Source organism: Saccopteryx bilineata, chromosome 7 (assembly GCF_036850765.1).
Source record: "Saccopteryx bilineata isolate mSacBil1 chromosome 7, mSacBil1_pri_phased_curated, whole genome shotgun sequence".
Classification (NCBI taxonomy): Eukaryota; Metazoa; Chordata; class Mammalia; order Chiroptera; family Emballonuridae; genus Saccopteryx; species Saccopteryx bilineata.
In genome coordinates this window covers 25,416,732-25,560,910 of record NC_089496.1, presented here as the reverse complement: position 1 = coordinate 25,560,910, position 144,179 = coordinate 25,416,732, and the positions used below count along the sequence as shown (strand labels likewise).

Here is a 144,179-nt window from a genome sequence, read left to right as displayed (position 1 = left end):
TCCCTCCCCTTGGGTCATTCTCTCACTTACGAGAGATTGACCAGTTCAGGGAAGGCTAGAGGTCTAGATTTTCACCAATTGAGGATTGTTCAGTCAACTCTATAGTCAACTGCACTGTACGATCTTCTTTGATTTACAAAAAGGCGTTAAAAACTCAGAAAACCTTGGCATCGATATCCAGTTAGACTTAGGAATCCTCTCAATTGTCTTTTTCCAATTGGTTTAAGATAAATTTGGCTAGTCCTTAGTTTATTAGGAGAGTGTTTTTCTCTTTCTAATTAGGTCATGTCCTAAATAATGGGCAGGATTTTGGCAAAATTGCAACATTTTTTGAAACCTTATGTCTCTTTTTGCTATGGCTGAGAGCAAATAAATGGAATATTTATACAGGTTTCCTTCTTCTCTGAACAAAGCATGTAATCATCTACATATTATATCAGAACTAAATCACAAGAGAAATTAGGTGTTTTAAATCTTGATTAAGAACCTGTTCCTATAGCTTTATCTTTTCTCTGTTTCCATAATTCAATTCTGGTCCAATCAATCTTTATTAAAAATGCTTCAACCATGGCTTTTAGGAGACTTTGACATCTCATTTCAGCTTTTTCAGAGTTATTTTCAAAATGGGGATCTTGTAGATTTCATTCTGAGTTGATCCAATCAACTTTTGCCATCCAGGAATTAGTGTTTGAGGTTCTGACCAATATGTGTACAAGTTGATATAGACCAGGTAACACTAGGTCATCTTCATCCAGAAGAATTCTAAATGCATCTTTGAATAGTTGCTGGCCTTGTCTGGGTTTAGGCAAATCCTTAATTAGAACTTTTAATTAACGTAGGATCAAAGATAAAAATCCTACAGTTTCCTGAATACCTGGCTCATGGGAGCAATGGTATCTTTAGAGGGAAATGGTATTGCCAGGTCTTTGGAGAGTCATTGGCAGAAGGAAGAACCTCTGGACCTGCATAAGAAAAGGGAGGAGTTCACGGACGTGCAGAAGGAGTGAGATCAGAGAGTCAGGGAAGGAGAAAGAGCTGGATGGGAGGAGGCAGGTAAAGGATAAAGACAGGAAGGGCTTACTAGGGAAGTGAGAGTGGTTTGTTTTTGCCCAAATACTCCTTTAGTGAAATAACTTTATTCAGAATTTCACTTAGAGGTCTCTGCCTACTAACCAAAAAATGCTACTCATTAGGACCAAGAAAACTTATTTCCTTTCTTTTCCGAAGTGCCTCTCAAGTGAACACTTATTCACATAAAATGTTCCCCGGAGTGACATCTGAAGACAGTTCGTCTTCGGTGAAGTTATGCCATTTAGAAAGATAGGTGTAAATTTAAATAATAATGAGAGTATATATAAGAAGAAATTTATCCTATGGAGGAAAGTACCTAGGCGAGAGCTGGCAATGGTCAGGAGAAAGGCCATGGCTGTGCGCCTGGCATTTTGGGCCTCTAACTGAAGGTTGACCTGCAAATGCAGCCCCAGTCATCTGGACCCCGCCTCCCAACTTCCTCCGAGAGGGTGAAAACTCTCTCATGGAAGCCAAGCTCTCGAGACAAAAAGCCAAGACAGAGGAGAAATCATGGTTTTCGGAGACTCTCAGTACTTTGTCCGAATGGACACCTTTCCAGTAAGAAGACTAATCTGGGAGTCTGTGAGGTCGGTTGGAGCCTCGGAGCTTGTAGGGCCTCAGGCTGTGCATTCACCTGTGATTCTTTGTAACAAACAGCACTTTCAGACAAGCACCACCCACCACAGAAGCGCAAAACACAGCAAAAGGGATGAACAAGAATGAACCTATTCCACCAAGGATGCCAAACAAATGGGAATGAATAGCAAAGTCTGGACAGCAGAGTGCAGAGCCGGCGCTAACTTACCACGTAGGAGAGCGCGGAGCAAGCCGCGAGCTCAAGGCCCTCCCAGGCCTCGCTGGCTACCGCACCGGGTCAAAGCCTGGGGGTCCATGCCAACGGACAGTGCAGACCCTAACTAGGTGCGGCCTTCAGTGAAACTGTGGAAGTAAGTGAACACCACCCAAATGAGAGTTGCAAAAGGCAACCACTATCAATCGTTTGTGGCAGAGACTCCAAAACTTAGCATGGAAGCTTTATAGTGTGGAGAGAAGGAGGCTGGGCCTCAGGTATGCTCTGATTGGAGGTGGTTGGCATGAAGAGGCTGGAGATTGACTAGCTCAGAGATATTTGACTTTCTCTGGTTGGTCCTGAGCTGGAAGTGGGGGTAAAAATGAGAAGAAGCTGGCGTTGACCCAGCCCTGTTGGCTCTGGGTTGAAGAGGTTGTGGGGCGGAGGTGTATGTCATATATATTCTGGCATTGTTTGTGTTTTCTATCTTTCTAGGAGAGCAGTGATATTTTGTTATTTGAAAGAGTACTGATCGTTGAACCACGCCTTGTGGTTAGCAGGAAATATAATTTCTGATGGTTTCTCTGGTCCCCCTGTTAGACATGTTCCATTGGCCCACTGGTCTGAGGGTTTCTTTGGAGGCAATTTCATTTTTATAGCTCAGTTCTAGTTTTCATTTCCTTTCCTGGGCCCCTGCTGTGTGACCTCATGCCCTGAAGCTGACCTATGTCTGCGCAAGTCGCCCCTGCCCTGCCTGCCCAGAAGTGTTCCATATCCCAAAAAAGGCTGCCAGAAACACTTTGAAGTCCAAGGCTTTTCCTTCCGTTGTTCTTTTTAGATTGTCAATAATACTAACACAGTTATCAACACACAGAGCGTGATCAATAAGTGATTCTGACTCATTGAAAAATGTACTTTAGATTCACCACAGCCCAGGGCTTTCTTGGGGAGAGACTGGCTCATTAAAATGGTGTCACACCAGGTCATCCTTATTATCTTCCCCCCAAATTATTCAATGTACATGTTACCGCAAGGGGTGTTTTGCTGGTTACTTAAAAAGAAAAGAAAATCTATTATTTTGATTGTGAGAAAAATCTTTGAGAACTGGAGATGTCATCCGTTTCAAACTGCTTTTGCCCCTGAGTAGAATTCTAAGTTACTCTGCACTGGAGAGGAAGAGAGAATTAGGCTGCTCATTACCACGGCTCCTGGCTGTCTCAGCCCGGCCCGACAGGTTCAGGCCGACCCCAGAACTCCCAAATTGCCTGCTGGTGAGGCAGTTAATGAATAAAGAACTGAGTAGACTCTGAGGTTAAAAATTACCAAGAAGGGTTCAGGATAATTTAACTAGGAAGGCAAACACTCCACACCTACATTTTCAGCTGCAGTTCTCTGCAGTCTTTGAATTTAGTTCTATTTCTGTTCTGTGAGACACCTGATGTGCTCACACTGATGGCAGCAGTAGTTAACAACTACTTGTTAACTTGCCGCCGCCCAACTCTGATTGTCTTCTTTACATTCAAAATTGTACGTTCAAAATTGTTGCCAGTGTGAAAGTGTGTTTTCCGATGCCCTCAGGGACAGCTTTCATGCGTAGGAAAGACCATGTAGAGGTTTACCTCGGTTTCTTTGCAAATGAAAATTGTATTTGCTTGATACCTTCTTAAGCTTTTCATTTACCTTATAGTCTTTGAATTCCTTTCTTTAAAAACCTAGCAAATGTTTTACAGTTGCGTTTAAGGGGGATTTTAGAACCTATTAAACGCCTTTAAAATCTCAGATTAAATTTCCTTTTCCATTTAACATTTTATGTTACAATATTTAATTTTCTTTTCAGCAGTTTAATTGTCTAACTTAAACACCGTCTTCCTGACTACTCCTATTAACCTCAACAATTAAACTTATGAACATCTTTAATTCTCTTAAATTTTTCAAGAAGTTACATAAATTTAGTAAGAATCAAATTGACTATTACAAACCTAAATCATTTTATACAAGTATACCTCAGAAAGATAAATAAGCATTGTAAGAAAATATAATAGCAAATAGGCAGGATTCCTTAGTGCAAAATATTAATATTATATATTTTATAGTCTTAAGATTTTTATATATATTCCTAATACTTTCTGGGTGAAAGAAGCTTAATCACTAAATAAAATAATTATGTCATATGAAAAACATTTTTGAAAACATCTTCTGAGTAAAATAAGGTTCTAGAATTATTTTTCCTCTCTTTTCTTTTTAATTACAGTAAAAATGCATAATATAACATTTACCACTTCACCATTTCTAAGTGGATTTTTTTATATAAAAATTGAAATTAATAAAGTGACATTGGTTTATAGGAACATAGGGTTTTTTTTAATTTATGATTTTAATTTATTGTTTACAGAGATTCAAGTGTCCCACCGAATATATCTCCCCTCACTTCCGTATTCCCCTCGGCCACCCTTCCCTCCAGGATTTGCTGTCCTGTTCTCTATAATGCTGTGTTATGTATATATAATTTCACCAATCTCTTCCCCTTCTCTGATCCCATCTTCTCTTCCACTTTCTGTCTGCTTTCTCTCTGGTCCCTTTGATCCCGCCTCTGCCTCTGTTCCATTCCTCAGTTCACATTGTTCATTAGATTCCTCAAATGAGTGAAGTCATATGATATTTTTCTTTCTCTGCCTGACTTATTTCACTTAGCATGATAGTTTCTAGGTCTATCCATGTTGCAAAAGGTAAGATTTCCTCCTTCCTCACGGCTGCATAGTGTATATGTACCACAGTTTTTTAGTCCACTTGTCCCCTGACAGACACTTAGGCTGTTTCCAGATCTTGGCTATTGTAAACATGAGGGAACATATTGTAAACATGGCTGCAATAAACATGAGGGAACATTTCTTCTTTTGAATCACTGATTTGGTATTCATAAAATATATTCTTAAAAGTGGGATTGCTGGGTCAAAGGGCAGTTCGATTTTTAATTTTTTGAGGAATCTCCATACTGTTTCCCACAGTGGCTGCACCAGTCTGCATTCCCACCAGCAGTGCAGGAGGGTTCCCTATGTGCTGCATTCCCACCAGCACTTATGTGTTGTTTTGTTAATGAGCGTCATTCTGACAGGTATGTGGTGGTATTTTATTGTGGTTTTAATCTGCATTTCTCTAATGATAAGTGATGTTGAGCATTTTTTCATATGGCTGTTGGCCAGCTGTATGTCCTCTTTGGAGAAGTGTCATTCATTTCTTTTGCCCATTTTTTGATTGGATTGTTTACCTTCCTAGTGTTGAGTTTTACAAGTTCTTTATAAATTTTGGTTATTAACTCCTTACCAGACATATTGGCGAATATGTTCTCCCATTGTGTGGATTGTCTTTTTATTTTGTTAATGGTGTTTTTTGCTGTGCAAAAGCTTTTTAGTTTGATATAGTCCCATTTGTTCATCCTGTCCTTGATTTCACTTACCCGTGGAGATAAATCAGCAAAAATATTGCTACAAAAGATATTGGAGAGTTTACTGCCTATGTGTTCTTCCAAGATGTTTATGGTTTCACGATTTACATTTAAGTCTTTTATCCATTTTGAGTTGATTTTTGTAAGTGGTGTAAGTTGGTGATCAGTTTCATTTTTTTGCAAGTATCTGTCCAAATTTTCCCAACACCATTTGTTAAAGAGACTGTCTTTACTCCACTGTATGCTCTTAACTCCTTTGTCAAATATCAATTGTTCATATAAGTGTGGGTTTATTTCTGGGTTCTGTTGTGTTCCATTAATGTGTATGTTTGTTCTTATGCCACTACCAAGCTGTTTTGAGTACGATGGCCTTGTAGTATAACTTGATATTAGGAAGTGTGATACCCCCGACTTTATTCTTCTTTTTCAGGATTGCTGAGGCTATTCATGTTCTTTTGGGGTTCCATATAAATTTTTGGAATATTTGTTCTATATCTTTGAAATGTGTCATTTGTATTTTAATAGCAATTGCATTGAATTTATAGATTGCTTTGGGTAATATAGACATTTTAATGATGTTTATTCTTCCTATCCATGAACACGGTATATGCTTCCACTTGTTTGTATCTTCCTTGATTTCCTTTATCAATGTTTTATAATTTTCCAAGTACAAGTCTTTAACCTCTTTGGTTAAATTTACTCCTAGGTATTTTTTTGTTGTTGTTGCAATAGTGAAGGGGATTGTTTTCTTAATTTCTCTTTCAGACAGTTCATTGTTGGTGTATAAAAATGCCACTGATTTCTGAATATTAATTTTATATCCTGCCACCTTGCTGAATTCATTTATCAGGTCCAGTAGTTTTTTGACTGAGACTTTAGTGTTTTCTATGTACAGTATCATATCATCAGCAAATGATAGTTTTACTTCTTCTTTTCCAATTTGGATGCCTTTTATCTCTTCTTCTTGTCTGATTGCTGTGCCTAGAACTTCCAGAAATATATTGAATAAGAGTGCTGAAAGGGGGCACCGCTGCCTTGTTCCTGATCTTAAGGGGATTGCTTTTAATTTTTGCCCATTGAGTATGATGTTGGCTGTGGGTTTGTCATAGATGGCCTTTGTTATGTTGAGGTATGTTTCCTGTATTCCCACTTTGCTGACAGTTTTGATCATAAATGGGTCCTGTATTTTTTTTTTTTTTTTTTTGCATTTTTCTGAAGCTGGAAACAGGGAGAGACAGTCAGACAGACTCCCACATGCGCCCGACCGGGATCCACCCGGCACGCCCACCATGGGGCCACGCTCTGCCCACCAGGGGGCGATGCTCTGCCCATCCTGGGCGTCGCCATGTTGCGACCAGAGCCACTCTAGCGCCTGGGGCAGAGGCCACAGAGCCATCCCCAGTGCCCGGGCCATCTTTGCTCCAATGGAGCCTTGGCTGCGGGAGGGGAAGAGAGAGACAGAGAGGAAAGCGCGGCGGAGGGGTGGAGAAGCAAATGGGCGCTCCTCCTGTGTGCCCTGGCCGGGAGTCGAACCCGGGTCCTCCGCACACTAGGCCGACGCTCTACCGCTGGGTCCTGTATTTTATTGAATGCTTTTTCTGCATCTATTGATATTATTATGTGATTTTTATCCTTTCTTTTGTTTATGTGTTGAATCACATTGATTGATTTGGGAATATTGTACCAGCCTTGTCTCCCTAGAATAAATCCCACCTGATCATGATGTACGATTTTTTTCATGTATTGCTGGATCCGGTTTGCTAATATTTTGTTGAGAATTTTAGCATGTAAGTTCAACAGGGATATAGGTCTATAGTTTTTTTGTGTGTGTTTTGTCTTTGCCTGGTTTTGGAATCAGAATTACACTTGCTTCATAAAAGGAATTTGGAAGTCTTCCCTCTTCTTGAATTTTTTGAAATAGCTTGAGAAGGATAGGAGTTAGTTCTTCTTTGAATATTTGGTAAAATTCACCTGTGAAGCCATCTCGCCCAGGATTTTTGTTTGTTGGGAGTTTTTTGATAACTGTTTACATCTCATTTGATGAAATCGGTCTGTTTAGGATTTCTGATTCTTCTATATTGATTTCTGAAAGATTATGTCATATGTTTCGAGGAATTTGTCCATTTTGCCTCGGTTGTCTAATTTTATAGCCATCAGTTCTTCATAATATTTTCTTAAATTCTTTGTATTTCTGCTATCAGTTGTTATTTCTCCTCTCTCATTTCTAATTTTATTTATTTGAGTCCTCTCTTTTTTTCTTGGTGAGTCTGGTTAAATGTTCATCAATCTTGTTTACCATTTCAAAGAACCAGCTCTTGGTTTCATTGATCCTCTGTATTGTTTTTAGCTTCTATGTCATTTGTTTTCATTCTGATCCTTATTATTTCCTTCCTTCTACTTCCTCTGGCTAACACATAGGTTTTGAGTGTACATCTCCATAGCACGTGACCTATTCATTGCATTATGTGCCCATTACCCAAACTTCTCCCATCCCCTCACTCTGGTAACCATCTAAGTGAATATTTGAGTAGTGTTAAGTATATTCACACTGTTGTGCAATCCGTCTCCAGAACTTGTTCATCCTGACAAGTTGAAACTTTAATATCCACTAAATAACAATCCCTATTTCTCCCTCCTCACTAACTCCTGGCAACCACCTTTCTACTTACTCCTTCTATGAATTTGATGGCTCTAGAGACCTCATATGAGTGGCATCAAACAGCATTTATCTTTATGTGATTGCTTATTTCACTTAACATGATGTCCTAAAGGTTCATTCACGTTGTAGTGTGTCAGAACTTTGTACTTTGTTAAGGCAGAATTCTAGAATGACTCTTAATGACAACAGTAAGGGGCTCAAACTAAGTCATAGCTATAATCACTATACTTTTTATTTTTAACTTATCTTTTTTTAATCCAAGTACCATTCTGATCACTCAAGAACATTCAAATAATGAACCTAAAAGAAACAGATGTTAAAGATCGGTCTTCAAACATTATAGCCAATGATGCCACACTTGCCTCTGATCTTGTGTACATAAAACCACATCCACAGTGGTTGTTTGAAGCTCCTGGTTTGAGCACTATTGACTATTTTTTTCAAGCTCTGAATAGCTGTAGGGATCTCAGCATGTGTTGGAAGAATCAACTCAACCTTAGCATAGAACCAAAATGTGGCCAATTGAAGCTTTAGGTAAATCACAGCTGTGTATACCAGCCTGGGGCCCTTCCTCTCTCCCCGAGGTTGCAGACAAATTGGGCCATGCTAGAACCATGGCCCAATTTGTCTGCAATCTCGGAGTGCTGAATGGTCAGCTGAATATAATCATTCTACTTCTAAAGAGGGGATGGAGAAGAGTTTCACATAGTTCATGTTCATGAATTCAAGTTACAAATAAGTTATAAATGTTCTAATATAGGCATAAACTCCTGAATCTCTCCTAAGTTAAAATTTCCCACCAGGATGCCTCTGGGATTTTAATACCTCTAACATCATAAAACATTTATTTCTCAAAACAATATTTTAGGCTGGTGTTTATATAGGGAAAATGTATATTTATGTCCCAAAAGCTCAATGCAATATTTTTTACCAGAATGATGAAAAGGAAATTTCTCAAGTCGTGATCCAAATATAATTGACAAAATGACAGAATCAATGTAGAAGCCTTGACAAGCATACTATAACGTCAATAAAAGAGATGTGACTCCTATGATGTCCGTAGAGTACAGAGAGTCATTGCAGTACTACTGCATACAGTGCAACATTTAGTTTTAATAATATCACATCCCAACAGTAGAGCTTGTTACTCATATGCAACTGTTTTCTGTAGTTTAAGAAATTGGTTGGAGGCATTGAATTGATAGTGAAGGGAACCAAAATTTTGCCACCCTTTTAGGATATTGATTTTAAGCTGGCTATTAAGAAACAAAGACTCAGAAGGAATTACCTTTGACCCTCTCTTCTTTCCTGCCTAAGAGATTCCGAGGAAAGAGCTACTTCAGGAAGGACACCTTAGGATGTCTGTCCATCTTAGGAGCCTACTTTGAATTGAGTATGGTGATGGTAAGGAATCAAGCAGGGGCTTGTTTACACCTGTGTCTCATGGGTTTCTGGGTTGCCTAACAAAAATTCACCTGCCATGGCTATTCTGCTCTTCCTCAACTACCTGAAAATTGCCTGCCTCTTTTGAAATCTCAGACTTCTAACCTCCTTTTCTCCTCTGTTCAAAATAAATGATACATATACCAAATTTACCTCACTGTCTTAGGAATTTTCATGCTATGTAAATTCCCCATGGGCATGTGTTAAAATTTTCTTTTCTCGTGTTATTAACTTGATTATTAGCCCAACTAGAAGAATGGGAGTAAAGTAAAAGTACTTTTTTAGCCCCCACAGTATTAATTATGAAAAGCTTTGTGACTTAAAATAATTGACATAGACTTCTGCTAACAATCGTTTGGCTAAGTGCTGATTGTCGGGAACAGCTTATTGCCATTAATTAGGAAATGCTTGTCTTTGTCTTCTTAAAGACATGGGCAGCTCGCACCAAGAGTAGTGCCACTTGCTCCTTCATCTTAGCTAGCTTTCTACTTCTTTGTCTCATAAGATATTTGAATATTTTCCTGTCTACATTCAAAAACCTTTGGACTTGACCATATCATGCATTCTATTCATGTTCTTTTGTCTTCTAGGACTACAATTTTTATAAATATTAGAATATACCTAATTAAGTTCCAGGCATCCCTATGGCTTTGTCTTGAGTTTCGCAATCTTGACTTTTAAGATCTTCCTGCTGATGCTTGTACGTGCACTATGATCATTTTCATTATGTATCTGCATTACTTATGTCTGCCTCTTAATTCGGTTTTCCAAATTACAAAGCTCTTTGGGGTGAGTTATAGAAATGTTTTTAAAACCAATGAGTCAAATTTAGGTTTTAGTTTCTCTGCTTCAACAAATGCAAGCTGTAAAATATATATTTCAGGCTTCCATTCCAAATGCTCCGCCGCATTACTATTGACAAAGGCATTTTTGCTGTAGTCTAAATATGGAGATAGCTCATGTTACCAAGTGACCAGAGTGATTCTGTCATCTTTAATCAAATAACAAATTTATTTGACCAGTCATGTAAGAAGAAAAATGTCCACCTTGTTTGCTTCACAAAAGTATCAGAAAGGCAAGCTCTTCATTTTTTAAATTTTGCTGGAAATAACTGCACATTATCAAGGCAAAAGCAATTGTTTCTAACCCTAGAAGTTTGAGGAAATCTCGCTACATATGGGTAAGACCAGGTCAAGGAAGTGTTACCCCAGAAGCCTGAAAGAATCTGAGAGCCAAACCTTGGCAAAACTTCTATTAATGCTAATTTATTCTTTTGCAAGAAAACAGAAATATTACCAGATCAATAAAAGGACAATACTGTTTGAAAGGAAGAGTATATTTTAAGGAAACAGAAGGAAATTTTTTCTCTAATAATTCTGAACTGATTTTTACCTGGGAAATCACCTTAAGGCAATCAGACCCTTCCCGGCTCATCACTGGGCAAGCTGGAATAGTGAGCGCAGAACTGATTTTTACCTGGGAAATCACCTTAAGGCAATCAGACCTTTCCCGGTTCATCACTGGGCAAGCTGGAATAGTGGGCGCAGAACTGATTTTTACCTGGGAAATCACCTTAAGGCAATCAGACCCTTCCCGGCTCATCACTGGACAAGCCGGAATAGCAGGCGCAGAATAGAGCACTCAGGTCACCTGTGCCATCAGAACACAGCTGTTTGTTCCAGAGGCTTTCCCCCAGGGAGATAAGACTATAAATCAGTAAATTTCACTCCTTGTTCAGGGAACCAATTTTCTCCAGGCAAACACTTTGCTCATTTGAATAATCAACTCCCTTATTTGGAAAAATAGATAGATGGCTTGGGCAAACAACTTGCTTTTCCTTCAACATTTTATTCATCAAAACACCTTGCTGTGCCCATTAATCCTATTACAATCAGTTACCTGCCAGGAAAGACTTTCTTTAAACCTCGTAAGCCCAGTCCCCTAAACCTTACATATATTAATTCTTCACACTTCCCTTTGGAGACAGTACTAAGATTTCCAAGTTGATGTTCACTCTTATTACAGTAAGTCTAGTAAACTTCTGTTAGCTTGATCAACATTTTTTTTTTTTTTTGAAATTGACAATGACAATCCTGGAGGCCACAAGAAGATCTGTTCAAGATTGCCTGGTTGACAGGGCTCAAAGCCCAGCTGTGAAATCACAGAGACCCTTGAGGCTTCCTGAGTCTCCTGTCTGGGTCCCTCCCACTGCGGCAGGTGAGATAGTTGAAGGGAAACCTGGCTTGGTACTAATCACACAGTGATTGGGTTCTTTTTCTGTTCTTACCACTTTTTTGTTGGGAGTCCATAGTAGAAAGCAGGGAAAAACAACATTAGCACAGGTTCAATAGTTTATCTCACAATCCATCCACAAGGACTGACAAATTCAGGTCTCATCAGACCAGCATCTTTATTGCACCAATTTTGCCTTGGGAAACCTATCCAAACCTAATAAGACCTTTTCTCAGTCTTGCCTTTGTTTCTTTGATAATTACTTCATTTAGTTTCTTTTGCTTGGAGCTGGAAATCTCAAAGCTGTGAGACTTGTCAACTGGGCTGAAACACCAAGTGTTTCAGTTTTCACCCCACGTGTGTGCCACATACTTTTGCTCATGTCCCTATTTCTCTAACTGACCTCGCTTTACTAAGGAGTATTTAGAATTACTCTGGCCACTTCGGGCTATTTCTGAAACGAGACAGATGAATCATTTAAGGGGCAAATTAGACCAAGTGGGAGGAAAAACTTGGGAGGAGATTCTCTGACTAGTGTGTCCAAATGAGAGATTATATATATATATTTTTTTTAAATAATTTTTTCCCATTGATTTGGGAGAGAGAGAGAGAAGTATCAACTCATTGTTCCACTCAGTCATATATTCATTGATTGCTTCTCCTATGTGCCCTGACCAGGCATTGCACCTTCACCTTGGTGTGCCAGAAAGGTGCTTTATCCACTGAGCCACCTCACCAAGTGTGAAAGGTTACTTTTTTTTCGTGAGATCACCCCTCAAATTTTCCTACTTTGGTGAGTACTAAGTACTAATTTTTTAATCATAAAGTTTGATGGAATTGTAAAAGGCTCGACATATTGGTGAAATAAACTGTAATGTTTCTCCTCCAGTATGTATATGTGTAAAAATAGGCTTTCTTTCATTGAAATTCTCCCCCTTTCAAATTTAGGCAATTGGCCTTTTACAATCATCATTTTATATCTGTCTTTAGCTGCCTTTCTCTTGCATCTCCTTCCCCCCTTCCTTTTCTTTTCTTTTCTCTTCTCTTTAAAAATTTGGAAATTAATTTGTTAATGAACATTGTTATATCATTATGTGTAAACTCTAGAAAGATCTAGTGCAGATATAAAGTCAAGAATTTCCAATATAAAAAAGAGACAAAGGAAATATTACATTGTACTTCTTTGGTACATTTCCCTTGCCAAGAGTGAAACTTGAAAGAAAGGTTAACTGTGAGATTCTATAATGTATGTGGTTCCTATTTGAAAGAAAAACTTAATACTGAGAACTTTTGGCAAAATTATACAGTCTTTACAATTTTTGATATTTTATTGCAGACTTATTTATATTTGAAAACCAAAAAATATTTCAAAATATTGTCTTCTTAAATAGAGAATTCTGTGGGCAAATTAGAGTAATATAATAGTACCTTAAAATCAACACTATGTGTTTTTACTAATTTTATCAACATGTAAAAATTTTTAGCAAAATTTTTTTGTTAGCCCAAACTGAGTTTTTCATGTGTTAAAAGTTTAAGATTTCCTGCAAAGATCCATGGATCCAATAAGTTATCTTTGTTCCCTTAAATTTTTAAAATTAAAAAATAAAGACATGTTTAAATGAAAATGTAATGAGAAATGTCTTTTGAAAACGTTTAATCATTTGAATTTTTGTTTTCTGACCGAAAGTGTCAGCAATGACAAAGTAGAGAAATCCCGGTTTAAGCCAAAATTATGAATCCAGTTTGATTTGTCCAAGATTTTCATCTTGATAATGTGAATTTAGATTCTATATAAATATGCTTCTGAATTAAGTTTCTCTACAAACTTAGTTCAAATTTAGTATCTTTAATTTCTAGAAATTCTGGAATTGTAGATTCATGTTATAATCTGTTAAGTTGCATAAACCAATTAGGACAGAGTTCTTTTCTTTTGTAGGACTTGACAACTCAATTTAGTAATACCCTCTGGAGATGGGAAAATATATGAAATCTCCCAAAAAAGGGCTAAAAACTTTTCTCAAACACACACACACACATGCACACATACACACACCAAACAAACAAACAAACAAACAAACAAAAAACAGCCACAGGTAAAAGTAAACACAGAACACAAAACTCCATGGTTCAGATATCAAAGGGCTATTCTCCTTTCCAATGGATAAATATTTCATTAATTGATAGGTGTTCACAAAGAGTCAAACAGAAAAAACAATTCAGATCCTATACTGCCTCTTATCTAACAAAGAGTAGATTTCCATCACCTTTACAGAGATTACTAAAAGAAAAGACCATACAAATAGATTACCAGTCATTATTGTAATCAGTTAGCCACACACAGATCAAGTTCTTGTACACACAAGGTGCTCAACTGATTATGCTGTCGAGACCACACAACTAGAACATTCATCCATGTTCTTGGTTGTAGAAAGCGACATAGTCCAAATACTCAGACAAAACATAGACCAATGAATAAAATTGACCAAGAACCAAGAAAGAAAACAAAAATTAGGACAGAAAAAAACAAAGGGAGAAAACTGGAGAAACAATCAGTCAGCAAAGGTAAATTTCCATAGTGTATTGGAAATCACTATATGAACCAAGAAAAGACAGGCTTGGCTTAACAGCATAGTAAATCTCACGCCTTGCACAACACCCTTTGTTTTAATCTAGCAGGCATGTCCACCGAGTATCTCACTGAATGGCCTCCCAACATGTTCAAGTACAGTTTTCAAGAAATTGACACATAGCTCTTTCATAGGTATAGAATAAGCCCAAGTCAAACGTTTTACCCAATTTTTTAGTTAATGAAGAACCTGTCAAAAACTGTGAAGGATAAAAGATTTTACCCTACCTGCAAGCTAAAAAATTACCTGTCATGAACTCATGGATGCTGGCAGAAGACATAAGATACTTGGGTCAGAGGCAAAAAAAAATAATTTGTTTTTAAATGTATCACTCATGGCGCAGCAGGCAGCAAGAGCATCTTTCATGCCAATTCTGCAAACCACAATTTCCACACAGAGATATAAGGGAGGACAGGTGACATCTGCACATGCAGTGGGTGGTAGGAGACGGACTCAGAGCTTAGGTTATGCACGCTAAGCATGCCTGACCACCAGCCTCTCTACCCTCAGCAGGGAGATCTATCTTGATCTTCCAAGGATTTAAGCAAACTTGAATTTTACTGTGGAATGAAATACTGTATTCCCCAAGGCTGTTGGCTACACAAACACTCCCAAGAAGATAATTCGGAACAAAGGCATTTAGTATCTCCGCTCATAAGATACACAGACATGTGAGGGACTTATGGGAAACTGTCTCCTAACATTAGCAAATAAGATAAAGCTAATTCAAACACCATTTTGAGGACCTATTTATGAGCATCAAGTAATGTTAAAATAAGTTTGCTAGGTTAGATACAAAAAGGTTTTTGTATCTAATAAACAGACAAAAACTCTAACATAATTCTAGAAGTTAATTTTCTATCCCACAATATGACCTGATTTTCACAATGTTTGGGCTCTAATCAAGTGGTAAAGAGAATGGTAAAACACAGGTAAAAGTGCCAGTTTAATTCTCTCAAAGAGTTAAGTAATCCTCAGAGGTTTTTATTAAATAATTATCCAGTATCACATTGAAAATATATACTGCACTCTCTTGGCTTTATTTCCAAGTTTTGGATAATTTTCATAAACTGTGACCTTAACATGCTTGTTCATAATTTGATGTCTTTGCATGGATAACTGAGAATATTCCTCCCTTCCTTCACTGTTCATACTTCAAAATCTTACCTAATACTATTATTAAACTGGTATCCATAGCTGTTCTAGTGATATTCAGGGTAAAAAATAATATTATCTAGAATGCTGAGATATTTCATTTTCTTTGGTAAGTGTGCTCATGTCTCAGAAGAAAACAAACAGCTAGTCTCCTATTCAGGGACTTATTAATTGTATCCATATTTTCAAAGAATAAATGTTTGCTTTATTAATTTTCTCTATTACTTGGTTGTTTTCGATTTCATTGATTTCTCTTCTGATTTTTATTGTTTCTTTTACTTTGGATTTAATTTTTGTATTAAAGTTCCTATGATAGAACATTAGATCAATATTTTTAAATGTTTCTTTATGTGTAATGTAAATATTTAGGGTTTTTTTGATGTGCTTATTTATAAAGATAGGTTAATATTTTTTAGTTTCAAAGACTAAATTAATGTAGTACTGGAATTTAATTTTCTCTGCAAAAATATAAATTAATTTTGAAATATTTAGTCTACTTTTAACATGGAAAATAAGACTTTTACCTCCCATTTAAGCTGAAAGTTTAGCAGAAATTCTGTGTATCACCAGATACAAAGACTTTTTGTTATGCTGAATTTATGTTCTTAACTATTTTTTTAAAAGTTCATCTCTTAAGAACAGCTAAGATTTTTGCAATTTTGCTAATTTCTTTTATTTTTATCATAAAATATGCTGTCACTTTAATATATGACAAGTTAGGTTATGCCTTGTTATTGTTCACAGGTAATTATGCTCCTCAAATGACCAAATCTTTTCTGATAATTCTTTATTTTACTTCCTCAATATCAGATCCTAAATTCAGAAAAATGAAAATTTTAGAATGCTTTTTTCATGTTTTTATTGTGGTAAAACATACATAACATGAAATTTGCCACCTTAATAATTTTATTTTATATTTATTATTATTATTATTATTATTATTATTGTATTTTTCCAAAGTTAGAAGCCGGGAGGCAGTCAAACAGACTCTCGCATGCACCCAACTGGGATCCATCCGGCATGCCCACCTGGGGGCAATGCTCTGCCCATCTGCTCCATTGCGGCCGGAGCCATTCTAGCGCCTGAGGCAGAACCCATGGAGCCGTCTTTAGTGCCCAGGCCATCTTTTGCTCCAGTGGAGCCTTGACTGCGGGAGGGGGGGAGAGAGATAAATAAGAAGGAAAGGGGGAAGGGTAGAGAAGCAAATGGGTGCTTCTCCTGTGTGCCCTGACTGGAATCGAACCCAGGACTTTCACATGCTGGGCCAATGTTCTACTGCTGAGCCAACTGGCCAGGGCCACCATCTTAAAAATTTTAAAGTGTACGGTTCTGTGGCACTAAGTACAATAAGCTCATTCACATAATTGTGCAACCATCACCACTATACATATCCAGAACTTTTCATCTTCCCTAACTGAAACTTCACGCCCATTAAACTATTATCTTCCCATTCTTCCTTCCACGTACCCCTGGAAACCACAGTTCTACTTTCTATGACTTCAACTATATTAGAAAACTCATGTAACTGAAATCATATAGTAGTTGTCCTATTGGAACTGGTTTCTCTCACTTGTAATAAAATTTGTCTTCAAGTTTTATCCACGTGGTAGCACATATCAGAATTTTCTTCCTTTTTAAGGCTGAATAATGTTCCATTGTATGTACATACTACATTTGGTTTATTCACTAATCCCATGGTGGACCCTGAAATTGCTTTCACACTCTGGCCATTATGAATAATGCTGAACATAGGTGTAGAAATATCTCTTGGAGAACCTGCTTTCAAATCTTTGGAGTATATACCCAGAATTGCTGGAGCATATGGTAGTTCTACATTTAATTTTTTTAAAGAACTGCCGTAGCAGTTTCCACGATGGCTATGCCATCTTATATTTGCACCAGCAATGTCAAGCATTCCAGTTTCTCTACATTCTTGCCAATACTCGTTTTCTGTTTTTCGATCAAAACTTTCCTAATGCTTGTGAAATGACACCTCATTGTGGTTTTGATTTACATTTCTCTAATGATTAGAGATTTGAACACTTATGTGTGTGTGTATCGCCCAGCTGTATATCTTCCTTGGAGAGTTAGATTTTCAAATCTTTTGCCCATTTTAAATCTGGTTGTTTATCTTTTCATTGAGTAGTAAGAGTTCTTCATACATTCTGGATATTAACTCCTAATCAGATATATGATTTGCAAATATTTATTCCCATTCTATTGGTATCCTTTCTACTCTGTTGATAGTATCTTTGAGTCACAAAAACTTGATGTAGTCCAATTTACCTTTTTTTTCATCATTTGTTCCCTATGCCTTTGGTATTCAATTCAAGAAATCATCAAATCCAATGTTACAAAGTTTTTTCTTATATGTTTTCTTTAAAGAATTTTACAATTTTAGCACTAATGTTTAGGTCTGTAATTCACTTTAAGTTGATCTTCTATATATGGTGTATGGTAAAAGTCCAACTTTATGTTTTTGCATGTGAATATTCAATTTTCACAACATCATTTGCTGAAAACACATGGAACTCTTTACAAATTACATGTCATACTTGTGTAGGGTCCTGCTAATCTTCTCTGTATAAGTCCAATCTTAACGTATGTGCTGCCAAAAAGAGCACTAGATGTCTTTTAAAACATGTTTTTATTTTATTTTGTTTTATTTTATTTTATTTTTACAGAGACAGAGAGAGAGTCAGAGAGAGGGATAGATAGGAACAGAGAGACAGGAACAGAGAGAGATGAGAAACATCAATCCTCAGTTTTTCGTTGCGACACCTTAGTTTTTCATTGATTGCTTTCTCATATGTGCCTTGACCGTGGGGCTACAGCAGACCGAGTAACCCCTTGCTCAAAACAACGACCTTGGGTCCAAGCTGGTGAGCTTTGTTCAAACCAGATGAACCTGCGCTCAAGCTGGCAACTTTGGGGTCTCAAACCTGGGTCCTCTGCATCCCAGTCTGACACTCTATCCACTGTGTCACCACCTGGTCAGGCAACATGTCTTTTAAAATTAAAATTATCTTTGCAATTTCTCAAAGATGCCTTAAAAAATCACAACTATTTACACATTTTGTTTATAAAAACAGAGAGTCCAGAAATATTTTAGGTTGTTTTGATATAGTTTATATTTCTGAATTATCTCATCACTATTATAAAGAATTCACGGGAAGAATTGTTAAATAAAAAAAGAATATTCTGTAGAAAAATGTTCATATAAAATTTTCTGAGATTGTGTATTGTACAAAATAAATTGACAGGTTCAAGAGATTTGCCAATGCCTTCATTGTCCACAATATAATCTTATCCAAGGGGAAAAACAATGATAAAATTGTTATGAAAGAGTTATATGTATTACTCATCACAGAAAATTAGTCTCCTCAATTTCGATATTGTTACTGTCATTGATCGGTTTTATCAATTTGGTCATACTATGAATCAGGCATTTTTTCTTATTTGGGCATTAGAAAATAAAAAATATTGTTCACCAGAGCAGAAGCTATGCTCTTAAATAGTTCCAACAGAAGGACTTCAAAAAAAATATGTTAAAAATGAGAAAATATAGCCTGACCAGGCAGTGGCACAGTGGATAGAGCATTGGATTGGGATGCAGAGGACCCAGGTTTGAGACCCCAAGGTCACCAGCTTGAGCACAGGCTCATCTGGTTTGAGCAAAGCTCAGCAGCTTGGACCCAAGATTGCTGGCTTGAGCAAGGGGTTACTCAGTCTGCTGTAGCCCCACAGTCAAGGCACATATTAGAAAGCAATCAATGAACAACTAAGGTGTGACAATGAAAAACTAATGATTGATGCTTCTCATTTCTTTCCATTCCTGTCTGTCTGTCCCTATCTATCTCTCTCTCTGACTCTTTCTCTGTCTCTGTAAAAAAAAAAAAAAAAAAAGAGAGAAAATATAATGTGTAACCCATGTATTTAAAAATAATTACTACACCCCACAGCAATTACTTTACTTATGGAAATATCTTTAGAAACAGCCTCAAAATACTGCTTTTGCTTCATCAGTGAAAAAAAAATTGCTTTAAACTAAGGTGACCAACATCCTCCTTTAGGGAGGACAGTCCTTCTTTTGTAAGTTCTGTCTTCCCTCAAAAAATGTCCTCCTTTTTGATATTGGAAGACTAATCTGTAAATGTCCATATTCGATCGATGCAGAGTTGATCCATTGCATGTGATGTGACGTATTTGTATCTAAATGAGTATTTTTTCTTACAACTCTAATTAAAAATTAATAGGTATATAAGCATAATTAAAATATAAAATATTACGGCCCTGGCCAGTTGGCTCAGTGGTAGAGCATCGGCCTGGCATGCAGGAGACCTGGGTTTGATTCCCGGTCAGGGCACACAGGAGAAGCACCCATCTGCTTCTCCACCCCTCCCCCTCTCCTTCCTCTCTGTCTCTCTCTTCCCCTCCCGCAGCCAAGGCTCCATTGGAGCAAAGTTGGCCCGGGCGCTGAGGATGGCTCTGTGGCCTCTGCCCCAGGCACTAGAAGGGCTCTGATTGTGGCAGAGCGACTCCCCCAATGGGCAGAGCATCGCCCCCTGGTGGGCATGCCGGTGGATCCCGGTCTGGCACATGCGGGAGTCTGTCTGTCTGCCCCCCCCCCCCCCCCCCGTTTCCAACTTCGGAAAAATACAAAAAAATATATATATTATAAATGTTTTTATTATGCATTTATCATATTATTGTTGCAATGAATAAAATGTTTTTTTTATTTACAATATTGTTTTCTTCAATTTATTTTTGTCTTCCTTTTCATTGAAAAAAAGTTGGTCACCTTATTTAAACAAATGGCAAATTCAGTATACCTGGGACTTTCAAGAATGTTAACGCCACCAATTCTTTATGGCACTCTGGCAAGTACTGGAATGGCTTCTGAGCCTTTCAAACAGTATGGTTTTTAATTATTTTGTGTATGCAGTGAAAGAAACTCAGGAAACAGGGATGTTTGAGGATACTTTGGGTACCACTTTAGGTAATTGCTGGGCATTCCTACTGCTTCAGAATTTATTTGTGGAAACCTCTTTATCTGCCTGTCCTTGCATGTGACTTCTAGATTCCAAACAGTGATTCAAGTTATCCGGAGGTTCGAAGCTTGTCATAGGGTATTCTTTTTCACTTTTAAATTAGTATATTCAGATTGTGTGGGGGAATTCTGGGCTACAATTTACACTGCTTCTGTTACCACAAGAATACACAGGAACGAACATTGAAGTTGACACCTACCAGAGGAAATACCTGGAAAACAGCAACAACAACAACAAAAACAACAACAATGAAAAACAACTTTGGACAAAGGACATTTTGAGGAGTATTCTTTAGAGGAAGAGGAGCTTAAAGCATCGACTGTTCTGAATAGCAAAGGAGAGTTTTCTATGTTGATGATGCCTTTTCTCCAGCCTCCACTGCCACCAGTCAAACCCAATCTTATGATAGAGACTAAAAATAAAATAAAATAAAATAAACAATTGAAGGTATTACTGTTAATTTGACTATCCCAGTAGTAGAAGGTTGATAAACAGACTATTCAGTGTCACCCAGCTATGCCTAAGAAATGGAAGAGAAGGAAGAAGAGATGTAACCAGGCATCAAACCACTGCAAAACCAGTTGAATTTGGGGTGCAAGAGCAATTATTGTTGAGGAATGTACATATTGTACTAAAATATTTTCTCAGAAAAAGAAGTATCCATAAAGTCATACTTCAGAAACATTTTTGAAAGAGCAGTTTTTTTTTTTTTTTTGAAAGAGCAGCTTTTATACAGCCCTGGTATCTGTTGCTATTTCTAATCCAGCTGTTCCAATTATTGACAATAATAATTATAATCCCAATCCTAAATCTGTGTACTCATGCATTTATTCAGCCAATATTTATGTAGCAATTAGACTTGATACAGTGTATTGATAAGATGACAAGGACCGAGCTAACATAACAGAAAAGGCAGGTTTAATATATATTTGAGCTTGACCTGTGGTGGCTCAGTCAATAAAGTGACGACCTGGAATGCAGAGGTCGCCTGTTCAAAACCCCTGGCTTGCCTGACCTGTGGTGGCGCAGTGGATAAAGCGTCAACCTAGACACACTGAGGTTGCTGGTTCAAAACCCTGGCTTGCCTGGTCAAGGCACATATGGGAGTTGATGCTTCCTGCTCCTCCCCCTTCTCTCTCCCCCCCCTAAAAAGAATAAATAAAAAAAAAATTAAAAAAAATTAAAAAAAAAAAAGAAACCCCTGGCTTACCTGGTCAAGGCACATATGGAAGTTGATGCTTTCTGCTCCTCCCCTTTCTCTCTATCTCTCTCTATCTCTCTCTCTCCCCCACCTCTAAAGTGAATAAAATATATATATAATATATATTTGGGATATGATGTATAGGATATGGAGACTGATGGAGTAAAAGAGGAAAAGAAACTTTGAGGTTTTAAAAGGTGATATAGTCATGACTCACATACAACCATAAAATGGACACCTGCCAAAGATTTTATGTAACTCATTAATTAAACAAGGGAGTGATAGATGTTACAATTGATTAAAGTGTGAATTAAAGAATCACACATATATGAAGATTAAGTATGCTGAAATTAATTTACAAATAGTTGCAAAACTGGTTTTTTCAAGGGGAAATAGAAATCAATTGTACTTATACCAGATAAGATTCATTTGCATGATTTTGGACAGCAATAATCTGCATTGCTATCAGTTATCCATAATTTATAACAATTATAAAATAGCTCAAAATCAAGAAAAAGTACCTATAAAATCAGATACCAGTTATGGCGTATTTCTACAACTGCTTAATTTTCCACTGAAGACACCCAGCAATATTTTTGGTTCATTTCAAAAGAGAAAAGGTAATGAGTTTAATTTAAAATTTTTTGAATTTACATTTTGTCAGAGATTTAAACATAAATATTGACGAAAGCTCTCTATATTTGACATTTGGTAATTGGTGTTGTTTTTTTTTCAGAGAAGACTGATAACAACACTTATAATTTTGAAAAGGTTTTTGGATCTGACTCTTCCAGATGGATCACAGTAAAACATTGTTAACTAAGTGGGCTCTCAAGCCAGATTGCCAGCATTCAAAAGCTGACTTCACTACTAACTAACTATTAACTTTGGGCAAGTTAATTACTTTTTCTATAACTCAGTTTCTTCGTTGCTAAAATGGGGGGAATAACACTATTTAATTTATAGAACTGTTGAGAAGATTTCATAAGATAACAAATGCATGTGCCTGACATAACCATAAGCACTCAGTAAATGCCACGAGAGAAAGGTTATTGCTAGCCTTCTTTGAAGGAGTACATTTTGATGGAAGCTAATGTTGACTACAAAACTCTTTTTCTAACTGCAACATTTTCTAGTTTCTTACAATTTCCAGTTGTATACTCCCTCAGGCCGATCACCTCATAAGACACAATCTCATAAGCCAACCCCATAAGACACAGCCAAGGGCATACCCAGCCTCAGCCATGGGAGTCTCTTCTCATCATCTCTTATGCCCTCCCGGCACTGTAAACCCCGTAACACCTCACCTGTCAGCAGAGAGTGTTTTTCAGATAAATCCAGACTCTGACACTATGACACCAAAAGTATTGCTTTGTTTCTTCCCCATAGCAAGTATTTATCAATCAAATAAGAAGTTTTTAATCGAATAAAATACCTAAAATTACAAAAACCCTACTTATCAAATTGGAAACAAACATCTTATAGTAAAATTGAGAGCATATTATTAAGAAATTCTGAATTGACAGATGGCTTGGAGAAATCCTATTGCTGAAGAATAAAGATAAAGAAATACTGAACAAAGCAGATTTATTCATATACTTCAGCCACACAAGCAAGGCATCTGCAATTCCTTTCACAGTTGCAATAAAAGTCTTTAATGATGTCAGCTGTGCAGGAAAAAAAATGCTTACGAAAATATTCTGGAAGAACATAGATCAAATTATTAACTAAAATTGAGTCAGGATAATAAGTTTATTGCTTTTCTCAACTTCTTAACACTTGACTCTGCTCTCAAAATTCTGTGTAGTGAATCCCTTCAATGTTTAATTAAAAATTAAAGGGAACCCAAGACCTTCATGAATGCCCTTTTGAACCCTTGGACAGAAGGGAAAGGAAAGATAGACACATAAGGTAATATAAATCAAGTCCTAATTTAATTTTTTCACTAAGCACCATAATGCTATGTCAAAATTTTCCTTTGTCTTAACTATAGAAAATATTGTTTCTATATTGGGAATACACTTGAAGAGTTATGGAGCACCTGGCAAGAAAATACAGCCAACTTTATGTTAGAAAGTTCTGTACTCCCCTGGTAAACACACGATTGTTATTCCAGCTTTGGCAACAGCAAGAACACACTTCTGTTAAAGTTACCAAGTCACTAACTCCCCAGTTTCCATGGAAACCACTTTTTTTTTCAGGATATGTGTAAAAATCACAAAATTAAGAATAGAGGGGTTTTCCCCACCCCCCAGAAGTAAGTTCCACAGCACAAGGCTAGGAGGTGAGAGGTCTGTGTTTGAATCCACCTTAAGATAAATCGACATTTTTGGTCCCTTGGTAATGGTCATTAAAGAATGTTTCTCACCTGCACTTCAGGAAGATGTAGCAATGAGACGAAACAATCGATAAGTGGTTTAACTTCAAAATCAAGAAAAATATGGCTTAAAACCAAGCATGCTAATGGTCTAGAGGTGAGGCGCTGTGTAATTCCCTCACAATGCTGCTTTTGTCTGTCCCTAGAAAGGAATGCATAGGTTACACATGGAGAAGCCTTTTCTATGGTAACAGCAACTTTCCCCAGGGCAACAGGAAGTAGGGGGGAAATATTTCTGCAGGTCTGAGGTGGAGTAGGAGAGTCGAATTTTTGGGTAAACAATCAGGCTTCACCAGACTGTGACTCTCCCTTCGCCAACGGCCCCTTGCTGGGCTGTTCTTTACTTTCCCCAGTCTATCAAAGCTAACTCTTAACACTCTGGCATAATGTTCTTAAAACGTAAATACTTGATTATAGGTTATTATGTTAGGTATTTACTCACAATAGGGAATATGCTCATAACCATAAGGTCTGATGCTCTACGGGTGACATTTAAGACATAAAGACAGGTTAGAGAGAAGAGACTACTTCAGTAAGCCTTCAATTACAGCCCTGTAACTGCCTTCTTACAAAGCCGAAGAGTTAGTTTTATCCAGAAAGATTTATTTATTTTTCTATATTTAATGGTGTTTTAAAAAATACAAAGTTTACCATCTTAAACTTTTTAAAGTGTTGAGTTCTGGAGGATGAAATATATTCAGATCATTGTGTAATGCACGTTCAGAATTCTTTCATGTTACAAAATTGAAACTCTGCAACTATTAAACAACTCTCTATTTCTCCTTCTCCATAGCCTCTGGCGGTCACTCTTCTACTGTTTTATGAATTGACTAGTTCAGATACTTCATGTAAGTGGAATCGTACAGTGTTTTTCCTTTTGTGATTGCCTTTTTTCACTTAGTATAATGTCCTCAAGGCTCATCCATGTGACAGTATGGGACATGATGTCCAATGTTTTTATATACCGCATATGTTTGGGTTGCTTCTGCCTCCTGGCTATTGTGAATGATGTTACTATGAACATGGGTGTGGGAATACACATCTCTTTGAGATCCTACTTTCAATTCTTTTGGATACATGTCCAGCAGTGGTATTGCTGTATTGTATGTTAATTCTATTTTTAATATTCTGAGGAAACTTCATACTGTTTTCCATAGTGAGTATACCATTTTTGCATTTCCATCAACAGAGAACAAGGGATCCAATTTCTGTACATCCTTGCTAACACTTTTTTTTCATAATAGCCATTTTTAATGGATGTAAAATACAGTCTCATGGTGGATTTGAAGATTTATATTTTTTGATACAGACCTTTTTTGCACAAGACCATCCAATTTATAAACCTTGCCCATAACTTCATTAACAACCACACCATATACCTGCAAATATTTATTAGGCAAATATTGAATAATAATACAAATGAATTAAAAAGCTTAGTGATTTCCCAAGACTCACAAGAAACTAATGATAAATTGGCAATTGAATTTGTAGATGTGATTCTCCTGGCTGTTAATTCCTAGAAGCACACATAAACTTCTAGCTTAAATGTTCTGCTATTATTTCTCTATGCTAAAATATGTATTGTTTACTACCTAATATGTATGCCACAAAATTTTATGAAAAACATACATAGATCAATGTTGTATTATTGCCACATTAACATTTAAAAAACTCTTTATAAGCTACTTAGATAAAAATGAAGAGGAAATGATTTCTGATTGATAGTCATCCTATATTGCAACTTTTGGATAAAGCTTTAAGAAAATGTAAAGGCACATGAATCTGAGGCAAGAAAAGGAAGTCTGTAGAAATAACATAAGAAATTTCAAGGTAATTTAATGTTTAAAAAAACATGTAATTTTCAATGTAAAATATTATTTTGGCCCTGGTTGGTCGGCTCAGTGGTAGAGCATCGACTTGGCGTGTGGATGTACTGGTTGGATTCCCAGTCAGGGCACAGAAGAGAGGCAACCATCTGTTTCTCCAACCCTCCCTCTCCCCCTTTCTCTGTTTCGCTCTTCCCCTTCTGCAACCATAGCTCCATTGGTTTGAGCACATTTGCTCCAGGCACTGAGGATAGCTCCTTAGAGCCTCCATTTAAGGCACTAAAAACAGATCCTTTGCGAGCATGGCTCCAGATGTACAGAGATGGGTTTGCTGGGTGGATCCCGATCAGGATGCATTTCGGAGTCTATCTCCCTTCCTCTCACTTGGAAAAAGATGGAAAAAAATGTTATTTTGATGGTCTGTGTACAGATTTGGTTAAAATTATATACCCCACCCAGAAGAACAACAAAACTTAGTTAAAATTGATTCATTTATATATACGGTATTAAAGTATAATTTTATAAAAGTAAAATCATGACTTTCATACAAATATAATATTAACCTGTGTCAAAATGTTATTGAACTCGATCATAAGGAGACCATTAAGCTGTTCAATCTAATTCAAGAAATATTTGAGAAGCTATTGTACACACATGTGAGTATATGAACACACACACATTCACACAGAAGTGTTTAGATAAGATGGTTGGTTAAGACACAAAACAGATAATGCTTTGCAGGGCACTAATATTTTGTGTTATCTGTCTCACTGGCCAGAGACTATTTCCACTTCTATTGAACAACAGTCTTGTTAAAAGATAAACTGAGGCAGGCCCTGGCCGGTTGGCTCAGTGGTAGAGCATCGGCCTGGCGTGCAGAAGTCCCGGGTTCGATTCCCGGCCAGGGCACACAGGAGAAGCGCCCATCTGCTTCTCCACCCCTCCCCCTTTCCTTCCTCTCTGTCTCTCTCTTCCCCTCCCACAGCCAAGGCTCCATTGGAGCAAAGATGGCTGGGGCACTGGGGATGGCTCCTTGGCCTCTGCCCCAGGCGCTAGAGTGGCTCTGGCCACAACAGAGCGACGCCCTGGAGGGGCAGAGCATCACCCTCTGGTGGGCAGAGCATCACCCCCTGGTGGGCGTGACAGGTGGATCCCGGTCAGGCGCATGCGGGAGTCTGTCTGACTGTCTCTCCCCGTTTCCAGCTTCAGAAAGATACAAAAAAATAAAATAAAATAAAAAATAAATAAATAAATAAAAGATAAACTGAGGCATATGAAAAATTTTAAGAGTTTATTTGGGCAAAAATAAAAAGTTGATTCAAATCAAATAGTGCCAAATAGGAAGTGGTTAGTAGCACTTAGCCAACAGCAGCCAAGAAAGCAAATTATTTGTTTAGCTGTAGTTTTAAACCTAGTTATCTGTTTGTGATTGGTTGTCCTCGGGTTCTGATTTTGTAAGCTTGAAGCATTTTGGTTTGTGCTCATAGGCCGCATGTGTGTTAGAGCTGCATTACTCTAATGGCCTCCTGGTTTAATTAATTTAACAGTCTACAAATTAATGTCTGCAAACTTTAATTGATAGGCTATAGTGGGTATAATTAGTAAGGTGACCAACATTTTTACAATGAAAAGAAGGACAAAAATAAATTGAAGAAAACAATATTGTAAATAAAAGAAACACTATATATATTGCAACAACAATACACTATAATATGATAAATGCATAATAAAAACATTTATAACATTTTATATTGTTATTATGCTTACATGCCTATTATTTTTAATTAGAATTGTAAGAAAAAAGTACTCATTTAGATACAAATACGTTACTTCACATGCGATGGATCAGCTCTGCATCTATCGAATACGGACATTTACAGATTAGTCTTCCAATATCAAAAAGGAGGACATGTAGAAGGACACTTTTTGAGGAAGGACGGAATTTACAAAAGAAAGACTGTCCTCCCTAAAGGAGAATGATTGGTCACCTTATAATTAGGCACTTCTGAAATTGTAGTCCTTAGATTAGGAGCATCTATCTGTATGACCTGGAATTTGTTAGAAATTAAAATTCTCAGGCCCCATGACAGATAGAGAGAATCAGAAACCCTGGGTGGGGTTTAAACACAATCTGAGAGTTAGTAAGTCCTTCACATAGTACTAATGCACAATGAAGTTTGAGAACCATGCTCCTAATGTGCCTGTCACCCCAGTATGACACTGAAGGGACCCGGTGTCCAACTTTTCACCTTGATTTCAAATTTTGCCTATTTTTTCATAGCAAATAGAAATATTAACACTTTGTACTCTTACTTTTCCCAGATTTTGAAAATGCCTCCCAAAGTCACTCCTACATTTAGGACCATTTTTTGTCTCTTATTCCTCAGTCACTTTTATAAGATAAGACCCAAATATTTAACTTTAAAAGTGCTAATGTTATAATATTTTAATAATATAATCTTTGTGCACATACTTTCATATAATTTGGGAGAAATTTAAGAGATGTGAGTTGTTGTTAGCCAACTTATAATGGAGTCTACAAAGCTTTGTATTTGCCATGTTAGACCTTAGATCTCATCTTATAATTCTGGGAATGTATTATTTCTTCTGCATAATAAATGTCATTGTGGTTTTTGGGGGGGTTTGTTTTGTTTTTGTGTGTGGTAGAGACAGAGAGAGTCAGAGAGAGGGACAGACAGGAAGGGAAAGAGATGAGAAATATCAATTCTTTGTTGAGGGTCCTTAGTTGTTCATTGATTGCTTTCTCACATGTGCCTTGACCAGAGGGCTACAGCAGACCAAGTGACCCCTTGCTCAAGGCAGCAACCTTGGGCTCAAGCTGATGAGCCTTGCTCAAACCAGATGAGCCTGCGCTCAAGCTGGCAATCTCAGGGTCTCGAACCTGGGTCCTCCTCATCCAAGTCCGATGCTCTATTTACTGCGCCACTGCCTGGTCAGGCATTAAATGTTATTGTTTAACGAATCATTAACATGGATTCTTTTGTTGCACATTCCTAACAAAATTATAGTTCTTTTAAGGTGCTGACAGGACTAATTTCTAATCTCGATTTTTATAATTTGTTCTTCCTTTATACAATGTTGCCAAATAGTACTAAGAAATCTAGGGTGAAAGAACTACCAACAGTAACACGTTCTATTTCTCACTGATTATTGATTGATTGATTGATTGATTGATTGATTGTATTTTTCCAAAGTGAAAAGCATGGGGGAGGCAGACAGACTCTCCCACCTGCCCTACCGAGATCCACCCGGCATGCCCACCATGGGGCGATGCTCTGCCCCTCTGAGGCATTGCTCTGCTGCAATCAGAGCCATTCTAGCACCTGAGGCAGAGGCCGTTGACCATACTTAGTGCCCGGGCCAACTTTGCTCCAATGGAGCCTTGGCTTCAGGAGGGGAAGAGAGAAAGGAACAGAGAGATAGAGAGAAAGGAGAGAGGAAAGGGTGGAGAAGCAGATGGGCGCTTCTCTTGTGTGCCTTGGCTGGGAATCAAACCCGGGACTTCCATAAGCTGGGCCGACGCTCTACTGCTGAGCCAACCAGCCAGTGCCTGTTTCACACTGATTCTTATGAGTCATCTCAATAATATGCTGTTTTTGAAAGTCAGCAGCTGGCAAGAAAAAGCAGGGAAGAAATAATGTGTGAAGTTTTAAAGTTCATGGCACACACACACAAAAAATATCTATGCAACCAGTATACATAAGGCTGTTTATGCTTTTAGGTTTTTCATGCCTTAAATTTACTGCTAAAAAATGTGATCACTTCTCTATATAACTATGGGCATGATATAACATTTATCTAACAAACTGGAAAAAAAAACCCAAATACACTTATTTTTAAATGTTCCCTTTTTAATTACACACAGTTATTATAGAAAATTTAGAAAACAATCTAAAAGCAAAAACATCATGCAAAATTTCACCTTCCAGAATAACCATGATAAATATTTTCTTTATATAAAAATATATTTATGTTAATGAACATATATGTGATTCAGATGAGCTAAGAAAAAAATTTCTCACAAGTATTGAAATGAATCGTGCAAACATTAAATAACACTTTGCATTTTAAAAATAATATAGTTAAAATGTCTGTGTTTAAGAATCTTAGCCAAAGCACAAATTTAAAATATATGGATGAAAAGTCTGAATTTTTTAAAAAATTATTTATTTGATTTTAGAGAAGAAGGAGAGAGAGAAACAATGATCTTTTGTTCCACTAATTTATGCATTCATCGGTTGATTATTGTATGTGTTCTGACTGAAGATCAAACCCACAGCCTTTGGCATATTGGGATGATGCTCTAACCAAATGACCTACCCAGTCAGAGTGAAAAACTTGGTTTTTCAAACAGACCAAAGGATATGTAGACTAAGCGATCCTGTGCATTTTGATTTTGCTCAGTGATTTAGTTGACCATTTTGAAGTGGAAAAATAAATTTGGCCACCACAACAAGATGAGAGACATTATTTGCTTTTGTAAAAGTCACCTTAAAAAATTGGAGTGATATAAGAAAAGAAACAAATTAGTAACAGCACTGGAGAAAAACAGCGTGTCATCATCACAAGGAAATTTGAAGGATTTCTATAAAATACACTGCTCACAAAAATTAGGGGATCAGGGAACATGCGGATACTCCAGTACTTTTAGCATTTTTTTTTTTCAGAGTTCAGCTTTTTATTGAATGTTACAAAGGAAGTTTAGTCAAAAAGACCAAAGCCCATGTCATCATCAGACTCCTCAGAATCTTCCGTCTTTGCTTCCACTTTCTTTTCCTCAGCTGGGGCAGCAGTGGTGGAAGGGGCGGAACCTCCTGCTGGGGCAGCACTAGCTGCTGGGGCAGGTCCACCAGCTCCTACACTGCAGATGAGGCTCCCAATGTTGACATTGGCTAGAGCCTTTGCAAACAAGCCTGGCCAGAAAGGTTCAACATTTACACCAGCTGCTTTAATGAGGGCATTGATCTTGTCCTCCGTCACCATCACCTCATCGTCGTGCAGGATGAGGGCCGTGTAGATGCAGGCTAACTCCGAGACAGAGGCCATGGTGTGGGCGAGTGCTGGGCGAGCGCTGCCGGATTGGTGCTAGTCGCCGGATGAAGTGAAGACCTCACTCCAACGCGGCCATAGCTTCCTCAGAAGAACCGAGCACCTTAGCGGCAGCTGGGGAAAGGGCACTTTCAGCCTTTTGTATAGTGCAGTTTCACCAATGAAATAAAAGTTGGTTTTGCATCTCATTTGCATAATTGAACTTTCTTTGACCTGTTGTTTGCTTTTCTGATGTTCTTGTTTAATAAAAAAAATCAAATGATTCTTTTTTTTATTGCTTCATATTCATTTTGAAATATCCCTTAAGTTTTGTGAGCAGTGGATATAATAGATAGCAGGGTGGGTGCTAGAAACCTCAGAGGAATAGAAAGTATTAAGACAGCAGAGTTAGTAGTAGGATCTGGCCAGAGGCCAACGAGTGAATCAGTTCATTAAATGATTGTGCAATAATTGAACAAACCCAATTTGAATGTTGCTTTCTGTTTGTTTGTTTGTTTTTTAAGCAAGAGAGACAGAGACAGAAAGGGAGAGAGATGAGAAACATCAACTCATAATTGCAGCACTTTAGTTGTTCATTGATTGTTTCTCATACGTGCCTTGACCAGCGCTGCTCCAGCCAAGCCAGTGACCTTGGACTCAAGCCAGGGACCTTGAGTTTCAAGCCAGTGACCTTTTGACTCAAGCCAACAACAATGAAATCATGTTCAGATACCACGCTCAAGCTAGTGACCTCAGGGTCTCAAACCTGGGACCTCAACATCCCAGTTCCACACACTATCCCCTGCACCACCACCAGTCAGTCCCAACTTGAATGCTTTTTAGCCTATAGTCAATCCTGTAACAAGAGTTAAACAAGGTGGAAATTCAGACTTATGTAAAATGAAGATCCACCATGAGCTTCTGGGCTGGAGTGAGGCAAACAAGTAAAATCTGACCCTCAAGTGAACATGAATGGACATGAAGGAAACAAGGACATGCAGCTTCAAGTTGGAATGAATTGGATCACAGTGATTCTTTCCTTATCTCACTATTTCTGAACGGTCAGTAGGTTATCTGTTTTGCTTATCCATGGATCTTTCAGAAAAGCTGCCCTTTGTCTCCTGGCAAAAGCATTTCTTATGATTTTTCCCATCACATTTATGGAATCGTAAAATTACTCTGACTCTCTGGGCTGAGGTGGGGCAGTTTCGCCCGGAACGAACACTTGAAAATGGCCAAGGACCTTCATGACACCTAAACTGATGAACCAACTTCTTAATTTATCAATATGAATAATAATAATAATAAAAATTACCAAACATTTTCAGGAAGACAAATACCAAGAAAAAAAAGACACAAATATGGAGAAAAAAGACAACCTTCTAAATATTTAAAATTCATTTCTTCAAATAGATTTGGAAAGGATATTGTATCTAAGGAATGAAACTATAAGAACAAGAAGAACAAGAGGATTCTTGGAAATAAAAAGCATGACACTATATTTTTGAAAAATAAAATTGTACAATTGAAGAATAATAAAATATTTGTAGAATGACCTAATGACGAGAAGATAAAGTAGAAAGGAATTTGCTGTTTTAGGCACTAAGCAAAGAGGTAGAAAATATTTTTTAAAAAGTTGTTAAGAAAACATTTAGTAGACATATGTGATTCTTTTTAGCTGCTCAGCAATTTTTAACACCCTTCCAATATTTGTAGCATTTCCCACCTTATGAACCTTGCCAAGCTAGAAGCCAGACACTTGCTTTTCCAGTTTCCCTTGTTTGAAGGCAAAATTTTATTAAAAATAATATTGCAAACTTCAGGGCAACCTCTCTAAATTATTATTATTTTTTTTTTTAGTAGGTTCCATGAACCTACTTTTTTTTTTTTAATTTTTATTTTATTTATTCATTTTTTTAGAGAGGAGAGAGAGAGGGAGAGAGAGAGGAGAGAGAGACGGGGGGAGGAGCTAGAAACATCAACTTCCATATGTGCCTTGACCAGGCAAGGCCAGGGTTTCGAACCGGCGACCTCAGCATTTCCAGGTTGACGCTTTATCCACTGCGCCACCACAGGTCAGGCTAAATTATTTTTTTTAAAGAAATGTAATTAGGGCCCTGGCCAGGTAGCTCAGTTGATTAGAGTGTCTTCCCAATACACTAAAGTTGCAGTTCGATCCCTGGTCAGGATTCAGGTAAGAATCAACCAATAAATGCATAAATGGGTGGAGCAATGAATTGATGTTTCTTTCTCTTTTTTCTCTTTCTACCTCTCTCCCTGCCTCTCTCTCTCAGTCAATAAATAAGATTTAAAAATAAAAAAAAGAAATGTAATTATTATGTCTAAAGATGATATGTGTTATCACAAAACATTCAATTGAAGCACAGAAAAGGAGGAGGAAAAAAAACATAAGAACAAGTACAATGAATAGAAAACAGTTACAACCAAGGTAGATATTAAACTATATCAAAAATCATTTTAAATGTGAGTAATCTAAATATAGCAGTTAAAAGACAGAGATCATCAGAGCACTTAAAAATCAAATCAACTATACAGTATATTTACAAAAAAAGCTACTGTAAGTATAAACACATTTTAAAAGTAAACGGAGAAAGATATACTATGCTAGCATTAATAAAAAGAGAAGCTAGAGTAGCTATATAAAGTCTTTTTTAAAAGGCAGACTTCAGAAAAGAAAATTGTTGGAGATAAAGACATATATTACATCCTGACCTGTATGGGCGCATTGGATGAACATCAACCTGGGATGCTGAGGTCACTGGTTCAAAATCCCAGGCTTGCCTGGTCAAAGCACATACCAGAAGAAACTGAGGGTTGATGCTTCCCATTCCTCTCCACCCCCCTTCTCTCTCTCTCTCTCTCTCTCTCTCTCTCTCCTCTCTTTAAAATCAATAAATAAAATCTTTTTTAAAAAAGGCATATATTACAGAATGTCAAGGTTGTCTATTCTCCAGGAAGACAATAGACCTTCAAAATACATGAGGCGCCTGACCAGGTGGTGGCGCAGTGGATAGCAGGGGTCCCCAAACTGTGGCCCGCTGGCCGCATGTGGCCCCCTGAGGCCATTTATCCAGCCCCCACTGCACTTTCAGAAGGGGTACCTCTTTCATTGGTGGTCAGTGAGAGGAGCATAGTTCCCATTGAAATACTGGTCTGTTTGTTGATTTAAATTTACTTGTTCTTTATTTTAAATACTTTATTTCTTCATTTCTTCCCATTTTTTTTTTCTTTAAAATAAGGTATGTGCAGTGTGCACAGGGATTTGTTCATAGTTTTTTTTATAGTCTGGCCCTCCAACAATCTGAGGGACAGTGAACTGGCCCCCTGTGTAAAAAGTTTGGGGACCCCTTGGATAGAGTATCGGACTGGGATGCCAAAGGATCCCCGAGGTCGCCAGCTTGAGTGCAGGCTCATCTGGTCTGAGCAAAGCTCACCAGCTTGGACCCAAGGTCACTGGCTCAAGCAAGGGTTACTTGGCTTTCTGAAGGCCCACGGTCAAGGCACATATGAGAAAGCAATCAATGTACAACTAAGGTGTCGCAACGAAAAACTGATAATTGATGCTTCTCATCTCTCTCCATTCCTGTCTGTCTGTCCCTATCTATCCCTCTCTATGACTCTCTCTGTCTCTATAAAAAACAAACAAACAAAGCAAAACAAAACAAAAAACCCATAAGGCAAGCCTGATAAAACTATTAGGAGAAATAGATAAATCTAGTATTAATATATGTGGAAACTTCAAAATCCTTTTGTTAGGTAATGCATAGATGAAACAGAGATAAAATCAAGAAGAATATAATTGACTGGAACAGTACTATCAATAAACTTGTTCTAATTGATATTTATAGAATACTTTATACAGTAGCAGCTAATTACACATTCTTATTTAGACAGTATGGAACATTTACAAAGGTAGATTACAATATGGAACATAAAATTTAAAAGAATAGAAATCATACAAAGTGTGCTGTAAGACCACAATGTAATTAAAGCAGATCAAGAAAATTCTAGATCTGAAAACTTCCTCAAAATTTGGAGACTAAATAAAACACATCTAAATAATGCATGGGTGAACAAAGAAATCTCAAAAGATTATAAAAATTTTGAACTTAATGAAAATAAAAATATAACATCAATTTGTGGAATGCAGAAAAACAGTGCTAAGCTGGAAATTTATAGCATTAAATGTCCATTTTAGAAAAGAAGATAATCCAAAGTTAACAATCTAGTTTAATAAACTTAGAAAAAATATAAACTTATACCTAAAGGAATCAGGAAAAAAAGAAATAAAAATGAGAGCAGCAATCAATGCTATTGAAATGAGAAAAACATTAGCAAAAATTAGCAGAATCAAAACCTGACTTCTAAAAAAAATTAGTAAAATTGATAAACCTGATAACTAGCCTACCCAAAAAAAAAAAAAAAAAAAAAAAAAAGGAAAGATAAGACATAATTTATTAACATCAGAAATAAAAGAGAGGCCATCACCACAAATGCTACGGACAATAAAAAGGTAATAAAGAAATGCAAACAACTCTCTGTTCATAAATTTGATTATCTAGATAAAATTGACCAATTCTTTGAAAGTAACAATTTGCCATAACTCAAACAAGAAGAAATACATAATCTGTATATCTATCAAAGAATTTGAATCAATAATTAAGAAACTTCCAAAACAAAAAGCTCCATGCCCCAATGGATTCACTAGTGAATTCTACCAAACATTTAAGGAAGAAATTATACCAATTCTCTATAATCTCAAAGGATAGAAGCAGGAGGAATAATTTCAATGCATTGATGAGGCCAGCATTACCTTCATACCAGAACCAGACAAAGACATCACAAGAAAACTACAGATGAACCTCTCTCATAAACATAGGTGCAAAAAGCCTCAACAAAAGATATAAAAATAATTATACACCATGATAATTACATATACATTAGATCCCAGGTATACAAGGTTTGTTCATTTTTTTAACATGAATTAATGTAATCCATCACATCAATAGACTAAAAAAAAAATCATATGATCATATCAATAGACACACAAAATCATGTGATAAACTCCAACATGCATTTATGACAAAAACTTTCAGCAACCTAGAATTAGAGGGGAAATACCTAAGCTCAACCTGATACAGAAAATGTATAAAAGACTTAGAATAAAATATAGAGAAAATGTGTTGTGAATTGGTCACAGCATTAAATTTTTAGATATGACATCAAAAGGACAGGCAACAAAGGCATAAATAAACAAGCGGAACTACATCAAACTTAAAATGCTTCTGCACAGTAAAGGAAATAACCAACAATATCAAAAGGCAGCCTACTAAATGGGAGAAAATATTTGCAAGTCATATATCTGATAAAGGGTTAATACCCAAAGTATCAAAATAACTCATGCAATTTAACAGTGAAAAAAAAATCTGGTTTTAAAATGGGCAGAGGATCTGAGTAGACATATTTTCGCAGAAGATATACAGATGGTCAACAGAACAGGAAAAGATGTTCAAAATAAGTAATAACAGAGAAATGCAAACCAGACCACAATGATATCACCGCACATCTGTCAGAATAGCTATTATCAAAAAAAGATGTAATAGCAAGTGTTGGTGAGGACATGGAGAAAAGGGAACTCTTGTGCACTGTTGGTAGGGATGTAAATTGGTGCAGCCACTGTAGAAAACAGTATGGAGGTTTCTCAAAAAGTTAAAAATAGAATTCCCATATGATTCAGCAATTCCACTTCTGGGTATTTATCCAAAGGGAACAATACTAACTTAAAAGATATCTGCACCCCCTGGTCAAGGCACATTTGGGAGTTGATGCTTCCTGCTCCTCCCTTCCTCTCTCTCTCTCTCTCTCTCTCTTTCTCTCTCTCCTCTCTAAAAATTAATAAAAGTAGCCCTGGCCGGTTGGCTCAGCGGTAGAGCGTCGGCCTGGGGTGCGGGGGACCCAGGTTCGATTCCCAGCCAGGGCACATAGGAGAAGCGCCCATTTGCTTCTCCACCCCTCCCCCCTCCTTCCTCTCTGTCTCTCTCTTCCCCTCCTGCAGCCAAGGCTCCATTGGAGCAAAGATGGCCCCGGCGCTGGGGATGGCTCCTTGGCCTCTGCCCCAGGCGCTAGAGTGGCTCTGGTCGCAGCAGAGCGGCGCCCGGAGGGGCAGAGCATCGCCTCTGGTGGGCAGAGCGTCGCCCCTGGTGGGCGTGCCGGGTGGATCCCGGTCGGGCACATGCGGGAGTCTGTCTGACTGTCTCCCCCCGTTTCCAGCTTCAGAAAAATACCAAAAAAAAAAAAAATTAATAAAAATTAAAAAAAAATTTTTAAAGTTATAACATTATTGACAATAGTCAAGACATAGAAACAACCTAAGTGTCTATTATCGATGAATGGATGATGAAAATTTGTCATATATATATATACATACCAGTATATACCAGTACACACACACACACACACACACACACACACACGGGCGCGTGCACGCAATAGAATAGTATTCAGCCATATAAAAGAAGGAAGTCTTGCCATTTTTGACAGCATGGATGGACCCTGAGGACATTATGCTAAGTGAAATAAGTCAGACAGAAAAAAATAGCACATGATCTCATGGATATTGGTATCTTAAAAGAGAGAGAGAGAATTAAGCACTCATAGATACAGAGAAGGGATTGGTGATTACTAGAGATAAGGGGATGGGTGAGTGAGCAAAATAGGTGGATGTGATTAAAAGGTACAGGCTTCCAGACATAAAATAATTAAGTCCTGCATATGTAATGTACAGTATGGTGTCTATAGTGAATAATACTGTGCTATATATTTAAAAGTTTCCAAGCAAATAGACCTTAAAAGTTGTCATCAAAAGAAAAAATTTGTAAATATGAATAATGATGGATGTTAACTAGACTTATTGTGATCATTTACTATATATATATATACATATATATATGTATATATATATACTGTATACTGGAACTAATATAATATGTCAATTATATCTCAAAAATAATTTAAAAAAGAAAAAAACTCACTTTATTTTTATTTAATTTATTTATTAGGGTAACACTAGTTAACACAACTATTCAGGGCTCAGATGTCCAACTCTACAACACACCGCATGCTTCCCCCCCCCCCAAGTCTTCATCTATCACCATTTATGCCCCATATCCTCTTCCACCTCCCCTCTTGCTGGCAATCACCACACTGTTGTTGGTGTCCATGAGATTTGATTTGATTTTTTGCATTTTTTGCTCTATTCCTCCACCTCCCTCGCCCAGAGCCTTTGCCCCCCCCCCAACTCTCGGTCTACTAAAAACTCACTTGAATTCACATCTAACTTCCTGTGTTCACTTTCAAGTAGGTTCAAAAGAAAGTGACTAGTGAACACTCTCCCAAACCCAACATTGAATTTTAGCACTTACTACGAGGCTTACATCTAGTTCTCAGAATGGGCATTATTTCAGTATTGGACTAAAAAGATCATGTGATATGCCAATTTTGTGGTCTTAATGCTAGTAAAATACCATCACTCTATGCAATTAATCTTAAGAACTACTGTCAGTGATAAAACTTGGGGTGATACTCAGGTAACTCAGTTTTAAAAATAAGCAATACATTGTCTTGAAATTGATTTAACGCCTGACCTGTGGTGGTGTAGTGGATAAAGCATCAACCTGGAAACACTGAGGTTGCCTGTTCAAAACCCTGGCTTGCCTGGTCAAGGCACATATGGGAGTTGATGCTTCCTCCCCCTTCTCTCTCTCTCTCTCTCTCTCTCTCTCTCTCTCTCTCCCCCCCCCCTAAAACAAATAAATAAAAATAAATAAAGAAAGAAAGAAATTGATTTAGTCCTAAAAGATACAGTGTTGTGGTATCTCACTAGATATATTCTAACATTGGGTTGATGTAAATAAGATATAAATAGCGATGAAAACTCTTAGGAATAGAATAGAAAGAATATGTTTTTATTATTTTTAAAAAGAATTTTATCTATAATGATTTTTCTTTAGGGACTAGGTCAGGATACAGCATCTACCTCTTTCTTGGTTTATAAAAAGCACTCCTTGAGAAGAACTAGCCAGTGATACAAGTATATAAGTGATAATTTTAATTCAGTGATTTTTTTTTATGTAAGGATTATAAGGCAGTAATTAATGATTTTCCAGAGGTTCACTTGCTCTCTCTTTAGTTATTGTCTTGGGTTAAAAGATATTCTGTAAATTATATTAAGTTATCAGGAAGCAGGATTCCTAATGTGTCAACTCTCTAGGGATTATCTGATAATAGAATTAGGGAGCTTTATTGTGTGCTAACAGGGTCTCTTCAGAGGTTAATTTGGGAGGAAAGAATCATCTAGTCTCTCTTTCTCTTGTTGATCCTTTTAAATTTTCAATAATAAAAACAAATATTTAAGAAATTTAATTAGTCTAGAAAAAAACTCAAATGCCAAAAATTAAGAAAGCTTCTTTGCACTAAATAATGATGTTATAGTGCCTGTTCCCAAATAGTTGGGCAACTGTTGTGCCTAAAAAAGTTGGGATAGCTGAGTGGAGAGTCATTGGTGCTCATCCTTCAACTAAACTGCTCACAAAAACTAGGGGATCAAGGACCGTGCAGATATTCCAGTACTTTTAGCCTTTTGTACAGTGCATTTTCACCAATGAAATAAAAGTTGGTTTTGCATCTCATTTGCATAATCAAACAACTTTCTTTGACTTGTCATTTGTTTTTCTGATGTTCTTGTTTAATGGGGAAAAAAATCAAATACTTCTTTTTTTTCTCACTTCATAATCATTTTGAAATATCCCCTAATTTCTGTGAGCAGTACATATTAGGTCCCTCAGTGTAACGTCTGTGCCCAGCATTTTATCCACCAACAGCTAGCTGTATCTGGCACATGAAAAAAAGTAAGTATCTTTTATGGATTCTTGCTGTATTGGCCAAGAGTTTGCTTAAAGGCTTTAATCACTGTAAAAAAAAAAAAAAAAAAAAAAAAAAAAAGAAGACTGGATAAAGAAGATGTGGCACATATACACCATGGTATACTATTCAGTCATAAGAAATGATGACATCAGATCACTTACAACAAAATGGTGGGATCTTGATAACATTATACGGAGTGAAATAAATCAGAAAAAAACAAGAACTGCAGGATTCCACACATTGGTGGGACATAAAAAACGAGACTAAGAGACATGGATAAGAGTGTGGCGGTTATGGGGGCGGGGGAAGGGAAGGAAGGAGGGGGGCGGGGGAGGGGCACAAAGAAAACTAGATAGAAGCTGACGGAGGACAATCTGACTTTGGGTGATGGGTATGCAACATAATTGAATGACAAAATAACCTGGACATGTTTTCTTTGAATATATGTATCCTGATTTATTGATGTCACCCCATTAAAATAAAAATTTATTTATAAAAAAAAGTCAGTAACAGAGAAGTGATAAAAAAAATCTTCCACAAATAAAGCAGTGTGCAGCTTATTAAGAAAAAAAGTAAATAATTATTGACACACACACATAAATTTATTCATTTACCTATCCATTCATTGTCTGTCCATCCATCCATCTATCTATCCATTTACTCATTCAGTCACTTATGTAAATAATTATCCTTCCAGATTTTTCTCTACATATATTCAGAGAAGCCAGAAAAAGAGTAAAGGGTGGGGGGTTGGGTATTTACTTAATCTCTGACACACTAAATAAATCAATTATTGAACAGACACATTTATTCATTTATCCATCCATCCTTCCATCCACCTATCCAGGCACTCATCTATTTATTATCTATCCAGATTTCTTTCTACATATAAAGAAGCCAGAAAAAGAGTAAAGGAGGTAGTTGGGTATTTAATTTCTCTGGGAAAATATTAGGTGCTTGGGTAATAAATTAGTTGTCACATAAGTATGTACCAAATATTTCCTCATTCTTCTTGTGCATGTTCTTTATGAACTCAAAACTATTCTTCTTAGTTTTGATTGCTGTTGTTATTCCCTGAATAATTTGTCTACCCTCCCCACCATTAAGTTTCTCTTTCTTGCAGTTCTTGATTTATCTGGAATCCATTAGTGTATTTTTTGAGGTAAGGATCAAAAGTGATTCTCCTCCACAATAATATTTAATTGCTTATATATGTTTTTAAAAGTTTTTTTTTCCATTGTTGTTACTTCTATGTTACTAATATAATTTATTCAAGAATGGTAGTAACTCAGAGCTTCAATCCGTGAAACAAACCTCTATCAAGATTGACCAAGGACAGTCAGGCAGACTCCCGCATGCGCCTGACCGGGATCCACCTGGCATGCCTACCGGGGGGGGGGGGATGCTATTCCCATCTGGGGTGTAGCTCTGTTACAACCAGAGCCATTCTAGCGACTGGGGCGGAGGCCATGGGGCCATCCTTAGTGTCCGGGGTGGCTTTGCTCCGGTGGAGCCTTGGCTGCAGGAGGGGAAGTGAGAGATGGAGAGGAGGGAGGAGAGGGAGAGGGGGAGGGGTGGAGAGGTAGATGGGCGCTTCTCCTGTGTGCTCTGGCCAGGAATCGAACCTGGGAATCCTGCACACCAGGCCAATGACTCCTACGGGTCTACCATATCATGCTTTTTACTTAAAAAAAAAAAATTTACATTTCTTTTGAAGGCTGATGAACAGGAGACACCAAATCTTTTTCGCCTGCAAACTACTACCTTCTTTATTAGATCCAGCTAATAACACTGTTTTGTCTTTTTCCAAATAGCTCCAGATATATGGAAAAGATTGATATAGGCGGATGGGGATCCTCAAACCCCTCAGTGAGATCTTCTGAGCATGACTTTTAAAATACCAGGAGGCAGAAAAAGCCCAATAGAGATCAGGGGAACTACCAGCTTTTAGGATACACCCTTAAAGGCTCCAATGCCCCAAAGGGGTCTCATAGGATGCCATCTGGATCCTGCTTCAATAGTGGAAAGGAAGGTCATTGAGCTAAAGCCTGCCAGGCTTACATGCCTCTGCTGTGAGGAAACAGGGACACTGGAAGGTAGACTTCCCCCTCGCTCCTCTAAGGGAGGGTTCAGTCTCTTCCAGCCCTGCTCCAGCCACCTATGACCTAACCTTGCCCAGAAAGCTGGGGTTTGCCACTGAAGGTTGAAGGTGCCCAAGGCCGTCGGCCCCATCTATGACACTGTGGACGAGCCTAGGGTATTTCTTCCAAGAAGCAGGTAAACTGATCTCATTTGCACAAGGGCCACTTAACTATGTTTTGCCTGAATAGTCAGGTTTTTCATTCTTCCCTCAAAGATCTCTGTTGTGGGTGTTGATAGTCCTATTTTCTGCTGCTTTGCTTAGTATATAGTGTTTCCTTTATCCCTCCTACCTCAATGCCCCACTCATATTTCAGGCTGGGACCTACTCCTAATGTAGAGCTCTCCTTCCCCCTTTTGCCACCCAGCTTAGTGTATCCCAAGGTTCTCTTTACCAAGCCACAGTTGCAGAGCTCCAGGGAAAAGCAACCTGATCTCAACTCTCCAGGCAGAGAACAGAAGCTCCATATCCACGCATGCTGCAAATGGCTTTTCCAGTCTACCTGAATCATTACCAGCTAGAAGCAGCTGTCATTGGGACTTGGACCTGAGCTGCAAAGTATAGAATGGTGATAACAATTCCAGTGCCATGCGGACTTTTCCTGTGTGGACTTTTCCTGGACTCCTGCTCCCTGTGACAGCTCCTAACAGACTGAACTGTGGTTGGGTTGCATTTCTCAGGGATTTGGCATGGTGATGGGGCCAACTTGGACTTGGTGAACATGTTAAGGACAGTACTCTTTTATGGATTCTTGCTATATTGGCCAAGAGTTTGTTTAAAGGCTTTTAATCAGTGTAAAAAAAATAGAAGACTGGATAAAGAAGATGGGGCACATATACACCATGGTATACTATTCAGCTAGAAGAAATGATGACATCGGATCACTTACAGCAGAATGGTGGAGTCTTGATAACATTATGCGGAGTGAAATAAGCGAATCAGAAAAAAACAAGAACTGCAGGATTCCATACATTGGTGGGACATAAAAGCGAGACTAAGAGACATGGACAGGAGTGTGGTGGTTACGGAGGGTGGGGGGAGGGAAGGAGGGAGAGGGGGAAGGGGAGGGGGAGGGGTACAAAAAAAAAACTGGATAGAGGGTGATGGAGGACGATCTCTCTTTGGGTGATGGGTATGCAGCAGAACTGAATGACAAGATAACCTGGAAATGTTTTCTTTGAATATATATACCCTGATTTATTGATGTCACCCCATTAAAATAAAAATTTATTTATAAAAAAAAAAAAGATTGACCAAGGAATGTACATTTATGTCTTTATGTTAATGTAATATGGTCCTCATTTTAAACAATTGTTTTAATGACTGGTGTGGACTACACTGGATAAGAGAGGTTCTTTAAGCAATTTCTGCAGCTATACACTTGTTGATATTTCTCTTTTGAAAAGCCACTTTTTTTTTTAATTTTATAAAACTTGTGTGAGTTTCAACATATATTAGCACTGCTGTGCACAGTGAGTTTACTGTTCTGGACTAGCCTTGTGACCCAGCTGCATAATCAAATGTAACCCAGTCTTGAGGCTCAGCAACTTTTATTGTTTCCCTTAAGTTTTGTTTAATGATGTGATTTATGGGGAGAAGTGGGGGGTCGGGATGGGGAGGAGTCTAGGTATAAAAAACAGGGGTAAATAGGCTATTTCAATTTTTCAGAATGATTTGATTACTAGCTTTTACACCACATTGTTTAATTAAGTAACCCCGCCCCCGCCCCCAAACAGGCATTTGTTAGTCATTTGATCGTCGGCCACTCCCAATTTCTCCAGTTCCGCCCACCATGCTGCGCCCTGTGGAAGTCTGTGAATTCCAGGTGGTCGAGGCCGACAGCTCTTCAGCATACCCTGCTTCCGAGGAGAGTTTTTGTGTTTTCATATCACCCCAGGTATTTCCATTTAGTCACCATATTCCATGTATCCTTCTCAAAAAACCCGGGTTTATGTCATCACCATGTCTACGAACCCAGCAACTCTTCTAAACTGACACATTAAGAGTTCCCTTTTGGTTGGTTGGGTGTTTTGGTGAGGGTGGAGATGAGCTGGCAATGTTTTTTCCTCGTTTTATTGAGATTTCATTGACATACATCACTATATGTTTCAGGTGTGCAGCATAATTGTTTGACGTACATGTATTTAAATGATTACCACTATTAAGCTTAGTTCAGGTTTTCTATATGCAACCTACTATTCTGTAACTGTCACGTTTTGAAAATCTGATAGGATGAATGCCTCATAGACCTCACTTGTCACTTTTCTTTAGAGGACTTTTACAATCACTCTGATATTGTGTTAGTTGGTATTAAAAACATCTCTATGTTAATTTCCCAAACATAACTACCTGATTTCATTTGGTATGTCTTTTTGTCCTCATTAATGTTTTTATAATTTTCAATTAATAAATTTCAAGTATTCCTAGTGCAATTGCTATTAAAAATAAAATTTAAACATGTCAATAGAATATTGTGTGGCTTTATGTGTTAGAGCTTTGCAACTTAAATTTTTTTTATATTATGTCAATAGTCGCTATTAATTGTGACTTTATTTTACACGAGTTTTGCAGTTGTGAAAATTTAGTTGATTCCTTAAAAATCCTGGATAACTGAGACTGGCTTGTTTGATGAATGTATTCTTTATTCCACTTCCAAACTTACCCCCAACTCCACACTCCATACCTTCTTCCCATTCCCTACCCCATCCTCTGACCTCTCCCCTCCCCTGCCCCACCCTCCTCAGTCTTCCCTCACTCTTCCCCATCATGACTTACTATTGTCCACCCCCCAACCCCAACAATTTCTCCTCTGTCCACTCCAGACCCAGTCCATTCCCTAACTTCCCTCCCAGTCCACTCCCCACCCCACCCCTCCATTCTCCTACCATGTCCATTTCCCCACCCCCTCAGTCCCCCCACCCCCCTCCACTCCCCACTTCCCAACCCACCCCTCCATTCTCCTACCATGTCCATTTCCCCACCCCCTCAGTCCCCCCCACCCCCCTCCACTCCCCAGCTCTCCACTTCCCCATCCTGTCCATTTCCCACCCCCTAACTTCCCTCCCAGTCCACTCCCCACCCCACCCCTCCATTCCCCTACCATGTCCATTTCCCCACCCCCTAATTTCCCACCCTGTCCACTCTCTCCCCTCTTCACTCCCCACCCCACTCCCCACCCTGTTGCCTTGATGCTGGTGGACGCTGAAATGATCAGGACACAATTTGCACTTAACCACTAAATCTTTATTAATTGAATTTATTATAATCAATGCAACATTAGTAATTTAAGAGAAATACAGAGTAAAGAGAATACAGCAATAAAACAGGGAAGGGCAGGGATGTGGGACAGGGGCAGGAAGGAAGTATCGGGGTCAGGAGAAGAGGTAGGGGTAAAGAGGAGGGCTACTGATGGGAGCAACTTTTCTTATTCATCATTTTCATGTAAGTTCTACAAGTATTCACAGTTCATCATTGTTAATGTGTTTCAGCTCAGTATTTCAGCAAGAATTTCTCAAAGGGGTATCTATCCCCGTAACTCTAAAGGCTTTGCTCATAATCTCCATCCCTGGAGTTAATGCCTAGGGCAAAGAGCCTTTATTAGATGATCTGTCCAATAATCTTTGGACTTTATCCCACTAGGGTTTTATCTATGTTCAAATGACCCTAAATAGGTTAATCTCCCTGCAGTTCCCTCCGAGTTTATTTGAAATTATTAAGGGTAGCTATCACGGAATAAAGGATCACAAGTACACATGTCTAATAATCATGCTGTTTAACTAACCCCACCCATTTAAGATTACTTAATCCCTCCCACCCTAAACTTACTTATGATTAGATATATCCCCTCTTACTTAAACTGATTATATAAAGAAGTAAAAACAATACAACTTCCCACAGACCAATTCAACAGCACTTTACAATCTGAAGCAACAAAGAACTTTCATTCCTACAGATGTGCCTTCTTTCTTTAGGTGAGAATGTGGTGTGGTTCCCACCCAGCTTTTCGGCTCTACAGGTAGTCCTTCATTTCTGTCCAGGTCTTTCCCAGCAGTGTTCTCTGTTGCCAATCTTGGACTTCAATCTGATGTTAGATGTCTGTGGTGGATGACAACTGGGTCGATTCAGGAGTCTTACGAGGTACCTGCAAACTTAAACAGAAATCCAGACTGCACTCTATTAGATGTGCCCCTCTTATTTCGTGCACCTGCTAGTTCACCGTTCTACCTCACATGACTTAATCAAACTAACTCTTCATCTTCCAGCATCTAACACAAATACCTCATTGCTCAAACTAAATCGACCCTTTAGAAATATATGTAAACTTCAGTATCCTAGCCTGATGACCTTAGCTAGTTCTCTCCAAGTTTGCTTAAAAATGGGAGCTCATATCTTCTTCCTTGATTCTTTAACTGCAAATTTGGGCCAAAAGTCAGTCAAATCTGTCATTTTGTTCCAAAGGGTTGACTATTGGTTTCATTTAAACATTCTGATATTGACTTATCTCTTTTTATGTTTTTATTTTGCTCCCTCTCTAACTTCTTTAGAGATTTAATTGCTTGGCTCTTTAAGATTAAAGGCATTCTGGTCGGACAATGCCAAAGGTATTAAAAATCTCCAATACACACAAATTTGATCAACAGCAATAAAACACAACAATTGAAAGGAAACTTAACAATTCTTATGCTATAGAATAAATGAGATTACTTATCCTTAACACCTACATTTATAGATAGCATATATAGCAATAGGGCATAGTACACACTGCCAAAAGTTTTTCACAAGCTTTTCTGAACAACCACGTGTGTCAGGGACTTCATCCATGAGTTGTTAACCCATACCACCGTGCTCCCCTGACCGTTGCTGTTGCTGGCCAGCGTCTCCAGGCTTTTGCTTGCAGTGATGGCAAATGTCCGTGTGCACATGCTGTGGCTGCAATGACCCATATCTAGGACCCCTACAGCTTGAAGAGCAATTCACAACTGTAAATTTGACACAACACAACTTCAATTCAAATATATGCAGGATGGATTGTGTGGTTGAGGTAAAATGAATGAAGTGACACTTCAAAACAGTCCAGAAGCACAAATGCACCATTTAAAAAATAACGACATACTCTAAAACACATGAGTGACTGACAACTTTTCTGATTCCATTGAAAAAAGAAAAAGAAAGTTTTGGATTCAATAGCCAATCAGATAGCCTTTTTGAATTTGCATATATTCTGTGTGACTTTTAAAGGCCTAATTGCTAAAATTGAAATTATATATGATGTTAAAATAGAAGATTGAAGATGAACAGGATGAACTATTATACAAAACTCCAGTTCCGAGGAGCCTCTCATTCACAGTGTTTGTAAGTGTTCACAGTAAGGAAATATTTTACACTACATTACTTGTCAATTTTAATTAGCTTAACTCTAAACACAATAAGAATTGACTAGTACTTCATAATTCAATGGAAATAAAATTTGAGCAGTCACCACTTTAAAACTGTTAAAGGACACCACTAATCTACAGTTAAAAACATTTAAGTATTTAAACATGCAAGAGTAAGGATAGGTGATAATGAAGATAGGAAAGATGATGTCAATGAAAAAGAAACTTCACCATGAGACTCCTCTTCCTGACAGGCAATTGGGAACATGCCCCACGTTGTTTTCTACCGCTTAAACTGTTCTGAAACACATGCTCCTTGAAGCCTGCTTCTTTTCCTCTCTGTGCGTGACAGCAAAACTGAGTCTCAGCAACCAGGCAGTAAGGATGACACATATCCTGTAGTGGGGTTAATGGCAGTAGTAAAGAATTAAACAGAAAGAGAAGTTAGATCAACAAGTTCAAGGTAGTAGCAAGGGACCAGGCTAAAAGAAGTCAGGCAGTCCCAGGTTAGCACAAAGCAGCCAGGAGACACCAGATGATGTCACTGGACTGAGGACAACGCTTGTGTTGTCTGTTGCTTTGAGTCATTCGAGTTGCTTTCTGAGGTCTTTCATTCACTGGCAGCCAGATTTGAAACTCACTCAAGAAGTCCATGTCCTCAAGACACAATCCAATGCCCCAATTTCTCTTCTTCAAAGACATCCCTCCCAGGCATACGAGTGTGGGTGTGGGTGCTAAACTGATTTCCCCCCTCCAAGCATCCTGATGCTATAGTTCGGTGAGGGGACTGATGATGAAATGCCCAGATGTAGAGGCAGAGACGTGCACAGAAGCTCCCAAGAGATCCAGTAATTGATTTGCTACTCATTAGCCCTCAGACATGACTGACAGGTGGCAACATCTCATAAACATCTAACACACCTGGAGCCATCAACAGTTTCTGATTACCAGTTTAACATTTTTTGGAAGCCATTGCTGGCATGATGATGGTAAGGTGTTGTTACCAAGCCAGAGTTCTTGGGTACATACACGTCATCTGCACCAGCATGTGAAGGCACACTCAACATGCAAGAAAGGGTGCTTCCTTCTCAGGCCTGAGGTGTTTCTGAGGCAGGGATTTTGCCTGCTCCTGGGAGAACTGGTCAAGTTGCTGCTCCTTGAGAATTAACGGAACCATGAAAGAAGTTTGAAGATGGTGAAGTTTCTAAGGGTGCAGCAGAAAGATCACGGAAGCCGTTTCACACTGCACCAATAGTTGTGGCTTCCTTACTAAGGCATCGGTCCTCCCCTGATGTAAAGAGAGTACCGAAACTCCATGAAAAGTCATGTCCTCCTCCTCCTCCTCCATGTCTCCCCCTCCATGAAGAAAACAGCAATTTTTGTGTTTGTATCAGCTTCTCTGTAAATATTAATTCAGGTTTCCAATATTTTCTGGGAAGTAAAACTTATTAAGAATTTTAGTTAGATTGGCAGTTAAGGTGGAAAATTGAGAGATTAATTTGGTCAATATTCTGTTGCTCCCAGGAAATAGTGAGCTCTTTTGGTGGTTTTAGGATGTGTGCCAGCCCAGGGTGACCCTGACCTTCTGTAGCCATTTCAGAGAAGACTGCACCTCAGGTTGGCCTGAAAATACAGTAGCACACAGTCACGACTTAGCACACAGTCACTGATTGAGAAAGCTGAACAGGAACACATTCTGAGGGCAGAGATTCTGAGGGCCACGACCGTATTCACAGGGCGCTGTAGGATGGCGGCGGCGGCGGCGGTGGCGGAGGTGGCGGCGGCTGGGGTGGCGGATACTGGGGTACCGGAGGCTGGCGGTACCAGTGAGGATTCCAGCTGATCATCACAGGGACATAGAGCGAGCGTCCATGTCCATCTCGGCCCACTGGGTACCAGGCAAATCCGACTGGGTAGGTCGGATACGTGCCACCTGTGGGGTACGTTGGGTATCCAGGTACTTGAGGTACATATTCAGAGTAAGTTGCCAGGTGAGCCGGGTCATCCAAATTTGGAATAGAGAGCCGAGGATACTGATTCTGGATGGTGAAACTGTGGGGAGCTCGGCAGTCGTAAGAAACTTGCAGTTTCCACCCTCTCTTCACTTGGAGTACTTGGGCTCCATTAGGTGCGATGGTTGGAGTCATCAGCCCATCCTTCACATTTCTGGCCACGAAGTCGCGCAGAGCTGCCATCTCAGGTTCGGACAGAGAGTACACATGCCCGCTGGGGATACTGTGTGCTCCAGGGATCATTTCTATGCTGGGGTCCACCACGCGGTGATCTGGGTAGACGTTTTCATCCACTGGGGTGTACACATTCTGGACATAGTAATACCTCACTGGCTGGTAAACTCTGTATCCGTCGACTGGGTAGTAAAAGGACGGCTGCGTTGGTGGTGGCAGAGTGGGCGGGATTGGAGAATACATCCGGCAGTGGTATCGGCAGTATTCAGAATCGAACATGATCGATCGGGTGCTCCAAGTGATGTTAGGATCGTGTGTGCTCAGCCAGCGTACCCCCAGGACGACGGGGAAGAAGGGAGACTGAGTCACATCGAAGGACAGCACTTCACGGTGATCTCCCAAGTCGACTACCAGGTCATGTGTTTCGTGGATAACTGGGCCCGATGCTATGGGACGTCCATCAATCGCTTCCACAAGTATTGGCCAGTCCTTGACCCTCAGAGGAATTAAATTGTGGGCAACGTACTCGTGATCAATGAAGTTACCAGAAGCGCCGGAATCGATCATGGCTCGGACGAACAGGCTGTGTCTGCCTGGAAGATGAATCTGTAGCATCACTTGCAAGTGAGATGAAGCATCATCTGTTGGGGACCTTATTATTTCTGGCCCGGTCGCTGAAGGTCCCTCTACAGCGGGGCCGGGGAGTTTCCCGCCGGCGAAGCCTTGGAGGCCTTGGCAGGACAGTTGTCTGCGTAGTGCCCTCCGTTGCCACAGTAGAGGCAGAGGTTCAGCTTCCGGCGTCTCTCCTTCTCTTCCTGGGTCAGGCGCATGCGCGCACCTCCCACCGGCTCGGTGGGGTCCATCTGGTGGTGACCGGCAGGTGGAGGCAGTGCCAGCGCGCTGGGTGGGGAGCGCGGCTTGCTGGCTGCGGCCGCCCGGGCCAGCCTTCTCTCGATGTGGATGCACTGGCCAATCAGCGCGGACAGCGACTTGGCAACTTCAAGCTGCGAGAGCTCGGCCTGGATGTGCTCGCTGAGGCCCTCGTGGTACTGGTCAATCAGCGCGGGCTCGTTCCAATCTAGGTCCTGGGCAATCATCTGGAAAGCATTGGAATAGTCGACGACTGACCCCGGCCCTTGGCGCAGACGTCTGATCTTGCGTTTGGCGGCCTCTCGCCTCTGGGGGTCTTCAAAGATGTGCTTCATCTCGGTCATGAAGGCTGGGTAGTTGTGCATCAGGTAATGGGCTCTCTCCAGCTTGGCAGAGGCCCAGCGGGCAGCACGACCGGTCATCATGCTGGTGACGAAGCAGACGCGGACGCGATCAACTGAGAAATCTCTGGTGCTCTTTTCCATGAAGAGTTGGCACTGGGACATGAAAGGAACCAGCATGTCAGGGTTGCCGTCAAACTTCTCGGGCAGGTCTTCTGCGCACTCGTCCTCTGGGGGAGGGGGTGGAGCAGCAGCCGCTGCAGCACCACGCAGCTCCAGGTCGTCCTCCTCTTCCTGGGGGGCGGGCTCCACTTGCTCACGAAGGTTCGAGTTCTCCTCTGTGAGCTTCTGCACCTGGTTCTGCAGGTTGTTGTTCTCCTCGGACTGCCTCATGACCTTCTCTCTAAGGTTGTTGATCTCTTCAGAGAGATCGCCCCGCCGACCGTCAGCCAGGTTGGGGATGTACTGGTCCCCCTGGCAGCTGTGTGCGGAGGAGGAGGAGGGGTCGTTAGGGGGGGGAGGAGGAGGAGGTGGTGGGCAGTCGGGCCCCAGGGTGAGAGGTGGGGTGGGAGGAGACCTCCCAAGTGTAGCTTCACTCCTGTGGGGATGGAGGCCTGATTCCTGGCCTCCTCTTCCACCCTTTCTTCTTTTTGTTTTCAAAAGTTTTTTGTTTCTGTAAATGAGGATAAAAGCATATTTCAACATACACAGCATAATACAGAGAAGATTTTAGCATTTAAAGTATAAAATACTTTAAATACATGAGTATTTAAAGTATCTACTAAAGTACTTTAAATACATGAGTATTTAAAGTATCTACTAAAGTACTTTAAATACATGAGTATTTAAAGTATCTCTTTACTTACTTATAATAGTCAATAAACAAAACCCCTACAAAGAGACAATAAAGAAAAGCACCTTTTTGATGTCCAGTTGACATTTTCCTCCTTAAAAGTCACCTGTTCATTGTAATTCACCAATACATAACTGTATTAACAGCATGCTGCTTAACGTGACTGACTATAAAAGAATGTCCAGACACTCCAAACAAATAGTTTTGAATCCAGCAAGCAGAATAAGAAACTTTCAAGGTAAAGATGGCTACCAGATAAATTGCACAAAGCCAAAATTGTAAGTGTTATTAGAGAAGTTACCTGAATAACAGGCAATAATATTCCAGCCAACAGGGAAAAAAAAAAAAAGCTGCCACAAAACCCACAGGATTGTCTACATTAAGTTTGTTGACCATAATTTCATTTCCCAAAGAAAATTCCCTATGGCAGTATTTTTCAACTAGTGTGCCATGAGACATGGTAAGGTGTGAGTATAAATACATTTAGAAACTATATTATTAACTATATGTACAATATGTACTGTGTTAGAGTGTCATTTTGTGCCATTTTAGTAGGTGGTGTGCCCCAGGATTTTGTAAATGTAAAAAATGTGCTGCAGTTCAAAAAAGGTTGAAAATCACTGCCCTATGGGACAGAGATGGCAGCACCATGGTTATACCTGTGCATATCAGTTTTCTTCCTTATTATGCAGGCAATCAACAAATATTAGCTGCTACCTCCTAGAACAGCCGTTCTCAACCTGTGGGTCGTGACCCTGGCGGGGTCGCCTAAAGCCATCGGAAAATATACAATGCATATCAGGTATTTACATTCCGAATCATAACTGTAGCAAAATTACAGTTATGAAGTAGCCACCAAAATTATTTTTTGGTTTGGGGTCACTGCAACATGAGGAACTGTATTGCGGGGTCACGGCATTAGAAAGGTTGAGAACCACTGTCCTAGAAGGAGCTGGGCTATATGTAAAATGGGACATTGGAAGAAGCCCAATAGTACACCTCAAACTTATAATAAGGATTTAATTAAATAATGCAGGTAAAGTACATAGTGAGTTTCCAATAACTGTTAGCTGATATTAATAAAGTTACTAATAAGAAAACAGAAAGGTAACTTTCTGTATAAAGAGGTTGGGATTAAAACAGGGAAGTACTGCAACTAGAACAATCTAAAGATTTTTTTTTTAATACTCTGTTGGTTAAACAAATCCAGAGACTCATTTGACTTGCAGGTCACCTGTGTGCAATCCTTGGGCTTTTTTTTTTTTTTTTTTAATTTATTCATTTTTTTTAGAGGAAAGGGAGAGACAGAGAGAGAGAAGGGGGGGGAGGAGCTGGAAGCATCAACTCCCACACTCCCACATGTGCCTTGACCAGGCAAGCCCAGGGTTTCGAACTGGTGACCTCAGCATTTCCAGGTCGACGCTTTATCCACTGCGCCACCACAGGTCAGGCCATCCTTGGGCTTTTTAAACAAGATTTGTCAGTGCAGCCCCCACCTGAAAGTTTGTAACTTAAGAGTGGAATAGGGCTGAACTCCTTCCTAGGAGTAAGTGGTTTGGGGGTGGGGTACAGGAGGTGAGAAATTAAATGTCTTATTATGTGTATGGTGGCAATAAATCACATACAGCAAATCACCACTCAGTGCCTATATCCTTTCTGAATATAGTGTTAAATGTATTTAGAATAACCTAATTATTTTAAATTTTCAGTGATTTTTTTAATGAGCATCAAATGCTTATTAGGATAGGTGCTCAAAAGTTTAGAAATATAAATGTACAAAACAGACAGACTGCCTATTCACCAAAGTTTAACTCAGCAGTCCTGTTCCTCTACCTTATAAAGGTAAAAATGGATGCCAAATTAATTATAGAAAATATAAAACCACAAAGATAAACGTGTATTCAGAGAAATTAGGTAATTAATAGTTACTATTTCAACCTATAGGAAGGTACAAGAAAAAAATTTTAAAAGGTGGCAGTAGTCAAATATACCTGCAAACTTCAGCTATGCCTGACCCCTCCCATCTCCCTCCCCCCCCTCCTCCCTCCCCCCCTCCCTCCTCCCTCCCCCCTCCCTCTTCCCTCCCCCCCCCTCCTTCTTAAAAGCCCTTCTAATCCCTTAGTTCCCTCCCTTGACCCAACCCCCACGCCCAATACCCAACACCCAACTTTCCCCACACCCTGTGATGTTGGTGTGGCCTCTTGAAGTAGTGGGACTCAGAAAGCAGAGTCCTTAAGGGACAGATTTACTGTGCTCTTTTAAGTTTTAACTTTCTATTTAATTACTTTAATAACTTAGGCTATAAAAACAATGAATAATTGACATTTAATATAAAATATTCAAGTTTAGAAAAATTAAAAGATGCAATTAACACATCATAGTTTGATATTTAGTTTCATTTCTAATTCCTTAAAGACAATTGTATTGGTGACGCTCAGAATATAAGGTCGCAATATTTATTTATGAAGTTTAATGCATAAAGAGTTTTATTGTCCCATTAAGAAAACAAATAAGCACAGGTCAGGTGACTCAGGTGTCATTTCTGTCCTCTCAATATTAACACTTTCAAAACTCAGAAGATTTCTGAAAAGAGCCAGTGCACCCTGATCCAGGTCAAGAAAGTTAACCTACATGTCAATCACAGTCACTGGAGTGGGCTTTACTGAGGCCCAGGTCTGATGGTTTTAAATCTGCAAAACACAATGATGGGTCAGAAGTAACAATATATTACGAAATTAGCAAACAATCACTGATTGTTTAGGGATAGAGAAGATCAATATAGGCTTAAAATTAAAAAGCTTTTGGAAGACAGAAAGTTAATATAAAACTGATTAGAGATTGAAGTTTAAACAATAGGGAGGGGTTGCAGCTATGTAATTTAAGAATGCAGACCTCCCTCCCCAAATCATTAGATTCTTGAAAAACATTTTTAATCCAGTGCTGATCAAACAAATTCAGGGCCTTATGTGGCTTGCAAGGTCACCAGTTAGAGACCCTTGACTTTTACTAATATCAGGCCTCAGGCCCCCACCCTCAGGAATTGCAATTTTGGAGTGGGACTTTAAGTCCTAAAAGAGAGAAATGCCCATAGAAGAGTACTTGACCCATTGAAAGTGCTAGAGTAGTGGGGGGGGGGGGGGCAGGTTAACTATCAGTGTTAAGTTTTTAAACGTTTAACAGCAACTGGAGCACAAGTTAAGAAGGGAACAGGAGCACTGCCACTGGATTTGAATTACAAAACTATTGCTCCTTAAATGCCCTTTTAATAGGGGCTGAATTGGGGAGGCAGGGGTCAAGAGGCCCCATTCCTAAAGCCTGAAAGGACACACAGCATAAAGCCAAGTCACCTGAAATAGACGCCATTTTTACATATGAAAAAGAGTTCAGTGTTAGTCATTTAGGAATTAAATACATATATATTAATATTTGACTCTTCAGGATGAACTCTAAAAGTCTCTATTCCCCAAACACACCAAAGAGCAACAGTAGCCAAAAACCACTCTGCATTAGACATCCCATTAGGAAATAACACTTCATTAAGCAACTCTTCATTGTTTTACATTTTCAAATGTCCACATTTCTCTTTGAGTACTATGTGTACTCTTTGTGAAATACGTTAATTAATATGCATTTGTTTTTACCATTGTTTTGAACCTCTTTACAATGCAGATACATAATTTCCAACAGGAGTAGGGGCAGGGTGCCAAGGTGGATCAAAGGGGCCTGGGGACTTACAGAAAGCTGTAATTATGATAAGCACATGTTTGTGTATTTGTTGGGGATGGGGCGAAATGTGATAGATTTGGGGGAGCCAAAACTTCAAATTCCCCCATAACAAAGTCCTGGCTCATGGTTTATAATATATGGAACCAGGTTTTAAAATTCTTTTATTTAGTTAGAAACATGTGGTACATCAGACTGGCAGTAAAATATAAATTTGTTTTATAAAGATGTTTAATAATGCCAGTTAAAACCCTCAATCTACATTTTGTAATGTAGCCACTTTGTTACATTACAAATTTTAAATATGACAATTATGTACCATTAAATAATCCACTTGCCCCAAATTTAAGTAATTAGCTTTTGTGCTAATTATTTCAAGTGTTTTAAATTAATTTAGTTTTTTTGTATTAATTACAGCTTACATTATTGGAGTTTAAAAATGCACCCTTTGATCCTGTTAAATGTCAGAGAGATAAGCAGGAAAGAGCCAACAGCAGCAAATCACCAGAAAAAATCTGCAGACACCAAGGAAAACACCGAATAAAACAATTTAGCCTGGTCATTTTATACATATTTAATAAGTGCCTACCACATGCCAGGCACAATTAATAAATACCAGGGCTTCAGAGTCACACAGATACACCTCATCCTCGCTCAGAGGCCAAGCCAACAGCACCAGTAAGCTACTTAAACTCCAATAAACTCCTGTATCCACCAAGGCATCTGATTCCAGTAGTGATAACCACAAAGGTCCAGTAGTGTCGCAAAAATAAAAAAACAATGCTGTGTTAAATTATTTAAATATGTTATTTTTCATTATAGTAAAAGCGTTTAGCTAGACTGCCTTTAGAGGCGCCAGCCATGTCAGCTTAAGACTCATATATAACCCACTATCAGGAATTTAAATTGTGGGATTGTTACTTAACATATGCAAAGCACTTATAAAAAGTGCTTATGGATTCTAGATAAGTTATTATTATTGTTAATTGTTCCTTATTATTATATTTATTAGACATTTGTGGTTAAAATGCAAAACCAATGCAGCAGAGAAACCGCAGGAGGGCGGTGGGGCTGTGCAGCCAGGCTCAGCTAGTGAAGGCGCGCAGGCGCAGAGCTGGTTCTGATGGGTTGGGGAGCTCACACTGCGCAGGCGCATGCGGCTCTGGGAGAGGCGGGGGGGGGGGGGCCCAAGGCCAATTCAGAGGAGGCAGGCTCAGGGAGAGGCGGTGTCTTGTGAGCCGCCTGGGAGGAGGGGCTATGGAGGTGGGGTGTAGAAGCATCACCTCAGAGGAGGTGGCCTCAGGGAGGCGGGGCTTGACTAGCTGCCTAGGAGGCGGGCTCAGGGAAAGGCGGGGTCTGGTGAGCCGCCTGGGAGGAGGGGCTATGAAGGTGGGGTCTAGGAGCATTACCTCAGAGGAGGCGGGCTCAGGGGGAGGCGGGGCCTGGCCAGCCGCCTGGGAGGAGGGGCTATGGAGGTGGGGTCTAGGAGCATTACCTCAGAGGAGGCGGGCTCAGGGGGAGGCGGGGCCTGGCCAGCCGCCTGGGAGGAGGGGCTATGAAGGCGGGGTCTAGGAGCATTACCTCAGAGGAGGCAGGCTCAGGGGGAGGCGGGGTCTGGCCAGCCGCCTGGGAGGAGGGAGGCTTAGAGAGGCGGGGTCTAGGGAGGCAGGGTATAGAAGGCGCACTCTAGGTAGGCGCGCTCTAGGTAGGCGCGCCGCAGAGAAGGCGCGCTCTGGGTAGGCGCGCCGCAGAGAAGGCGCGCTCTAAGTAGGCGCTGGGAGGCGCTAAACCTGCTCTGAGTGAGTACTGCAGAGAAGGCGCGCTAGAATGGGCGGGGCAGGTCTGAGACTGGCTGCACGCCTCTCCCAAGATCTCCCCTTCCCAAACCCCTCCCACCAGCCCGCAACAGCCAGAATCATTTCACGCAACAAGAGCAATCCCCTCCAGATCCACCCCCCCCAAAACTAAGCAAACCAACAGTTTCCACAAACTGTTGCTGGACGCCGATTTGCGCCCTCTCCAACTATACCACCACTTCCATGTAGCGCAGCTAGGCAAGGGAGCCTGCTCTGCCATCGCTAAAATATTCCCTTTTACGCTCAAGTCAGGGCCCCTCCACTCCACTGCTATAGCAGGAACTGTGTGGGCAGAATGTTAAACACTAATTTTTGCCCAGGGCTCCATTTTGTCTACCACCAACAGCATGCAGAGAACCGTCCTGCAGAAAAACATAGTGGGAGCCATTCCAAAAGGTGTTAAGAGACAAAAGGTGGGGTTCCCCTTCTAAGAAGACAAGAGGAATTTTACTCTGCAGCGCATATCCCTCTAGAGCTGGTTTCTTTGTAGCGCCAAACAGTGCAGCTTGGATATCCCTGCAGCTGTTATTACTTTATAGCGCATTTGAAGGTATAAACTGTTCCGCAGCTCTTGTACCCCTGCAGTTCCTGTGCCTTGAAGCGCAATGAAGCGCTGTTGTAGTGCAATCGTATCCTTTTTGTAGCGCTAACCTACAAGTCAGATTTTGTAGCGCTTCTAAAGCGCAAATCAGTCTGCAGCTCATATATCGCGGCAGTTTCTACTGGTCTGTAGTGCACTCAAGTGCCCATCAGTTTGTAGCGCAATTAAAGCGCTTATCAGTCAATAGCGCGATTGAAGCGCTTATCGATCTGCAGCGCATGAAGCGCCAATTAGTTTGTAGCGCGTATCACTTTGTAGCGCATTTGAAGAACAAAATACAAATTGGTCCGTAGCTCATGTCCGTCTGCAGCTCATGTCCGTCTGCAGCTCATGTCTGTCTACAGCCCGTATCTGGACTTAGGACGTGGAAATCAAAGCCCTGAAGGCTTCGTTTCTCCACTCCTTTTTGGGGTACTGCCAGTGAAGGCGTGACAAGGTTTGCGTGGAGACATTCAGGGGTTCTACTACATCTCCCGCAGCTCTCGATAAAAACGGGGATTGAATATGATCTTTAAAAAACCCAAAAAACAAAAAACGTTCTCACCGCATACTCACCACGCGAGGACTCCTCTGCGAAGACAGGAAGGATGGGGTCCCACACCTGTGCCAGGCGTGGGATCCGCTGGGTGCTCCGCAGCCCGGAGTAGCTCCGGTTGCGAGCCCGCTCAGCGGACCTTTCGCAAGGCTAGGTGGACCCTCTCCGCTGTTCTTCCCAGGTCGCAGTCAGGTTTCTTCGACACACACCAACCGAAGTTGAAGCGCGTGTACCGAGAGCGGCGACTGGCAGCCTTATATAGGCTGAACAGAGAAGGGGGGCACCAAATCCCAGCGTGCTCTGCGGGCTAGGGGGGCGGAGGGGGGTGCGGGGGCGGGAGGGCGGGAGAGCGGGAGGGATGGGGGTGGGCGCGATGCCTCGCTTCACTGGCCCGCCGCTAGAGGGAGCACGGGATTAAGGAGGGGGTGCAGGATGCTGATGTTGAACTGGCCGAGCTGGAAGGAAAGAAGAAAGGGAGGGGAGGGGAGAATCGAGGACTGTCGGCCTAGTCAGGCCAAGAATGCAGTTTTCACGGTGGTGGGAGCTGGGCGACCCTCTTGCTTGGACAGGACAGGGTCGGGGGACACGCAGGATGAGCCCCTCAACCACTGGCACCTTCTTGCTGACAGGTTAGTGGCCTGCGCGCGACAGGAGGTACCAAGGCCAACAGGCCTCCGCCTTCCCATCCCCCACCCAGGTTTTGGGTACCCGGGTGGATTTTCTGGGCGTCAGCCCCTCTTGCTGCCTTGGGCCCCACTGCACCCTTCGTCCATGTCTCCCTGCACCCCACTTCCGGCCCTTCTGTGTAGCTTCCCAGGCTTGACCCCTGGCCCTTCTTTTTTCTGCGCGCCCCCGCGGGCCCCTCCCTGCCCAGAGAACGCAGAAATTTTATCTCCCAATTCCATTCCCAACACTGTCCCCCACCTCCACCCCTCATCTCCAGCTTCGGTGGTGGACATCCCCCGATTCCTGTAGCAAAGAACAGGGGGTCGTTGCCACTTTTTTCTGGGGGGCTCTTTACCCTACCAATGTGGCTCTGCGGCCCAGATGCGAGCCATAGGAAATGGGTGTCAAGCTGTGTCCCCCTCTACCCAAACACATTTTTTTTTGTCCTTTTCTTGAGTCTAATCTGGAGAGAACAGAAAAATGTGTATTTGAAACATCTAATCCCCCCCCCCCCCCTTACTAAGCGCATTTCTCGGCGGCGGATATCTCGTTTGTCCTAGGTTTTATGGATCAGGGAAGCGGCATCACGAAATGCTGGAACTAAGTAGGAATCCAAGTCAGGGTTAACCCCGGCTGGGGCTAGAGACGCTGCAAACGGCACCATTTGCCCCACCAAGTGCACTATTTCAAGAAAGCAAAAACAATTAAAAGCAGCTGTGAATGCCTCCAATGCGCTTGGCGGGCTTCGGAGGCTCGCAGCCACAGCCCTTTGGTGGTGATTACGAGGGAGGGTTTCGTAGCTTTCCCTGCAACGTTAGATTTTTGTAAATCTTGTAAGGAGAATGAATACATTTAGTCACGGCAACCTCATGTTAATCCTTTCAGGCGCGTTGCCGAGATTGAGCCACAAATATTTGTGTGTATCTCTACGTATAAACTTAACATTCTACCTTAGAGAAAACTGCACTGAGTTACAAGACTCATGTAAAACACTGATGAGGAAGGATACTTTGAATAAAAAACCTTAGCGCGGATTTCCATTTAAGCGCCCCAAAGTGTTAGGCGCTGAGAAAAGGGACAATCTGTTGTTGATAATCTGAGTAAAAGAAGTTTAAGTTAAAATGGAAAAACAAATTATTTACAGCTGAGTAAGGTTCCTTAAACGGCTGAGACACATTTGAATTTGAAGGCTAAAATTAAGCATATTTTAGTAATATTGCAATAGATTATACGGAAGGATAAATAAAAATTTACTCTCGATAGATGACAGGGTGGCAGAGATTGTACTTAAAGCGAGCCTTTGTAGGAATAAACAAAACTGTAGCACATTACTGAGATTTTACTTTTTTGTCAAATAATATATTGACCATTAGATATATGAATGAATGAAATGCAGATTTCTAACAATGAAAGATGTTTTTCTAGGAACTTGGGGGAACACAATTATTCTTTTTAGAAGTGCCTTTTAATCTTTAGGATGTATACCCTTTTCTGTGAGATAGAGGAATTTCAGGATTTCTTATGTTTGCTGGAGTACTGTTACGTTGACCACCGGACTCTCAAATTCTTAGCTTTATTTTAATCCAGAAAAGTTACTTCACCTAGTTGTTAACTAATAGTCTTTTCTAAAAAGTGAAATTAAAAATCAGTATAGATGGTAAGGAAATTTCAAGTTTGAAAATTGTCCCAAGACTTTAGAAGTTTGAACAAATTTGAACCAATTGATTTTTTATTTCAAAATGTTATCCAGGTTTTTTTATATTAAAAGGAAAAGCTTTAGTATTATTTTTATCATAATAAGTAATTTCTATTCATTGCACAAAATTCAGGGGAAAATACTCCAGAAACCTGAAAAAAAAAAAAAAAAAAGGAAGAAAATCAAGATCACCTGTAACCTCTTCATTCTAAGATAACCGCAGTGAACATTATGGAGTTTACTTTTTTAGACTTTCTCTATCATATATATGTACCTAACTAATATAAATTTTTCAGAGAGTTGCATTTTTATAATTTCTAAAATTAAAAATTGGATCAAATTAATTTTTCTCTATTATTTTCTTTCCAAGGAGACTTAACTGTCAAATAACATTACATATTCAGAGACTTTTCAAAAATGAAATATTACCTTTTCTAATTTAAATGTTAAATGTACACTAGTACATAAGATTTATAACCAAAGAACTGAGAATTTTCTCTGATTTCACTGTTCTGACATATACATATATAGTTATCATTTTGGTATATTTCCTTGTGTTTATTCCTCTACATATGAAATAATTTTTCTTTGCCTGAGAAATAGAATTTTCAGGGGAAAAAAACCAACATCAGTAGATAAGTAGTTTTGATTAACCTTTTTTAATCTAAAACAACAAGTAATTCAAAATAAAAACAAAAACAGGTTAATAGATAATACTTTAGATTACATTTTTTGTGTTATCTATAGCATCAAAACAACATTAAAAGCTACCCCAAAAATTAATAAACAATTTTAAACACTTTTTTTGACATTTAGAATCATAAATGAATTTTGGATTTTCTCAGATATGTGTTCCCAATATGGACTGTTTCATATCTATTTGCACAAGATTATATGTAAAGTAAAAAAGAGTTGCTAACATGCATTATCTGTTTTATCAATAATAACTGGGATTGTATTTGAACATTTTCATCCATCTTAATGAGAATATACTGCAGATTTATGAAGCTGGTGATTTACCACCTATATTTAACTTCTAGTTTAGTGGGAAAATTGTATTTCAAAACAAAGTGAGATTTTCACCTCTCAATAATAACTAGACACTCTATTTGGACATTTTATCTATTTTATGATAATTTGCCATTTATTTGTGAAGCTGTTGATATACTTCATATATTTAGCTTAATTTCTCTGATAGTGGGAAAATTGTATTTCAAAACAAAGTGGAATTTTCATTTGTCAAATTATACCCAGCCTTTCTAGTTGGACAGTTTATCTACTTTAAATGACAATTTGCTATTTGGATCTATGAGCCTTCTGATTTACCACATACATTTGGCTTAACTTTCAATACAGGGGGAAAAATTTATTTCTAAGCAAAGTAAAATTTTCAGTGGTCATATATTAACTGACCTTAGTATTTGATCATTTTATTCATTTATTATAAGAGCCATAGCTCTTATAATGCAATAGCTGTTGATTTACCTCATATATTTAGCTTTAATTTTAGTATAGTTGACAAATTGTATTTCCATGCTGTGTGGAATTTTCACTTGTCTCTAATGAAAAATACTGGTGAGAGACAGCTTCAAAGAAATAATGACAACATGTATACAGTTTCTAACTGGTTTTCCACTGCTGAAAACCAGGCTCTCACCAAATACTGAAATAGTGAAGAAACCCTGACATGTTCTCAATCAAATATTAAAATTGTTTGGGATTCTAATGAGTACAGTATTTATAGATCACATTTTCTCCAAAATGACCACTTTGTTCCTTTTTCTTTACTAACTGACCACAGTCACTCTGTCAGACCCCTTTTCTGTCAACTCACCCTTACGTTAGTTTTTAAACACCAGTGTAAATTCTATTGCAGATTCTACTCAATATTAAAAGGGACTCTAGATACACAGATGATGTGTGTCCGTTAGAGAATCTTGAGCTGGGGCTCTGTTTTAATCAGGATCTCCTGAGAAATATTAACATGATGATTCTGTTTTTCTTTCCATCTTTTGCATCGAGCAGAGACAGACGGACATGACAGACAGACAGACAGACAGACACAAAAACATCCAGTCTTTTTCTGACCTTCAGGATCCAGTCTGCTATCTCCCTGATTTCCAGAAGTATTAAGCCTAAAGCAGCTGGTGTTTCTAAGAATCAACAAGTCTCTTTGAAATGACTGTTTTTCAGATTATTAGGGTTTTCAGGTTGGTGGGATCAGATAGAGCCTCAATCTCTTAAAGCTGTTTCACATGAACTGTCTCCAAGCAAAATGCCCTATAAGCAAAATTCCCGGGTCTTTAATTTTTAAAACAATGTAACTATAACAAAGGCAGCATTGAATAAAAAAACAGTCTCCGCAGTCTGGCATGAGAGCATTTGTGCTGATGCTCCGACCTTTCTGGTATGATGTCAGCATGTGCATGTATATTTTTACATGACTATAATTTTAATAGGGGTAGACTCTTTTTTACACTTTGGAAAGATAAGTGAATTTTCTTTCAACAATGCGTTTGTCAAGGCTTTAAGATACTATTGTGTGTGAACTGGTGTGTAGATTTGCAGGATTGCTTCGTGAGCGTGAGCGGCTGCCAGCACCTGTCAGGTGTGTGGGTTACTGAGTTTGGGTCTCGGAGTGGTCCCTTGTGAAGGCTCGACCTCCGTTGCCTTGTTCTTCTCCAACATTTTTGTGAATGACTTTGATGAAGGGTGCTTGCTTTAAAATCCATAGATGACTTGAAAAGGGATTAGAAATAGATAACGGAACTTAGAGTTAATAAGGTTTAAAAAGGCTGCAGTGCTGTGCAAAAAGATATTTTATACTAGTAAATGTATCATAATTCACTGAACTGTGAGGATGGAGGTGATATTATATGGTGGCAATTTCTGAGGAAAAAGGTTAATATGAACCAGCAGCATGATGTGGCTGCAAAAAAATAAAAATTAAATTTAGCTTCTGGTGATAGTATAGTGTCCATATAGTCACAGAAATTAATAGTACCCTGCTCAGATTAACCACATCTGTAGTATTGTGTCCATTTCTGCCTGTCACATTTAAAGAGAGATGTTGACAAATTAGACAGCTTCCAGAGCAGACCGTGAGGATGCTGAGGGGTCTGGCAATCCTACCATCGGAGCGATCCTCAAAGGGTCTGGAAGTGTTTAGCTTGAAGACTGAAAGTACACATGAACTCTTCTGTTTGCCTCAGAAAGCTGAGCTAGTATCAGTGGGTGAAAGGTGGAGATGGAACTCTACTTGAGACCTTCCTAACAGTGCAGTTCAGGGAGAGAAACAACTAAACATCTCGACTTGCTCTATTCTTTTAAAATATCAGAAATAGTCACCTTTCTTGCAACAAATATTTAATTTGAAGGCCGCGATAACATTTTAACATAGGACAGCAAAGATACTTGTGATGGAAACATTTTATTTTTTTCCCCCCTCCATAAACTGTCTAAAAAGAATAGACCTGTGTGTTGCAAGTTGATCTCTTACAACTTGAAAATTGCTGCAACAGGGCAATTGAGCACATTCCTCCCTCCCCTCTCATTCCTTTTCAAACATGACAATTTGAGAAGAGAATTAAAGGTTTCTTTCTTTTTTTCACCCCTGTGCAAAGCGTCCTGGCCTTCACTTGCTTTCTAGAGGGACTCATTCCCCGGGGTTTCTAGCTTGCCCGGGGCAGGCTTCTTGGGTGGAGTGGCCACAGATGCTGGGAGTACCCAGGGATGAGGGGGGCAGGTCGCTGCTGGCTGCTGGTCCAGGACATCTCAGCCCTGGGCTGGTGGGTCCTTTGACCCAGGGGAACATGGGGGGCAATTCTTCCTTCTGTAGCCCCTCACCACCCTTACATAGTCTTGCAATACTTCAAATTGTTTGCTTTATTTTCAATAGAAAATAAAACCTGTCAATCAAAAGTAGTTTCTGACACTGTGCTCTTTGCACTTTTATTCCAGTTTCGCCTGGTTTCTGGCTGCCTCAGGCACGTTCTCAGTGTCTCAGACAGGTCTTGGGCAGATTTTTCTTTCCTCTCCACCTGGTTATTGATTGTTCCTTTTGATTACCGAATCTAACTTTGAAAATGTGATGGCTCAAAATTAGTTTGTGGAGTATCCCACTCCTGAGAAGTGATAACCTGGAATGCTTCTGACCTCACAGAACCATTTTGTACACTGAGCCTTGAAAACTAAGGGGCTGCCCGTGAGAGATGTGAGGAAAGAAGAGAACATTCTTCAGTTGTCTCTTTAAACCCACTTTTTCCTGTTTCTTTTACTCCTATCTCTTCCCTCCACACTCCAGAACTTTGATCCTCTACCCAAATAGTTAGGTCAGAAATATGGCCTCTGTGTAAAGTATATTTTTCATGTTGAAATAAGTGTGTGCTTATTTTCTCTATCTTTTATAGAAGGGCCGTGCACTTTTGTGGTACTGTAGGAGTTCGCAGGGCAACTTCTGATGGCTGGCTTCCCTGCTGAAGATGCTACAGGCGGTCCTGGGCTGAGCTCCTATTTCCGAGAGAGAAAGGCTCAGAGATGAGCTTCTAGCTTGTACTTGCTGGCTCACCTGATCCACAGGTGGCTACTTGCAATTCCTTGAATGCAATGCTTGCTCCTGCTCCTCGGTTTGGGAAGTGTGTGATTCCCAATGTTTAAATTCTAAAATTTCGAGAACACATTTCAGAAATGAATAGGAGCCTCAAAACATGAGTTACTGGCATGATTATTAGTGTTGCATTCTCAAAAAAACAATACGTTAGTCAAGCTAAAGTGCTCTCCCCGGGTTACTTTGATAGGATTTTTTTTTTTTTTTGTATCTTCATCTGAAAATTTATACGCACTATTGATGCCATAGAGATTTCAGTGTGTTTTGTTATTTTAAAAAGCGCTCATCTTTAGCACGTCTCACTTTCTGCTTAATTGCCTTGGACTAATCAGACTTGTAGAATAGATCTCCGGCATTCTGTACCCCGGGAGTCGCCACGGCATCTGTTGTGACATGGAAGACAGACTTTTTCTTTTCTGACAAACGAAGCCGCTCATTTCAAAAATGTTTAGGAGTTAGGCAGCTCTGGTGTAAATTCTTTTCCATTCTTCAGCTTTTCACTCATTCATCTGCTCACCCCTTCGATTATTATGGAGATTTGGGGTTCCCTGAGAATTTGAAAGCAGGGATCACAGTTAGTTTTACTATAGTAGTTAACTGAAATATTTTAGTTCCCTATTTCTTCAGCAATAGGCAATAGAAGTAAAGTTGATGTTTTACCTTGGAATGCAGAAGGAAAAAAAAATAGCCCAAGGTTATTTTTTTTTCTCTTTAGGAAATTGGTGTTTCTCATTAAGCTCTAAAATGACATTGGTTTTTCTCTCCTGTGAAATAATCAGTGTAGCACCTTTAACATCTTTCATTTTCTGTAGTTAATAGAGTTGATTCTAATCAAAGACCAGTACTGCAGAAGTGGAAACCGAACAGGTTGCTACATGTGCTTATCGAAATTTGAAATGAATGTGATTTTTTGTCTAGCCGGTTTACTTCTGGGAGTTTAGCTTATAGATGTATCTGTAAAAGTGCTCAAAGAGAAAAGTATAAGGATGTTTACTGTAGCCTTGATGGTAATAATGAATAACTAGACACATTAGTGGTCATCTTTACTAAGTAATAATTCTTTTATTCTTTTTTTTTAATGTCGCCTGATTTTGAGATTCCGTGGGAGCTGCCAGGGAATACGCGGTCTCTCCCGTTACGGAACATTTGCATTATTGGGGTTGACAAAGATTAATCAAATAATCACACGTAGAAATGTGCCCTAAGAGCTACAATAAGTGCTACAAACGCTACAAGAATTTCTGAGTTGGAGATTTAGCCAGACAGGGATTAAGGAAGGCTCTTCTGAAGAAGTACTTTGGGCTGAAGGATGAGTAAATGTTAGTGAGGTAAAGAGGAAAGGTATATTTGACGGAAAAGAAGGAGCTCTGTGGAGGCCCCAGGACACGTTGACAGGGCAAGTAAAAGGTGCTGGAAGAAGTCCAGTGAAGTTGGACCGGGAGGGAAGGGGAAGCACAATATGAAAGAAGGCTAGAAAGGAGGTAGGGGAACACATTTTGCGGGACCCATTAAACCACTTAAAGGAGTGTAATCTTTTACCTAAAACCTCTGGAAAATCTTTGGAAGGGTTTAAACAGGACACGATCACATTCGCATTTCAAATAGAGCACTTCGGCTGTTTTGTGCAGGAATGGTCGAAAGGGTCAGAATAGATTGCAACAGACCGGCTCCAAGGATTCTTTCGTAATCCAGGCTAGCAATAGTGACCTCTTGGGCTTGGGTGAGGATGGGGTGATGGTGATAGGAGGGGCTTTTTGAAAAGTAAATAGCAACAGGAGGGGGTCATGGATTGAATCTGGGCTGGAAGAGGTGTCAAGGGTGATTTCTAAATTTCTGTTCACATCCGTGAGGACTTGTGGCAGTGCCATTCACAGAATGAGGACTGCTGGAGGGGGACCACTGTAAGGGAAAGATCAGGACTCCTAGTGTGGACAGGCTGAGTGTAAGGTGCTCATAAAAAAGAAATTGCGATTGAGCCACATAATGTAAAAGCTATGCTACCTTAAAATGTGGTATCATGCAGACATGTGCAAGAGATATGCTAAGTGAAAAAATCGTGATCACAATATGTAAAAAAGAATGTGTGTTTATATGTAAATATGTATAAGCATATTTGCATATACAAAGAATATGGAAAGGTGCAGAGACTATTGAGAGCAGTATTAGAGGGATGGCAATAGATACATGAAAGGGAGCTTTCATATTTATACCCCCCTGGTTATACTGTTTGAATGAATTACAATGCGAATGTGTGGCTTCTATAAAAAAGAAAATTAATGGTAGTTTCAAGTAAACAGTCAAGATGAGAGTATTTCTCTTTCAGAGTTTGCTTAATTGAAAAATCTTATAAGCATTATGATTTTTTTTTTATTTCAAACAAATTTTTCCCCCTACAGTTTTGCTTCCTTAACCCAGTAGCTCTTACGCTTTGCTTTGCTTTGCCTTTTAATCTTCCACTAGATTACACTGTTACGCTGGATTTCACATAGTTTACACACTGTTTTGTCATTTGGCTTTCACTAATTTTATTAATTGCAAAACAGTGCAACGTTTTGCCAATGAGGACATTACATTATAGGGGTGCATATATTATGTACCCTTTTTGTATGGGTCCCACTAGTGCTTCTTACAGATCTAATATTTCTGAAATAAAATACAGATAGTATAATTTCCGAGCAGTGGAAACCCAGTAATTCTGTATATGCCTTAGTTGGGATATTTGTGCAAAAGAGTAAAATTACCAAGAGAAGTAGGTAACTCTCCCTTTGCCGTTAAACTCCTTTCCTTCTCAATTTTAATATGTGTAATGAAAAGTTGAATTTTGTGCTCATATCATTTTGCTTTTGTTGCATTATTTCTTCAGAATAAACACCTGAGATTATGGAAGTCCGATGGTACAAATAGCAGTATAACTCACTTCTTATTACATCTGGCTTTCTTCGAAAGGGTTAAACTGCAGCTCTCAACCGATCTGCCTTGGCCAATACTAAATTAAGAAGACCTAAAATCCCATCTTTTCAGCCTTGAGAGGCTGGCCCGGAGGCCATGTGGAGTTTGGGATGTTTGGAGCCCCTGAGCCATTGACTTTGCTCTAAACAAAGCTAAATGCTTCGAGTGTTTACTCCACGCTGCCTTAGAAATATTATCATTTTTTATGCGTTACATCCATGAGAAAAAAGAAGAGTGTTATATTTTGTTATGCCAACTGTAGTAACAGCGTTTTTCATTTGAACATACAAAGAAGTGTAAAATTTTTTATACTAGTCAAAGATTAAATGGAATAATAGCTCACAGTTTCTAAAGGTTTTACGTGTGTTATCTTGTTTAATACTGTGCTAAGCACTCTTCTAAGGGTTTTACGTGTGCTATCTTGTTTAATACTGTGAAGTGGGCACTGTTCTGTCCCTACCAGAGGGAGAGTCTGAGGTACACTGAATAACTTGCCCAATGGGCAGAAATTGGGATTGAACCCAGACGCTGCGTCCAGAGACTCATGTTAAACACTATTTTTCTGAACTCCAATTTTATTTCACCCGGAAGCCTCCTTTCTTACCTAGCTTGTGATAAAATTATAAAATTCTAATAACTTTTCATTGTATTAAATAGTTACTTATGTTATGCCTTGCCAGGATCATCTGTTTTAACAAACTTTGGTGGCTTCTTACTCTTGCATTCTTGATTTAAAGTCTTGCTATTGCACTTCTTTGAGGAATATCTTCCCCTGACTCCCTTTAGAGGTCGGGGTGAAGAGTTCTCCTCAGTAAATCCTTTTTTTTCTCCATAGGTTCCAACTAACGTTTTCATCTCCTTTTAATGAGGGATGTGTGTGTGTGCGCGCGCGTGTGTGTGGTGCACATGTGTACTTAGGGCATGGAATTAATTTCCATGTCACTGCCCCCTTGCTAGCTATTTCTAATCCAGCAGTCAGAGGAAACTTATTTTTTCTGAAAAGAAAAACAAATGGAAGATGACCTACTAGTAATAATAATAAACATCTCATATTACATTAAAATATATAGTTTACAAATTGCTTTTCCATTTAACCATGTAGGGGTCGGATAATGAGGAGATGACACGAACTGTGAAGTCAGTCAAGATATGGGTTCAAAATCCAACTCTGCCGTTTCCTTAACTAACGACCTGGGATAATCTGCATAATTTCCTAAGACGTTTCTTATCTTCATTGTAAAATGTCACTGATAAATACCTACTTTGCAAAACTGATAACAGAGGATTAAATTAGTTAATATGTCTAGCACCCTTAGTGTGATGCTTCACACTTAGCACCTAAAACATGGTAGCTAGTAACAATGTCAGCTAGCAATTTGTAGTAGAGAAAAATAGAAAGATAATGAGACAGTTTAAAAAGTATTGTGGATAGTTGATAAAGGAAGGGAAGAGAAAATCTAGAGAGCAAGGGAATGATATAGGGGAGGGGGTGCATCCAATTTATAAAAAAAAGTGAGGGTCCCCTTCCAGTAAAACCTGAATAGAAACAAAGCAGTGGACTCACCTTGATTCTAAGATGAGTGTGTTAATCACATTACATTTCATTTGGCATATCCTGCTGTTTACTTGGACAATGATGTTGGGGTGAGTTATTATTTATTTCTATCCCTTGACGTTCTGATTAGCTCATCAGCAATCAGTCACTATTCATAGCTCTTCAATTGCTTTTATTAAGTAGCAAACTCCTCCTCCTCTAATACTCCACAATTTATTCAAGTTTGGGAAAGAGTAATGTCTCTTGAGTGAGTGCTTGCCCCAGGCCAGATGAAATGTAGTCATGCTGCCACACGACTCAGAATGAATCATGGAATCTTAAGACAAACATTAAGCACCTTATGGTTTCTAGGGAATTTAAAGGCATGCCAGCCACCTTTGGATTAATTTCCAGCTTTGATGATTTTTGAGAGGGAGTATTGAGGAAACGAATAAACTTGATATGCCAGCTAATTTTGTGAACGTCTTCTTAGTCGGGGCTGTGTAAACGCAGTATGCATGCTATTCTTTGCTTCTGTGTTGATGAGAGCAAAGCTCACACCTAGGTACAATTGCAGCTCAGATTATCATGAACTCGTGAGCACAGTGGAGTTCCTTTCAAGATTTTTGCCAATGATCCATTATGTTTGAAAAGAGTCCAAGAACCAGTCTATACAGATTGACTTTTTTTTACTACACATTAGAATTAATCTTGAAAGTTATATATAGGCTATTTTAAAAATTAAGTCATATTTTCCCATCCTCACTGAGAAAATTTGTACTCACAGAAAAAAATGCTATAGCCCTTTTGTTTTTTTTTTGTTTTTTTTTTTTCATTTTTCTGAAGCTGGAAACAGGGAGAGACAGTCAGACAGACTCCCGCATGCGCCCGACCGGGATCCACCCGGCACGCCCACCAGGGGCGAAGCTCTGCCCACCAGGGGGCGATGTTCTGCCCATCCTGGGCGTCGCCATGTTGCGACCAGAGCCACTCTAGCGCCTGGGGCAGAGGCCACAGAGCCATCCCCAGAGCCCAGGCCATCTTTGCTCCAATGGAGCCTTGGCTGCAGGAGGGGAAGAGAAAGACAGAGAGGAAAGCGCGGCGGAGGGGTGGAGAAGCAAATGGGCACTTCTCCTGTGTGCCCTGGCCGGGAATCGAACCCGGGTCCTCCGCACGCTAGGCCGACGCTGTACCGCTGAGCCAACCGGCCAGGGCCGCCCTTTTGTAATGAAAATCAAACTTCAGTAGTGTTTTCAGTGAGTGTTCTACATTTGTCAGTGTTAAGTTCACAGTAATTTTTTTAATGCAAGGATCCACACTTTTAAAATCAAATGGTTATTTTCATGTTAGTGAGATTTTTTTTCCCCCAAGGTGTGGGACTTGAATGTTTAAGTGGACACACCATCCGTGGCATTCTGTCTTGCCATTAGTGACGTTGTCTTGTGAGTAGAGCCATAAAATTTGTCTTTTATTTAGGTATATTGGGCTGTGGTCTTCTGTGGTCAAAGTGGACTTTAGATGGATCAATATGAACTTTTAAGAAATGAATGGGATCAAAGCAATGTTGACCTTAAAACAGAGTGATATCTGTGGGATGTGTTTGCACTATTTTACCCTGCCTCTATTTGTTAACAGTTGAGGCCCCAATCATTGGTATTTTGAATCCTGTAAAAGCCGACTAGACTGCCCTTATGTAGGACCTGGGAAGTGTGAGCCACGCCATGTTGGTTCACCTGGCAAGGCTGTGGAATAGCATTAAATCTCATGCTGGGTTAGTCAGATTCTAACAGCCGAGAGTTAAAAACAAAATTCCTATAGAGTTACTCTAGTCATTTCTTCAAATTGCTCTAAAAGTACAATATGTGCAGTTTTGTGTATATAACTCTGAACAGTAATTCTCATGCATAACATTGTCTGAGAACCACTGGACTAGAATAAAGGAAGGAACAAAAGGGGTGCTGTCTGGACACTCAAACTATTGTTTCTTTATGGTAACTCCCCAATCCATGGAAAAGTGGAGAATTCTAAAGAATCCTGACTGCTTGCAGGATTTGCTCCATTCTCTTTTAAGATCAAGCCTCTATAATCTTCAGACATGTTAATAGATTTGGTTGGTAATGTGAGGATTAAGCGAGACAGTATACATGCAAGCATCTTGCTCAGGACCAGGTGATGGGATAGATTTAAATCTAACTGTTGCTTGTCATTTCTCTTTGAAAAGTTGTAGAGAAGAATTTGGTCAGCTGCTTCCTCTTGGTAGATTGAAACTTCCCACTGTCCAACAGTGACTTACCTGTTCTTCCAAACTGGCTACTTCTCTGGGCCAGTTGGAGGTAAATGTGGGTGAGGTTTTCATGTCTAATGTCAGCCCTACATTTGGCGGATAGGATGTGACTCAGTTGAATGTCCTATATACCCTTGGGATCTGTAGGTCTTCTCTCAGCTTTCTAGAGTTTAGACTTGTGTGTAAGAATCACCTGATGAAATTGTATAACATACCTAACTAGACTTTCCGTGGTAAAGTCATGAGTATGTGTTTTTAGATGTTTTTATTATGTATTTTGGGGGGTATGTGCGGGTATGTATTTTTTGAGAGCTGCAAAGGTGAGTCTTATGTAATCAGCACAACCCTGGGAGTACAGTATGTTGCTACAAGATCTGTGAACATTTCTGACCCTATTTTTAGTTTAAATTATTTAGGAAATGACTACTGTATTTCTCATGTAGGTTTAAAAGGACATAATCTCCGTTATTAAGTGAGTCAACCATTTATTAGACAAATCAGCCGTAAGATTGGCCTTTTAGTAGATATAAAATTAGTAACTTAAGTTTACATATTTTAAAAATTGAATACCAACCAAGTCTTTTATCTGCTTGAGGCAGTAGGATCTTTGATTTCCACTCCCAGGTAGCATTGAAATGATCGCCTGAGGTTTTGTTGGTTTGTTTTTAATAACTTTGGTTTTGAATTGCGTCTTTTTTTTTTCCATTTTGGAAGGTAACTTTGTATTTTTCATAATTTAGTATAAGTTCAGAATTTTACTTACAATTGAGTTTGAAAAGGAAATATACATTTTGTTTCTGATTTAGTAAGATGAGGAGTCCTTTCAACATTGCTTCCTGCACCCCAACAAATGTTTCTGTTCTCACTTGTCCCTACTTTCTGATTCATGGAGTATTTTCTTTACTTGAGAGGTACCTGGGCCCCCCCATTCTAGTTTCTCATCAGGTAAGCTCCTCTTCTTTTTCTTACGCACAAAATCTGTTCCCCTGCACTAAAATAACCAACCCTTCTCCATCTTCCGTGCTTCAGTATACGTATCATTTTATCTCTTTGCTTCTCTATTCCAGGCCAGTGTTTTTGAAAGATTAACTGTATTTTCTGCCTCTGCAGCTTGACCTTTTACAGTTTGGCTTCTACTCTTACCGCTTTATTAGAACTCCACTGTAAAGGAGTCACTAGTAACTTCCCATTTTCCACATCCAGCAATCTTTTCTAAGCTCTCATCCTCTGACCTTTTGGCAGTATTTGAGGATGCTGATCACACCCTCCTTCTTGATGTCTCTTCTGTTGACATATGTGACACTTCAGGCTCAGTTGTCCAACCTCTGTGACTGCCTGTCTCTTATTTCTTTGCTGGATCATCCTTGGCTTTTGCTTGTAAATGTATTTATTAACACATTCTTCTACCTTAGCTGTCCCTCCCACTTTTGTGCATTCCTTCTTGCTGTATTTCAGCTCCAGCAGCTAGGACAAAAACTATGGCGTACACCCTGGGGGAATTCTTGGACTGAACCCAGAGAAAACATACCTGAGATGCCAGAGAAAGGGAAACCCAAAGTTGTAGTTAGAAAAATGGCACCCAAATATCAAGTCTGAAAAGTAAGGATGAAAAATAAGAAAGCAAGCAGTAAGACTGGTAGTTTGTATGATGGTAGACAAATGGGTCAAGAGCATAAGTGTCTATCTTATCCAGGTCCTTTGTACATGAGGGCCTAATACGTGTTGCCTGAGAGCATGCTCTCTTGAAGGAATTGCACTGGGGCTTTGCTTCAACCATCATTTCTCTGGATGACCTCAGATCTGTATCTGAAGCCCCATTAGATTCTCCTGTGAACCAGAGCTCTATTTCTATCTTCCTCGTAGGCAGTTTCACCTGGATATCTACCTGGTATCCCAAATTTAACGTATTCCAAATTAAATCTGTTATCTTTGTTGTGAAACCAACTCCTTTTTTAGGGGCTGGGGTTCCGAATATATCACTGCTCTGTCATTCGGATCAAAAACTCAAAGCCATTTTTGATTCTTCTGTTAGCCCCATCCAGCAGTTTGGAAAGTATTATATTATCTCCATGATGTCTTGGAACTGGCCCTACCTTCACATTCTTCTGCTTCAACTGCTGATTTATGGGCTGACTGACTTGACATTCCAGAGATAGCCCCCTGTTAGTACCCCCTTCCCCATTTCTCTTTGTTACTACCAGAGTAATGTTTCCAAAACTCAGCTGTGAATTTAGAAGACACTTAAAACTTATGGCAACATTCCTAGCTGGAGATAATTGCTTCCCCCTCAGTGGTTTTGTAGCACTATTGTAATTTTCTACTATATTTATGTGTGATAATTATATATACATTATTATATATATATTTCTGTACATGAATTATAAATCCCTGTAGATTGTAAGCTCCTCAGAGGGCAGGAACTATGTCTTACTTATCTGCTATCACCGTATATTCCTTGTATTTGACATGAAACAAATATTTATGGAATTGAATTAAACAGCTAGCTGGGCTGGAAGGAATCTGATCCCGATTAATAGTAGGTGATCTATGAGAGTCATTTTAATTTAATATTAATGTAATTTTTTGTACATCTGTTTTATTCTGAAAAGCTTTTTTATTAAGCTCTGCTGATGGCATAAATGGAACAGTTAACTGGAAGACCAAACAGGCCAACAATTTTATTATCAGCAGAAAAATGGCTGCTGGGAAGGAACATGGTGAGTTTAGGTTGTAAATCTGAATCCCTTTTGGGGAGTCAGTTAAATGTCTGCTTCCAATATTCCTTTTTCTTTTTAGTTGTGTGTGGATTTTTAAAGTCAATCTGAAAAAAATTAAATTTTGCTTTTCTAATCTTCTAAAACTTCTGATTCTCTAGTTCTTAATCCATTATTTTCAAAGTGTTTTTCCTTCGCTATAGTTATGCCTTTTTTTAAACTAAAAATAATTTATGTTTTTAACCTATTGTTTCCCCTTATCCAGTTACTGGCTTGCCATTTGTAAAACTTGTCCCAGTGTGGTTAATATAACAGTTTACTTACAACATTGAAAAAACATGAAGTACATTTAACATAAATCATTTTAAAACAGTATTTATGTAATGTAACCGTAGAAAAATGGTCATAAAATATTTTGGCTAAGTGTGGATGATTTTTCAAATGATTTTTGTGCAAAACCATATTGGTATGTTTTGCTATTAAATAATTAGATGGCACTTGTTTTATAGTGGAAAGATTATCTGACCCTTGAATGACTGATTGTTCCTTTAAAAATGTTTTTCATATGTATAAATATGTCCATTAGCAATATGCCAGGACCTTTGAAGTACTGTATTTCATCAGGGAGGAAAATACTTAATAACCAAACTATTGGTTATTTTAAAATAATCAAGTTACTATCACGAACTTTCATAATGTTGTATTTCTTTATTTTGAATCTTATAATCCCTCTTACACCTCCCTCCTCACCCACCCCACCCCACCCCACCACCACCACCCACCCCCCCACCACCACCCCCGCTCCCACAATATTGACTGTATTTGGTGAGGAACATTAGCAGAATGGTAGCCTGGTTTTCTCAACTTTGGGTCAACTAAAGTGTCTGTAAAGACAAATCAAAAATATTTTTAAAAGAACAGTAATTTATACAAGCTAAAATGGCCATAAGCCAAATAAAAGTTCCTAAGTATCTTGCAGGAGTGATTCCTGGCTTACCTCATTTTCTTCATATAGCCCTCAAGTTGGGATTACTTTTTTTCCAGCTAGCACCAAATTATTCCTTAACTGGGACCTCCTACCCCTAGATTCGTTTCACAGTGAGACGAAAGTTGCCAGTGTTCTTCCCTGCTGCTTGGAAACAAACCCACAAACACCTTTGCATTTTAAAGTGTTTTCCACTGCTAATGTTGATAAGAAAATAGAGTTTTATAATGTAAACTTCTCATGAAAAGGGCACAAATATTCGTTTTAAAAAGCACTAGGTGCACTTACTCCAGTATCTAAGGTCATCTGACAGTCAGTTCCCTGCACCCTCCTTAGATATTCTCATGGGAGTCTGTCTCCCTGGGTTCTGTGAGGAAATCACCCTTGAATGTACTTATCTGGCTTTTTTCTTAATCAGCCTGAGGGCCTCCAGCTTCTTAGTACATTCACCCTTGCTGTTTTCTGAGCTTTCCAGTCCCGCTATCAGATGGCCTTCAGTGTTGCCATCTGCGATGCTTCTGCCCTGTCATCTCCCTAAGACTTGGGATCTGCCCTGATTCTGGAGTTCCACTTGAGATTCCCAAAGATTCTTCCTCTGGACTTGACCCCATTTTCCCCTAAATTGCAGTTATCATTTTCTTTTTCTTTAGTTTCTTCTTTTTAACTTGAGTCCCTAGAACTTCTATCTTCTTTGAGTATGTCCCTCCATTTCCTATTTCATTCACCAAAAAAAGTACTCTCTAACCAACCATTCTTAGCAAAATTCACTATTGGAAGAACTTTACATATGGAGGTACTTGTCTCTTCCTGTTTCAAACTTCATGCTGCCATTGGACCTAAAACAGATTTTCTCCTTGAGACCTAAGCAATAACTGCAATTTACAAAACAGAAATGATCACGACACCTTGAACCTACTGAGGTAATCACTTCAGGTCACCACATTTTATTATTTCTTCAGTTTCTCTTGAACTCATCCTTTAGCTTCTCCCTTTCTGGTCTCCTCGTCCAATTTAAATTCTATCATTATGCTTCTGTAGCATCAAAATATCTTGTACAGCCTGACCTGGCGGTGGCGCAGTGGATAGAGCATCAAACTGGGATGCCGAGGATCCAGGTTCGAGACCCCGAGATCGCCAGCTTGAGCGTGGGCTCATCTGGCTTGAGCAAAAAGCTCACCAGCTTGAGCCCAAGGTCACTGGCTCAAGCAAGGGATTACTCGGTCTGCTGAAGGTCTGCAGTCAAGGCACAGATGAGAAAGCAATCAATGAACAACTAAGGTGTGGCAATGAGAAACTGATGATTGATGCTTCTCATCTCTCTCCGTTCCTGTCTGTCTGTCCCTATCTATCTCTCTCTCTGACTCTCTCTCTGTCCCCGTAAAAAAAAAAAAAATCTTGTACAGAGAGTAATGTTTCATCAACTGTATGAACAGATTTTTTTTCCAGTAGCTTATATAACAAAGGCATTTTAAATGCTCTCTCAGATCTATCAAATGCTCTGTGGCTCGGTGAGGTGTTCTTGACCATGAATCCCAATCATCTGTTTTTGAAAATTTCAAGAGAGCACAAAAGATTATAAGAGCATTTAAATGGGAAAATAAGTTTAGCAATTGTATTTTTTGGTGTAACTATCTTTTAAAATAATGTTCCAATTCTTAATGTTAGCAGTAGAGTGGTACCTTATCTGTAAATAGGATGTTGAGGAACTTAAATGTCTTAGGCCAACACTTTGGCATCATTTTACCTCAATACACACGAAATGTTTACAAAAATCAGAAAGAATATTCTAGATGTGGATCTCCTTTTTTTTTTTTTTTTTTTTTTTTTTTTCCCTGGGGTGGGAGTTGAAGAACTTAAAATTTACCCCTGGAATAATTTAAATAAAAGGGGTTAAGCCTTGGCATTACTCATTTATCTATATATATATATAGATGTATATCACTAAGATAAACATCTTCAAATTCTTCTTTCTTACTTAGGGCAACTCATGTTCTAACTTGTGGGGTTAGCCTTAGGTTTACTGATAAACTTTCATTGCTTTTTTTCCCCTAAGAAACAAAAAGAAAGTCAAAATGATTGTGTGCCGATTTCCTCATTATTTTCAACTTAAATGTTTAACTTTAATTCAGGGGTCCCCAAACTTTTTACACAGGAGGCCAGTTCACTGTCCCTCAGATCATTTCAGGGCCGGACTATAAAAAAACTATGAACAAATCCCTATGCACACTGCACATATCTTATTTTAAAGTGAAAAAACAAAACGGGAAACAAATACAATATTTAAAATAAAGAACAAGTAAATTTAAATCAACAAACTGACCAGTATTTCAGTGGGAACTATGCTCCTCTCACTGACCACCAATGAAAGAGGTGCCCCTTTTGGAAGTGCGGTGGGGGCTGGATAAATGGCCTTAGGGGGCCGCAGTTTGGGGACCCCTGCTTTAATTGGACACTCATGGATATGAAATAATATGTACTCCGAATAGAATTCTCTATTGCCATCTTAAGAAAGGCTCTTCCTTAGCTTACTGACTGACAGTCAAAGGATTGCATGGCTTGGCGAGAGAAATAACTCATTAGTCCAAATGACCTTTTTCCCTCTTGTTGGAGAAGAGCAGGAAGTGCTTTTAGCACTTAATATGTATTCTTCTTTGCCTGTGAAAGGTGGCAAAGTCAGGAGGAAGGATCATCATGTTCTAAGACAGCAAAAGACCGACCATCTCCCAGAAATGTGTTTCTCCTTCGAGGCTCTAGCTATGAGGGCTAAAATGTCTCCTTCTAACCTTCAAGTTTTTTCTTTCTTTAAACAAAAGAAACTTCAGATTTGTTTCTTAAAATTATCATCAATTCACTTATTCAGTGGTAATTATAACTTCATGTAATAACAGAATGGACGTGGCTTATCTGGTCAAATTCTGATTTATCCTAAAAACAAGAGAGATAATTAAAGTGAAGATGTTATGCAACATAATTAGCTTACTGTAGTGGGTTTGTAATAATGTAGTGTATAGCCACCAAATGTATTACCTTATATTTTCATACAAAATACACGATTACCTAGATTCAAGTCCTGGCTCTTCCTCTTACTAGTCCCATAGCCTTGAATCTGTCTCACTGGGTTCAATTTTGTTATCTATAACGGGAAGGACCGAACTCTTCAGGAGAGCAAATGCATGCCAAGTCCAGCTGGTGTGATCTGTCAGGAATTTGGAGTCGGGGGGATTGCTGTATCCATATCCCAGTAGGAAGTAACGCTATGATCTGTGTCTTCGTAGAGAAGGATATTTAGCATGGCCAAGCAGGATGACATCTAAAGCCCCTTTCAACTGCAGCATTCTGTGAGACTAAGTTTATTGATCACCAGTTCATAATGGTTTGCAACCACTTTCCAACTGACATTTAAAGGAGGGAGAAAAGCAAACGAAACATGTTATTATTACATGAAAAATCAAGATATTTAACTCCAATTTAGATAAATGGTTTCGGTAAGTGGCTTCAGTTGGGGATAGGAGATGTCATGAAGAAACCCTCTGCTTTTTATAGAAAAAAACCCCAAGTAGTGGTTTCTCTTCTGCCTCATGTAAAGAAAAGTGACCGTATTTCTTAGAAGAATGAAATTTTAAAAAGGCAGTTTAATGCCTGCCCTGTGATGAATTATATAGTGGAGGTAAGGACTATCTGTAACTAAAATAAAAACAATAGCTGAATCTCCTCCCAAGTGAGTGGCCTGCAGCATTTTTTAAATTGAATTTATTGGGGTGACATTGATTAATAAAATTATATGGGTTTCAGGTGTACAATTCTATAATACATCATCTGTATCTTGTATTGTGTGCAGCGCCTAATTATTGAGCAAACTCTCAGATGAAGAGCAGGCTGCTGAAAAGAGCTTTTGTTTCAAAGCCAAGATTTTTAAAGCCGGATTGATAAAACGCAAGATGCATCCTAGGAGAAAAAGCAAAACAGGTTGTGTACCTGGCTGGATATTGATGTGTCTCAAAATGTTTTTCTACAGCAATTATTTGATTTAGTAATTAAATGTCAATTTGACTATGGAAATAGCACATTAAAAAATAAATTAGAAAGGAAACCGAAATATATCAGGCTCTGAAAATCCTGAAATGGATTTTCTTGATGCAGAAATAACAAATGGTATCATCTCTTATCATCAACTCTGATGAACGGGGAGCAGCTTCTTGGAGCGCTGTGTTTACAGGGGCTCTGTGACCAGTAAAGAGCTTTTCCCTGTTAAAACTATAAAATATCCAGCGAGCCTCATCCTTCCTGTCGGCACTCACCAGTTTTTAATTTTCAGTGATGATTGTATAGTTAACTAAGTCTAGCAGTTGTATTTCAGGTAGAACTTTCTTTTAAAAAATATTCCAATTCTTAAATTTCACATGAGGCTGGTGTCTGCTCCATGAATAGGGCTTGGAGGTATATTAGGGTGTCTGGTTGCTTACACAAAAACTTATTTTACAAGCCGTACCAGGTAAGAGGCTATTCAGTATTATCTTTATATCTTGAACATATTTTAAAATCTCCTGCATTGTTGTTATACAAAAAATTTTTTCCAGATCATACTTACTATTAAGGAAATACAATGAACAGTTGGGACATAGACACTATATTATTTAAGTAATTTGCACATAAAGCACCCTTGTCATGCTTCCAATGATCAGCTTACGCCTTAAAACACTCTGAGTGTGAGGGACAATTTAACAAAATTAAAATGCTTTTTGAGACAGGCTTTAATTTCTTATTAATACATTACTTATTAATTATAGTGTGTGATAATATTCTTAGGCTGATTTAGCTATTGCTAAAGGTAACAACTCACTTAATAGATCTCTTTGCTTAAATTATGCAGTATATTTCACACACGTCAAACATGTAAGAAATTATTTTATACAACACATTATATTCATTCATTTTAATTTGACAGTTCATGTTTGATGACTAGACGGAGTGAATTAAGACTTTCTAGGGTATACTTATTTATTTCTGAATGCATTTAATACACGAAGTTTACGCTGCCGTCTCCGTAAGTAATGCCTCTATACTAATTGTAAGATCATCTATTCAGGAGTATCCAGCATCAAATAGGAACAAGGATACGCACCACAAAAGGGTCTTTGTATATAGCCAAACTAGATGCTGCATACGCAGGCTCCCGTTCCTTACATCGAGCCCAGCGTGTGTTACAGCAGGACGGATTTGTTCCTACTTTAACACACAAGCGCACCTCATTTGGTAGTCTGCTTTCTAAATCTGCAGCAGATTAATAGCAGCAAATTAGAAGGGCTAGAGAAGCTGCTATAGGCGAGATACCGATGGCAATGAAAAACGACAACTGACAACTTGTCCTCAGATGAGAAAACAGGAAATCTATAAAGCACACAGACTTAAAAAGCATTAGCTGACTGGGACCCGCTAGCAGGAGTGGGATCGGTAAATGACAAAGCAACCGAACAGTCCGTAAAAGCACCACTGTATAATAGAGCAGAGTGCAATAATTGCTGTGCCAAATGATGATCTTCTACCATCATAAAAAAGGATTGACCGCTGAGTTCTTTAGACAACAGCCCTCTGACATGTTTCCTTCCGAGGGTTACCGGTAACTAAGATTTTACAATATTCTCTTAAACCATAAAAGTTAGTAATTGATGATATAAATGGACCCTTTGAAGTGATTAATTTGTTGATAAAGTATCTGTGAGAGATATATACATTGTAGGTGCCTAATAAAGGTCACCTGGACATGAATATGAGCATTACTTTATGACTCTCTTCTCAAAGATTTCAGAGAAGAGACAGCTTTAAGATTTCAATTTAACTGGGACTTGTCGGGTCTCACACCCATCAGCTAGTTTATCTTTATAGTCATGTCTCTGTTCTGGGTGATACAGAAAAAGGTAAGTATTCTCTGGACTTTTTTGTGGAGAGGGGACTCTCTGAGTGACCGTATGCCATTAAAAATAATCGTAATAATTGTGAAGTTACGTTCTATAGGTTCATTAGCAATAAACTACCACAATCCTGTCAAAAATTAATGTTTACTAAATGCATCCAAATTTGCTTTTGTTTTTAAGTGATTGGAAATAAGCACACCCTCGTCTTTACATTACAGTGTTTCTTTCATAGGGAGAAAGTGTCCCGTGGACTAAGAAAAGAAGACAAGATGCTATTTAGTTAGGATGAGGTCCCACTTTATTGCTGTTATCATTGTCGTCTGTTACTCGGTTCTTGGCTCTCTGCTGTAATATAATATATATTGTTGATATGGTCCACAGTGTCTATATCTTACGGCAAATATGGTGAAAACAGTGTTGTGAAGAGATTTTGCTAGCGTGGTGACAAGGGGCATTGGGACTCTATTTAGAGAGGGTGAAATAATTACGCCAGCTATGTCTGAATACCCTTTTGCTCCTCTCAACTGAGATATGAAACTTTTCCTTTAAAAAAAAAAATCTGTTATTTATGATGACTTGTCTTTAGTTTTTAATCTTGGCAAAGCTAGCCACCCTTGCTGCTTGAAGATGATGTTTTTGACCCCCTGTGAGCTGGACTTCTGTTTTGTTTTTCCCACTAATGGTGATGGATTTACACGGATTTAGCCACATAGTGGTTTCCAGTTTCATTTGTGTCCAGTGGCATGTGTTTGCAGAGGTAATGGATTTGCAGCTGGAGACTATTGCAAAGCCAAGTGACACACAGAGTCCAGGCCCCGTGACTTTAGCTTGATTAGCATGGCACTGTACACATGTATATTTCAGAGATTATTAGATTTTAGTACTGTGGATTCTTAGCGTGTTTAAATTTGATTTTTAAGACTTGCTTTTAAGGAAAACAATATGCTTCAGGCTTACTGTTTATGAGTAGTACCTGGACATATGAGAGTGCAACATGTTAACTGTTAGTAACAGCCTTTGTGGGCGTTGGTGCAGACCCTGTCCACATCATAAATATAGCTCATGTTTAGAACAAGAGCCTATAACTTCAAATTCTCTGTGTCACTTGTTTTCAAAAGGAAGTGAGGTGTAACTACTGCCCAGATAGCCTCTGTTGAAGAGCTATTTGTTTTACAAGTTAACAAACTGGAAAGGGTAAGTGAAAGGCTACTTCTCTACAATGTTTTGTGGGTGCTCATAATTTAAACTGATGCTACAGAAAGGAAGTATTACTTTCACAAACAAAACACAGTGGCTTAGTCATTTTCCATTTCTGGATGATGAATGTGTCATACAATGGCATCATGTTTTTCTCAAAGTAAATGGCGTACTATATACTTAAAGTGAAGCAGGCTTTACTGTGGAGTTGCCAAGGTAACTGACCAGCAAGCAGTTCGGCAGATTGCAGAAAGGCAATAGAGTACACAATGAATAAAGAAATGCGCGTGTCATCTTAAAACCCAGGAGGGCCCTGGTGGATGGTGGTTTGGCTCTGTAGGGCACAGAAATGTTTTTTTATGAAAGCAGAAACTGAGATAGGTGTTCTTTGCTAGTCCCTGAAGAGAGGTGTTATCCAGAAGCAGGTACCCTTTTATGGCTCCACTTCAAGACCTACCAAGGGCTGTATAGAAAATAGGATAATTTCAATATTATTTAATAAGAGCAGCCTTTCTTTTTGCATATAAGCTAGCTTTTACCACCTTATGGCAGTGAAAACTAAGGGCAATTGTTAGTAATTAATAATGTAAATGGAGGAGGGCAACATATAAATTGCTATACACAGATGAGAATTTGTTACAAAATAGAAATTTAAATAGAATATTATATATATTTAGTCCCTAAGCATGAGACCTGTGTTTACCTCTACAGTGCTTTGTATTAAAATGTATTCATCCATTCACTAGGCACTGGTAAAGATAATCAAGTATGAAAAATACCTTGTAGGTGCTGAGAGAATAATGAAGGTAAATAAAATTCAGTGCTAAACTTTAAGGCGTTTTTATTCTCTAGAAAGAATAAATTAGATATGCTCTGAAGAGATTTCTTTAGATTATTCAAAACATTCCTATGCTTTGAATGTAGGATTGTGATGTAGATGTAAACTCCTTTTACACATAGAATGAAATAACTGACTGCTCAGGGGGAGTTCACCACTGTCCACAATTTCACTCTTCTTCCAGGTTCTTCTTCCCGAACCTTAAATATACTCCAAGATCTAGCATCCCTCATTTAATTCCCTTCCTTGAAAGAGCCCCGTATTATCCCACAATAGTATAGTGCACGTGTGTTCCCCGCTGAAATGCCCGAATGCCACATCACTGAGTTTTAGAATTTTGCTAGTACTTTAAAAGCCGTATCAAATTTCTACTTCTTACAGATTGTTTTTCAAATCTTACTAGTTTCCGTTGTCCTCCCCATCTTCCCAGGTATTGCCAGAGCATTTTGTTTCTTTGGGATCATACCAAGTTAGGTGGGTGTAGGCTTCCCAAACCAGATGGTGATCTCGTGGAAGACAGGGACTGGGGCTTCATTTCTGCCTTCTCCACAGATCCTTGCGTCCCAGGGGGTGTTGTGGAATTCAACTGGTAAAATACCAAGTTCTCATCCTCACAGTGTTTCTGTGACTCATATCCCCCCGGTTATTGGAATGGGACCATTTCCACCAGTGAGTAGAGTGTTCTTGGGTAGAAGTTGGGTACTCTAAGTGCTAATGGGAGACTACTTAGAATAAAAACAAGTCAGGAAACAACGAGTCTCCCTGCATACTTAGTTTAAACCTAACTTGCAACTTCCATCCCCCTGTTCCATAGCCTTTGAAGTTGTGTGTTTAGCAGTAAAGCTATGGATACATGAAGCTACAAGCCAAATATTTTAGTTTTGTTTTACATTTTTGGCAGCCAGCCACAGAACTGCAGGGACAAGTTTTTCACAGATAAACATTTTGTGGGCGTTCCTGTTTTTATGCTGAAAAATTTACTGTCAGTGATCTTGCTGTCCAGGGCTTTTAGTTAGTTGTAAGCCTGAAGTGAGCAGTGTTAGGGTTTTTAAGGTTAATTACTACATTTGTAAATCCATCAGTGATTAACAGAAAGAACTGGCGTGATACGGTTTATCTGTTTAAAAATTGCAGTCACTAGCCAGTCAGGAAGATAGAAAACCTAAAGAGAGTGTAGAGGTGACAAGGGTAATGGCAGTAATGTGTTGGTGGAGCTGCTGATATCAGAGGAAAAATAATAGGTGGAAAACTAATCAAACTGATTTGGCCATTTTAATGTATTCCCATCATATATCTTAAGTAACCAGTAAATCGTGAAATCTGCCCCGTTTCACTTAAAGCAATTATTGGCTCTGGATTTTATTATATAATTGTTATTGCTTATTTAGGATGTAGGATTATATTGTGTGAATTATTAAATGTCAACATCAGGTGAAATGGAATAAATCATTTCCAGGAGAGAGATGAGAAATAGCACTCATAAAAAAAAAGTATCAATGCATTTTTCTAAGTATATATGAAAGTTGCCTTACATATATCTGTGGTATTATATAGTCTGATATGCTTTGTCTAGCAAAAATTAATACCACGTAGATTCTGGCCATTTAAAACTTACTCTTTATACTTTACATTACAAAAAAGGGAATAAATGGAGCTGTTATGTAGTTTGTCAGTTCTTATGATTATTTTGTTGGTAATGATGACAATAAAAGGAAATTACCAAAATGGTGTTATGAATGTCTTCGTTACTTAACAACTTAAAATATTAAAATGTGCCTAATTTTGTTCACATTAAAAAGTCTCTAAACATGCCCGGTTGAAAATGTTGTTTGATGTTTTGTCCTAAAATCACTTCCCTTTAAAACAAACATTTTAACATTATTTTGCGTGTTGCTTGTTCCCCAGCAATTTCTGCATAGTAAAATCCTTCAGTACAGCGTGACTTATCCAAAGCAGCTCTTGTTATTTGTGTCTCTCTTATCTCTGCCCTTTGTTTTCAGTGTACACCATCCTCTCCAAGGTACACTCTGACCGGGATGTGTACCCATCTGCTGGCGTGCTCTTTGTCCATGTTTTGGAAAGAGAGTCTTTTAAGGGAGAATTTCCACCTTACCCAAAACCTGGTATGTCCTTGGTAAAAAAGCAAGTGGTTAATTTACGAATTTTTTTTGTTTCGTTCAGTGTGCATAAGCTAGATATTATATGATAAAAATATTGTTAACTTTATTTGGAATGGTCTGGATGTATAATACATTGGTTGTTGTATATTTTCATTCTTAAGATTAGAAATTTAATTACAGAAGGAAATAAATCATTTTTGAATTTTAAAGAAAGCCTATTTTTGGTTTTCCGGTCTTGAATTTTGTGCTTCTGACAAATGAGCTGCCTATATTTTCATAGAAATAATTATAGTTGTACAATTATGATTTTCCATATTAAAACTTTGAATCTTACATAGTACATTGATTTTTGGAAAACTATACATATTTTGTAAAAGAGAATGAAATATGGTATTAAGAAAGAGTTCTCAGAAAAACTTTTATAATATTACATAATTTTCTATAACTTCATAATAATATAATGAAGGTTAATTTTTTCCTTAAAATAATACCAATTGCAAAGTCTTATTTAATTCACTATTGGTTTAAATTATGTTATGTTGAGTTATTCCAAATGCTATGAAATTAATGAAGAGATTGAAAGACTAGGAAGAGAAAAATATATTACATTATTATAATTCTTACTTAAGAAATAAAAATGGCCTGACCAGGCAGTGGCACAGTGGATAGAGCATCGGACTGGGATGCGGAGGACCCAGGTTTGAGACCCCGAGGTCGCCAGCTTGAGCACAGGCTCATCTGGTTTGAGCAAGGCTCACTACCTTGAGCCCAAGGTCGCTGGCTCGAGCAAGGGGTCACTCGGTCTGCTGTAGCCCCCCGGTAAAGGCACAAATGAGAAAGCAATCAATGAACAACTAAGGAGCCACAATACAGATTGATGTTTCTCATCTCTCTCCCTTCTTGTCTGTCTGTTCCTATCTGTCTCTCTCTCTGACTCTCTGTCACTGCCACACACACACAAAAAAGAAATAAAAATGAATTTTCTGAAAATTATAGCATTAGAACTAATGTGCCTGTAAATATTAATTTGTAGATTATATGATGAAAAGCATACCTGAAAACACAAAATATAGTTGACTATATTCTCAATAGCATAATAGAAAAAAAATCTTTTCATCAGTTATTTTAAAAAATGTTTTCTTATGTGGCATTCTATGTTTGCAGCACTATTTAGCTAAATCTTTTGAACAGCAACTCTAATATTTGAGAAGAAAGCATTTAGTTTATAGTATAGTTTCTGGAGTCAGCCAAGATTAAATTCTAGTTTTACACTTAATATGACCATAGAGAAGTTACTTAACATGGAAAATTACATCTTCCATCAATAAAATTAGGGCTAATGATAGTGCTACTTCTACAGGTATGTTTAAAAATCAGAGTCCAGGCACAAAAACAGGGTCAGACTCATGCTAATGATACTGTTATTATTTATCATTAATAAATCTTGACACTATTAAAGTTCTTCTGTATTTGTAACATCTTTCTCAACTCATCTTCCATTGTTTTATAATCATATCATTTTGTTTTAATGATGCTTTTACAATTTTGAGATATTCCTTAAGATTATTTTGATGATGTCCACACCTTTTCACATAAGGATGTCTTCTAGAGAGAATGAACACATCAACACAGGACACTTTTCTGAAAGAATGGTCTCATTGGCAGAACGTTTCCACTCATAGGTGACCACAAAAAAAAAAAACAAAAAAAGAAAAGAAAATTTCCCCTGAAGTTGTGTGAATCTGCTTTCTTTGTTACATTTGGTTTTCTAGACAAACTAACCAGCCAAAGGCTTTTTCTTTAAATGAAGCCCTATTGAGTTCCCAGATGGATTTGTTTTTGTATGTGCATTCAGTTTGCTACAAATGTAAGAAGAAAAAGATTAGACAGAAATATTTTGATTGAGACAACCAAAGCAACATGTGTGAAAACAACTGACATCTTAACTGTGTTTCTTATCTAGGTGAGATTAGTAATGATCCCATAACATTTAACACAAATTTAATGGGTTACCCAGACCGACCTGGATGGCTTCGATATATCCAAAGGACACCATACAGTGACGGGGTCCTGTATGGATCTCCAACAGCCGAAAATGTGGGGAAACCAACAATCATTGAGGTAATTTTTTAGAGTAAAATTGTATTTTTTTTTTTGTAATTTGAATTTCAAATGTTAAAATTAAAATGACATGGCACTCGTTTTCAGTATTTTATGCACGGAAACCCGACTAGACAACATTTGGAAATGTACTATTCCTTTCTGTTCAGTTACAGGGTTTTATTTATTAAATGTATCAGGGTGACATTGGCTGATTATATTACCATAATTTTTGCTCCATAAAATGCACTTGCCCCCCCAAAAAAAGTGGAAGGGAAAATGCCTGTGCAACGTATGGAGTGAAAAATACAGTATTTTAAAAAATATTTTAACACACCATTTGGTTCAGAATATTTTTTTCTTATGTTTCTCCTTAAAATCCTAGGTATGTCTTAGGATCAGGTGCATCTTATGGAGCAAAAAATTACGGTATTATAGGTTTTAAGCATATATTTCTATGATACACGATCTGTGTATTGCATTATGTGTGCACCACCCAATCTCAAATCATCTTCCGTCACCATATATTGATCCCTTTTTATCTCCTCACTATCCCCCACCCGCTGCTTTCTGGTGAAGGTGTCTGAGTTTCGGTGAAATCATGGTTCTTAGCTTTTTCTGACTGACTTATTTCACTTTGCATATTATTTTCAAGGTCCATCCATGTTGTCACAAATGGCAGTATTTCATCTCTTCTTATGGCTGAGTTGGATTCCATAGTGTATATTCCACATCTTCTTTAGCCGGTCCTCTGTTAAGGACACTTTGGTTGTTTCCATGTCTTGGCCACCATGAATAATGCTGCAGTAAATGCAGGGGTGCACATATCTTTGTGATAAATGTTTTTAAATTTTCCAGGGTAGATACCCAGGAGAAGGATTGCTGGGTTATTAATTTTTTTTTGAGTAACTGACATACTGTTTTTCATAATGGCTGTACCAGTTTACATTCCCACTGGTAGTGAATGAGTTCCTTTTTCTCCACAGCCTCTCCAACCCTGTTACCTGTCTTGTTGATAATAGCCATTTTAACAGCTATGGGGTGGTATCTCATTGTAGTTCAGTTTGCATTTCCATAATAACTAGTGAAGTTGAATATCTTTTCATAAATCTTTTAGCCATTTGTATGTCTTCTTGGGAGAAGTATCTATTTAGATCCTCTGCCCATTGATTTTATTGGATTGTTTGGTCTTGAGTTGTATGAGTTCTTTATATATTTTGAATATTAGCTCCTTGTCGGAGCTGTTGTTTGCAAATATCTTCTTCTATTCAATTGGTTACCTTTTTTTTACTCTTATTTTTATTAATTTTAATGCAGTGACATTGATAAATCAGGGTACATATGTTCCAAGAAAACATCTCCAGATTATTTTGACCTTTGATTATGCTGCATACCCCTCACTCAAAGTCAAATCGTCCTCCATCACCGTCTATCTGGTTTTCTTTGTGCCCCTACCCTCTCCCCACCCCCTCCCTCTCCTTCCTCGCCCCCTCTCCACCCCTCCACCCCACTCCCTGTTACCATCATTCTTTTTTTTTTTTTCTGAAGCTGGAAACGGGGAGAGACAGTCCGACAGACTCCCGCATGCGCCGACCGGGATCCACCCGGCACGCCCACCAGGGGGCGACGCTCTGCCCACCAGGGGGCGACGCTCTGCCCCTCCGGGGCGTCGCTCTCTTGTGACCAGAGCCACTCTAGCGCCTGGGGCAGAGGCCAAGGAGCCATCCCCAGCGCCCGGGCCATCTTTGCTCCAATGGAGCCTCGGTTGCGGGAGGGGAAGAGAGAGACAGAGAGGAAGGAGAGGGGGAGGGATGGAGAAGCAGATGGGCGTTTCTCCTGTGTGCCCTGGCTGGGAATCGAACCCGGGACTTCTGCACGCCAGGCCGACGCTCTACCACTGAGCCAACCGGCCAGGGCCACCATCATTCTTGTCCATATCTCTGAGTCTCATTTTTATGTCCCATCTATGCATGGGTTCATGTAGTTCTTAGTTTTTTCTGATTTACTTATTTCACTACGTATAATATTATCAAGGTCCATCCATGTTATTGTAAATGATCCGATATCATCATTTCTTATGGCTGAGTAGTATTCCATAGTATATATGTACCAAAGCTTTTTAATCCACTCGTCCTCTGACAGACACTTGGGCTGTTTCCAGATCTTCACTATTGTGAACAATGCTGCTATAAACATGGGGGTGCATTTCTCCTTTTGGAGCAGTTCTATGGTTTCCTTGGGGTATATTCCTAAAAGTGGGATGGCTGAGTCAAAAGGCAGTTCAATTTTTAATTTTTTGAGGAATCTCCATACTGTTTTCCACAGAGGCTGCACCAGTCTGCATTCCCACCAGCAGTGCAGGGGGGGTCCCTTTTCTCCACATCCTCGCCAGCACTTATTCTGTGTTGTTTTGTTGATGAACGCCATTCTGACCGGTGTGAGGTGATCTCTCATTGTGGTTTTAATTTGCATTTCTCTAATCATTAGTGATGTTGAGCATTTGTTCATATGCCGATTGGCCATCTGTATATCCTCTTTGGAGAAGTGTCAATTCATTTCTTTTGCCCATTTTTTGATTGGATTGTTTGTCTTTCTGGTGTAGAGATTTACAAGTTCTTTATAAATTTTGGTTATTAACCCCTTATCAGACGTAATGTCAAATATGTTCTCCCATTGTGTAGTTTGTCTTTTTATTCTGTTCTTATTGTCTTTGGCTGTGCAAAAGCTTTTTAGTTTGATATAGTCCCATTTGTTTATCCTGTCTTTTATTTCCCTTGCCCGTGGAGATAAATCAGCAAATATATTGCTGCGAGAGATGTTGGAGAGCTTACTGCTTAAGTTTTCTTCTAAGATGCTTATGGTTTCACGCCTTACATTTAAGTCTTTTATCCATTTTGAGTTTCTTTTTGCGAATGGTGTAATTTGGTGGTCTAATTTCATTTTTTTGCAGGTAGCTGTCCAATTTTCCCAACACCATTTGTTGAAGAGGCTGTCTTTACTCCATTGTATGCCCTTACCTCTTTTGTCAAATATCAGTTGTCCATAGAGCTGTGGGTTTATTTCTGGGTTCTCTGTTCTGTTCCATTGATCTATGTGCCTGTTCTTATGCCAGTACCAGGCTGTTTTGAGTACAATGGCCTTTCAATTGGTTACCTTTTTGTTTTGCTGGTGGATTATTTTGCTGTGCAAAGCTTTTTAGTTTGACGTAGTCCTGTTCATTTATTTTTGCCTTTACTTCCCATGTCTTTGAGGTCAAATCATAAAATCTTGAATACCAGGGTCCACACATTTAGTACTTATGTTTTCTTCTATGTAATTTATTGTTTCAGATCTTATATTTAGGTCTTTGATCCATTTCAAATTAATTATACATGGGGACAAACTGTTGTCCAGTTTTATTTATTTATATATATTTTTGCATGTGGCTTTCCAGTATACTCAGCACCACTTATTAAAGAGGCTTTATTTTCTCCATTGTCAGTTTTTGGCTCTTTTGTCAAAAAGTATTTGCCCATATACATGTGATTTTGGGGCTCTCAATTCCGTTTCACTGGTTGTGTCGTTTTCACAGATTTTTGTTTCAGCTTTCATATAAAAAGAGCAGTACTAATTGGTGGGAAAAATTAAGACATTTAAAATAGATTACTATAAAATGAATTCTATTTAAGAAAATAAATGCAAACTTACTTGCTCCATATTTTAATTCCAGATTTCGTGTTTACTGAAATACAGTCATTATGCAGACATTCTGTGAGTCCCTATCATATTGTAAGCATTACGCTAGGTGCTGGTGCGAGAAAGATGAGTAACAGGTGAATCCTATTGAAGCACTAAATAGAAGCCTATACTTAGCTAACACCAACATAACTGTTATAATAAGAAGGTGCTGTTTGATGCAGAATTCTAACAGGGGAATAGGATTCACTTTACAATATAGAAGGAAGGCTAGCTTAGGCAAAAGAAACAGCACATCAAAATATTGACGGTATTAACAATCACATCTGTCTCTTAAGGAACAATGATATATATCTGAAGAGACGGTGCCACGGATCATTGGGGAAAAGGATGTCTATTTATTGAATGGAACTGAGACAATTTGTTAGCGATGTGGCAAATACAAAATTAGATTCTTCACAGGAAGTATAAAACTCAAGTTTAGATTGAGGATTTAAATGTGAAAAGCAAAGTTTTAAGCTGTTATATGAAAATATAGAGGAACTTACTGAGTTTGGAGTAGGGAAGGATTTCTTAAATAATACCTTAGTCTTAGTGCCTGACCAGGCGGTGGCGCAGTGGATAAAGCATCGGACTGGGATAAGGAGGACCCAGGTTCGAGACCCTGAGCTTGAGCACAGGCTTATCTGGTTTGAGCAAGGTTCACCAGCTTGAGCCCAAGGTCACTGGCTCGAGCAAGGGGTCACTCAGTCTGCACTAGCCCTCCCACCCCTGTCAAGGCACATATGAGAAGTCAATCAATGAACTAAGGAGCTGCAACAAAGAATTGATGTTTCTCATCTCTCTCCCTTTTTTTCTGTCTGTCCCTCTCCCTGACTCTCTGTCTTTGCCACAAAAATAATAATAATAATAATACCTTAGTATTTTTATTGAAGGGAAATTTTTTTTTAATTTTTATTAATTTTAATGGGGTGACATCAATAAATCAGGGTACATATATTCAAAGAAAACATGTCCAGGTTATCTTGTCATTCAATTATGTTGCATACCCATCACCCAAAATCAGATTGTCCTCCATCACCTTCTATCTAGTTTTCTTTGTGCCCCTCCCCCTCCCCCTTCCCCTTTCCCTCCTTCCCTCCCCCCCCCCATAACCACCACCCTCTTGTCCATGTCTCTTAGTCTCGTTTTTATGTTGAAGGGAAAATATTGATGTTTTTACTATATTAAACTTGTGAACTTCTGTGTATATATATATATCTCTGATAGTGAACTTAATCTTGCCCAGTTACATGGATAAATGTTTTAAACATAATGTTGCATTAAAAACGAAACAAAACACCAGTCCCAGGGGCCTGACCTGAGATGGCGCAGTGGATAAAGTATCCACCTGGAACACTGAGGTCGCTGGTTCAAAACCCCTGGCTTGCCTGGTCCAGGCATGTATTGGAGTTGATGCTTCCTGCTCTTACCTTTTCTCTTCCTGTCTATCTTTCTCTCTCCTTTCTCTAAAATGAATAAATTTTTAAAAAATTAAAAAAAAACACCAGTCCCAGAAGACTACCTGCAGTTTACCATTTTATAAAGCTCAAAAAACAAGCAAATTAAACAATATATTTTAAGCTTACATACATTTATAATAAAACTATATTTAAAATGAAGGGAATGATACATGCAAAATTCAAAATGGCTATTTCTGGCTGAAGGGGCTAGGATAGAGAAATACAGGTGTTGAACGAGGATTCACAGAGGTTCATTATGTTCTTATAGCTTATAATTAAGATATAATGTTATGAATACATACCAAATAATATACTAAAAATATAATGAAAATTTAATATATCTTTTATTGAATACAAGTAGTAAATAACTCATTTCTATATTCACATAAGATCACATATTTACTTTTTTTTTTTTTTTCCCCCGAAGCTGGAAACGGGGAGCAGTCAGACAGACTCCCGCATGCGCCCGACCGGGATCCACCCGGCACGCCCACCGGGGGCGATGCTCTGCCCATCTAGGGCGTCGCTCTGTTGCATCCAGAGCCATTCCAGCGCCTGAGGCAGAGGCCACAGAGCCATCCTCAGCACTCGGGCCATCTTTGCTCCAATGGAGCCTCGGCTGCGGGAGGGGAAGAGAGAGACAGAGAGGAAGGAGAGGGGGAGGGGTGGAGAAGCAGATGGGCGCTTCTCCTATGTGCCCTGGCCGGGAATCAAACCCGGGACTCCTGCACGCCAGGCCGATGCTCTACCACTGAGCCAACTGGCCAGGGCCACATATTTACAATATTTTAAAATATTCTACTAATATAGTCAATAGAGTTTTGCATATTTTAAACTAATATTTGAACATGTAAATCCCCTGATTAGTTTATTCTGTGGGTATTTATTAAGCATCTAAAAATAGATCAGCTATTCTTCTAGAAATAGGGTCCAAAAAAGCACATACTCTCTGCTACGAAGAGCTTCACATTATCAGGATAAGTAAAATTTGAGAATATTATAGAATTTAAATATCTAACTAGAAGTGATAGAAGGACTGCATTCTGTTATAGCTATTATTTAATTAAACATTAAATATAAATTCCGATAATAAAATTCTTCCTCCTGACTTATGAAATGTTCTTCACTCCCCCTAGTATTTGTGATTTTAAAAAACACACATTAGAATTTATGAAATTTGCAATAATGAGATTTGTGATAATTATGGGAAAGCTAGCCATAAAAATATTGTCACTCATTTGAAAATATCTAATATTTCATTCTGAGCTTTACCTTTGAGGTATTATAACAAATAGTGGAAGATTGATACTTTTTCTCATTGAGAATCTGATTAAGATTTTTGCAATCTTTATTACATTTTTTTTATTTGCTTCTTTGTACCAGTAGTTCCTAGTTTATTTTAATGACTAGTCTTCATTTCATTGTTAATCTTAATTAATCATGTGTCCCAACAAATACAATGAGGAAGTCATTAAATTCAACAGAAATCCGACAGATTGTGGAGAGCGTTCTTTTGCTATGTGTGATAATATGCTTTCCAGAATATGTACTTTTAAATATTGTTAAAGGTTTGGAATTATTCCAAAATTTGGATGTTTACAATTTGTGCAGATATTTCCTAGTGTAATTTATTTCACTTAAAGCTCATATGTGATGCTATGAAAATCTCTGATTTCGTTTTTAAATGAGCAAGCTGTTTCTTTTTAGTTTGAGTCAGTTTGTTTTGCTCTTTTGTCTCTGTCACCCACAGTGGCAGGCAGTGCCAGAAGCCTAGTGCTGGGATGCTAAAACTTTACACAAGCCATTTGGGGGTTTTTTTTTTGAGGTACTGCAGACCTGTCTGCTGATTTCTTATCTGTAATTGAGTTCAGTGTTCCTTGATTTTTGAAGTATTATCCTGTTTTTGGCCTTTGCTTTGTTGGGTGTTTGCAGTGGCTGCTTCTGAGTTGACTTTGATGTAAGTTCATTGGCTCTGCAAATGTTTACTAACATTGAACTGTACAAAGGGATTGATTTGTGTTTTTGAGTGTGTGCCATAAACTTACAGACCATGAACCTTACTGCTTAATTCCCATCATAAGTGTGCTGTGATTTCCAAATGGTTATTCGTGATCTTTTTTGACTGGTTGGTGTGCAGACAACACAGGATATGCTTGTTTTAAAGTGTACTTTCCAGTATAATCCTTAAACCCATAAAGCACAAAAATAAATTGTTTTGGTTTTTTGAACTCTTTGAATGGCACTGGTAATTCCTAATGGTTAATCCATTTACTAATGGGGCATCTGCATTGTGATTAGCACTTAACAGTCTTCTGTAAAAGGGGCTTTCTGATTTTAACTTGCTTAAATAGACCTGACTAATTATTCATTTTCCCATAATACTGCTAAAAGCTCTGTGTTCTTACTGCTCAGCTAACGAATATTGTAGTAAGTATATAAACAAATAATGAAAATGGAAAGAACGACAATTTGTTTTCATTTTGTCCTTAATGAATTTCATTTTCCAAATAACATTTCACTTCTTTAATATGATTTTCGTTTTTCAATAGATAACTGCCTACAATAGGCGTACTTTTGAGACTGCAAGGCATAATTTGATCATTAATATAATGTCGGCGGAAGGTAGGTATGAAAAAATATGTTGCTGATCGCTTCCTTATTTACAAGAAGTATTTTGTTATGTTTTATATCTATGTAAAATATAGCTATGGATTTTAAAGTGCTGGATATCTAATATAGCTAATGAAATAGTAAAATATAGAAAAATATTAAGCAGCATTTAATTTGTTATAAAATATTGTGATGTGTCATGGTGCTGAAAATCTCAGGATAGGGGACCAAGCAGGCTACTTATTTCTCCAGGCCTTGGTTTCATCATTTATAAAATAAAACTAAGAATAAAATTGCTCTCAGAAGTCTGGGGAGCAGATTCAATGAATTAGGCTTGAATTCAATGAATTAGGCTTAACACGAGGCTGAGCACAGAGTGCAGAATCAGTAATTATTAGCTAGTTTCATTAAAACTTAACATAGGTCATAGTTCAGTTGTATGTGAAGATCAGGGGTTATTGACAGACAAGTGTAAACTGTAATTTGGGTCACAGTCTCCTTCCTAATAGATGATCATGCATCAATAATTGCTGGAGTCCATCAGCAATCTAGAGGTACGTATGCTCAAATTGTAAGTGATTCCCAGGGATTTGGAAGGAGATAGGAAATATTCCAAGAATTAACGCTTTCAAATATTCTGACCCTATATTGGAATTAGATTGGGAAAAATGCATACCACTGAAAACCTTGTGATTAAAATGTATATGTCATGGAATACTCCTCTACCAGATATCAGTTATGAGGTGAACAGGAAAAGACTGGACATAGCTTTTTTCCCCTCTGGAAACAGTAGAACAGTGTGTATCCTGTTTAGGGGAATTCTTCCATTTACTATATAATTAAAAACAAATGAGCATAATCAAAATACTTTATCAGAACCTAGTAGTCTGGATTTCATGCTAATTCAGCAAAGGCTGGGTTAAAAATTGCCTTTACACCATATGACAGAAAACAATTTCTATAGAATTGATGATGCAGTCCTTAATTGGGGAGGGGACTTGAAGACTTCGAGCCCCTTCCTGTGAGTTTCCCCCAGGCGTTTTAGCTAGTTTAAAATTTGAAATAACCTTCACATACGAAAAGCAAGTCCAAATGCAGGTTCTAACCCTTGGACAGAAGATTCTCTGTCCACTTTCTCACTTCCCAGGGGCTTTTGGTAGTTACTGACATTTTGCATCAGGGAGACTTATTCTTGGCTCCAATTGTATTTGAATGCTTACACCCAGTCTAATAGATCCCTGTAGAATTGGAATACTCATAATGAGCAGAATAACTGCAAAGTTTCCTTTCTAGTAAGGATTTCAACGAAACAGTTACATAGTTACATTATAGTGCTTGGCCCGCTCTCCTCACCATTATGCTGTCAGAGTGACTCAAAACCCTTTGTCAGGTATGGGAGTCCCTATTAACTGAACCATGGCCTGGTCTGCAGTAGTTTGAACCTCTTCTTTGTCAAGTCTCTGTGGATGCTGAGTCCACAGGCCTCCTATTGACAGGTGTTGTTGATGAGTGGGAACCCATGTTCAAGCAGATACTAGTGGAGGACTGCTAGACAATTGGAGAATTGAAAGTTGGTGTTAGGGGCTATTTAACAATCAGGGGTTCTGCAGGTGGGTTGATGAGGCAGGTAGGGTGGATGGGATTTGGAAGCCTTCACTTGTACTTCAGGCAGAGCGGCTCTACTGCCTTTTGCAGAGGGTTTATGGGCCCAAAACTATGAAAACTAGGGAACCAAATGACACGAATTTATCCTTGCCAGTATTGATGGTGTCTTTCTGGGCTTCTGGGAGGTACATCTTTGAGCATGACTGACACGTGTGCCATTTCTCCCAGATAAAAGTCAGGAAAAGAAAGAAGCGTTGAGTATCAGGATAATCACGCTCAGGCCGACTCCTTGCCCAGCTGTCTCCTGCTTTGAGAGGCCTAATGGGAAATTAGTCCTGTAGACTCACACAGCCCGGAGCTCAAAGAAAGTACACAGAATGATTCTCTAAATTGGGTTTAGTACCTCAGAGGCCTGCCACCAATCTGTTGGCCTACTGTTCCCTTGGCCTCTGTGATGTCCAAATATAGCAGGCATGGGATTTCCCCAAAGTTAGAAAGCCGGTATGACTCATCTCTGGGAGCCCTGGCAGCCACACTTGGCTGGGTAGGCAGCAGGCAGCTGCAGAGCCCAGAGCCTCCGAGGGGCGTGGCGGCAGCCAGTCTCAGAGGGGAGGCACGGAGCTGGGTCACAGGGATTAGCAAAAGCCAAAGAATGGTTCTCCAGAAACGTAGCTTTGGTAATAAGAAACAAGTTCTGTATGCTTCTTTCTAAAAGTGGGTGTAGAAGCACTGAATGAAGTGAATAGAGGTTAGACTTCCAGCATACTCAAGAACTATTTGTCATTATTTATATATAGTATTTATTGCCAAGTAACTGTACTTCATGACGTCTTTCTGCATGACTATTTCTTGGGGTGGAGGAAATTTTGTATGATTAAGCTACTGTTTATCTGTATGAAACAGGAAATGTGTCTGTATAAAATAAGAATTTTATCTACATAAAAGAGAATAAATATTATATATTTTAGAAGACTGCAGATGGCTTGTACCATCAAACAAATCCAACAAAAGCATAAGCAGAATAAATAGTAGTGTAGGAGATGAGTCAAGACCTTCCATGGTCAGGGCCTTGGAAAACTCAGTCTTTAAGAAGACATACCACACTCTAGAAAACTCTTGAAAACTGTAAAACCAGACTATCTAACCTGACTATCTAACCTCACCACTGGTGTAAAATTACCCTTTCTTACTCAAGAAGCTTCATAAAAAATGAGGCCATCAAGATTTCAACTACTTACTGTGTAGTTTTTATTATTTTTTATTTTATTATTAGGAGTGATATACATATGAGTTTTAATAAAATAAGTCAGAGAGTATATATAATATAATTACGATTGGGAATTTTAAATCTATGTATAGTCCAGAAACATTTTATTTTCCTTTTAAGGGAAACATTTAGATAATCAACTTATTTATAGTAACATAGTAACTACTAAAGTTTACTATTTTGTAAGTTCTTCCTCCATGCTGGGAGCTCCTCTGAACCCTTTATCTCCAGTCTCCTTTAGCTTAGATAAAGATCATTTATCATATGATGGTAAGTTTCTGGACCTCATCACAGATCAGCTTCCCTTTCTGAAAGTATGGAGAACAATACAAACACCTACTCACCCTTTGGTTGTATTAAATGTGATAATTCACCTCAGTCCATTAGCTTGGCCTGCCTCATAGTAAGTATTTTTTTTAAAAAAGCCTTTATTATTACAGAAATATTATTAAACAAAAAGAAAGCTATTCTTTATATTAATAGAACAATTAGACTATGGAAAATGACATAATTCAAGAATGACATTTGAGAAACTGAAATAAATTACATTTATTTAGAGTTTCTTAATATTGAAAGTGTGAATTAAACATTTGGTTGGTTTAAAATATTAATTTTCCAATCTTTGGAGGGAAATATTGATGAGACATTGGCGAGGAGGAAAGCTAAATCTCTAACTATGTGAAATAGGAAATTTCATGAGAAATTTAAAATATAATTTGTTCGAGTATTTAATTATGGAGTGACCAAAATAGTGATATTGTTATACTTTCAGAGTTCTAATTGAAAATATAATCAATATTTATTTTAGTAAAAAATAATGTTTTAGCATGCTTCAAAAAGATCAGTAATACGTTCATGTACCACATAACATTTTGGTCTATATGGAGGACACGGTCCCCTAAAATTACAATAGAGCTGAAAAATTCCTATCCCCTAGTGATAGTGTAGCCATTGTAACATTGTTGCACTAAGCTCTTTTTTTAAATAAATTGAGTGTAGCCTAAGTGTGTGGTGTCATCAAGTCTACAGTAGTGGACAATAATGTCCTTGGCCTTCATGCCCACTCACCACTCACTCACACACTCAGAGCAGCTTCCGTGCTGCACACTCTGTTCATGGTAAGTGCCCTATACAGGTGTACCAATTTTATCATTTATGCCATACTTTCTTATTTTAGTTTTTAATTACAGTTTACATTAAATATTATTTTATATTAGTTTTGGGTATATAGCCTAGTGGTTAGACAATATGCTGTTTCTTTTCTATGTGTATTAGATTCACAAATGTTTACCATTGTATCCAGTTGCCCACAGGACCCAGTGACATGCTGTGCAGGCTTGACGCCTGGGAGCAGAAAGCTATAGCATTTAGCCTTGGTGTGTATTAGGCTATACCATCTAGACTTGTGTAACTGTACTATAGGATGTTTTCACAAATTTGCCTAAACAACTCATTTCTCCAAACATTTCCCTGTCATTAATCAACGCATGACTATACTGCAAATTAAAAATACAACATTTCAAGTCAGATATCAATAACCCACAAGCAAGTGCTGATATTTTAAAATGTTTTCTCAGTTTGGAAATAATTTTGCTCTGTACCTTGGATTCCTCCTATGTTCAAATGAGAATAGCATTAGGCAGGGTTGTAATGATTAAATGAAACGATGTATTTGAAAAAAATCTGTTAATTTTAAAACACCATAAATACAAAATATTATTCCTACTTCTGTAAAGTTCTAGAAATGCTCCTTCTGCCTGAGTGAGGCTTGGGAGGAAGCCAGCAGGTCACAACAAAGTTGGAGGCTGATTTTGATTTTCTTTTTTACCAAATCTTATCAATTGCCCTGCTGTGCCCTTGGATTTGATTGCATTGTAGATCAAATTCTGGGTCGAATGTATGTTATGATTTTAGATACATCTCTTAATTCACAGAAAGCCTTTACAATCAGGATTATTATTTTCCAAAGCCAGGACTGTGACAGAAATCAGCAAACCTAGAATGGTTTTTGTGTGTTTGTTTCTCTTTCAAAAGACTACTTATTAAATATATGCATACCCTGTTTCGTGCAAATTAGATTTCCCGTTGCCATATCAAGCAGAATTCTTCGTTAAAAATATGAATGTGGAAGAAATGTTGGCCAGCGAGGTTCTCGGAGACTTCCTCGGGGCAGTGAAAAACGTGTGGCAGCCAGAGCGCCTGAACGCCATCAACATCACGTCGGCCCTGGACCGGGGCGGCCGGGTCCCGCTCCCTATCAATGACATGAAGGAGGGGTGAGCAGACCTTTATGTCATTGCCTTAAATATAAATTTTTAAATATGGTGATCTTATCAAACTTATTGTAAGATGGAAGATGGCCTATTGCATTTTTCTTTTTAATAAGAAATGGGTATTGTAAAGATATGAAAATACCAGCAATTTTCTATATTGACAAAGAGGTAACATTAATGGTTCTTTATATCTGATCTTCCAGGTCCTGTGAAATCTAATTGTAGATCAGGATCGGCAGTCATAAATTACAGCCCTAAGACTTTTGTACCTTCTGTAGAGAAGCTGATTATTTAGGGCCTGGAATTTCAAAGGAAATTGATGCCCTAGTTATCAGCTGCAGCAGGACATGCAGACTGCTGTAACTTTATTCTAGGAAACTATTTCTTTGCCTTTAACATTCTTTCCACCATGTGTTGGTGACTGATGGCTGAAGTGCATTTGAAACCCTTTCCTAAAGCCTGGCCTTGTCACTCACAAGCTGGAGGACATTGGGCAAAGCGCGGCACTCCTCTGGGCCTCGACTTCCTCGTTTGTTCCAATGGGAGTCTTACTCTTCTTTGATAGAATTTGTTATAGTGATTAAATGAAACAATGCATTTGAAAGAGATCTGTCTGTTTTCAAGCCTTTTAAGTACAGAGTATGACTCATATCCTTATAGAAATAAGAAACCCTCCTTATGCCTGGACAAATTGAAAGGTTCGAATGTCAGGGTCAACCGAACTTTTATCTTTAATTTCTAATCTGTAGGTTGAGGCAGATCTTTCCTCCTTTTTTTTTTTTTTTTTACCCAATTCTATAAACATATGAGATACAGAATGAGTTAGATTTTGTGTAGCATGTCCCTTCCAACTTCTTTATCCATTTTCCTGATAACAGTTTTACACAGATGAGAGCTGGAATTACCTGGAATGCCTGGATTAATAAGAATTAAATTTAAGGGCAGCTGTAAAGGAGAACTTTGTTGGAAATACAGCTAGTACTCAACTTACGACCACGATTGGTTCCGACAGACCGGTCGTAACACGATTTGGTCGTAAGTTGAGTAGGCTATATGTACAGTACTGTGAAATGATGTTATAAAAATCTTTAAGTCATATTTTATCATAATTTTCTTTCATTATTGCTATATATCATAATTTTCTTTGTTCATTTTAGCCATTTGTATCATCTCTACACCATTTTGTTTTCGTATTTTTACATTCGTCAGGTTTAAGTAAAACACTGCATTACTAGTACAACAAGTTTAATATTTGCAAAGACAATTTTCTCTTGGTAGACATCTTGGGAGGGGTTTGATGAAAAATATCCAAGACACAAAACATAAATTGCTGTACCGAGTCTGGGATAACAATTGAAATGGTACACGCGGAGATGGTAGTGCTGCTGGAAGCTGGTCCGCACTGTTGTACGCCCAGCTGGGCAATGCTTGCGCTGCCAGACGTGGAGCAGTTGTGGCTAGCGATTGTGGTCGTAAAGTCAAATGGTCATAAGTTGCATAGGTCGTAAGTCGATCATATTCGTAAAGGAAAATATCACAAATAAACATAGCTGAAGTTTAAGGGAGTAGGCTGGAGCAGGGTAAAAGATAAGCAGTGAGCTGTGAAGTCCAGCTTACCAGTTTCAGAATTCATTTGTACCTAGGATGTTACGGTAATGTGTTCTGAAGTCATCTAAACACACATAGAAGTGTTTTGAATTAAAATAGTTGCTTTACTGCTTGTCTGGTGCGTGGTTTTTAATATGAGAACATAATTCTAGAGTTCAAATTTTGTACTTCAGAGTTGCACCATGATTATCTGAATATTCAAGGAAGAACCATGGAAAAACAGAGGTATCTCCCCTGAAAACCTCCTCCAAATGCAGAACCTTTTCAACATTTGTTAAAGTAATGTGTCCTGCAATGCTGGATGAAACAATGAGCTGTTGGAGGGAGCAACATGAAAAGCTGGTGTTGGTCAAGGTTTCCATGGTGCTACTTTGTTCTGGGCTCGCCCCTTCTTTCATCAGTAGCACAGGCCTCCCCCCACCCCACAGAGGCACTTTTACAAATAACAAAACTTAATGGAACTAAATAACTGCCTAAAACCAAACTTCAACCCCAAACGGTGCTTCCCAGCTGTGTGTAGCCTGAGAATTGCCATTAGGCACATCAGTAAAAGTATAGATAGGTTTCCGACCTCTGATTCCCCTCAGAGATTCTGAATCTTTGGGTCTAGGGCTGGACCTGAGCATATGACTCTAAATTAAGAACAGAATTTTTGTCCGTCAAGTACTTGTTAAAGAATTCAGTCATTAACTGACTGACCCCCAGCACCTGCTGGAGGGTGGCATGTGCCATGTGCTACCAGATATTTGAGAGAGTCGGCCCCCTGGCATTTATTTGGACCCTGTTATCTCAGATCCCTTCCCAACTTGAAATGCTTCCCATGAGCTTTAACTTACTGTTAAGCCATAACCTTTACAAAGTATTCAAAAAGTCTTTCAAAATAGCATTTCTATAAATTATAGCCAAAGCCAACTTGTTGCTATAGTATCTCTATACAAGCACTGATGAAATAAGATCCTCCCAGAGTATATATAGTTCCAGAAGAAAAGTATAGGTCCAGAAGAAAATACACGTTCCTGGGAATGATTTTGCATATTTTTAGTTGTAATATAATGTTATTGTAACCAAAAAAAAAAAAAAATTTATACCCCTATTGCCTAAAATCTAAAAATAAATCCAATGCTTAACTCTTCTCTTTGCCTTCCTTCCTTTTTAATGGTGCATATGATAATTATTCATTCACTTAATAAACCTTTTGCCACTGTACTTTCTTTTGAAAATAACCAGGATTACAAATCCCTTTTCAAAGTGAAATATTGGAAAAAATCAAGAAATAGGGTCAGAGATAGCAAAAACATTGCATCCCTTTCTTTTCTAAAATTTTATTAAAAAGCATATATGTCAGAAATATTAAGTATTTAAAATGTGCTCTACTATACTTAGTATAAGCCTCATTCTCTGATCTTTAAAAAAAAAAAAAGCTCCATGAAATTATTTTTTATTTCTCACAGCAGCCATAATCCGATAATTGCACATTTTTCCTTATTTACCATCAGTAGTCAAATGAACAGAAAATCAGTCAGGGAAGCTCGCATAGTGGACCCTCAGAGTAATCGACAGCCCTTTCCCAGCCCAAAGCACCGTAAATGCCAATCACCAAGAACCCACTCGGCGGCATCCCAGCTCCTGTTCCTTCTCGATGTATATATATTTTCATCTCTGCAAAACTCACTGACAGCTTTCAAACTTCTCCTAAATCTAACAGAAAACAATTATAAAGATTTATGTCAAAGCGAGTAAGCTCCTGCAAAGGAAGGCTGAGCCTCCTGGAGAGATTCCCTTTCACTTGCCAGACCCATAACCCCAGGGCCCCTGCACTGTCTCCAAGTGTGTCGGCTCAGGGCCGCATTTGCTCCTGACGTGGAGCCAGAGGCTGAGGACTCTGGCTGCATTTAGCCTGGGATAAAGCTCATGGAGAGAGGAGCAGGTTCGTATTTCCTTCTAGGCATGGCAGAGCTGCCAGCCTGGGGTGAGTGATGTGGTGTAAATGGTGGCTATGAAGGGAATGATGGGGTGTGAGGATTAAAGAATATACTCACTTTTCATAAGAGATTGTCAGACCTACCGCTGTGTCCTCTGGTTACCAAAGCATGGGCATCTAGCCTTGCTCAGCAACAGAAAAGCCTAGTTTATTCTTTAGACAATCTCACAAGGTACTCCCTTTCATTAATTGTCTGCTTTTTGCCCTACAAGACCTCAGTGAGAAGTTACTCCTGAGGAAGAGAATATAAGTCAATGGCTGCCAAATGCTGCTCTGGTGCAAGGCCATGATCCTGGGCCAGACCCTAGTTCAGTTGTCCCCGTGTCTGGCGATTTCCCAGGTTATCCTTTATTCTTTTTTTTTTTTTAATTTTTTTTTTTTATTCATTTTTAGAGAGGAGAGAGACAGAGAGGGAGAGAGAGGAGAGAGAGACAGAGAGAAGGGGGGAGGAGCTGGAAGCATCAACTCCCATATGTGCCTTGACCAGGCAAGCCCAGGGTTTCGAACCGGCGACCTCAGCATTTCCAGGTCGACGCTTTATCCACTGCGCCACCACAGGTCAGGCCATCCTTTATTCTTAAATAATGTGCCTCTGACGTTTTCACGAGTATCTTTTCATTTATGAAATGATGATATGAGATAGGAGTTAATGAAAAGACTTGAATAAAATGAAAATTGAAGACTCATACAAATCTATTTTTATAAGTATAAAAATAATGAAATCAATGCAACCAGATGTCTAATATCTATTCTTCTAAGTTCTATGCATCATCCATGTTTTACTTTCATAGTTTAACATTTCTGAAGTATTTTTATGGGGGAATAGTGCACTATTCTGGGGGGGGAAACGGGGACAGAGAGAGATGTTGTTCGGGGCAGAGGGTGCATGAGTGGTTAGTTGAGTTGGGCACTTCAAACCTGTATGGTTTTGCAAATCAGTGTCATCCCAATAAACTCATTAACCCTTTGAGTAGTACGGATGTTCATGTATGTCCTCGTGCCTCCTGACCATCCAGAGTATGATTGTACAAAATTTTTATTTTAAAAATGTGTAAGGCAACATTAAAAAAAGGCAAATGTATGTTCTTCTTGTTTCCATAAATTGGTTATCAAACAAACATGATTTTAAGTTAATAAAATTGTAACAGAAACTAATTTCGTTTTTTGAAAAATAACTCACTCCTGGGGATCATCGAGCATGAAAAAACCCTCACTACTGAAAGGGATAAAAAAGAAAATTAATTTTTAAAAATTTTATTGATTGATTTGACAGAGAGAGAGAGAGAAAGAAAGAGAAAGAAACAACAGTTTGTTCCATTTATTTATGTATTCATTGGTTGCTCCTTCCGTGCCCTGACTGGGGATTGAACCTGCAACCTTGGCATGTCGGGACCTGCTTTAACTGATTTAGGTACTCAGGCAAGGCAAAAAGGAAGTTAATTAATTGGCTAATTAATTAAAAATTCAGCTATTGTTCACACCCCATTAGCATCCAGGCAAGGAATCAGATCATTTAAAAAATAGTGTGGTAGCCTGACAGTGGATAAAGTATCAACCCAGAATGCTGAGGTCACGGGTTCAAAACCACAAAGGCACTGGCTCTGAGTGTGGGCTTGTCAGCACGGGCTCACTGACTTGAGTGGGGAATCATATACATGATCCCAGAGCTCACCGGCTTGAGCAAGGGGACACTGGCTCGGCGCTGGTCAAGGCACGTATGAGAAGCCATTAATGCACAACTAAAGTGAAACAACTACGAGTTGTTGCTCCTTACCCTCTCTCCCCTCCTGTCTCTCTCTGTGTGTCTCTCTCATTCTCTCTCAATAATAATAGTAATAAACTGTGGTACCTACCACAGCTGAGGTATTCACAGAGAAGAGGGCTCCTCCCCACATCAGGGATATCCCTAAAAGGGTTCATAGAGGAGGTGAATGGAAGCCTGATCCGAGTTTAAAATATAAGTACAAATTAGACTGCTCGAAGAAGGAGTCAGGGGCTTCTAGGCAGAGGGAAGAGCTTGGGCAAAAGCCTTAGGTAGGAGAACACGTGGCGGATTTGGAAACATCCTTTGTGTGGAAATGGAGGACTAGGAACCAGAGTGATAGTTACCAAGGAAGGAGGGCCCCGGCCACGTAGGACTTGTGGACTAGGAAAAAATGTTCTGATTTTATCCTAAAGCATTAGGGACCTTTGCAGAAAATGGCTAACATTCAAGTTCTCCTTTTAGCAGGTGGGCCTTCTGAGCCCACCACATGAAAGAACAGAGCAAACCCAAATGTCTCCCTTCTGTAACCAGGAAACCCCCCCAAAACCAGAAAGGTCTGAGCCCGTGTGCCTACTCCCTCTTCTGAGAATTCTTTCCTTCTCCAGTGAGGAGGAGTAAGCAAGCAGTAAGACTGGAGTCCAGAAGGTTTTATTCTGTATTAGAGCCTTTGTTTAGTTTCATTTAATCTTTATTTTGTATCTTATTTCTTGATTGATGGACTGATCGCAGATACGCATGGGACAAAGAGGTGGGGAGGGCACAGAGGCAGGAGGCCTGGTGTATTTAACTGCTCAGGAGCGCCCGGGAAATATGTCCATATGAGTACATGTAGACACTTTTTTCTCTAAACTGTCTTTTATCTCCTACTACACAAAATAAAAAATAAAATACATGCATCACTTAGTTAGGTTTTAAAAAAATACAATTTTTGCATCCATTTACCTGGCTATTGCTGGAAAAGGCAGAGCTGTTCTTTGTCCTTTTTTTTTTTTTAATCAATTTATTTGTTTTTATTAAATGAGAGGTGGGAAGGCAGTGGGACCGACACCCAAATGCCTCCAATTAGGCTCTACCTGTCAAGTCCCTACCAGGTGCTGCTCTGCCCATCTGGGGCCGCTGCTCTGTTTCTCATCAACAGAGCTATTTTAGCGTCTGAGGGAGGGCCATGGAGCCATCCTCAGTGCCCAGGGCCAGTTTGCTCAAACCAATCAAGCCATGGCTGTGGGAGAAGAGAGAGAGAAGGGGGAAGAGTAGCAGTGGAGAAGCAGATGGTCACTTATTCTGTGTGCCCTGACTGGGAATCAAACCCAGGACATCCACATGTAGGGCCAATGCTTTACCACTGATCCAATTGGCCAGGGCACAGAGTTTTAACTTGAAATTTTTCCCCATTTCTCAGTTCTTCACATTGTCTGTATAAAGGCCTCAGTGAATCCTTTTTTCCTCAAGGGAAATTGAGTTGTTCAAATTGGAAGAAAAATAAGTATGAGGAACAAGTTCTACCTAGTGTTTCCCAGTTGCTAAGATCTTGAGACTCCATGCTTTGATAACACTCTTGAGATCCTTGTACTTGATAATATGCTCCTACGTCAGTCTGTTTGCACATATTTGAAAGTTTGAAAACATAATGGCTAAAATCATAAAGGTAAAGATCATCCTTATAAAAAAATGTTTAATTTCTGCATACCAAAAATGGAACTGAAAGGAAAGCAACAGATTATTAAAATGTAATTTTAGCATGTATAGTGTAGAGTTATTGTTATACATGGTCTCATGCAAAATTATTTTGAAAAAAGGCCACATGTTGAAACTTACTGGTTCTACAAAAGACACAACATATATACATTTTACCTACAAGGTAATTCCAGTATCTGCTTTTCTTGATCATAACATTTATAGTCTATTTGTATTTTATTTATTAAATTATTTATTTTTCCAGTTTTATTGAGATATAATTAACATATACAGTGTGTCCATAAAGTCATGGTGCACTTTTGACTGGTCACAGGAAAGCAACAAAAGATGATAGAAATGTGAAATCTGCACCAAATAAAAGGAAAACTCTCCCAGTTTCATATCTATTTAGTGCAGTTCGATGTGGACTCATGCACAGATTTTTTAGGGCTCCTTAGGTAGCTATCCCGTATAGCCTCTACAGACTCGTCACTGACTGATGGCCTACCAGAATGGGGTTTCTCCACCAAACTGCCGGTTTCCTTCAACTGCTTATCCCACCAAGTAATGTTACTCCTATGTGGTGGCGCTTCATTATAAACGCACCGATATTCACGTTGCACTTTGGTCATAGATTCGAATTTAGCAAGCCAAAGAACACACTGAACTTTCCTCTGTACCATCCACATCTTGACTGGCTTGGCCGTGGGTTGCTCCGCTGTATACACAGTATTACATCATCATCTGCCCATGTGCACATGCTACTACAGCATCCTACAGAAACTGGGAGGGTTTTCCTTTTATTTGGTGCAGATTTCACATTCCTATCGTCTTTTGTTGCTTTCCTGTGACTGGTCAAAAGTGCACCATGACTTAACGGACACAATGTATTGTATAAATTTAAGGTGTACCAACATAATAATTTTATATATGTATATAAACTGTGAAATGATCAGCACAGTAAGTTAACATCCATCACCACACATTGATACATCGTTTTTTTTTCTTGTGATAATTTCAAAGATTTAGTGACTTACAAAACTACAATTGCTTGTGCTTTTAAACTGGTATAATGGTTTTTATTCATTTATTCATCAGATAGGTTCCCTGAGGACAGTGAAAAAGACTGGGTTCAAGGAGAACTATTAAGGGACTGTTGCCTCATTCCCTGTGGAAAGTGATGGTGACTAGAACTAGGGCTGTAGCCGTGGGATGAAACAAAGTGGACAGGTGTGTATGAGAGTTCTTTCAGGGTAAATGTCAGAGACTAATGATGGATTGGCTATGTGGGAAGAAGGACAGAACTCCAAGATGATGGTGCTCAAGCATGTGGCCATGCCAATCACTGAGAGAGAAGAAGATAGAAGAAGGAACAGGTGGAGGTGGGGTGGGGTGATGAGCTCAGTTCAGAACATACTAAGTTTATGAAGCTTCTGGATCATCCAAGTAGAGATGAAAGTAATTTGGCAGTATGTGTCAACTGTCATAAAAATGTTTCCACTTCTAGGCATCTCTTCTAAGATAGTAACACTGAAGAATATGCAGAGATAGTCTTTACAATATTATTTATAACATCAAAAATATTGGAAACAGCTTACATGTCCAGCTCTAAAATAATTGCTTAATAAATCACGTACACTTTAAAATTATATAGCCATAAAACTATAATTACCAAGACTGTACAATATAGAAAATGCTTATGATGCATTTAGTAAAAAAGGATACAAAATTACATTTTAGAGACAATTACAAGTAGGTTAAAATATATGCATTTGAAAAATATTCTGCAAAGTACATTGGAAAATGAAAATACTGTAGTTATCCTGGTAATATTAAGTAATTCTGTTTTTAGATCCCAAGTTTTATGTAATGTTTTTTTGTTGTTGTTGTTGTTGTTTTTGCATTTTTCTGAAGCTGGAAACAGGGAGAGATAGTCAGACAGACTCCCGCATGTGCCGGACCAGGATCCACCCGGCATGCCCACCAGGGGGCGGCGCTCTGCCCACCAGGGGGCGATGCTCTGCCCATCCTGGGCGTCGCCATGTTGCGACCAGAGCCACTCTAGCGCCTGAGGCAGAGGCCACAGAGCCATCCCCAGCACCCGGGCCATCTTTGCTCCAATGGAGCCTTGGCTGCGGGAGGGGAAGAGAGAGACAGAGAGGAAGGCGCGGCGGAGGGGTGGAGAAGCAAATGGACGCTTCTCCTGTGTGCCCTGGCCAGGAATCGAACCCGGGTCCTCCGCACGCTAGGCCAACGCTCTACCGCTGAGCCAACCGGCCAGGGCCTGTAATGTTTTATATTGCTTTTCATTTTGAGAAAATAATAAACTTTCAAAGCACCAAAAACACATATGCTTATGTCTACTTATGTTATCTTGAAGTGAATTAGTTTAAAAATTATCAATTATAAATACAATTTAATGTCATGTTAAAACAGGACTATTGTAAGACATATTTATTTTATTTCTATATTTACTAATATATTTTACAAGTATCAAGGAAAAATATGGTTTTTGCTAGGCAGTTAATAAGGGCATATAAATTGGCTTTATGTAACTTGTTTACGTGGAATGTGTTTAGATTCACAGAACATCCACATACTTGACCAATGGTTTCTCACATCTACTTTTGTTCTGAATTTTTAATTTGATCTGTAGTTTCAGGCTGTTATACACTATTTGTCTCCCAAAGGCATTATAGTGTTTTCCTTAAGGTTCTTTCAAATGGATTTTAAGTCCAAATATACATTTCACATAAGAGCAACCAAATGATTAATGTAATTGTACTCTGGGCACAGTTGTCATCTCAGGGTATGTATGACTTCATACTTACATTCACATAGCTTTGAATTTAGGTACTGCACTTTTATTAAATTTTTAAAAATAACAGCTTTATTGAGATACAGTTCACATACCATACAATTCTCCTACTTAAAATATACAAGTCGCCCTGGCCGGTTGGCTCAGCGGTAGAGCGTCGGCCTAGCGTGCGGAGGACCCGGGTTCGATTCCCGGCCAGGGCACACAGGAGAAGCGCCCATTTGCTTCTCCACCCCTCCGCCGCGCTTTCCCTCTCTGTCTCTCTCTTCCCCTCCCGCAGCCAAGGCTCCATTGGAGCAAAGATGGCCCGGGCGCTGGGGATGGCTCTGTGGCCTCTGCCCCAGGCGCTAGAGTGGCTCTGGTCGCAACATGGCGACGCCCAGGATGGGCAGAGCATCGCCCCCTGGTGGGCAGAGCGTCGCCCCTGGTGGGCGTGCCGGGTGGATCCCGGTCGGGCGCATGCAGGAGTCTGTCTGACTGTCTCTCCCTGTTTCCAGCTTCAGAAAAATGAAAAAAAAAAAAAAAAAGTATACAAGTCAATGGATTTTAGTTTATTCCAAAAGTTGTACAATCAATACCACAATCAATTTTAGACATTGTCATCATCCCAACGCACCCCCCCCACATCCATTAGCAGTCACTTGTCTGCTGTTTACTTGCTGTCTCTATAATTTTGCCTATCCTGAACATTTCATATGAATAGAATTACACAATTTGTGGTCTTTTGTGGCTGGTTTCTTTCACTTACCATACTGTTTTCAGGGTCCATCCATGATGTAGCATGTATCAGTGCTTTTTTAGGGCTAATATTCTGTTATATAACTATTTAGTCTTTTATCAATGCATTTGATGAGCATTTGGATTGTTTTCACTTTTTGACTATTAGGAATAATGTTGCTGTAAACATTCATGCATCAACTTTTGTATAGATGTATTTTCGTTTCACTTAGGAGTGGAATTGCTGGTCACATGGTAACTGTATTTAACTTTTTTTTTTTGAGGAATTACCAGACTGTTCTCCAAACCAGTTGCACTATTTTATATTCCCACCAGCAGAGTAAGAAAGTTCCAGTTTCTTCACATTCTTGCTGGCACTTCCTATTATCTGTTTTTTCCCTTAAAATGGGTGTGAAGTGGTATGTCATTGTGGTTTTTTTTTTTTCATTGATTGAGAGAGTGAGAGCAAGAGTGAATGAGAGAGACGCATCGACTCGTTCCACTTCATTGTTCCATTTAGTTGTGTACTCATTGATTGCTTTTCATATGTGCCTTGACCCAGGATTGAATCCGTGCCCTCAGCTCATTGGGACAATGCTCTTTACACTGAGCAGCTCGGCCAAGGCCTCTCATTGTAGTTTTGATTTCTCTTTTGCTAATGGCTCATGATGTTGAACATCTTTTCATGCTCTTATCGAACATTTGTATTATCTTCTTTGGAGAAATGTTTATTCAGATCCTTCGCCATTTTAAATTGGATTGTTTGTCTTTTGTTATTGAGTTATAAGAGTCCTTTATGTGGAGGGAATATAAGTCCCCTTAGAGCTATAATTTGCAGATATTTTCTCCCATTTCATGGATTTCCTTTTTACTTTCTTGAAGTGTGTCCTTTGAAACACAAAGTTTTTAATTTTGATAAGTACAATTTATTTTTTTTCAATTATTGCTGTAACTTTCAGTGTCATTTCTAAGAATCCAAGGTCACAAAGGTTTATACCGGTTTTCTTCTCAGAGTTTAATAGTTTTAGCTCTTGCACTTAAGTCTTTGTCTAATCTGAGTTAATTTTTTTATATGATGTGAGGTAGGGATCCACCTTCAATTTTTTTACATCTGGAAAAGTCTGGTTGTCCCAGCACCATATGTTGTAAAGACTGTTCTTTCCCCCGTTAAATTGTCTTGGCACCTGTGACAAATTTCAGTTTACTAAATGTAAGAGTTTATTTCTGGACTTTTGATTCTATTGTGTTGATCTACACTTCTATCCTAATGCTAATACCATGTGGTCTTAATTACTTTAGCTTTGTAGTAAGCTCTGAAATTCATAATTGTGAGGCTCCAACTTTTTCAAGATTTTTTTTTTGTGTGTGTGTGGCTATTTTGAGTCTTTGGATTTCCATATACATTTTAGGATCAGTTGTCAATTTCTGCAATGAAGAGAGCTGAATTTTAATGGATTTATTTTATTTCATAAGTACCTATAGCATTGCCATTAGGAAAAGAAATAATATTTAATTTAGAGTAATTTCTGAATTTTCTTTTTTCTTTTGAAAGATCTATATGACATTTCTACCCTTTCAAGCTGCTCTAATATTATTTAAATGCTATTATTGTCTTCTTTTTTATTGTGACTCAACTATTGATCAATTAAGTGGGATTATTTCCCCTAATTGGTAAGATACACTCCCAGAAAATAAATTTTGTTTGCCTAGTTTATGCTTAACAAACAATAGTTTTTATCTTATATTCACTTCTTAGATAAGTCTGAGAGACCTTGCAATGATAAGTCTAACAGTAGAGGTCTGTGCAGTTGTCTAATAGAACGGTTGGGGAAAATAGCTAAGTTTCCCTAAAGCTCCGTACCTCCAGGGGTACAATTTCACAATCTTATTCAAATAAATTCAAGGGAAGATTTATTACTAATAATTATTTATTATATTAGTGAATATGTTTTTTTCTAAACAACTTACTTTGAGAATAATTTTTAAATGTAAGTAACCTAACAAATATAGTAATCAGAATAGGACACATAATTATTTCGAATTAAAATAAGTAGGATGAAAGTATGTTTTGTTTTGTTTTTTTTAGAAATTAACATAGAATTGAAAGAGTGTCTGGTGTGCCAAAGCACTCAGTAAATATTGGTTGAATAAAGGAAAAGATGAAAGGAAGCCCCTCCATGAATCACCTCTTCTAAAACCTGGCCCTTACCTTAGGGATGATTCTAGATAATCCCTCAATTGAAAAGGATAAAGCCTGCTTTCAGGGTAGATTGTTTTTTAGTGTTTTCAATTTTCTTAAAGGATAACCTAAGAGTGTCACATTTTTACAGCGTTTATGTCATGGTTGGTGCAGATGTCCCGTTTTCTTCTTGTTTACGAGAAGTTGAAAATCCACAGAATCAATTGAGATGCAGTCAAGAAATGGAGCCTGTAATCACATGCGATAAAAAATTTCGTACTCAATTTTACATTGACTGGTGCAAAATTTCGTTGGTGAGTTTGAATTATAGATATACAATACATACATATATATATATTTTTTTTTTTTTTTGCAAATGTAATTAGAAGTGATGTGGCAGGAGATAAACCTGAATTGCTTTTAGGAACAAATCCTGGGTTTACTTTGTTGACTTTTAAGTAATTGGCAAGCTCATTGAGAGTGTATCCATTTGGGAAAGAGTATCCCCACTTTTGTTCTCAGTCTACTCTTGATTGGATGCTGGGCTGGATTAGCTTGGCAGGTGGTCCAAATGCTCACCCTGGGCATCCAGGTGGCTGCTAACTCCGGGTAGACGATGGGTCAGTGTAACATGTGGGGAAGGTCTCAGATAGGTTACCACTACCCCACTCTGAAAGGAGAGACCTGAGTACAGTCATAAACCTGAATTACAGCAATATTGTGCTCTAATTCAGTGTCCTAGAAACTCAAATTGTAGGGCAAGCTCAAGGGATAAGGAAGTAATGCCAAATGAGGCAGGTCTTACCCATAGCCCCGTAAATATCAAATATTTCTTTCTTAGCAACTTTTTATTTCTTTTTTATTGAATTTACTGGGGTAACACTGATGAACATAGTTATACAGGTTTCAAGCGCCCAATTCCACAACACATCTCTGAACACTGGATTGTGTGTTCACCACCCCCAAGAAAGCCAGTCAGAGAAAGACATATACCATATAATTTCACTTATATGCGGCATCTAATGAACAAAATGCACTAACAAGCCAAATAGAGGCAGACTCGAAACAACTTCTTAACTCAGTGCTAAAAGACTTAGTAAAATGGGGGTAAGGTTTCATATAGATTTAAGATACATATATTTACATATATGCATATATATGTAATGTCCTATATAAAATGTATATTGTATTTTCTGCTCCTGCTTTCTGGAAGACTGGAAATTTGTTTTACCTCTTTAGGGACCTTTAGATTTAACTTCTGTCAACTCTTGATGATTGGCAGTGACTGAATGAGATCTAAGTTTAAAGCTGACATTTGAGCAGAGTCACTGACACATAAACACAACTGTCACTTCACGTCTTAGAGAACCAGCTGCAGGCCACTTTCCTGGACCCGCTAGGGGAGAATTTAGCACCTGTGCCCCTGGGCTCTGGCCTCTTCTTTCCATGTCACTTCTGTCTTAGGAAAGTAATGTTCTTTCTTTGCCTTCTTAAATCAAGTAAAATGATTAAGATGGCGTGGTTTGTGAATTAGAGATAAATGTTGAAATGACAGAGCCCAGGATGGCAGTCGTGGTGCGAATCGTACAAGGGTCTGAAAGACTTGAGCGGCTGCACTCCTAATTTAAATAGATGCCTCTAACCAGAGTCGGTAGCCAGCGGCCCTGGCAGTGCCCTTTCCTTGTGTTTCTGCTGTAACATGTGTGTGTTTAGAAATATTATCTAATTTTAAAGGTTTAAAAATAACAAGCTTTGAAGATTTTAATTTTGGCTGTAAGACTTTAGAAATAGAAAGGTTAGGAATTTTTGTTGTTTATTTTCCATGCATTTATTTATATGTTACATCTAACCACAGAAGATTTTAAGAGGCTTAAGTGAAAGAATCAATGAGTAAACATGATAAATGAAATATGAAAGAAATGGCAAAGTAGGACCTAAATTTTACCCCCCCCCCAAAAAAAGTAAGCCTAAGTGTAAGTTTGACAACAAGAGTGCTAACATCCAGGATTAAAAACGGAAATTCATCAGTTATTTTATTCTCATTCTGAAAGGAGGCAAACATGAATTCCTGGGCAGAAAATAAGGTTTTTACTAGCACCGCATTGTTAACAAAATTCTTCAAGTGAAGCTTTTGCGGAGAGAATACTGAGAAATGCCACAAATAATTCTTACCAACTTTTTGTTAGGGAGGAGGTAAGGAACAAATGTAGTAACAAATTTCATATGACTCTTTTGTAGTGGTTTTAAAGAAACCCTTAGCATGACTAAATGTAATTTAGTGAAAACAATTCAGTTAATGTAGAGGTAAATTAATATAGTATCAATGTGCAGTTTTTGATTCTGGGGTAGAATTTAGTAAAATGATGATAATTAGATGGGTTACATGTTCCTCAAACTACCTTTCCAAAAAATCTGTTTTCGTCAACTGGATGCCAGAAAGATCAAAGTTGTAATCATTGAGAAACTGCCTCTCGTTTTTTTCTCTTTTCTCGTTTGCTCACTTTGGAAACCACACCCGCATACCTGGTTATCAGCAGGTTTATGGTTTGTCAACATCGACCGACACTAGAGGTTTGTCATTAGGAAATAAGAAATTTACATAGTAGGGTGAAGGACTTCTGTTCTGGAGAAAGGAAACTAGAAAAACACAACTACATTCACACATTTATTATGTATCTATCCAGGCATGTTTTTATACAGAGTGAGAAGGACACAGAAAGTAGGCCAACATAAAGCCTTCCACTGACTACTTTTATTCATTACTTCCTAGCTCCCCTCCAGAATCGCAAGTTCAAGGTAATAAAGTAATTAGCAAAGATGGCTTCTTAGTAATTTGTCAAAGAATGTTTTGATATGTGTAGATCTTAAAATTGTATAATGTTTGCAGCTGTTAATTTGATTTGTAATTGTCTTCTTTTATATCAGGTTGATAAAACAAAGCAAGTGTCCACCTATCAGGAAGTGATTCGTGGAGAGGGGATTTTACCTGATGGTGGAGAGTACAAACCCCCTTCTGATTCTTTGAAAAGCAGAGACTATTACACGGATTTCCTAATTACACTGGCCGTGCCCTCGGCAGTCGCATTGGTCCTTTTTCTAATACTTGCTTATATCATGTGCTGCCGACGGGAAGGAGTGTGAGTACTTTCAAACACTAATAAAAAAAATTATAGAGTCTGCTAAGATAACAACATATAAGATTCCATTAAAAGCCAAGTTTTATTTAAGTCCTAAAATACTTTGTAAATGAATTGAAATTGTGTTTAAGTCAAACTACAGTATTTTGCTCCTGTAAAAATGAATTAAAATAGTTTGGAGTCTAAAAAATCAATTTAGGGGAATATAATTTATTCAAAAATTATTAAGGTTAGCTGTAAATTCATGCTGGCAAAAACAGTCCCAACAAAAACTAAGGCTGGATATTTTGGTTATGCAAGCTACCTTTTGTAAGCAGAGAGGTGGGAATCTATTGAAATGGTAATTGCACGTTAACTAAATAAATTGTCTTAGTTTGATCAAGAGTGATGGTCAGAATTCTTAAAATTGTTCTGTTGTCAAACAGGGTGACAATCTAAATGTTTAAATATGTATATACCCATATATATATATATAAACTTAGGAGTAAATTAATGAAAATGAGTCTATAATTTTGAGTAATGAATATTCAGATCATGACTAGTTAGTACTTTCAGGACATCTGTGTCAATTAAAATACTCTCCCAAGATTATTTGGAAGTCAGGATAACAAAAGTCAAGGATCAAAATTAATAAAGCAGCAAGTAACAAATCCTTCCATTTTTACATGTAGCCTGATTTCATCATGTCGTAGAATTTATTTCCGAGAGCTTGATTCTTAATCTCCTTTTTTTAATTTCATTTTTCTGTATGTTTCTCATCAGTATTCCATCTCTGTATGTATACTCATCCAAGCAATGCTCCAAACCTGGCGGCCATGCTGCCTGGTGGCATTTAATAGTGACAGTGTCAGCATTTCCACATCATGCCAGATCCCATGAGCATATAGTCTAAATGTGTCAAATATCAATGCTATTATTTAATTCATAAATTTTGTTTTGTTTCTAGGGAAAAGAGAAACATGCAAACACCAGAGTAAGTGTCTTCTTTCCTGTTATTTTCTTTATCATTCTTTTCCATTTCTCAGTTGCTCATCATGCTTCTTACATGTGTGTCATGCTTTTTTTTTAATTTGTCATCTTTCATAGTTTATTTTATAAATGTGAAAGCTGCTTTCTAAATAGAGATATTTAGAAGGGGTTGAAACTAAAAATAAAAAAAAAAGGTTTGAAAACTAAGATTATACAGATAAAAGCTAAACCTAAAATATTTCAGATTCAGAATATTAACTTGCCATTTATATTATGTGATTTCCCAATCTGCATTTCTATAAACCAGAGAACAGATGAAAAGACCTTTCATACACGTTTTCCTGAATCTACAGTAAAAACCTACCATAAAATGAAACTTCTGTGAGTATTTATAAATGCCCTATCAGAAGCAATAATATAAAAGCTCTGGTAGTTTAATCTTAATCGTAGAAATTAAATAGAATGCTAGTTCATTACTTAGGGCTGTATTAACACAATGCTTTATAGCTTAGTTGAATGAAAGACACATTTAATTAAAAATTAGTTTATAGTTTTCAATTTTTCTATGTTGGAAGTATATGAAATGTATCTTTTTATGAGATAACTTGTAGAAAGCCCACTGTGCAATAATGTCCTCCTGTTTAAAAAAAAAAAAAAAAAAATTTTATATTGATGATCTACTGGGATAAAATATGATTTTAAATACATCATTTTATTTCTTTTTGACCTAGCATCCAACTGGTCCATCATAGTGCTATTCAGAAATCTACCAAAGAACTTCGTGACATGTCCAAGAATAGAGAGATAGCATGGCCTCTGTCAACGCTGCCTGTGTTTCACCCTGTGACAGGGGAAATCATACCTCCTCTACACGCAGACAATTATGAGAGCACTAATATGCCATTGATGCAGACGCAGCAGTAAGTATCCATTTGGGACAGTGAGTATTAATATGCCTAAGTCTAGTTAACGTGTATAAAGACTAGAGCTTTTCATTGTGGTGCTTGTGTTTGTTTGTATGTGTGTTTCTTTCTAACAAAGAGAAAATGCCAGAAGGACGTTGATAGTATAGATGCCAGCCCCACTGTGCTGACCCAAATGAACAGAATTGCTTTTACGGAATGGTATTGTGTTTTTCTTCAATAATCCAAACAAGATGACATTTACTTTAATATTTAAGAAATTGATGGGGCTAATAAAATAACAATTGTGAAAAGAGAAGCATTTCCTAAAGCACGACAAATTGATTACTTTTTAGAGCTGTTAGAATTATTTGGTTCTGCTAACCTCTTATGTTATTACCACAGACCAGTTTAATCTACATTTCTTTGTGTGTGTGATCTGCTTGTATATCAAAACAAGTAGCTCCAATTTTGGCTATAAACACAGTTTGTTCGTGCAAACCTTCCCTGCTGCATTAGGACTGTGGCCAGAAAGCCTGCAAAGGTAGGTATCAGGGAGGAGTTCAGGCAAAATCTTGTTACTCTTTAGAACACCATGTTATATGCCTCAATCAATTTTGATATAAATGAATTGTGGATAAAACTGCCATTTATTTTTTAAGAACATGGCACTTTTTTTCTTCTTTTAACTGTATGTTAAAAAGGTTTAAATTTGGTTTCCCCAAGGAAGGCCCAAGTTTGACTTTGAGAGCCTCTCCTTCTTCCCTTCTACAAATAGAATGGACATATAAAAAAATTTCCCTCCCACATGCACACATAAGGGTAACCTTTTATTGATTCAGTATTTATCTGGGAGCCATACTGGGTGCAAACATTTTCCCATTGTCAGGCTTATTTAATAACCATGTAAAATGCATGTGTTCATTTAAAAATTAAATGAACTAAGAGTAATATATAGAACAGTCAGACGCAATAAATTTGTCCAAAATATTTTGGAACCCTAAAACTATTGTATTTTCCCAAATTCTTCTAACATCATTTACTTAGTATTGAAAAGGTATGTTATGTGCCTATGTGTGTACTTGATTCAAATCCTATTTACAATAGGGAAAATTGTGTAATTTAAAATTTGAGTTTTGGAGGCCTTAATATTCTATCAGAGATGTAAATATCAGAGTCTTACAAAGTTGAGCGGTTCTGGTTGGAAGGGTTGGCTTTCTGTGTTCTCTGATTATTTAGTAAGTCATCATCCCTTCAGCAGGATTAGATACTAATAGCTAAGATTAGTAAAATCTCAGTAATATTGTAATAGTTCACAATTTAACAATCTCTCCTGCTTTCTTTAGATGAAAGTTATGGACAGCCTTATCATTCATTTTCATAATGAAAAGAGTTAAAGAATTCTTTAAGGCTACCAAGAGTGCTAGTGAAATGTTGATGTATGTTCTCAAAAACTGAAATGGTCAAACACACTTTAGAAACGGGTTTGTTTTTAGTTGTTGTTTTTTTTTTAACTCAGAAGAGGTCTCAGGGCCGTTAGTGTGTTGGTATGCTTTGTGAATCCATGGGTCACAGGTCAGAAAATGTAACTCTTTAAAGAAGACAGTTTGGAAAATGCTTCTATGATAATATAGCAATACTATCACATTTTAGAATAGAAAAGTATTTGTGATGAATAGGAGAACTTGAATGTTTGTAAATCAGTAAGACTATTGCTGGTGAAGTTGAAGGGAGGGGAAAAAGTTTTATTATTATTTAGCTATCCTTTCAACTATATATATTGAGCATAAGAATAGCTCCTTGAAAGTAATTTTGATTTCTTGTGGTTAGGATTTTGCAATGGTGCCACTTATATACAAACAAAATAAAATTTTCTATGTAGTTTACAACCAAATGCATCTTCCTGGTCTTTTCATAGCCCTATAAAGACTGTCATTTTGTCAATCACATCTCTGTATTTGTAAATGCAGTCGGTTATTTTATTGAACTTGTAACAGTTTTGCCGTATGTGTATTTTTAAGTCCAGAAAACCTTATTATTCTGATTTCTGCTAATGGAAAAACTCCATTAACTAGTACTTCTAGATAAATAGGGTGCATAGATAATTGATGATGTTCACAATGATTATTCTGAGGCACTGCAAGATCATCAAGTGTGTCTAACTCATCAGACGAAAATTAAATTACATTTGGTGTAGTTTCATTGTTGAGTGTATATTATCTTTCTCTTATTCTTGGAAATGGATAAAATGTGCATGGTCTCTATGGTTACTCCCTACAAACTAGAATGTGTGATTAACCTCATTTTCTAACCATGCCAGATAATAGGAAATTTATTGTAGCAGGGTTGTCACAGCTGTCCTTTATATAAATTCAGCTTTTACTCCTTACCTTAAAATCATAGCTCTATCTTTAAAGTTCTATGTTGGTACCAAGTACACACATATATAAGTATTTTGGTCATTTGAATCTAACTGAATTTTTAACATTAAAATGAGATATTGGATGAGGAATTACAGTATTTGATAACTAGTTTTATGCTTGGGTAATGCCACCTGGTATTTATTAATTAACCCTTCCTAAAAGGGGCATGCATTTCATCTTTACATATTCATACTAACTGTACTGAATTTATCACTCAGAAATAACTTGAATAGCTACTGGATTTTCTGTTTATTCTTCAGACTCAATACCAGAAATATTCAAACATAAGGACGTGGATAAACGTTTATGCGGGCTTCTAGGCAAGACTCAAGAAAATTCAGAGCTACATAGAAACTTATTTGGGTCTTTTAAACAAGTTAATCCAGAAGGTATAGAGAAGCTCATAACATTGTTAAGTATAGAAAACTCATAGTTGTGCAATGAGGGGTTGTCACAGTTATTTATCAATTCCATAGTTACGTTATATATTTTTTTTATTAGAATGCTTCATAAGACTCCAGACTGACACCATAAATTAGGCAGCAACGAGTGTTTCATTATTTGCAGATGATTAAATTGAGACACAATAAAAGATAAAGCTAATCTCAAAACCGAGATTAGATTATTTACCTAGTTTGGCAAATCCGGGGTAGATCTGTGGTCACTGACCTCAGGAGATCAGCAGGTTCTCTGAGTCAGGTCACAGGCAAGGTGAGGGAACTGGAGAGGAAACATGCTCTGAAAGAACGGGTTTCATTGGTCCTCTGTCTCAGTTTACGGGGACAGAACAAACAGGCTGTTACAATGTCACATAGTAGAGAAATGGAAGGTGAATTTAATCTTTGCTAATGTAGTTATTATTTAATCAACTTATTATTTGGGAATTGTTTTGGAGATTAAAAAAAATATTGCAAAGATAATACAAAGAGTTCCAGATAACCCATACAGTATTTTATTATATATATTTGTTTCAACTGAAAAACCAACATTGGAGCTTTTCTTCCCCCTAGATTTTACTAGTTTTTTCCCTAATTTCCTTCTTCTGTTCCAGGATTCTGTCTAGAACACAGTAATCGTCATGTTTCTTAGTCTTCTCTGGTCTGGACAGTGTCCTCCACTTTCCTCATTTCCACCAACCATGACGATCTTAAGGAGCACTACACACATATTCTGTGAAATGTCCCCCATCTCCTCGTATAGTCAGCGTTGCTGCATCTATGCTTAACCAGTTTTTATTTATTTTTATTTATTATTTTTTTTTGTATTTTTCTGAAGCTGGAAACGGGGAGTGACAGTCAGACAGACTCCCGCATGCGCCCTACCGGGATCCACCCGGCACGCCCACCAGGGGCAACGCTCTGCCCCTCCGGGGCGTCGCTCTACCGCAACCAGAGCCACTCCAGCGCCTGGGGCAGAGGCCAAGGAGCCATCCCCAGCGCCCGGGCCATCTTTGCTCCAATGGAGCCTTGGCTGCGGGAGGGGAAGAGAGAGACAGAGAGGAAGGAGGGGGGGGGTGGAGAAGCAAATGGGCGCGTCTCCTATGTGCCCTGGCCGGGAATCGAACCCAGGTCCCCCGCATGCCAGGCCGACGCTCTACCGCTGAGCCAACCGGCCAGGGCCAATACTTAACCAGTTTTTAATCTTTGTAGTGCAGTGACTAAATATTATCACATTATAAAGCAATTCTTTAAAAAAGTAAATTTTGCTTTGCCCAAAAAATCATTGTTGTGACTAGAGGTTATATTTCTGACCAAAGATTTAACATCAACAATATATTACAGATTTGACTGATGTACCACAAAGATAAAGCTTTCTAATAATTTAAATCAAATCATTTTTAAGAAAATCAATCTCCAAATTCAAAAAATTTTAAGTCCTATAGTGAATGTTGAGCGATAGCCTAGCCTGGTCGTCCCAAACCAAGTGGAAGGTCACTTTCACCTGTGGAGCTGTTACTCCTTAATACTGATCTCAGGGACCTCCTAGGGATTTGAAACCTGCGGAGCAGAAAAAAGGTTGAGAATCCCTGATTTAAACACTCAGAAAACCCGGGTCTGGGGATTCAGAAAGCCAGACTGGTATTTCTGTTGGGGTTGGAGTTAGGGAAAGGACTGTTATTTATGATCTTCCACCACATGGAGTTTTAAAAGTGAAATCAGTTGCTTCTAATTCTTCTTAAGGGCCATGTGCAAAAGAAAAGTGTGAAGAGGGCAATCCAACACACTATCTAGAGTGTTGGGGCTGTTTGTGGATTTGTGCTTATCGGCCACTAGGCTTTTCAGACCTCCTTAAGCTGCCTGAGAGTGGGGTGGAGAGGGGAGATGTGCATGCTGATTAGAAAACAATGCCTAACCAGAAATGCTAAACCTGGAAAAGCTAGAAACCCTGGGAAATTGTACTCATTTTGCAATTTTGTGGCAGGCGTTGTTACTCGAGGATGCATGATACTCCGTTTTCTAAAAAAATAACTTTTTCTTAAATTTGTAATATTTTACATGGTCTTTTAGAAGGTAGATCTACCTCATCATTATTCTTATACCAACATCAGTATCTATCAGTTTTTTTCTGAGTGGGAGGCATCTTCATGCAGGATTGAATGTAATGCATGATAGGGAGAAATGCCCAAACATTTTCGAGGAAGATTTTAATTGGCTCTACCAAAATTTTCCTTATTTATTATACAAAACATAATACCTAATCTATGGTAATTGGGTCTCCTGCATAACAGGAGATAGGTTGTTTTTATTAATCTTTTGCAAATTAACAAGTATAAAAGTAGAATTAAGTTTTCTTGATTAAAGATATTTTGTAACTACAGTAATCAGTTTAGCTTTTATTGGAGGTATTTTTCCATTTTTCTTCCCTTTGATAATAAAAAGAACTAACTTTTTGATAAAATTCCATAAACAAAAATTAGCTTTTAATAAAAGTTAAGTTGAAGAGAATGTTTCAGGGGACCAAGATAACTATTTCCTGTTGACAAGAATTGTTAACTGGCCAAGGATATTTTGGAGCCATTAACTTTTTTAAAAATTCAATAAATATACACTTAAAGCAGTAAATGCAGTTTCTGTTCCATGGGTTTTGTTTCTATAGGTTTTACTGCATCATTTAAGAGCTGTGGTAGTCTTGCTTTTGGCTTTATACAAGCAGTAGAAAAATTAAGAGAAAGAAATGAATGTCTTCTTTCTCCTTTATGCATTGATTTTAGTTAAAATTAGATTTTGAAGTTAAAAATTATGGTGATTCCATTGTCTTTTGTGTCCTCCTTCTGTAATCTACATAATGGTCTGGTCCTTTAGTAAAAGTTCTAGGGTTCAAATCAGCAAGGTGTGGACAATGTCAATTTTGCTGAAATAACTGAGAAATTTCAAAAATATATTACTACGTCTTATAGTTAAATGACTTCATGCTAATTCAAAAGAGAAGTGTTTTGTATTCCATACAACCAAACTGTCATTTATTTTCAACTCTGGCACAAATTATGTACCTTTATACAAACCACTTAACCTTTCCTTGCTTTTCAGTCTTCAAGAAAATACGAATATAATGTTTGATCATCATCAACCTTACTCATAGAATTACAATTCTACAGGATATTCAAGAATGTCAAATTACCTTAAAACAGTTGTACGAATAATAAATAATTGTGTACTCCCCGCAAATCACTTATTTATTAATTTGCAAGTTATTACTTTTGCCTTCTTAAAGGATGAAGTTTGTGCAATGGCTAATTTACATAATTTTCTATTTAAATGCATGTAATTAATGGTAGTAAAATTAGAAAATAATTCATGCTAACAATTTAGAGAATTAGAGTTTTCTTAAGTCTTTTTTCTACATAATGCAGTTTATACATAATAATCGGTCAGTTAGTCTATTAATAACTCAATTAGTCTAAAAAGTTTTATGACTTCATAAAGGTCCTTTCTTTGAAGGATTATAGGAATCCTCTTTGTAGTCAGCCTCCACTCTCCTGTATAATTGCCTTTAGCAGTCTGCTTTCACCAGAGATGAAATGCTTCCATTTTCTGAGTTCTCTGCTTCTTAACTATAGCAGAGTTTGTGGTAGGCATTGTGCATTGTCCTAGAATGCCTAAAGCGGTGCTCTTAGAGGATACCTCTCTTCAACTCTTACATGGAATACACACTTCAAATATACTCAACAGAGATACAGTAACTCTTTTAACATTCACAGGTTCACATGTAGTCACACATTTGGGCGACCACAAAATCAGAACTGTCTGTGCACACTTTGGAGACTGGGGACGTTGAATCTCACCGTATTTTTACAGAATACCTTTGGCATACTTTCATATAACTCATCTAAGTTTCAGTTGAAGCTGCCAGCAGTGCATGCACATTGTTTAAACTTAACCAGCTGGGACAGGCTCTGCAGATACTCTTAAATCTCCAAACCAGTGTAATATACACCAGTGCTTTCCCATATGTCATCTCCAGATTTCTTGCTAGTTTGTGTATGGCACTTTCTCCACCAACCATTTCTCTTCAAACCCAGTGAAGTCCATTGCTCTGTAGAAAGTTTAGCAGTGCCACAGAAGAGGGTAAAAACGAAGGCTAGAAAAGAAATGATTGTGTACATTGATGTTGATCAGTGTTTCTCAAATTATGTTCCACAGAAGGGTAAGTTGGGCTGACCAATGGGAGAATGGATTCCAACAACTTTATTTAAATACTGATTTTGAATTTTGATATCCTTGATATATGGCTTCTAAAGGGCTTTCTTTGTTCTCCTTGGTATTTTCATTTTGTCAAAATATATTGATTTAATCTATTAATAGGCTAGGTAGATGTTTCCTAGAGATACAGGAAATGAGGAAGTGGGTGGGGACTAATATAACTAATGTTACATTAGTTTCTAATGTAGAAAAGACCCAAATTAGTTTTAGCTGAAAAGTTAAAATAAAACTCATACACTCCCCACCAATGTGTATGAAATTGGATTTTTACTTTTGTGGGAAAGATTAATCTTTTTACTTTCATCATCAAAACCATAAATACATTGTTGGAAATGGAAAGAATAAACAAACCAAATATAAAAAAGTTTTAAAAGGCCTCCCTGAGACCACACAAGGATAAGAAGGGCTGATAGTTAATAATAAAAAGGAATGTAATTATTGAGATGAATTATTAAATAACGTCCCCAAATTGAATTAGAATTATTTCCTTAATATATTCAATGGAACTGAATTTTCTATTAAATCACTCGTAGTAACATTCCTATAGATTAATTTAATAAAAGTTTAAATAGTATTTAACTAGGACGTACTGTTTTCCACTTTAGATTCTTGTATTTGGAACACATTCTCTGGCTGAAATGATTTTAGATCAATGGTTTTCGAACTCCGCTTCTTGGAGATTTCTTAGAAATGCTCCAGGGCCTCCGCATGGGGGGCATAGAGGAAACAAAGCAGGAAGGATTCCCAGCTCCTTTGTTTCAACTGGGGCAACCTCATGATTATCTCTTTTGTACATCAAGAGTTCTGCTGAGGATTTCAATGAAAAGGAATTCCATTGCTGAAGAGAGAGAGAGGGGGAAAAAAAACTTTGAAAATCCCTGGCTTGGATTAAACCCTACTCTGTAGCAAGGGGCTAACTCCTAGAATTTCTTCCACACAAAAGCTAAATTGTACTTTTCTGTAAACCAACTTTAATAACAGCATTTTAAACTAAATGGGTATATGTGAGTGTTAATAAACAATGTACATTATGTGAATATCTGTACGTAACTTCACTTTTGCACGTATTCATTCAAATATTATTTATCCCATGTTTATTGGCAGGGTTACTAACAAAACAGGATGGTTCTTACAGTTAAGGCACTTTGGGCAATTAAACGTGTGAGGGGAAACAATGACAGGCAGCGTGGGAAGCATGCTAAATGGTAACCTGTTTGGGGCGGTGCTTAGATAGTGAGGAGGCATAGAAGGGGTGGTACTTGAAAGCTTATATTTTAATTAAAAATCATAATAGGTTAAAATGTAGTTAACAAACAAACATTTAGTTAACATTCCTGTGGGATATTTTTAAATTCTAAGAGTAATATGGGTTCACTGTTAAAAGACTTTGAGTTGAAGTTACAAGGACAAGTGGCAGCTAGTTGGGTACAAGACATGGCAGTGGGCCATGGTGGTGGTGGTTCTGTTCTGGGCGGTCTGAGAAGCCTCCACACAGGGACCAGATATTGATGATCTTCTGGGACACGCCAAAAAACCTGGAAACTTAGTAGGTATAAGAAAATAAGAATATGTGTGTTATTTGAATGATACAATCAGATGTGTGGCTTAGAAGGTCATCTGACAGCAGTGTGCGCAGTGGATTGCAAGGGAGCGGAGTGGCCGTGAGGAAGCACTTCAGATCAGTTGCAAAGATCCAGGTGAGCTGTGGAGATGGGGAAAAGGGTATCAGATTAAGAAAAACTGAGGAGAATCATCAAGAGTCCTAGGTGACTGGAGGCAAGGATCAAAGGAGAGGGAAGGGTCAGTGATGACTTCTCCATTTTGACCCATGCAGTTGGGTGGATGGCAACTGTCATTTCTCAGCGTAGGAATAGAGGAGCGCTGGTTAGCATAGTGAATGAAGATGATTATATATTTTGTTCTATGAGAGCATGTCAGTGTGATCTACACCTGGATCTGAAAGTGTGCAGGTTACAGACACAAGGCCTGGAGCCCCTGTGTTCACATCTCTCTCTGCCACTGCCTAGTTATATAGTCTTGGACCTCAAAGCCTGTTTTTTCATCTGTAAACTAAGGAAAATAATACCCACTTCCTAGGGTTTGTTGTGAGGTAGAATACAGCATGTAATAGCAGCTCCATGAATGTTACCAATATTGTTGTTATTTATCGTCTGCAGACCTCATTTTCCTCATCCATAAAGTCATGATGGTGGGCTGCGTGCTGGATTAGATGATTTTTAGGGTCCTTTCTCACTGTAAATTTTTTCATTCTAATTATGTCAGCATTGTTTACATGTGTGTATGCAAACACAGTTTTACTAAAAAATGTTAATCATTTCTTTCTAGGAACTTGCCACATCAGACTCAGATTCCTCAACAGCAGACTACAGGTGAGTGCTACATAAATGGATGTACCAATAAGTTGATATTTATGCATGAAGTTAATAGATTAAAAGATAAGTATGGTACTATATAATTTATGAAGCTTTTACTGTACCAAGTAAGGCAAAACAATTGTGTCTTTCCTTAATCAGAGTTAGAACTTCAGAATAATAGCTTAGATTATTGTGTGGATTGGCATCAGAGTGATAAACACAGAGTAAATGATCTTAGAGCACAAGCATCGATGGAGGTCCTGTCTAATTAAGGAAGATTGAATAAAACCCCTTCCTTCAGCGAAGCTCCCTATTCTTTGCCTTGGTATGAAAGAGTCTTAGCTTAGATGCTTCCAGGATTTGTCTCAGTAAGTGAGCAGCTTGAAACTGACTCTTACAAAAGGAAACCATTGTGACTAATCACAGAGGCTTCAGGGGGATAAATGAGAAATGGTTGGCCTGTTCTAATGCCACTTAAAAAAGCTGTTATAATATGACCAATGACAAGATGGCGGACAATTCTCCCTGGACTATTCTGTGTCTGTAAGACTTGCTTTCTTTAAGTTTATTTCTTTCAAGTGTCCCTAAAAAATTTCTACAGCCAATTATTTCATTCATCTCAGTACTGAGTAGATAACTTATTCATGATTGTCTTCTAATTAGTGGTTGATTTCTAGTTCTAATTGCCAGGCAACCAGTAATGCCTTTTTAGCTCCTTTGGAAGATTAAGAGAAAATTTAAAAATGTAAGTTGGATGTGGAATTCTGAGTATGAATAATGGTATTGTGGGAGGGAAACTATTAAGTATGTCTCTTAAAAACTTTAGGCACATATAGAAACGTATTGGTTATTTTCATTCAAAAATTATCTTCTCTATTACTGCTTTCGGGAATTTTAAGGAGATTTTCGTTTGACAACTTTTCAAAGATTTGAGGCAAGTATAATGAAGTTGTTCATCAGATTTTAATTACAAGTTAACATTTATCAGAATTTCCCCCACAATTTTGAGTACTTATTTTAATTAAATGCTAACATGTTTCAGCAAGACTGTTCAATATATTGATGTAAGCATTCAGGAGATTGATGATGGAACAAACTTTGTTATAAATATGTTATCTAAGGAGCAAAGAAAGAAGTGAATCCCCACTACCTCTAATGTCGTACCTTTTATTTTTTAAAGAGGAAAAATTTTAAAGAATATTTCTACAATGGAAATGCTAAAACCTCTTCTTTTTACTCATAGACTTTCATCTTTCCTAAGATGGCTTTCCTCTGATTCTTAATTATGTCAAGCAAGGAGTAAGTAGTAGGGAGACATTTTCTGGCAAAATAGATATATTTTTTGAGTATTTTAAAAATCCAGATTTTATTCCCTCATTGAGGATATTCGGGAGATTTATTTGATGGTTATATATTAGATTTTTAGCAAGTAGACTTACTAGCATACTTCATTTTAGTAATAGGCAGCATGTCCAATTACAAGAACAAATTTATGTCTAAGTAAATGTGGTAAGAGCCAAAGGAGTTCCCTAGGGGTATTTCAGGTTTAAACTATTTTTAAAATTATTTTTCTAAAACAGGTTTTGGGGAGCAGGCATTTTGCTTCAGTGAAGAAAGCTTTGATCTCCTTTTTAGTTAATAGCCTGTTACTTTCTTGTTTTCTTGTATTTTTCTGTAATTTGGAGCATATTATTGACTAAAGTGCACTATTTTCTCATGGTTGTTTTCTTCCTTTATTTTGTTTTCGGTGATTCTTCAGAGGATCTAAGTGCTAAGAGAGAGAGAGAGAGCAAGGCCACGCTAGCATTTTTTTTTATAATTGTGATAGATTGTTGTGTTTCTGCCTCTGATAAATGAAAAATCAAATAGAGTCATGTCTCCTAGAGAGAAGAGCTCAGTGGACAGGTTACATTGTTTATTCCCATTCCATTCATTTGAATGAAAAAATAAAGCTTGTTTTCAGTATCTAAGTTCTTTTCTGCCCTTACGTGCATGGATTCAGCGCTGTGGATGTATTTTCCTGGGTGCAACACCTTTTCTGTTCCTCACCCTGGTCATCCTAGTACAACAAAGATGCAACTAGATTTGTGCGTGCTTATCATGAAATAATTTATTTTTCCCAAGTGCTTCAGAGCACTATGCTACTATGCTGAGTGTCACTGTTTTCTTTTTCTTTTTTTAATTAAATGTCATGGGGTGACAGTGGTGAATAACACTACACAGTTTTCATTGGGACAGTAACTTGAGCACAAGGTCCATCTCTTGGATACCCAGTCATTTCATTTGTAGCTTCCTATATGGAATTTGTCAGGGGAGAGTATATTTTGAAGTTTATTGTAGTTAGTTAGTTGTTTTCTTTCAAATGGTCATCAGAAGTTTCAGAAATGAACTAGCTGAGAGCTATGTAATCCTGACTTAAGCACTAGCTGGGATAATGGAGCAGTTAAAAGCTGACAAATAGCACTCACTTTTGGAGGAGGCCCAGGCCATTAGAACCAGTGCCCCTTCTGGTTTTCTCAATTTTTCTCAGTCCTTCCCCACCAACGTGATATTTTCTAAAATACCACTATTAAAAGGCACAGTCGTACATCCTGCCATCAGCCACATTCTTCCTGCTTATTATGGGAGGCACTTTCAGACCGTGCCTTTTGAAAAACACAGAACATTATAGCTTTGGCCCAAGAAGGAGGGGACTACATGGGAACTTTTTCTTTTTAACCAATTTTTTCAACCCAAATCCACAAGAATGGTTTTAAATTGTGTAGGGAGGATAGAAAAATCACTCCTTGCTATAATATGTTTTGCTCAAAATCTGCAAGTGTTCGTGCCCTTATGCACGCCCATGTTCATTCTCACACCGCAGGTAAATGGTATCCCTGAAGAGAGAAAACTGACCGAAGCAATGAATTTATAAATCAGACAATATAGCCGGTATAGCTTATTTTTTTCTTTCTTCCCATAATGCATGAGCTTTTCTGACATACATTGTGCATGTCGGCAGTATTAAATATGTACCAAATAATACAATATAACTTTCATTTTACTAATGTATTTCTTTTGTACTTAAAGCATTTTTGACAATTTGTAAAACACTGATAACTTTATATTTGTTACAATAAAAAAAAGTGATCTTTAAAATAAATATTATTAATGAAGCCTAACGCCTGGTGAAATTTACTTGAGAAGGTATTCGATTGCCTCCTATATTGTAGGAAGCTTTTGTTGCTAAGAAACAGGTTCATGTGTTTATTCTTCACAAGATTCTATTAAGCATTTCCTGTAAATGTACAAAATGTCCATGCTCAGTGTTCTAAGTAAGCACCCCACTTAAATAATACGTGTATGCTTGTGGTCCATTGGCCTGTTGTTTTATCTACACCACTTGTTGGAGTGTTTCACAGGGTAAACGTGGTTTTGTGGCTATGGGTCTGATGACGCTCAGTGAGTGAAGGGAATGCCAGGTTGCATAATTACCTGACTCTATAATTAGACGTTTGATTTAGAAGAAAGCCAGGAGCTATTTATTACTCAAAAAGGGAATCGCTATGTGCTGATGGTGACATGAATTAGCTCCAAACCCCCAGGCTCCCCTGTGATGACACTACTTTCAAAGCTGAGCGGAGTTTCTTCATATTGCGTCAATGTGCTCCGTGCATGCTGGATAACATGGCCTCAGACCCTTTAGCAGGGTTGCAGCAAGCAAACAGGGCCAGCCAGAAAATCACTTCTTACTCTGTTCTGGGGAGGTTTCTGTGGTACCCGTTAATTGGCCAGAGGACACACAAATACTACCTAAATCAGATTCCAGAATCCCCAAAGATTCTGTTAGTATTGATGCAACCATTTGTCTTCTACTTAGGGGGAATACTCCATCATGTCCTTGACATTGGAAATTCTGCTGATACTCCACTTCTTCCTGGACTTAACAGAGGATATAGGTTATCTGACTTTTTAAAAGTGTATCTCCTATTTCCTATTCTTACTTCTTACTGAGACAACTAGGACATTGCTACTTGCTGCTTTTCAGGACTGATCGTCTTAAGGTTGTACATGTATTGGGTCAGGTTCATGTCCAGGAGGAACGAAAGGTCACCATTGGCTCCGGATGACTAGATTGTGGCACAGCAGCAGAGAATTCATGAACTGTTGCTCCTGTCAGGTGGTGTGAAACTCCTCCTGGTAGTTCAGGTGAGCAGGAGCAAAGTATCACACAGTCCATAACTTGGGAATTGTAGGTCGGGGATCAGGAACTTGATTCATCTGTTTTAGGAAAGAAGCCACGGTGAGGATAGGAAAATGCACTTGGAGTTAGAACTAGTTTTCACATCGACCCTATTGAGGAATTCAGTGGGGATAAGAAGAATTAGTGGCCAGCATCTCACAAATCTTTGATAAGTGCCTTCATCTCTGCGATTTCCTCTGAAAAAGCAATCTTGCCTCTGACTTTATATTTTGATAGGGAGGGTCCAAATAATTTCCCAGTTGTTGTTGTTACTCTGATGGTCTTTACTTTATGGGTCAAAAAATGTGAGGACTCTGCCACACGCTGAGGACTTCTGCCCCAACTAAGCATCCTCACAGCGGGCACGGTTCGTGTGGGCTCGCAGTGGTGAATTTAAATTAAAATACCTTTTTTCCAGTTGACCACAGTAATGTCTTGCCCTAAAAAATCAACTGCACTGGCTTTCTACACATTCAGGAATTCAAGAAATCTCAAGATTCCAAGTAACCTCCAAAAATTTGTGACTTTTCCTTTCTCCAAGGTGTAGTCGCCCAATGAGTTATGACTTCTCTTTGGGGGAGTTCACATCTGTAAGTCTCCACTGGTGAGAGAAAAGAACACTAGATAAAAGTGTTGATGCTAGACTAAATTTGAGGCTAAGAGAATACTTAGAAGATAATTAAGTAGAAAAAAATGCCAAGGCTGGGGCTTCCAAATACAAATACACCAAGTAGGTGGGGTGTGGTACCTGCAGGGTGTGGTCCGAGATTCGAGCCATTACTGCCTATGTCCTGACTAGACAAAACTGAGTGGCTGAATAAAGTCTTTCAAGCAAGTCATTTTAAGATGGAACTGCTTTACCAATTTGCATTTCGGAATTCCCATGGCTGCTTATTTATTGCATGTTTAGTATGTTGATGTGAATCAGATCGTGTCTGGAAAATACCGTGGTGAGCCAGACAAAACACAGGCTCTGCCCTCAAGGAGCTTACATTCTAGTAGGAAAGACATTCAAAGACATTTTGCAGTCAAAATGCAATTGTGATGAACGCAACGAGGGAAAGTAATTGATGCTATCAAACCACAGGGGGGCTTGACCTTGTCAGCAAGGCCTGAGATTTCCTGAGGAACTTTGTGCTGATATCAAAAGGATGAGTAAAAATTCGTAAGGTAAAGTGGAGTGAGAAAGAATGCTCGAGGCAGAGAGGAGAACGTATCTCAGTCCTTTGGGGAGAAGAAATCCTGGTGAGTGTAGGGTTCTATTAGAAAGTCCAGTGCAGCCAGAGTATGGGAGACAGGGAGGGGATGTTAGGAGAGTGGAGGAAGGTGATCCAGGAGGTAAGTAGCTAGGGCCAAACCATGCATGATTTTAAAGGCAGAAAAAGTCTGAAGCGTATTAAGAATGAAGCATAGTGATGTGGTCATATTTTGCATTTTAATGCAATCAATCCAGCTCTTATGTAGAGAAGAGTTAAAGTAGGTGGACAGAGTGGGTGTGGACAGACCAAATAGGAGGCTATTGTAGACACAATTGGAGAAACAATAATTTTGATTAGAATAGTAGTGGAAGAGAGAACGGACTGATTCAAGAGCAATTGAGGACATAAAGAAAAATAGTTGTTATACATACTGTGAAATGGTGTTAAAGAAAGAAAGGGGTCAATTCTGATTGTGGGAGGAGAGTGAAATGCTGCAGTCCGCTGGGATAGAAGACACTAGAACACGTGACTTTGTGTGAAGATGTTTCATACAAGAAGCCAAAACAGAAAAATGCCAATCTTTTTTTTTCTTTTTTTTGTATTTTTTTTCCTGAAGCTGGAAACGGGGAGAGACGGTCAGACAGACTCCCACATGCGCCCGACCGGGATCCACCCGGCACGCCCACCAGGGGCGACGCTCTGCCCACCAGGGGGCGATGCTCTGCCCCTCCGGGGCGTCGCTCTGCCACCACCAGAGCCACTCTAGCGCCTGGGGCAGAGGCCAAGGAGCTATCCCCAGCGCCCGGGCCATCTTTGCTCCAATGGAGCCTTGGCTGCGGGAGGGGAAGAGAGAGACAGAGAGGAAGGAGTGGGGGGGTGGAGAAGCAAATGGGCGCTTCTCCTATGTGCCCTGGCCGGGAATCGAACCCGGGTCCCCCACACGCCAGGCCGACGCTCTACCGCTGAGCCAACCGGCCAGGGCCAAAAAAATGCCATGCTTTTTGAAAAAAAATTTTCATGGTGTTGAGATAATTTGCATATAACATTGTATAAGTTTAACATGTACAACATAATGATTTGATGTATTTATATATTGTAGAAAGATTACCACAAGTTTAGATAACATCCATCACCTAACATAATTACCAAGATTTTGTGTGTGTATGTGTGTCTGTGTGTTGAGAACATTGAAGATCTACTCTCTTAGAAACTTTGAGATATACAGTACAGTATTGTTAACTATAGTCAGTATGCTGTATTTAACATCCCAGAACTGATCTATGTTATAACTAGAAGTTTGTACCTTTTGATAACCTTCACTCATTTTCTCCACCCCCTACCTCTGGCAACCACAGATCTGATCTGTTTCTAAGAGTTTGATGTTTTTAGATTCCTCATGTAAGTAAGACCATACAGGATTTGTCTTTCTCTGTGCTCTTACAGTCCATCCATGTTGTTGCAAATGACAGAATTTCCTTCTTTGTGGCTGAATAGTATTCCATTATCTAATTTTAAATGTTTATTGAGCTCTTACATATGCCAAAGATTGTCATATATGTTGGGAATGTAGCTGGGAAGAGAAAGTGCCGATCGTAGCAGAGTATTTTATTGGATCAGAAATCTGTTCATTTGTGCTGCCCCAGTAACTAGCCTGTTGTCTGTTTTGTACCATTTTCAAATAATACACAATTCCTTTCTAATAAAACCAACTGCGGGTGAAATTGATTACTTTTATTGATAACTTCACAAAGGCAGCGAAACAACAGAAGTATTGAACTAGTTTGTCCTCCTCCAAACAAAACCAGATTGTTCATTTGGGAGGCGATCCCAGGAAAAGCCAGAGTGTAGAAACAGAATGAGGAGGTTCGGAGATTCAAAAGGAAAGCCAGCAAACAGTATGTCACTGCTCTTGCTATTATTCTAGAAAGCAGCCTCAGACCTACTGGAGATCCTCCGGTAAATTGTGCTGAACGCACCTCCGAATTTCCTCTCTGTGTAAGAATTACTTTCATGCATTGACTCACCATCCTAGAGTTCAGAGTTGCTCCAGGGGCATTAACTGCTTTGCATTTCTGGTCTTTGGTTATAAGCAGGCTGAACAAGAAGCCTCTAATTAAAAAAAAAATTTTTTAATACAGGAACAGCTCGATGTTCTTGTCTCTCTCTCTTTCTCTCTCTCTCTCTCTCTCGCTCTCTCTCTCCCCCTCTCCTGCTAAAATCAATAAATTTTTAAATGAAATATTTTTACAAGGCCCTGGCTGAACAGCTCAGCTGGTTGGAGCATCATCCTGGAGCACAAAGGTTGTCAGCTCTATCCCCGGTCAGGGCACATACAGGAACAGCTGCATGCTCCTGTCTCCCTCTCACTTCCTCTCTTGCTAAAATCAATACGTTAAAAAAAAATTTTTTTAAGGATGCCACTGTTATTTTTTTTTTTTAAAGATTTTATTCATTTTAGAGAGGGGAGAGAGAGAGAGAAGGGGGAGGAGCAGGAAGCATCAACTCTCATATGTGCCTTGACCAGGCAAGCCCAGGGTTTCGAGCCAGCGACCTCAGCATTCCAGGTCGATGCTCTATCCACTGCGCTACAACAAGTCAGGCTCAATTTTTTTAAAGTCTTACAAAAAGAACCTCCTGCTCTGAAGACAACCTTGCTGGGAGTGCTATGGAAATTTGAGGTCACAAACTCAGAAAGAAAGCTGAATGAGCTATTAGCAAAATGTCTGGATCAAGGGGCACTGCTGGATTTGCTTAGTATCATTGACCTACAGTGTTAAAAGTGACGTTTCACTGTGCAGGGCAATGAAGTCCACTTGTCATATACATGAGATTAGTATATAAAGAATTGCCTGATGAGTTTTTTGTTGTAATTGTTGTTTCATTACTGAAAACTCATGCCATGAGAGGATTGATTTTTTATTTTGGGAAGAATTATTTGTGTGCTGTGTTGATGTGACAAATATACCCCTGAATTTACAATAACACAGTAAAAGTTTACTGGTCACTCATAGCATAGCCCAATGCAAATAGGTCAGTCTTCCTCCAACTTGTGTCCTTGATGATCTGGAACACATGCTATTCAAGATTTCTGTGGAAAACAAAACGAGAGTTGAAGGGTCATGTGGAATGTTTTTCAGAGCTGGGCTTCAAAATGGCTTCTATCCCTTACATCCAGCCTCCCTGAGCTGGTAATGTCATGTTCCACAAACATAATTCATCTGGATGCTCTGAATGTAATCTTCCCATGTACTCAGGAAGAGGAAATAATGTGGTGACTGTGAGCATGTGGAGGGCACAAAACGTGTGATAGGTGCTTACGGATTAACAGCTCTCCTATGTAACAATGAAAAACATAATTATGTTGTGTGGAAAACAGCTGTGTTAGGCTTGCTCGCTTGCACTTTGCATGATTAGTTCGTGAGCACGTGGCAGAGCCCTGTCTGTGTAGCCTGCAGAGGCTGTGGAACCTTCCCTCAGGGCAGTTTGCTCGCCCACCACTGCAAGGAGCCGTCTTCCTGGTCACTTGCCCGCCACCAGGAGAAGCAGTTTTCCCTGCCTGTGTGCTTGTCCGCACTGTGAGACTCTGTTCAACGGGAACGGCCCAACGCCTTCCAGCTCCGCAGTTTCTCTACTATCTGCCTGAATCCAGCATGAACCTGCCTGGCCACGGTCACCAGCATTACATACGTGATTAAGTTCTGTCATCCCCAATGACTTAAACTGTGAGTTAGATCTTTTAATTCAGTGGAACAACGAAGAAACTACCTCAATATAATAATCAAGGTAGGTAAAGTAATTTTGGAGACACATTGCATTGAATTCTTATAGAAAAATATATGATTACAAGCTCACAATTTCTTGTCTGCAATTCCCAAATTCGAACATCTTAATTCTTTTTATAAGTTTATAACAAACCCATTTATTGGTAGAACCTGACCTCAACAAAAATGAGGACTCTTATGTTGTCTTTCTTGATCCTTCTTGGTGTGATATTTTGCTATGGAATTTGTAACATTTTATTACAGGGTATTGCCCTTACCCTACTGAATATGGTATATAATATAAGGAACATAACTTATATTCATTACATTTATAAAATCTGCACACACTTGGATACTAAAATATAACTGGTCCCTAGTGTTTCCAGTAATGTATTGTAGACTTACATTACTAATTTTATAACTATTATGTGTAATTTGTGTATGATTTTATATGATAAGCTTTTTATCACCTAAATTTGGAGTCCTTGTGTGTGCCTAATGCAAATTAAGTGGGCAAACAATGAGGAAAGACTGAGATAAACTTGTCTAACAGAATAATGTATCCCTGTTTCTTTTGCCCCCAAAACATATCAAAGTATCTTATTGAATTAAGTATCAAGGTCATTTCATTCATTTATTCATGAATAATCACTTAGGACTTAATATGTTCTAGACATTGAATTGCGCTTGGAAAATAAAAGTTCAAAATGTGTTATAAAAGAATAAATAAGGGCTAGTGCACTATCTGGCACTAGTTGGTGCTAAATAAATATTTGCTGAGGAAATCAATCTCCTGTCAGTTACTAAAAGGCTAGGAAGGTTAAAGAAGTGTTGTAATAGAGAGTGGGGAAAGTGGCTACTTATTAAATGATCAAAACAGGTCTGTTTTAAGAGAAAACATTGAAGATAAAATTGAAAGAATGATCATGAGCCAGTCATGCTCAGTAATCTTGCCAATCGAAAGAGTGTGTGGACCCAGAAGCAATGGAAGGAACAGGGGAGTTAGAGTCTCTGCCCATCCTCTCTTGCTTTCCTGGCAGCCCTCCATGTCTTCCCGAGGCAACCCTCCCTGCCATACGGTCAGTCCCGGTGCTTCGCTTCAGTCGGCTCCATACCCCTCTCAAGATCTCAGGTCTAGCTCCTCAGAACTCTGCTTCCCGCTAGACGAGGTTCAGATCTCTGCCCGGGTACAGCGGCCGAGATATTAACAGTGTTACTGAGGCTGCTGAGGGAGAGGAATGTGCTCTTTCCTGATGTCCTTGAATCAAGGCCAACAAAGCACAAAAGAGGGGAATCAACAGAATGGTCAGAAAATAGTTTTTTTTGTGCTACAGGCAGTTGAGTCCAGTTTTCTGGCTCTCAGCAGTGTGAAGGGCCTCAGTGTAGTTGGAGCATTTTGAGTGAGAGAGAAATTGGACTAAAGATAATTCATGTACAAATGTACCAAACCAATACAGGGTATACCTGAAACTTCCTCAGTGTTATATGTCAACAATATCTCAATACAAATAACAATAAAAAAATTAAATTGTATTGAAAATGCATAAAAGAAAAAGCTGATAGCTTAAAAGATTGTTTTCTAAAGTTAATTCTGCAGATGTAAAAAATAGTCCTTTTAATATTATAGGCTTTTATCAAGCAGTTTGGATTTTATTCTAAGAGCATTGGAAATTAAACATTTGAAATAAAAAAGTAACATGATCCCATTTACATTTATTTTATTATTATTTTTTTAAATCACTCTGGGCCAGCAAAAATGGTAAAGACCACTGAAAATTCTCTCCTCCATAGTAAATCAATGAAGAAACTGGCAAAAATGGTCAAAATGAACATTTCCGAACCTCTGGGAGTTAACCAAATGTCTATAGCACCCAGGGGGAGTTTTCTCGCGGAAATAGTTGAATCTCTGCAGCAGGAGCAGCAAGCTTCCTGGTGTTTTAACCTTCCTCATTCTCACCCTCTCTGGCTCCGAAGGCACTTTGAAAACAACATGCAATTATGATGAAAACCAGCAGCCCAGTAGCCAACAAAGCCGACAGAATGAGGTTGGGGTTGCTTCAAAGCTTCTTTCCAAGGCAATTGTCATTATATGTAACCAGTCTGGTGGTGGTTGGAGCTCCACTGGCTTGCAAGACTGTCTTTATTTACCCGACTCAGAGCTTGCCCAGTAAAAAAAAAAATCTGGGGTGTTTGCAAAAATAGAGACAAATTATGATCTTTTCCCCAGCTGCCCAGAGTGCTGGGTAAAAGTTGGGATGAAGGATGGGAGCAGAGGAGTGATTCTTCTCTGAGTATTTTTGGTATGACTCTAACTTTTAGAACCATATTAATGTTTTACATACTTTGAATGGATGGATGAGAGAATGAATGAATGACTATTCCAGTAATAGGAGTACCCAACATGAAACAAAAAACAAATGAATCCACACTAAGTTATGGAAATGTCTGACCGCTATGCTGTACAAATGAACCTAATATTTAATGTTAGCTATAATTGAAAACATTAATTTAAAAAATTAATCCAGCCTGACCAGGCGGTGGTAAAGTGGATAGAGCGTTGGACTGGGATGCAGAGGACCCAGGTTCAAGACCCTGAGGTCGCCAGATTGAGCGCGGGCTTATCTGGTTTGAGCAAAAAGCCCACCAGCTTGAGCCCAAGGTTGCTGGCTCCAGCAAGGGGTTACTCGGTCTGCTGAAGGCCTGCTGTCAAGGCACATATGAGAAAGCAATCAATGAACAACTAAGGTGTTGCAACACACAATGAAAAACTAATAATTGATGCTTCTCATCACTCTCCGTTCCTGTCTGTCTGTCCCTGTCTATCCCTCCATCTCTCTCTGAAAAAAAAAAAATTAATCCAGCTGTATGCAAAATGAATAACATAATTGAACTCAAGTGGTGTGGGTAGAACTCACTTAAATAATTGGAATATAGTATTTTGACTATTTGCTTGAAGGTAAAAACAAAAATAAACGTAAGTAAATATTATACTCCAGTAAGAAGCTTCTTTTTTCCCCCCTCTGTGGTATGGGTTCAAAGTGCAGAAAACTAGGTTGTCTTTTAGACTTTTCCAAGTCAGTAAAGATTTTGTGGATTATGGGAGCCATGTTTGTCCCCTCTGGAGAAGGGAGTTATAAACTGAAATAGGAAAGGCTGAAATGAACTCGAGTGTTGAAACGGAGTTGGAGAGGTCAGTCTAAACCCGTAGCTTTGAATAAACAAGGAGATAGAAGACGTATGCGTGCGTGCATACACACATCTGCATATCTCCTTGTTCTATCTACTGAGAGAATCTAGCAGCAGTATTACCCCATCACACATAGCAGCCAAATCTTGATTTCTAGAAGCCAGGGCTCCTTGAAGAAATAGCTGACTTCAGGGCTGGGGCAGGCAAAGTACTAGATGACTTCGGGATAGTTTTCTGTGCCAAAAAAATAAGAAAATGCTCAGAGAATAATGGAAGTTTATTAAAACAATTCAGGGGCTGGCTAGAAGTGGCTCATGCTGGTATGGGACAACTTGGTTAACTAAGTATAGCCCTGTATTATAAATAATGTATTTATTATAAGAGTCCTTGAGTCTATACGTACTGGTGTTAATGGATGAATAAATGAATGAGTGCTTTCTTACAGTAGAATGTAGATGATATAATGGAACTATAAATTCATGATTTTATTATACAAGCACCATAGAACTATCTCTTTAACACAAGAACCATAAATATATATCATAATTCCATGTAAACCAAGATCTGGGCACTCCACATCCTAAGGTACCATTGCTTCTAACTCCTCCCAATGGACAGAGCTAGAAAAAAATACATAGAGATATATATACGTCCACACACATCTTCTATCTCTATGGTATAATATATAGCATATATGGTATTTACATAGTCTCAAGATATCCCCCCACATGTTCCCCTTGGCAACTACCATTCTACTATGTGCTTTTATAAGTTCAACTTTTTAAGATTCCATATACAGGGTGGGGCAAAGTAGTTTTACAGTTGTGAGTATGCAAAACAATTTATTCTTGTATTATTTATTAATTATTATTGTATTTTTAATATGAACTGTAAACCTACTTTTGCCCCACACTGCACTATTTTCCCCCTTTACATACATACATACATACATACATACATATGATAAAGTTTACTTTTTTTAATTATTTTTTTATTTTTTTGTATTTTTCTGAAGCTGGAAACGGGGAGAGACAGTCAGACAGACTCCTGCATGCGCCCGACCGGGATCCACCCGGCACGCCCACCAGGGGCGACGCTCTGCCCACCAGGGGGCGATGCTCTGCCCCTCCAGGGCGTGGCTCTGCCGCGACCAGAGCTACTCTAGCGCCTGGGGCAGAGGCCAAGGAGCCATACCCAGCGCCCGGGCCATCTTTGCTCCAATGGAGCCTTGGCTGCGGGAGGGGAAGAGAGACAGAAAGGAAGGAGGGGGGGTGGGGGGTGGAGAAGCAAATGAGCGCTTCTCCTATGTGCCCTGGCCGGGAATCGAACCCGGGTCCCCCGCATGCCAGGCCGACGCTCTACCGCTGAGCCAACCGGCCAGGGTGATAAAGTTTAATTTATAGATTAGGCACAGTATGATATTAACATAATATATATATAAAATAAAATAGGACAATTATAGCAATATACTGTAATAATAGTTATATGAATGTGGTCTCTCAAAATACTGTACTGAACTCACCTTTTCACTTAAAGGAAACAATCTTTTTACTTATAATTTTACTTAGAAAATTAAATTTAATGGGGTGATATTGATCAATAAGAGTACATAGGTTCCATGTAAACATCTCTACAGTATAGCATTTGAACTGTTGATCGCATTGTGTGCCCATCACCAAATATCAAACTGTTTTCTGTCATTGTATATTTGTCCTTCATTACTCCCCTCCCCCAATTAATCTTTCAGCTTCTCTTTGGCATATCAGAATTGCCAGCATCACTACTTTTGTGTTTTGTAAGTAAAATAAAGATTACTTTTCACAAGTACTGTCATACTTCTACAGTCAGTCACTTAGGAGCTATCTGGATTATGAGAATAACAGGTGAATAGTGTGTACAGTGTGGATACCCCAGACAAAGGATGATTCACACCTTTGGCGGCACAAAGTAGGATGGTGTAAAATTTCATCATGAGACTTAGAATGGATGCCATTAAAAACTTATAAATTGTTTACTTCTGAAATTGTCTGTTTAACATTTTTGGACCTTGATTGATCATAGGTAACTAAAACCACATAAAGTAAGACTGCATAGGAGGAACAGCTGTACCATGTTGTGAGCAACTATAGAGGAGGCTACATGGCAAGGGACTGAGAACAGCCTCTAGGAGCTGATTTTGTCCCCAACGTATTGCCACCAAGAGAGCAAGTACTGCAGTACCACAACCCCAAGGAATTTAATTCTTCCAACCATCAGTAAGCTTAGAAGAGCATTCTAAGTCTTAAATGAAACCATAGCCCAGTCTAACACCTTGATTTCAGCCTGGTGAGACCCTGAGCAGAGGGCTCACCAAATCCACACCCAGACTCCTGGCCCATGGGACCTGTAAGGTAATTCGTTTGTATTGTTCCAAGCTGCTAAGTTTGTAATAATTTATGTACAGCAAATGAAAACAAATCAATGACTGCAGTATGTCTCCAATGCTTCACTCTTCCTTAAAAAAAGCATTTATTGTCTTAATCAAGTTCACGTCCCACCCTTCTGTGTTGATTGTGGGAGAGGAGCAGATTACTCACAGTTTTTGTGTATGTCTCTGTATCAAGAGGAGCTACAGCCAAGGAGAAGTATCTGAACTTGGTATAAATCATAAAATCCTGTACTTTTTAGGATGTTGCCATGTTTGGATGAGAAGTTGGAGCCCTGAAAAGGGTTTAGTGTACTTTGCATGTAGAAGGAACATAAATAATCAGGAGCAGTGTGCAGACTATGGCAGGTGGTGGCATCTAGCTGCCCCATATCCACAGTCTACCCTGTGATCTTATATTCTTCTACCACTCTGATTTAGGGCTCAGCCAGTTTAGCAATTGCATCACTAGGAATGGCTAAATTGAGTTACTCTTGTCTGCATTTCTGCCGTGCTATGAGACTGTGTTCACACCAGCCTATTTAAATGAGATAAATTTGGAAGAAAACAAGTTTTCCCACCATCTTTGCTAAAACCATCCTAGATCAGCCAGTAGTTAGTCAACTAGAGTTTGTGGACATGACAGATACAAGCTCTTTCAAGAAAAAGATTCTGTCTAATCCATGATTACCATCTATCAAGATGTAGTATTAATGTGCATTGCCATGTCTCACTAGGAATTCCATGGACGGTCAATAGAGAATTCCTCTGTCTCAATGACTCCTACTCCGTGGTTTGGCTTAGGAGCACATGATCTCAAATTCAGTTCCCTGAACACACAGAGGGAGCAATTTAATTATTCACATTAATTTTTCAGTAATGTTCTGACATGAGGAATTAGCACAGGTAAATTAGGTCAGAAGTCTGACTATTTACTTTTGAAATGTGTTTGTTCTCTTTTAGGTTTATCTAAGATAGCTCTTTGTTACACATTGACCTAAAACAAGACCCCTGGACCTCTTATCTTTATATGTAACAGAACCTTTGACCACTTTGCACTGATACAGATATTACCAACCATGTGTATACACATACTTAGTTAACAGTTTACTAATACTATCTGTTCTAGCCAATAAAACATGTTTCCAAGTCTTACCACAAACTTACATACACAAAAATTTGGCAGATGGCATTGACATTACTGAGACAGCATGTTTACCTTGCTCTTGACCTTAGCAAGAATTGACCTTTGTCACTAGGAAAAAAAGGTTCAAAACTA

At 38.6% G+C, this 144,179-nt stretch overlaps 2 protein-coding genes, 1 non-coding gene and 1 pseudogene across 6 annotated transcripts; 1 reads left to right on the top strand and 3 right to left on the bottom strand.

The window, feature by feature from the left end:
* Positions 1-17,938: 17,938 nt before the first annotated feature.
* LOC136311350 (U6 spliceosomal RNA) lies at positions 17,939-18,043 on the bottom strand. The gene has a single exon (XR_010726749.1). It is a non-coding gene; the product is annotated as a U6 spliceosomal RNA (small nuclear RNA).
* Positions 18,044-30,556: 12,513 nt separating this feature from the next.
* LOC136310518 (large ribosomal subunit protein P1 pseudogene) lies at positions 30,557-31,023 on the bottom strand (annotated as a pseudogene).
* A 14,204-nt stretch (positions 31,024-45,227) lies between these two features.
* On the bottom strand, positions 45,228-58,584 carry PEG10 (paternally expressed 10). The gene is given in 3 exon segments (XM_066238741.1): positions 45,228-50,280; positions 50,283-51,451; positions 58,356-58,584. Coding segments are annotated over 3 exon segments (2,343 nt in total). The 5' UTR covers positions 58,361-58,584; the 3' UTR covers positions 45,228-49,111.
* Positions 58,585-58,779: 195 nt separating this feature from the next.
* SGCE (sarcoglycan epsilon) lies at positions 58,780-131,282 on the top strand. 4 transcript variants are annotated; one of them, XM_066239950.1, is made up of 12 exons: positions 58,780-58,975; positions 85,728-85,850; positions 87,811-87,968; positions 95,674-95,746; positions 100,684-100,882; positions 113,773-113,935; positions 116,547-116,758; positions 117,705-117,731; positions 118,459-118,647; positions 128,099-128,142; positions 129,027-129,061; positions 130,991-131,282. In XM_066239950.1, exons 1-12 carry the CDS (start codon positions 58,867-58,869, stop codon positions 131,039-131,041), a joined length of 1,383 nt encoding a protein of 460 aa, XP_066096047.1. In that variant the 5' UTR covers positions 58,780-58,866; the 3' UTR covers positions 131,042-131,282. The 4 variants fall into 4 exon arrangements, with proteins under 4 accessions (XP_066096047.1, XP_066096044.1, XP_066096048.1 ...); XM_066239947.1 differs by lacking the exon at positions 117,705-117,731 and having other exon boundaries at positions 58,829-58,975; XM_066239949.1 differs by lacking the exon at positions 129,027-129,061 and having other exon boundaries at positions 58,830-58,975.
* The last annotated feature ends 12,897 nt before the right edge of the window (positions 131,283-144,179 follow it).

Coding starts and splice junctions, on each gene's coding strand:
- SGCE (XM_066239950.1), top strand. CDS start 58,867: ATGCAGTTTTCACGGTGGTGGGAGCTGGGCGACCCTCTTGCTTGGACA. Junction 87,969..95,673: donor GGAAACCAACAATCATTGAG/GTAATTTTTTAG, acceptor GTTTTTCAATAG/ATAACTGCCTACAATAGGCG. Junction 117,732..118,458: donor AGAAACATGCAAACACCAGA/GTAAGTGTCTTC, acceptor TTTTTGACCTAG/CATCCAACTGGTCCATCATA.